General features: G+C 53.4%; 3 protein-coding genes across 13 annotated transcripts; 2 read left to right on the top strand and 1 right to left on the bottom strand.

The window, feature by feature from the left end:
* Positions 1-3,017: 3,017 nt before the first annotated feature.
* On the bottom strand, positions 3,018-30,343 carry RANGAP1 (Ran GTPase activating protein 1). Of its 2 annotated transcripts, XM_058568274.1 has the most exons (16): positions 30,120-30,342; positions 27,315-27,464; positions 22,090-22,217; positions 20,806-20,865; positions 18,004-18,183; positions 15,374-15,508; positions 12,492-12,650; positions 11,243-11,356; positions 10,729-10,828; positions 10,559-10,643; positions 9,050-9,242; positions 7,738-7,857; positions 6,362-6,464; positions 5,657-5,745; positions 5,266-5,387; positions 3,018-4,047 (listed from the first exon to the last, which is right to left on the bottom strand). In XM_058568274.1, the coding sequence occupies exons 2-16, from the start codon at positions 27,424-27,426 to the stop codon at positions 3,978-3,980; spliced, it is 1,770 nt and encodes a 589-aa protein (XP_058424257.1). In that variant the 5' UTR covers positions 27,427-27,464; positions 30,120-30,342; the 3' UTR covers positions 3,018-3,977. The 2 variants fall into 2 exon arrangements, with proteins under 2 accessions (XP_058424257.1, XP_058424258.1); XM_058568275.1 differs by lacking the exon at positions 7,738-7,857 and having other exon boundaries at positions 30,120-30,343.
* A 6,517-nt stretch (positions 30,344-36,860) lies between these two features.
* ZC3H7B (zinc finger CCCH-type containing 7B) lies at positions 36,861-92,539 on the top strand. Of its 5 annotated transcripts, XM_058568267.1 has the most exons (24): positions 36,862-37,240; positions 43,074-43,205; positions 58,370-58,428; positions 61,399-61,432; positions 61,569-61,766; positions 62,782-62,940; positions 65,842-65,922; positions 66,761-66,817; positions 72,654-72,696; positions 73,198-73,391; positions 73,734-74,058; positions 75,017-75,075; positions 75,771-75,933; positions 77,739-77,900; positions 79,589-79,794; positions 80,858-80,958; positions 81,991-82,172; positions 84,397-84,482; positions 87,808-87,941; positions 88,084-88,189; positions 88,329-88,437; positions 88,715-88,848; positions 88,983-89,146; positions 89,534-92,539. In XM_058568267.1, the coding sequence occupies exons 3-24, from the start codon at positions 58,376-58,378 to the stop codon at positions 89,778-89,780; spliced, it is 2,997 nt and encodes a 998-aa protein (XP_058424250.1). In that variant the 5' UTR covers positions 36,862-37,240; positions 43,074-43,205; positions 58,370-58,375; the 3' UTR covers positions 89,781-92,539. The 5 variants fall into 5 exon arrangements, with proteins under 5 accessions (XP_058424251.1, XP_058424250.1, XP_058424249.1 ...); XM_058568268.1 differs by lacking the exon at positions 43,074-43,205 and having other exon boundaries at positions 36,861-37,240; positions 88,347-88,437; XM_058568266.1 differs by lacking the exon at positions 43,074-43,205 and having other exon boundaries at positions 36,863-37,240.
* A 4,380-nt stretch (positions 92,540-96,919) lies between these two features.
* On the top strand, positions 96,920-120,901 carry TEF (TEF transcription factor, PAR bZIP family member). 6 transcript variants are annotated; one of them, XM_058568280.1, is made up of 5 exons: positions 96,920-97,082; positions 111,256-111,573; positions 115,872-116,092; positions 117,270-117,428; positions 119,484-120,900. In XM_058568280.1, the coding sequence occupies exons 1-5, from the start codon at positions 96,980-96,982 to the stop codon at positions 119,610-119,612; spliced, it is 930 nt and encodes a 309-aa protein (XP_058424263.1). In that variant the 5' UTR covers positions 96,920-96,979; the 3' UTR covers positions 119,613-120,900. The 6 variants fall into 6 exon arrangements, with proteins under 6 accessions (XP_058424263.1, XP_058424266.1, XP_058424261.1 ...); XM_058568278.1 differs by lacking the exon at positions 96,920-97,082 and adding an exon at positions 107,368-107,577 and having other exon boundaries at positions 111,241-111,573; positions 119,484-120,901; XM_058568279.1 differs by lacking the exon at positions 96,920-97,082 and adding an exon at positions 107,369-107,577.
* The last annotated feature ends 1,786 nt before the right edge of the window (positions 120,902-122,687 follow it).

Genomic DNA, 122,687 nt, shown 5'->3' with positions numbered 1-122,687 from the left:
TGTGGGAGTTCAGGTGGGCACTGGCACCTAGTAGGCGCTCCAGAACCGTCACCTCTATTTGTGCTTATTACACATTTACATACATTGTTTAACACTGTACATACAATATCCTGCAATTTTGTTTTTCCACTCAACATCAGATTATTGGGAGTGATCCAAGCTGATTCTTAGTCCTATCCATTAGTTTTGACTGTTGTATAGTATTCCACTGCAGCAATGTGTCCACTTTACATACCCAGTAATCTCTGTTGCCTCCAACTTTTTGTTATTACAAACAGTGTTGCAAAGAATATCCAAATACTTATCTTCCTGGGCACATGTGCATCTTTTAAAATGAAATAGTTCATCTAGACCATAGCAAACATTTATGTCTCCTATGATTTTTCAGATCTGTGTTTCTGATGGATCGCATCTTGTGTTATTCAGTTTGTTTGTTTTTATAACACACCACACACAGACTTTTTTTTTTTTTTTGTGAGGAAGATCAGCCCTGAGCTAACATCCATGCTAATCTTCCTCTTTTTGCTGAGGAAGACCGGCTCTGAGCCAACATCCACTGCCAATCCTGGTCCTTCTTTTTTTTCCCCCAAAGCCCCAGTAGACAGTTGCATGTCACAGCTGCACATCCTTCTAGTTGCTGTATGTGGGACGCAGCCTCGGCACGGCCGGAGAAGCTGTGCGTCGGTGCACGCCCGGGATCCAAACCCGGAGTAGCGGAGTGCACGCACCCAACTGCCATGCCAAGCCACGGGGCCTGCCCAAAGGCAAATTTCTTCATGGTTTGTGCTTTTTTGTCAAAAGTGCTTTCCTGTGGGGACTGGCCTGGTGGCGCACGTGGTTAAGTGCGCGCGCTCCACTGTGGCGGCCCGGGGTTCGCTGGTTCGGATCCCGGGTGTGCACCAACGCACCGCTTGGCAAGCCATGCTGTGGCGGCGTCCCATATAAAGTGGAGGAAGATGGGCACGGATGTTAGCCCAGGGCCAGTCTTGCTCAGCAAAAAAAAGAGGAGGATTGGCAAATGTTAGCACAGGGCTGATCTCCTCACAAAAAAAAAAAAAAAAAAAAAAATGCTCTCCTGTGTTTTATTTCCTCTTTTTAAGAATGTGGCTTTTAGGTGGGTGGACTTGGATCACTTCGAACGCTTGCTGCTGCCACCCCAACCTGTCCCCTGCCTTCCCCAGACTAACTCCTATCCTGAATGCTGCTTTATCAGAGACATATGCTTAAACATGTTTAGCTTATTTGCGTTTGAATTGATGGAATCATACTGAGATTCTCTTCACTCAACACCGCTATTGATTCATCCGTGGTACGCACGGTACGCACATAGCCATGGTGATGCATTTGTACTGTTGTGTAACATTACGTCGTGTGGCTTTGCACTTGATCCATTTTCCCGATGTTGGCCTATGAGTCGTTTCTAGGTTCTTGCTATGAGGGACAGTGCTGCTAGGAGCGCCCTCGACCAAGCTGCCCTGGGGGTTTTCTAGTCTGAGCTTCCAAGTGGAATTGCTGGTTTGGTTTAGCCAAGTCGTAGTGGAGGTCCCTTTAGTGGGAACAGCCTGGTGCTGAGCAGGCCCTTCACATTTGGGGCTCCCAGGCTGCTCTCACTGAAGCATCTGTGATCTTGCAGATCCCAAATCACAGGGCTCAGGGACCTGGAGCCTGGGTAATCTCAGTGCTGGCTGTAGTTCTCAGGAGCATTTGAGTCTGGGGGGAAATTCCAAAGGGTGCAGGTCTCTCAGTAAGCAGCACGTTAGAGCCCGTAGGCCCCTCCCTGCACCTGGGCCTGGTGAGGGGTCCCAACCTCTGAGCTGGTCTGAATGACTGAGTGGGGCCAGGGCAGTCAGAAGGATGCTCCTCAGTGTGCGGGTTCGAGCCAGGCACTGCTGGCCTGTCATGAGGTTAAGTGAGATCTGTGGTTCTCGCCTCAGTCTGAGCTGAAGCATTCTCGTGTATTACCCGGGAGGGAACAGGGGCCAGCCCGGAGTTGCCTGAAGGGAAAGAACAGCCAGCCCAGAGAACCTTGTAGGATCCTAATCAGCCCTGAGCCTCAGTTTTTCCACCTGTCAAACATCACCGGTGAGAAGTCCTATTTGAACCTCCAGACTCAGTTCCTGCCTGCACAACTCCTGAAGGCTTTCCTGACCTCGCTGCCCACAGTGGGCCACAATTGTGGGTCTCCTGCACCAGACTGGCAGCTCTCAAAAGGCAGCGCCTGCGGCCCCAGAGCTCAACAGGGCCTGGCAAGGGGGCTAGGGGCTGGAGTTGGTCAGACCTCCACCTGCCTCCTGCCATGTCACCTCATATGGGGAAGAGGGCATCTCCTCCGCCACCTGACCAAGAAAGATGTCACCTGAGGGGTCCATAGCCAGTAAGGAAACGCTGCCCTTGGAGGGACCCCTTCGTTCCTGTGGGAGACACAGGCTCCCCATGTGCCTGCTCTCCAGGGTAGGTGCTAAGGAGGGTCTGTTGGGCTGTCCTCACACCATGTGTGGCAACAGGAGGGAAAGACCCCAAGGTAGGTGCCCTCTACTCCAGGCCCTATGGCCAGACATCCTGTGACTTCCCAGCCAGGCCCAACCCTGTGAAGCGACCTAGCTAGCCAGACCCAGGTCCATAAATGGACCAATGCAGGGGCCAGTGGAAAGATAGCCCAAAGGCTGATAAAACACGGTGAGGTGGGCCGGGCAGGTCAAACAAGCCTCAATTCAGGACCTCCAGAGCCCAGAGAGGGAAATCCTCCACCCTCCCCAACCCCATGAGTCACGGCACTCTCCTGGGCACCACCCACCCAGCTGTTAGAGGGGAGCACACCCACACGGAGGAAGCATCCAGGCCTAAGAGGGAGCGGCTTGCCCCAGATGATGATACAAGGTTGGCATGGGGGCTCTTCTGCAAGATGGACTGCCCCTTACAGACTGGGGCTGGGCCACCATGCCAACCCTGAGCTGGGACTTCGGGCTCTAAGGCCCCAAGAACGGACCACTTTGGGTGAAAGGTTTCTCAGTCTCCACTGCTGCCACACACGACTTTATTTGTGAAGTCCTGGGCACAGCCCAGACACACACAGAACACGAAGGGGAAAGCACAGGGCATGGCGGGGCACCTGCAGCCCAGTCCAGTCCCCACCTGCCCCTGCCCAAGTCCTGTAAGAGCACCCGAGATGCAGCTCAGGTACCGGTGGGCCGTGCCCCACCCCCAGACTGGAGAACAGGTTTGGACCTGCCAAGATGCCCCCTCCAGCTTGGCCCCCAGACCAGTCACAGACATCTCAGCAGCCAGAGGACGGCCCCACTGGGTCCAGAGCCAGCGCCATGGCAGGCAAGTCCAGCTCCAAGACCCTTCAGTGTCTGCCCACTGGCTTCTCTTCCTGCCCACATAGTGTGGGCGCCACTCCACGGCCCCACCTGCGGCAGTCTCTGCCCCTCAGGCTGAGGAGTCAGCACAGCAGGGATGAACGGTGGGGACAGCAAGGACAGTGGTGGCTGCAGACCAGGGCTTGGTGACAGGAAGCAGCCACCAAGTGAGCGGCCGCAGGTGGAGCAGGAAACAGGCCAGCCACTACACAGTGGGGACAGCACACGGACAGCAACGCCCCAGGCTTTGGTGCAGCCCAGGAGGGTAAGGCAGGCAAGGTGGGTGGGGACAGCCACCAGGGCCTCGAGCCTGAGGCACAGATCAGCGGAGTGCCCTCAGATGGCAGGGAGTTTAATGGCAGAGCAGCTCACAGCCCTTTCACCTGGGGGCCAGCTCCCCTCCAGAGGGACCAGGGCCAGGTCCGCAAAGAGACATTAAAAACTCAAACGCCGACAGGAAGCACACACCTGCACAAGCACCACACCGACAGACATACTCGGGGGACTGACACGACACACGTGACAAAGACCCTCCCTGCCTATGGCCAGAGTCATTCATCCGAGTCCCTTCCCAAGTCACTGGTCCAGGCCAAGGGATGGGGAGAGGCCGCTTCGCATCTAGACCTTATACAGCGTCTGCAGCAGACTGTGGCGGGCAAAGGAGCAGGATTCCAAGGCGCCGTTGGGCCTGCGGGGAAAGAAGGGTCAGTGGGCGAGGCAGACACCGCGGGGGTCTGGGGAACTCAAGCTACAGCAGGGCCCATCTCCCAACTGCGAAGAGCGGTGGGGGCCATTTTTGAGGCTAGAAATGTGCCAGACTCAATTTTTGTAATTCTCACAATAACTTTGGCAAGGGAGATGTCAGCCCCCACCTTCTGCATATCAAGGGTAGGGTAGGGATAGGGGTGGGGTGTGTATGAGGCTCAGAGAAGCAGGCAATGCTCCCAAGGCCACATGGCCCAGGGCTGGCCGGAATGCAGGCCTGCCCAGTCAGGAACCTAGGCCTCTGCTCTCCACCAGACAGCCTCTCCAAGGGCCCTTCCAGTGGGCACAGGGCCAGGGAACCCTCAGCAGCCACTAGTGGACACGTAAGACTAGGCCACTGGAGTCCCACCTGGGCCCTCATAAGTAATGGGCTGACCACTGTTGTCATCAAAATCATCCGTCTCACTGCAGAGGAGGAAACTAACGCAAGATGCCGGGGGGCATGAGCGAGTGTAGGGTACAACCAGGACCCACAGCCCACGGACACCTTACCCGGTCCAGGCTGGCCTTGGGATCCCAGACCATTTGGCCAAGAGCTGAGGGAAACGGGGCATGTATGTCACTCAGTTGGGCAAACGGGGAGACAGAGGCCTGAGAAAGGCCAGAGGTCGGCTGGGAGCCATACAGGGCACGAGCATCCCAACTCATCACTGGTGGGCCCCAGGGTCTGGAGGCTCCTCGTTACACGACTGTGGCCAGTACCCAACTGTGCCCCAGGACCCTCCAGGTCTCCATGTCTCTGAGCATTTGGCGTCCCCAGGGGAGGGCCTGTGGCTGCAGAAGACCGGCGTGACCAGGACCCCTTGGCCTAGATTGCTGATGGGAATGTCCCAGAACTGCTCCTAGAGATATCGCTGAGTGCAGGACCTCCACGAGCAGTGTGACCATGAGCAAACTCCTTAACTGACCCAGTGCATGTTTCCTCATCTCAAAAGTGGGGGCCATTACACGTCCTCTGTCTGTCTCACGGAAAGACACTGTCCCTGAGCCCCGTGTCCTCAGCTGGGCACAGGGGAGGAGGCCTCACAGGCGGTGAGACCCAAACATGGATGCCAAGAGCCCGGGAGGCGTGAGGGCCTCTGACAAGCCTGAGTGACAGGCCAGGAAAGCCTGCCACGTGAGCCAACAAGGGCGCACTCACTTGGTCACGAATGCCAGCAGTAGGGGTGCGAGGGCCTTGGGGAAGTAGTCCTGCTGTACCATGTGGTTGAGCGCCATCAGAGGGCCATACAGGTTGGCAATGGCCTTGATCTTGTCTTCACTCTGCAAGAGGAACACACAGAGCAGAAGGCAGGGTGAGCTTCGAGGTCACCCGGGGGGGCCTAGGTCTCCACCATTCAGGCCCTGCTGAGAGCTGCATCGCCAGGATCAAGCTGAATCCCATCACAAAGACTGAATCTGCTTAAGCAGGCCTAGGCCCAGGGACAGTGTGGGTGAGGGGCCCCAGGGGAGTCCAGGTGTGGGATGGGGTTACTGGGCGTGGCCAGGGCAACCTCTAGTGCACTTCCTCCCTCCCCTCCTTCCAGCCGCACCTTGAGCAAACCCATGTGGATGAGGAGCCTGGTGAGGAAGGCGTTGGAGTTGAAGGAGGATGAGCTGAAGGCCTTCTTCATCAAGGCATCTGCAAGGCAGAAGCAGCATGGGGCAGAGTGCTTGTTGTGGCAAAGGGCTGGTCACAGGCCAAAGGGCGCGCGGCCCCTGCACACAGGCTGGGTCCTGCTCCTGCCCTCATCAGGAGGTGAACACAGGAGGTAGGACATGGGCACAGGTACCAGACTGAGGGGACAGTCAGCACTAGAGAAGGGCTCGACCTACGGGCTGTGACACCTCGGTCCTTCCCTGTCCTGCCTCACCCACTAAAACGGGCTTCAGGGGGCAGGCCCTGTGGTGTAGCGGTTAAGTGCGTGCGCTCCGCTGCTGGCAGCCTGGGTTTGGATTCCGGGTGTGCACCAACACACTGCTTGTCAGGCCGTGCTGTGGCGGCGTCCCATATAAAGTAAAGGTAGATGGGCACAGATGTTAGCCCAGGGCCAATCTTCCTCAGCAAAAAGAGGAGGATTGGCAATGGGTGTTAGCTCAGGGCTGGTCTTCCTCACACACACACACAAAAAAAAACAGGTAGGAGGGGTCAGAGAGCAGTTCACACATCAGCACGGGAGCAGAGGGGTTCCGGCCACTATAAACATCATCTGAGCCCTGGAGCCTGAGCCATCCACACCCCACCCTCCCCACGTTACCTACTGCATCCTGCACCGCCGTCCTCACGGTGGCTTCATCCTTGAACACAGACGACACCTTCAGGAAGGCGGAGACCACTTTCTCCGGGTCAGATGTGTCAGTCTGAGGACACAGAAGACAATGGCTGGTCACCAGAGGCCAGGGCACCAGGGCTTTGGCACACCATGGATAGAGGCCTTGGCAAGACACGGGCCTCTGGTGGGCAATGACAGGTCCTGCCTCGCCCCATGCTGTCCCCTCAGAGCCAGGCACAGGCCTGGCCCACAGAAGGTGTGCAGCACAGAAAGAATGAGAGAATAAGCGTTACAAACCATTCTCTCTGGGACCCAGTAATCCCCTTCTCATAATCTAACCTGAAAAAAAAATCCAGAACATAAGGAAGCTTACCTCAACTTCACTGAGAACACAGAAAAGTGGAAACAATGTGAATGTCCAGACACAGTGGATTGCTTAAGTGCTACATCCCCTCTCAGGGTAAACGGCATGAGAAGAAAGGTTCTCATGAGATCGCAGGTTCAGATCTCGGGCGTGCACCGACACAATGCTTGTCAAGCCATGCTGTAACAGCGTCCCATACAAAGTAGAGGAAGATGGGCACAGATGTCAGCCCAGGGCCGGTCTTCCTCGGCAAAAAGAGGAGGATTGGCATCGGATGTTAGCTCAGGGCTGATCTTCCTCACAAAAAAATTAATTAATTAATTAAAAAAAATAAACATAAAGGAAACTGGCCACCGCCCAGCCAGCTCTGGGAGCAGCCTGCTTTATTTCTCTGTATTTATCATTTAACCTCTTTGAGCCTCAGTTTTCCCATCTGTAAAACAAGGGCAACACGTCTACATCTCAGGTCACCAAGAGGATTAAATAAAATCATTGCCAAGGACTCAGAACAGTGCCCGGCAGACAGGAGGTGCTCGACAACCATCTCAGACTGAATGAGCGAATGAATGAATGAATGAACTAACTAACAAGTGAGGCTGGAGCAAGAGCCCACAAGCACGTGACCGACACAGGTGCCCTGGGCAGGACGGCTATTCCAGAAGCAGCTGGCCCTACAGGACGTGCAGAGCGAAGCCTGGGTGGGTGTGCCGGGAGCATCCTGGGAGAACCCCCTCATTCCAGGTGTCATGGGGGCAGTCGGTGTGCCCCTCCACGCAGCCCAAGCGTGTTCGCAGTGGGTGCAGTCATCCACAACCACCGGAGGTGGGCGGGCTGGTCACACTCATTTACATGTCTATGTATTAGAAAAAAGCCACCTGGCAGCACCCCCGCACCCCAAGCTGACAGAGTCCCCTCCCAGCCCCGTGCTGCTCGTCCCTTCACTCTGGCAGCTCCAGCAGCCACGCGCAGGCAGGGGTGGAGTCGGAAGCTCTGGTACCTGTTGGGCTATCAGCACAGAACTCTTGGGCCCGAGGCGCAGCAGCTTCTCCGGAGAGGGGAAAGCCAGGAAGGTGGAGACGTCTACAGGAGGCGGGGAGGACAGCACGGGAGCTGGTTCCTAAGGGATGGGCAGCACAGGCAGTTTTGTAGAGGTCCAAACCCAGACCCCTCACCCAGAACATGCGCCCCTCACTCTAGCCAGTCAAGGCTCAGAGTCTAGAATTCTTCCTCCTACTCAAATGCAGTTCCCCACAGGGTGGAGGGCCCACAGATGCTGGCCCTGGCTGGCTCCTAGGACAGGAGCCTCTGGGCTAGGGGCAAGTCATCTCCCTGGGACTCCGAGAGCTGGCGCAGTCAAATGGATCCTCACCATGACATGCAATGCTCCAGAAATGACTCAAGAGGTTATGTGAGGGCTAAAGCGGACCCCACTAGGAACTAGAGATTTAGCCTGGATAAGCACGGCTAGTGAGCATCAGAGACGCCTACAGAAAAACTAACACCACCATGCCATTTATTGAACTGCTTCTACGAAACTGGAAAAGAAGCCAAACTCAGCATGAGTGTGGGGGTCCTTGTCCAACCCAAAGTTCTCCAGAAGCTTTATTTGGGAACCTATGAGGGAATAGATGAGGCAGCCCTAACTCCACCAGCCTCCCGGCCTGGAGGCTCAACGGACACCAAGTGACCAAGCTGGGTCATGGTCCCAGCCAGTCTCTGGAATGCCGGGCTGTCCCTACCCAGTCACCAAGATGGGTAGAAAAAATAATTTCTATTTATGTTTTTTTTTTTACCTTATTCTTTTAGAAATACTTACATATGTTATAATATACACAATGCAGCAGCATTATATGCGTTATAATCATGTTGCAATTCATAAATGAATAAACACATCTATACTGACTTATATATATATATATATATACACATATATATATTCCCCCCCCGCAAAGCCCCAGTAGATAGTTGTATGTCATAGTTGCACATCCTTCTAGTTGCTGTATGTGGGACTCAGACTCAGCATGGCTGGAGAAGCGGTGCGTCGGTGCGCGCCTGGGATCCGAACCCAGGCCGCCAGTAGTAGAGCACGCACACTTAACTGCTAAGCCACGGGGCTGGCCCTATACTTGACTTATAAATATAAGTACATTGGGATGATTTTCTTTTTTTACTCAGGGGAGCACGCAATCAAAAATAGTTTGTGGCCACTGTGCTTAAGTGGCTTCCACACGTATCACTCCCCCTGAAGATGTCTTAAGATGACACGATCAGGGGACCAGGGCTCTGATCCTGACAAACAAGGAACTCACCCCACTGTTAGGGTCCAGAATCTTCCTTGATGGCGTGGTTGACTCCTCTCCTTGCTCTTGCTGCTGTGGCTCTTCTTCCTCCTCCTCCTCCTCCTCCTCCTCTTCTTCATCTTCTTCCTCCTCCTCCTCATCCTCTTCTCCTTCTTCCTCCTCCTCCTCCTCTTCCTCCTCATCATCCTCACCCTCATCATCACTGCAGAAGGTGAGTTGGCTAAAGCAAACCCTCCCTGCCCAGGGGCCCATGCTGGCTCCAAGGCCCGGCTCTGTGAGCCCATAGACCCCAGGTGGGCAGGGGGAGCAGAGGCTCCCAGGGTGGGGACACCTGGGTCACCGGGGAGCCCATCATTCATTTCTCATCACCCAGGGAGGCCTATTCTGCAGACAAGGAAGAACCAGATCTCATCCCTGTCCCAAAGGAACGCACTGTCTCACTGGTGAGACAGAGAAAAAGAAGATAACTGTATGTCACAGCTGGGGCCCAGAGCTTGGCAACAATACTGCCCAAGCTGAGATGCCCAGGACCATGCCACCCACATCTCACTGACCACAGGAAGCTATGGTTGGTGGGGAGAGGTGGGGCTTTCCCTGCCCCCTGAAGAAGGCTGTTCCATTTCCCAAGGAGCTCAAGAGGCTCATCTTTGAGCCCCCAGTTCCTAGTAGCAGCACAGGGCCTAGTGCTGAGGGGACACAACGGAGGATCTGACAAGTGAATGAAGCCGACACAGATATTAGAGGGGCGAGGGAGATGGGTGCTGATGCCCCAAACCAACTCTTGTCCACATGGAGGAGGCAGCCCTCCACCCATGCCTGCCTCCATGTGGGCTCTGCAAATCCAGGAATCTCTAGCTCTCTTTCATCAATCTCTTCCTTTCTAGAGTCAGTCTCCAACACTGACTGATTTTTTTTTGTTTTTTTAATTTATTTTTTAATTTTTTAATTTTATTTATTTATTTTTTCCCCCAAAGCCCCAGTAGATAGTTGTATGTCATAGCTGCACATCCTTCTAGTTGCTGTATGTGGGACGCGGCCTCAGCATGCCCGGAGAAGCAGTGCATCGGTGCGCGCCCGGGATCCGAACCCGGGCCGCCAGCAGCGGAGCGCGCGCACTTAACCGCTAAGCCACAGGGCCGGCGCCAACACTGACTGATTTTAAGAACAATCCTGAGCCACCTGCATCGCTACCCTGGCCTCACCACTACCCCCCCCTTACCTGCCAGCATCAGATCAACGGTCGTCCCTTCAGAGGCCTCCCCACCTCACCCGCTCTACAGGGTGACCATTCTCAGCCCCTTATCTGTCCTTTTGCTGAAAGTACAATAACTGAATTATTCTGTCTCGTTTCCTGATCCCCTGCCCACTACAGTGAGGTCCCGTGAGTCAGAAACCTTGACTGTCTTATTCCCACACCCCTAATGTCCAGCACAGCAACTCACACATAGCAAGGGCTCAACCAATGTTTTTAGAATAAACAAAAGTAGAAACAAATGGGCCATGACCTGGAGTTCCTACCTGAGGGACGCCAGCACCTTGGCCATGTTGAAGCCATCCAGCACCTCCTGGAGCTGCTCACAGCCTTCTTCTCCCAGGGTGTTGCCTGCTCATGGGGGAGGGAACAGAGGGTCAGGACGGGCACCAGGGCCCGCACTGCAGGCCTGTGCCAAGGCCACCACCCCTGTTACCATTGAGGTCCAGTTTCTCCAGCTCAGCCTTGTCCGCCACGGCCTCGGCAACGGCCAGAGCAGCGTCTCTCTTGATTTCACAGAATGACAAGTTCAGCTCCTAAAATTAAGAGGGCCTACTCTGAAACCTCCATTTCCCACAGAGGGTAAGGCAGGCTCTGTCCTCCAGCTGGGCAGAGTAACACTAACGACAAAAATAATGCCATTTCCCCAGCGACAGGCCAGCTACTCAGTGTGTTTACTTGCACTATACTATACCGACCTACGTCGCTCCTCTCCTCCCATTTTAAAAATGAAGAAACTGTGGCTCAGAGAGGTGACGAGACTTGCAGAAAGAAAATCAGAGAGGCAGGGATGTGGAAGAACTGGGCTATGAACCCAGCCCCACCCGCCTTTGAAGACCAGACCCCCTGCCACCCCCCACACACACCACCTCTACCACCCATGGCGGCTACCCCCGCATGTAGGGGAAGCCTAGACCCCGGAGCGAAGAGGGCAGCAGCCGGGCCGGCACCTTCAGCTTAGGCAGGCCCCCGCGGACGGCATCTGCGATGGCAACGGCGCCCTTGGAGCGCACCAGGCAGTCCCCGAAGTTGATCACCTCCACCTGCCGCAAGGACTTCAGGGTCTGCAAGGAGGAGGCGAGGGCCAGGGTGAGGCTGCCAGCCTCAACCCAGCGCTCCGCGAGCTGACGGCACACCCTGTACCAGCCACCACACCCTGTCCTCTTCTGTACCCAGCCTGGCCTCCTCAGCACCTCGTCAGTTCTCGTCATCCCCCCACTGGCCTCCCGAACTCTGGCTAAACCCCCTCCACCCCATTCCCGTATCACAGCTAGAACCCTTTGCCCCGAAGCACAAATCTAACCACATCACGCCCCTGCTTAAACCCTCCATGGCTCCCTATTATAGAAGACAGCCTCAAGGAGTCAGCAAGGCCACAGGGTCCTGCCTCCCACTCTCTGCCTCCTCCAGCCCCCAAACACACCTTGAACCCTGGTCACTTCAAACCAGGACCAATCGAGCAAGGCCCCCTCCCATCTCTGGGCCTTCCCACATGCTGCTGATCCCTTTGCCTGAAACACCCCTCCCACTCTCTTTGTCCAAAGAAGTCCACTTGTCCTGTACAACTTAGCCAAAATGTTGCCTCATCCAGGAAGCCTGCCCTAAGTCTGATTTGAACTTCCTTTGTGCTCCCCAACACTTGCACACATCTCTGCTAACACCCCACAGCAGCAGGACTAACCTTCTGTCGGGTCATGGAGCCCTGAGAGCCCTCCCACCCAGAGGCCTGAACCTCAGCCAGCGACTGTGTTCACGGCCCTGCACTGTCACCCATTAGCCACACACTTCCCTCTTCGAACTAGGGGCTCCTCAAAAGCGGAGTCTTTGACTCAACTCTGCGTGGCCCACACTTGGTACAAGGCCGGGCACTAGACAGGGGCTCAATCAACAGCTGGTGAAAGAATCAATGAGGTTAACTACTCAGGCTGGAGCAGCTTTCCGTGTAGCCTCTGAGAACAAAACCAGCACCAACGGCTGGGGCTACACGGAAGCAGCTCAGGATGAGGGCGGTGCGGACACTCAGAGCTGCCCAAGAAGGACACAGCGAGCTGGTGAGATACGCCTTGTGCTGGACACTTTCACAGGGGCTGGACCCAAGGGGTGCACACCACACAGGCAGGGAGTGGGGCAGAGCAGCCACTCGCCAAAGGGTTCACTGCAAAGGCAGCAGCCAGACCCTGCCTACGGGGCCCGCCTCACCTTGGCCATGGCCACAGCGCCCTTCTCGGTGAAGGTGTTGTCGTTTAGGTTGATGACCCGCAGCAGGGGGTTGATGGCAAAAGCCTGGGCCAGGGCGGTAACACCAGGGTGATTGATCCCATTCTGTGGCATGTGGACCTCCTCCAGAGTCCCGATGATCTGTGAGGGGCAGGAGGGAGAGGGCAGAGAGGTGGACCCCCGAGTGCCAGGGGCCAGCCCAGGGCCAGTGACATCCAGCAGGTGGGACGGCAGCACGGGCAGGGGCTTGTCCGTGGATGTTTTGGGGTTCTGGGCACGGCTGCATCTGACCCTCTCCACCACCTCATGAGGGAGACCTACCTGGGATTAGAATCTCCACCAGGTAGAGAAGAATAGGGATCAGAGAGGCTAAGTGACTTGCCCAGGGTCACGCAGCTCTGAACACAGGTTCCTTAGTCTGGTGTCCTCTGCACTGTGGGGATCCTGGGCTCTGGCCCCGTAGTCGGCCATGGCCCTTCTCTGCAGAATGCAGCTCCACTTGGCCTTTCTCTCTTGGGGCACTCCCGCCCTATCTATACAGTATGACTGGCGGTCACGCCCTTTTTTTGGGGGTAAGGAGAGTCTTTCCTAACCCACCTAGCCCTTTTTCATCTGGCCTTTTGGCACCTCATTCTCTCCACCTGGAAGAGTTGGTTTCCTTATTTGTTGGCATTTTCTCGACAGGCTCACTCCTATGCATTCTACAGCTCTCATTGTGGATGCTTTCTCCCCCAGGAAGGCTTCCTGGATTCCCCCAGGCACTGTCTAGTACTCTTCCTATGTGCCCCCAGAGCACCCTGTCCCTATTCTATCACGGTGGTCATCATCCTGGAGTATCAAAGCCACCTTTTCTTGTCCACACCCCATCAGCCCCCAAGCTCTCCAGGAGAGGCCCACATCCTGATCTCCACTGCTACCTGGGGTGGAGGACAGGCCCGGTATAACTCTGTACCCAGGCACCTTCTGTTGTCCTGGGGTGCCCAGCACAGCATGGGGCGTTCACAAATAAATACAGGCAGGCCAAGTGAGGCACATTACCAGTCAGGGCTTCTACATATTTTCTGTGCCACGGGCCCTTCAGGCAGTCAGGTAAAGCCCCTGGGCTCTCTCTTCAGAATGTTTTTAAATTTTAAGATAAATTATATAGATTAACAAAGGAAACCAATTCAATTGGAAGACACTTATCAAAATATTTAGAAAAACCCCCAAACGTGTGCTGTAGTAATAGATGTAACTTCTTATTACGGCACTGAATAACGAGACCTAGGGGCAGGTCTACCATTGCCGTAACCATGATTTGAGAGAAAGATAAATATTTCTATATATCTGTAACAGCTATAACTTGACATGAACATATCTGTGATTTCTATCGGTAACAAAGTCACAGAAATTTCTAAAGATGCTGAGGTCTATTGTCTCCATTCACAATTGAAAGTAATACTACATTTTAGCTATGTTAGTGATAATTAGCATGCAATTTTCCCCCATACATGTTTAAAGACTCCCTGAATTCTATCCGTAGACTAGTGGGATCCCACAGACCCCAAGTTAAGACCCCCATTCTAAGAGCACTAGACGACAGCTGCTGAAGGCCCAGCACGTGGAGGGAAGGGGTGCTGCGAAGCCATAACCTGTAACATCACGATGGTCACGAGGATGGTAACATGGGTCCCCCAGCTCCAGAGGAGGGGGCAGGAGCTCCCCTGCAGCCAGGGGTCCACTAAGACACAAGGCACTTCTCCCTGCAATGTGCCCCCTCTGCTGGAGGCAAGTGACCTTCAGCAGGTGGACCACCTTAAGTGGCAGGACCGTGGGGGACGCTGCTCTGGCATGAGTACAGTTAATGCTGCTAGAATACTGTTTGCCAAAGAAAACATTTAAGTTAAGAGGAGGGGGACTGCGGCCGGACCCGTGGCTTAGCGGTTGAGTGCGCACGCTCCGCTGCTGGCGGCCGGGGTTCGGATCCCGGGCGTGCACAGACGCACCGCTTCTCCGGCCATGCCGAGGCCGCGTCCCACATACAGCAACTAGCAGGATGTGCAACTATGACATACGACTATCTACTGGGCCTTTGGGGAGAAAAAGGGGGAAAAAAAAAAAAAGGAGGATTGGCAATATATGTTAGCTCAGGGCAGGTCTTCCTCAGCAAAAAAAATAAGAGGAGGATCGGCATGGATGTTAGCTCAGGGCTGATGTTCCTCACAAAAAAAAAAAAAAAAAAAACAAGAGGAGAGCAACAAACCCCACAGTTCTCAGCCCCAGGGGGCAGGCACAGCCCTCTCACAGAGCTCACCAGCAGGGACTCAGCAGTGTCCTGGGAGGAGGTGGGGGGCAGCTGGGAGTGGGGAGGAGAGTGAAGGGGAGGGGGCGGTAAGGACACCTGAGGGTGCTTCATCCCAGCACCGGGGCCGCTGCTCCTATCTCCCTGTCTCGAGGGCAAGTCTGATCGTTTCCATCTCTGTGCCCTGGCCACTAGACGGGACTCTGACCCTCAGGGGTCCCTGCCCAGGCCAACACCATGCCAGGCTGTGGTCAGCACTCACACTGCTCTGGCACCACCACCCCCGTTCCTGAGCCTTGCAGACATCACTCCCTGCTCCAAGCAGCCTCACAATCTTCTCAGACAGTGCTCCCAGGAGCCACCGCCAATTCACCTGCGGGGGTGGGTCACGCAACTTTCCAGATACGCGCGACAGGAACTCTGCCCCACTGTAAGAGGAGCTAGCAGGCTCAGAGAGGGAGGGCGACTCACCCCAGGTCTCTCAGCTAAGTTCCAGAGCTGGGATGCACACCCAGGTCTGTTGGCCTGCTAAGCTTAGCCAGCTTCAGTGCACGGTGGGGCAGGATGGGCAGAAACCACTCACCCCAAAAGCTTCTGCCAAGGCAGTGGCTCCATCGTTCTCCAGGCGGTTTCTGCCAGCCACAAAGACCTTGAGGGCCAGCGGCTTGCCTTGGGCACTGGATTTCCGGTGACACTCAGTCAGAGCGGCTGCCAGGATCTGCGGGGGAAATGGCCAGGGGCCCAGGCCTAAGGCAGGAGGCACTGGTCTTCAACATCCCACGCCACCCACTGGTGGTGGATACAGGGACAAAGAACTGTCCAAAAGCACAATGGTCACAGCTCACACATGCCCGGCACCTTACAGTTTACAAAGGGCTTTTACAGCTGCCACCTCATTTGTGCGTCCCACCACCCTGTGGAGTTTGGCCTCATGTTAGAGAAGGGGAGATCAAGGCCCAGAAGGAAGGGAGGCACTAACTGAGTGGCCAACTTTAAGACAGGTCCCAGGGAAGGGGTTTCACAGCTCACTTTACTGTCATAAGCCCTCTATCAGGTGGGGACCATCATGATTCCCACTTTCCAGCTGAAGAAACTCAGGCTCAGAGAGGGACAGAAACTTTCCTGTGGTCGCTAAGCAAGTGGCAGACCCTTGACCAGAACCCAAATCTTCTGGCGTCTCTTCCATAGTCCCCAATGCCTAAGGGGAACTGGCCAAGGAGACCAAGGCCCCGCCGCACCCATCTGATACACACCTGTGCCCAGGCCAGCCACACAGCAGAGTCTCAGCTGCTGGGGGTAAAAGCCTAAGACCCAGTTTGTCCTGTCCTTGGTGTGGTGCCAGGACGTAGCTTCTGCCCTGGTGACACCACAGAGCAAGTGTTCAAAAATGTTGGTTGGTCGGTGGGAATTGGAGAGACAACGGAAAATAAGATATAAAAGATTCACAAGAAGTGCAGCAGGACAGAAATAACATTCATAGAGCATCTTATAGGTCCTGGGCACTCGCAGCAAAGGGACCTTCACACCTTCTCATTTTAACCGCAAAATGAGCGTGAGGCGCAGGCGGTATCAGCCTCTCTACAAACGAGAAAGCTGAGGCTCAGAGAGGTAAGTGAATCGGCCAAGGTCCCACAGCAAATACCCAGTGGAGCTGTGACTGGCAGGCGGATCAGTCTGAATGCACACAGCTCTCTGTCCTTGGGGGAACATAAGGGCGTGACTCCAGGTGGTGGCGGAGCATAGGGCCACATCTCACTCCCATCTGAATCCTCTGGGCTCCTATTCCCATGGTGCGTGGCCCACGGGCCATGTTAATATGTTCTGGCTGGAGGGCATGGATTCCAAAGGAGCTGGAGGCTTTGGTTATACATCCAGCCCCGGTGCCTGCAGCTCCCAGGAGGTGCAGCTCAGAAGGCCAGCACCCAAAGGTCTTACCAAATCAGTGGTGAGGGAGGTGACAGACAACTACCAGTCAGATTCTGAAGTGGTGCTGGTCTGTCCGGGAGGCCCCTGGCCCGAGGGTTCAAACCTCCACTCCAGGTAAGGGCGAGGCCAGACGACCACCAGCCAGCCGGGGAAGCTCTGAGATCCTCAGTTCCCCAGGACTGCCACATGGCGGAGATGAGACGGATGGAAAACTGAGGCGGTTTACAAACAGGACTCTGGCTCTCCCAGCACATCGTACTCCAGGTTGCGCTGGACCTGTTTTATGCCTTCACATACACACAGCTTATTGCCCAATCAGCCTGGGGGAGGGCTGGCTGACACGGACACGGGAGCGTGCCCCTGCTCTCCTTCCCACCTCTCTCCTCCTCTGCAGGGAGGCCACTCCGGCTCCTCAGCCTGTGGCACTGTGAGCATCACACAGGTTCATCTTGCTGCTCTGACAGAGCCGCATGGACCCAGGTTTAAATCCCACATCAGTCCCCCACTAGCTACGTCACCTGGGGCACTCGACCCAAGATCTCTCAGCCCAAGTCTAGTTATCTGAACAACTGGGGTGGGAAAGTTAAGGTAAAGCACAGAGATGTCCCCAGTCGCTAGCAGTTCCTGTGTCCCAGCCCCTTTCTCCTTTTGGGCAGAAGATGAGGAGAGGAAGGGGGACAGGAAAGCAGACTGGATCTTAGCCTTTCTAGAATCTAGGCCTAAAAGAGACAGGTTGGACGAAGAAGAGAATAAACAGCGCTGGCCTCCCTTGGTGCAGGCTCTGGGAAGAAAAGAGCCTCCTTTCTACACTGACCAGCCTGACTTGCTGGCAGGACAACAGAGACGGCGGAACAAGGCCCTGTCCGGGAACAAAGGTGAGCTGTGACCTGGGCTCCCTCCTCACGCACAAATTCCAGGCCTCATGTAGCTCTGCCAGTTGTTCTGAGGGTACAGCAAGTCTTGGGATGCTCCAAGCCCCGCATTTTACAAAGCCAGTAGGTCAGAGTATGTATGCAACACTGCCTCCATGTTGCCAAGGCAACATAAGAACTGGAGATGGTTGCCTGGCAACCGCATCTTCCTGAACTCCATCTCTTCTCCCCACTGGCCACAGGCTGCTGCCTTTGAGGCCTTTCTCCTTTCAAAAGAAAAACAACAGGCCAACCAGCCCAGACAGTGGGTAGTCAAGGACATATACTTCAGACAAATGTAAATGTAGCAAGGGACTGGGCTGGGAAGGAGGGTGAGAGACAATGGGGACGTGGGGGAAGGGGCCACTGCACCCACCTTGCCGCCACCAATGCCCATGCCACAATTGTTGAGCTTGAGTTCGTGCAGGGTGAAGCAGGTGGAGCTCTTGAGCAGGGCCTCGAAGCCTCGCACGCCATCAGGTCCGAATGCATTGTCACTTAGGTCCAGTTCTACCAGCTGGGCCCCGGCTGTGATGAGTCCCTCCCCTAGTGAGATCTGGACACAGAGGAAGCTCACGTCAATTTCAGACACCTACCAGTGCTGCTTCTATGCCAGGCCCTGCCCTCAGGGGGCACCCTGGCTAGTGGGGAACTGGGAGAGACATAGACTATTTCAGTACAGAACTGTGTTATATACCCAGGACCAGAAACCCTGCAGAGGGCTCTAATTCAGCTGGGGCATGGCTCCTGGTGTACATTGGGTGGTCAGGGAAGGCTTCCTGTAGGAGGTGGCACTTGATCTCAGTCTGGATGAGAATCAGACAATCAAATATGAGGAGATTCCAGCCAGCAGTAAAATCATGAGCAGAGAGAGGCAGAATGAAGCAGCATGCATGTGCCTGGGGTAAGCAGTTGGTAGACTCCAGAAGAGGTTGAGGCTGGAAGGAAAGTGGGATTTGGCTAGAAGGGAAGCAAGGAGTCAAATCAGGCAAGAGTCTTGAACGCCAAGCCAAGAACTGTGAACTTGAGCCTGAGGGCAATAGGCTTTCAGGGGGATGAGGGACAGGGAAGACATATCCCCCAACCCTGAGGAGAGCAGACTGACGGGCAGAAGGAGGCTGGAGGCTGAGTGCCCACCCAGGAGTGAGAGACAGTAATCCAGGCAACAGAGGAGGATGCTGGCTGGCTGGTGTTGTCGGAGACAAAGGAAAGGAAACCGAGCCTCAAGTCGGTTCTGCAGACCTCACAGAGGGTGGGAGACCTGCAGAAGCTGGGGATTCACTGGATGTGTAGGAGAGAGGGAGGCACCACAGTTTCCGGCGGTGACTAGGCAGATGCACATCTCCACGCCACAGCCCAAGACCAGATGTGGCAAGAAGATGCTGAGCTCTCCTGGGAACTTACTGGGCTGGGGATACCTACAGTCCCCCAGGAGAAATGGGAGAGGAGAGGAGGCTCCGCAGGACTGGGGGCAGAAACGGAGCTGGGCGTAGATGGGGCGGGTGGCTCACGGCGGAAGGAGGGGGGAGAGGAGACACTGCCCTCGCCTGCACCACAGACAGGGCAGCTGAGACAGTTTCCTCTGTCCTCCCCATGCTGAATCAACAGTGGGGGCCAGTCTCTGGCTCCCTCGCCTGCAGGAGAAGGCCCAGCCCCCGGTTACGGGGCCCCACCTGACCTCCAGCCTCAAGCGGCCAGAGCTGCTCAAACCCTCTGTGCCCACTCCACCTTCCCTGCACTTCATGCCTTTCCCCAGCCCCAATTCTCTCATCCCCATTCTGAGATGCATTATCCTCACTAGTAATGTGGAAATAAGAATACCTCCCTCAAAGTTTGAGGAAATTAAATGCTAAAACTTAGGTTAAATAATGTGCACAGAGGCCCACAGCTAGAATCCAACAACTAAGTTTTCTTCACCCTCTTTTCTAACTTGAAATCCTTTTACTTACAGTCACCCAAATGAATTTACTTAACCTGCATTCTAAACCCTAGCCTCACCTGGTTCTTGTTCACCCTTTGAGGCTGGCTGGTAACTAACTTGACCAACTCTCTGAGGGCTTCCTCGATCCCCTACCCAGAGAGCACTCACTCCAGGGTCCCCATTAGGGCACAGCCTGGATGACCCTTAGTTGTTTGCTGGACTGAGGTGCATGAGAAATGAGGGTGGTGCACGGGCGTCTCAGAAACCCTAGTGCTGGCTAGATGAACGGAGGCCTGAGAAGGCAGCCCCAGCACAACCAGGGTGAGGGCCTCAGTAACATGGACGATCACACCAATAACTGACCGAGAACGCTGAGGGGACCCCGTGTGCTAGGCCTCGTGCTAGGAGGACACACTGAGAGGCTGCTCATTGCCAGCTCTGCCTCCTTCCCTTGAGGCCCAGGCAAGCCGTGTTCTGTTCTGTTCTGTCACACACACACACACACACCCACAGACACACATGCCGTGCGTGGCTGGGAACTTGACTCAAGCCAACTGAGCACCAGCAATGGGGAAATGGAGGCAGAAGGAAGCCACCCATGATGAGAATCAAAGCAAAAATAGTGGTATGGAGGGGCTGGCCCGGTGGCACAAGCGGTTAAGTGCGCACACTCCGCCGCAGCGGCCCGGGGCTCGCCGGTTCGGATCCCGGGCGCACACCGACGCACCGCTTGTCAGGCCATGCTGTGGCGGCATCTCATATAAAGTGGAGGAAGATGGGCAAGGATGTTAGCCCAGGGCCAGTCTGCCTCAGCAAAAAGAGGAGGATCGGCAGACGTTAGCTCAGGGCCGATCTTCCTCAAAAAAAATAGTGGTATGGAGCAAGTGAGGGGCTGGAGGGAGATGGGGTGGCCACAGCGGGCTGTGTGCAGACCGAGGTTGTGAGGGAGCAGAATCTCATGGTGCAGGGGAGGGAAGTGCCAGGACAAGACAGGTAACCATTTAGGGAGCAAAATCCACAGTGGGGCCAATCCACACAGCTCAAGAATGAACCCAGTGAATCACTGGGCCTCCCTGTCGCACAGGGTCCCTGACTCCCACCTACCCGGCAGGACACAGGGCGGATGCTGTGCTTGCCTGACATTCATTTCAGCATCTCAGTCACCCAGAGGGTGAACAAAGTGTGAGAAAAAGTCCTGGGGATTGCCAAAGGGGACCCTGTGCCCAGGGGAGGGGAGCAGCAGCCTTGTTCACTTACCAGGGCTGGTGGGATCTCGGACCGCAGCCTCCCCGTGAACATGTCACTCCAGTGGCATCGCTTCGGAAGGAGGAAGAAAAGAAGAGTTAGCTAAGACTCTTAGAGGCGGCCTGCAGGCAGCACCTCATCCTTGTGGACTTGGACCACCAAGCACTACAACACTTAATTTGGGCTGGACCAGCTCTGGCTGAAGCTGGGGGGACCTGGAGGCCCCCAAGGGCCATGGTGGCTCAGGAGAAGTGTTAGGAAAACCCCTGATTTGTCCAACCCTCTGGTTTTCCAGAAGGGAAATCAGGCTGAGAGGGAGGAGACTGGCCCCTGGTTCCATGGGAAGGCAGTGGTAGGACCAAGCCATCAGACTCCTGACCCAGTGCTCCTTTCCAACACCTGTTTCCCACACGGTGTGGGCTGCAGCACCATGTGACATGATTTTGGGTGGCAGAGGAATAGAAGAGTAAACAATACAGGATCCAGCAGCGAGGAAGTTACTCTTTTTTCAAGTCTCACGACTCTTCCGAGGCTTTAATACGCTCATATGCACTGGGAGTCTAGGAAAGGGAGCACGCAGTGACATCCTCCTGACGTTTTGAACGCGATACTCCACCTTTCTCACCGAGAATCTTGAAGCAGTGGTGTCCGTGGAACCCACTCTGGGACACACTAGAAGAATCTTTGTGTCGACCAAAGAGGGGCACCACTTGGATCTAACCTTTAAGAAGGAACCTGCCATTCAGCCATGAGGAGTGCAGTCAACCAGCTGCTTCTGGCTGCAGCACCTTCCCAGTCCGCCACAACATCTAAGCGGAGGCCTGGGCATCTCTGCCCAACACAAGACTCCTCTGTATTGGGCAATCTTTGCTCTGGAGCTCCTCGCTGGGCAGGCTGAGCATTTGTCAGAACAGCCTCAGCCCGAGGCTCTCACTGCCCAATTCTGCGCCCTTCCCTCCTCACAGGTGCCAGATCTGCATCGCGAGCTGAAGGCTCTCCCTGGCCAGTTCTGCTGCTTCTCCCTTTATCTTTCACACATGGTACCTGATACACCTCTTACATTCCTAACACCATTTCAGCGTCTGTTACGGGAGGACCCGAATGGACACATCACGTGGAGAGAGGGGCTCTGGCCAGTGCTGTATGCTCCAGGGAGGCCAGAGCAAGAGGAGCTATTGGTGGTGACCACCAACAAGGCAAGGGCCCGAGGGGGTCTGGAAACAGGTAGGGGCTGTGATAGTGTGAGCGGAAGCTTGTCCCCAACCAGTCTGGGCCTGCTCGCCCTGAATATCTCACCTTCAACTCAGACTTCTTCTCCAAGGCCTTGGCGATGACCCTGGCTGCTTCCACACCCACCGTGTTGCCCTCCAGGCGCAGAGCCTCTAAGCCGTCAAAGTCTTCAATCTCTTTAATCACATCCTTGGCTGCCCAGGGACCAAAGAACAGAACCTTAGACTCTTGGAGTCACGAACAGCTGAGGCAGGAGAGAGCTCAGCCAGCACCTCGTCCCTCACAACTCCGATGGCGATGGTGTACCCACTGTGTGCCAGGCCCTGGCTTACAAAGGAGAACCAGACAGGCTCACAGTCTAGCAGGGGACACGGCTACACAGACAATTTCTCCGTCGTGAGTGTTAAAACAAGGCACGTATGAAAGGCTTGAGAGCCGAGGGAAAAGAGAAACTGGCTGCTTGGGGCACCTTGTGGGTGGTGTGTGTGGAGCCTCCCAGAACGGAGGGTGCACCAGGCCAAGCAAGGAAATGGAACCCAAGTCAGAGGGCCAGCAGGCATGACAGCACGAAGGCTTTCAGTGTTAAATGATTCATGTGTGGGATGCTCGTTACTGTATTGTTTTATTATGATGAAAAATTCCAAACAAACAAAACGTCTACCAACAGAGGATAGGTTTAATTCACTGGGGTACATTATACAAACAGTTACACTAATATCATGATAAATGGTGACGCAGGTGTTTACTTGACTTGGAAAACATTCATGTTATAGTGATAAGTGAAAAATGAGGTTATCCAATGGGGTTTGATCTGATCATACTTCTAAAGTGTTATATGCATTCGCGTGCGCACGCGTGCGCGCGCGCGCACACACACACACACACACACACACACACACACACGACAGGGTCTAGGATAGAAACCAAATAATAAATAAAGCAGGTATCTCTAGGTGCTAAGATTATGGGCGACTCTGAGTTCTTCCATCATATGCTCAATATATTCTCAATGTATCAGGTTACAAAGCAGCTTTTAAAGTATCTGTAAGTATGATCCCAATTATTAAAAGAACAAACAAAAAAAAGGAATGCAGCTATATTTAAGGGAAAAAAAAAGACTGGAAAGAAATGCACTAAAATTAACAGTAGTTACATGCATGAGCTGTGTGCAGATATATTTTTTTCCTTCTTTCAATGTTTCTGTAATCTATAAGGAGCATGTATTAATACTATGATCTGAATAAAAACACACAGGCTACATGAAACAATTCTAGTGCGGCTGGCACAGGACGGAGTGGGGTGATGTGGTAGGGAAGAGATGGAGATGTGTATGGGAAATAAAAGGTGAACTTGACCTTCTAGGCTACAAAGACCACAGAAGGGTTTTCAGAAGGCTTGTGACTTGCAACATGTAAGGGCTCCCTAAGAAGCTGCCCAAGCCAGGGGCCTTTGTGCACATCTTTCCCTCTCTCCCCTCTGCTGCAGCAGCACTTCCTCAGAATCCCTTGCTAACCTCCAACCAGGTCAAATCTCTACTCCACAGGTTTCCCAGCCCCCGATCTCTCATGTGCAGCCTGTGACAATTTTACACTCATCTGAACGAATACCTGATCATTACATGGAAACTTTATTAAACACCATGTTCCTCACTGGGTCACGATCTCCGTGAGGAAAGGGACTCTCTTTGCCTCTGCTTGTCACATCACCCAGAGATAAGCACTTAACATTCTCCATCGCATCTAATAAAGTAGTTACTGTTACGTCTATTTTACAGTTGGGTAAATTGAGACACAGAGAGGGTAAGTAAATGCCTACTAAGGTCACACAGCTAAAAGTGGAGACCAGCATTGATTTTCCATTTCACGACAAGGAAGGCTAGACGGGTATAAGCCTCCACTTTCTAGAAGGGAAAGCTGAGGTTTCAAGGAATGAAGCAACTCTGCCCAGGAGTTCAGGGAAAATAGGAAAGTCGGGCTTTTGGACTGGTGTTCCAAAACTGAACCTATGTGCTCCTCCCCAAACCCTGGCTTCTGTGCACAACCATGGACTTTAGGCAGCCCCTCCCCCCAGAGAAGCCCCTCCCCCATCCCCCCTCCCGGGTGACCACTCTGGAGCTCCAACTTCCAGTTGCCCAGGCATCCTCTGCAGCTGGCACCCAGGGCAAGGGCTGGGATGACCCTTCACCCTTCGGAAGACCTGCTCCAAAAGGGAGCTCCCTCTAACATCCCAGGACTGGCCAGGTCACTGAGGAGAGAGAAGGCTGCTCAAGGGAATGCTTATGTAGCCCTTAAAAGCAAGGTGACAGAGAAGCCAGGGCCCCAAGGGAAGACTTGGCCTCTGCTGTCTAAGTGCCAAAAGCACAGAGATACATAGGTACTGCGCTTGCCACAGGTTCAGCCCTGGGGAGAGCCACAAGCACAGAGCGAGCCTGGAAGGAAAAGCACCCAAACGGGAAGAACAGGGACAGCAGAGGGTGGAGGTCACAGCCTCTCTCACTTGGTTTTCAATCCAAATAGAGTTAAACGTAACTTAAAAACAGGTTAGGGGGCCGGCTCCGTGGCTTAGCAGTTAAGTGCACGCACTCTGATGCTGGTGGCCCGGGTTCAGATCCCGGGCGCGCCCCAAGGCACCACTTCTCCGTCCAACCCGAGGCCGAATCCCACGTACAGCAACTAGAAGGATGTGAACCTATGACATACAACTATCTACTGGGGCTTTGGGGGGGAAAAATGAATAAATAAATAAATTAAAAAAAAAAAAAAAAAAAACAGGTTAGGGATGGGCCCCAACCAGCCCTGAATAACCCACTGTCCTGAGGCTGTGCGGCAGGGATTTCTCTTTTCAGCCTCTACCACCCCACAAAGTAACAAGTTCCAGGTGTTTATTACCCTGCCATGTAAAGCAGAAAGGCCTCTCTTTGGTCCTTAAATGACTTACTGGGGAGAGAAAAGGGCCTTGTTCTAATCATGAGCTTCATGGCCTCCTCTCACAGGCCTTTGGCCTCCCCAGACCACGCCAGCTCACTCCCAGCCAAGATGGAGTCCCTTTCTGGGCCCATAATTAGGCCGCCAGGCTCCTCAGCGCAGCATTCAAGGGCCTCTGCCCTGGGCTCCCTCTGGGAGTCTGCTTTCTTTTCTCCCAAGCCCACCCTATGTGTCTCAGCTCCTGTGCCTAACTCACGTGCTTCTCCCTGCCTACAGTGCCCTTTCTCCTTCAAATCTTCTTCAAGAACAGTTCAAACACCACCTCATCCAGGGAAACTTCCTGGGCCCTCCTAAGTTAAGAGTGATCCCTTTCCCCCACCTTACTTCCCAGAGCTTCTCTTCACGTCTCTCGGAGCATGTTTCACCCCTGCCTCCTGTTACTTATTTGGGTACCTCATTCCTATTCCAGGTTAGGAGCTTCTCAGGGGCTGGGGCTGTGAGCTGGGCATCCCTGGTGACCTATAAAACGAGAGGAGGCACAGCCAGCCTGTGCTGGTGAAGTGGGTATCTGCACAGACTTTAGGGCCAAACCTGAGCTCTAATCCCAGCTCCACTACTTATAGCTGTGCCCTTAGGCAAGTCATATCACCTCCCTGAGCCTCAATTTTCCAATCTGCAAAATGGGGATTTATTTAATGAATGTGCTATTAAAGGCTACTCATTGAACACTGTCTCAGAGTCTTAAATGCCATATAAATAGTATCTCAATTTATCCTCACAAAAACCCTTGATGTAGGTGTCATCCCCATTTTGCAAATTCATGGGGCTGGCCCAGTGGCATAGTGGTTAAGTTCACGCGCTCCACTTTTGTGGCCTGGGGTTCGTGGGTTCAGATCCCCGGCACGGACATACACACTGCTCATCAAGCCATGCTGTGGCAGCATCCCATATACAAAATAGAGGAAGACTGGCACAGATATTAGCTCAGCGACAATCTTCCTCAAGCAAAAAGGAAGATTAGCAACAGACATTAGCTCAGGGCCAATCTTCCTCACCAAAAAAAAAAAAAAAAAAAGCAAATTCATGCTTACTGAACTGAGCTGAATGTCTACTGAGAAGCACAGGAACAGGGCTTCAGCTGTACCTCTGTTAAAATCCTGGCTCTGCTGTTTACCAGCTGTACGACCTTGGGCAAGTTAAGTCTCCCAAGTTCTTTTTCTTTATTTATAAAACAGAATCATTTCTACCTCCCTCCTTCAGGGATAATGCAAGGATCAAGAGTGATAAAAGCACAGGGAGGAACTCTAAATTTTAATGCCCTGTAGAGACGTTAGGAACATGCATCACCACACTCCCAGCAACCCAAGGACTCGAGCAGTCTCTGACGCAGCAGAGGGGAACAAGCCTGCCTACACACCATGAGAACCAGGCAAGTCCAGACCAGTTTCCCCGATTGGGCCAGAACCTCAAGAGGCCTTATAAGCACTGACGTAGGTGCCCTCACTTCCAGATGCCAGGAGATTATTCAGAGGTGATCAGTGCCAGCCATGCATTGGCCAGGGATGGAAAGACGGGGTCTGCATTCTGGTTTCTAGCTCTCTCCAGTTCTGGCGCTGGTATACAGACAGGAGCATCCATCCCTCTCCCAGGGGCACCCAGTTGCATGGACCAGAACCTCCCAAGAGAGCCTGGGTTGCTGTTTTAACAACATGAGGCTCCATGAAGGCCTCAGCCCTGGGGAAGGCGACAGGTATTCCCAGAGCAGCTTGGGATCATAGGGGTGTAGGTAGGGGTGGATCTGAAGTAAGAAGTCAGGGGCTATATGTTGGGACTGCCGCTAACTGTAGTCCCTCATTGCCTACCATCCCCTCCAAGAGATAAAGGGGCCCTTCCCACCTGCCAGCCTGACCTGTCACCGGCAGGGATGCCCACCACAAACAAGAAGACTGGCAGGGGGCCAGCCCCGTGGCTTAGCGGTTAAGTGCGTGCGCTCTGCTACTGGGGGCCCGGGTTCGGATCCTGGGCGCACACCGACGCAACATTTCTCCGGCCATGCTGAGGCCGCGCCCCACATACAGCAACTAGAGGGATGTGCAGCTATGACATACAACTATCTACTGGGGCTTTGGGGGGAAAAATAAATTAAAAAAAAAAAAAAATTATAAGAAGACTGGCAGGGAAGCCTGCGTGTGCTCATGGGCAAACCATCTTTGAGCCTCACTGTTAGATAGGCCCAATGATACCTCACAGAGCTGCTAGGACAAATAACGTCATGTAATGTAGCTCAAAGAGCCTGATGAGCATTAGACTAAGTGCTCATTCTCGCACTCCCTTTCCTTCCCGGGGCCAGCCCCCGCAGGAACTCACCATCTTCTGCAGTGTTGAGCTTGAGGCTCTTGCCTTTGAAACTCAGTTGTCCCCCGGCCACCTGGGTTTTGGCTAGCGTCTCTGCCAGCTTTGCAATGTCTTCAGAGGCCATGTTGGCCACGTTCGTAGGCTCCTCCCGCAATCTGCAAACTGAGGAGGCCAAAGTTTCATTAAAAGAGAGGAGTCGGGCCGGCCCCATGGCATAGCGGTTAAGTGCATGCACTCCACTTCGGCGGCCCGGGCTTTGCAGGTTCGGATCTCACACGCACCGACGGACTGCTTGTCAAGCCATGCTGTGGCGGCATCCCATATAAAGTAGAAGAAGATGGGCACAGATGTTGGCCCAGGGCCTGTCTTCTTCAGCAAAAAGAGGAGGATTGGCATCAGATGTTAGCTCAGGGCTAATTTTCTTCACCAAAAAACAAAACAAAACAGAGGAGTCTCCTGGGGCCCCCTGGTTGGGAAAGGCAGGATAAGACATCAGCCTGACCCCACCTCCTCCTGCTATGGAGACCCCAAGAGCTAAACCACTGGTAGAAATGAAAACAGCATTAGAGGAGGAACAGTCTAGAAAAGTGGAGAAGGTAGCAAGAAAGCAGAAAAATCATGTTTAGCCTCTGAAGAGTTACAATTTCACTACACGTCCTCCTCTGCCAACTGCCCCAGCTGGGACACCTAGCAAAGCCATGTAAAGTTGCCCAGTTCCTGGGCCCCCAGTGAACGGCAGCTGAGTCCCAGGCCCACAGCTGCAAAGAGTCTGCCTCAAGCACACACCTGTCTGATCATCTTGACTGCTCTCTGTTTGAGGGTCCCATTCCTCAAACAGGACATAGATGGCTACGGGATCCAGGTCATCCATCCCAGAGAATGCCCCACCACCCACACTGACATGACTCTGGGGGTGGGGCCCAGGGGTCAGCCCACTGCACGTCTGGTTTCAACCCTGGCCAGGAGACTGGGCAGCCCATGGCAGCCAGACCTCAAGGGCTCCTAGGAGACCTGAGATCTCTACATCACAACAGTCACCATCACAATAGACCAGAGGCAGAGCTGCTGGAAAAAAGAGCTTCCAGCCTGGAGCTCAGCAGACTGGAAGAAAGGACCACTCAGTTTTCCCAAAGAGGAAATGGCAGGTGATCAACAGAGACCAAGAAAGACTGATACAGGGACAGAACCAGGAGGTGCCCACCGAGATGACTTCTTATCCTGAATGCCTAATCCCCGAATCTACTCATCAAGATACAGTTGTGATAGCTCCCCACCCTCCTACTCCCGCAGGCTTCCTCTGGGCTCAAACAGCCAGGTTCCCACTCCCTTCTCCTTACCTGAATCCTCACCACCCTGGTTTGTCTGTCTATACATCTTTAGCAATATGCATGAATTATTCTTCTAGGTAAGGAGACGTCCATTCACTCATTTAACAAACATTTATTGAGTACTACTGTATGCTGGACATTGTTCCAGGTAGCAGGAGTACAGCAGTGAATAACACAAAAACCCTGCCCTCTTCAAACATATGTTCTAAACAAGATATTTAGTATCTTAGCCAGTGATAAGAAGAAAAACAAACAAGGAAGGAAGGCAGTAAGAAATTTCTTGGAGGGGTTGCAATTTAAAGTAGAATAGTTAGAGAAGTTATTATTAAGAAAGAAACAAAAACTTGACAGATATCAGGGATTGGGCCATGCAGATATCCGGAGGAAGAACATTCTTGCAAAGGGAACAGCAAATGCAAAGGCTGTTGTGGGGGATGGGGGTGGTTTAGAGGTAATGCAAGGAGGCCAGGGGGGCTGGAGCCCAGAGAGGGATGGGGAAAGGAGGCAAGAGATGAGAAAAGAGAATTAACAAGAGGACTAAGTCACAAAGACCATTTTAAGAACCATGGTTTTTACTGTGAGTGACAAGGAGAGCCACTGGAGCGTTTCTAGCAGAGGACAGACGTGATCTGACGTTGTGTTTTTGCAGGATCACTCTATCTGCCACATAAGGCCTGGCATTTAGAAGGTACTCCAAGAATGACGGGCTGAAACTGAATAAAAATTAGCCTGAAACCCCACCACCTCTTGCAGTTAAGCGACGGGACAATTTGAGGCTAGAAAAATGGTGGTGGGGCCTCTGATGGAATAGGAACACAGAACCTCTCAGCTGGAGTGGGGCCCATTCCTCAGACAGTACACACACACACACGATCCACTTTAAAGACTAAGAAATCGAAGCACAGAGAGGTGAATGGATTTGTCCAAGGTTTGCAAAGGGTCAGCGGCAGAGCAAAGACAAACGGTACACACAGTCCTCTCCCTTCTCGGCAGAAGCGTCGCAGGCTTCCTTAGGCGCACACCCATGGCTCCTGCGAAGCGTTCGCAGTGACTCACGCCGATCCCAGGCCCTCCGCGGGGGTGGGCCCCTTGGCAGGCGGCGACGAGGCAGCAACGCGCGAGTGAGGGCGGCAAATGACAGACGGGCAGCGCGAGGCCCATCTGGGCGCCCCGGCGGACGCACACCGCCCCTAGTTGACACCGACGCTAACAGGAGACGCCACTACTGGCAGCTGGGGCTGGGCGGCCCGGGCGACCGAGACGCCCTCTCTAATCCTTAGTTTCCCTGCTTGTGACAGGGGCCAGAGCCCCCCAGTACCCCCACTCCCACCCGCTCCGTACTGGGCCGTCGAAGGCTCAGGGGAAAAGGCCGGGAGCGCGCAGAAGGCGCTCAGGGGCGCCACGCCTCCCTCGCCCAGTTCCAGGGCGGCGCCGCCTCCGCCCCCATCCCAGGCAGGTGACGGGCAAAGGAAAGAGACCCCGACCCTACCGTGAACAAGCGGCGGCGCCGCCGCGTGGGGCGACACGAGCGCGCGCGTTCGCCCGGCGGGGCGGGGACTGATTTAGGGTCCGGGTCAGGTCAGGTCGGGGTAGCCGCCTCCGACTCCAGCGGTCCCGATGCCCAGCCCGCCCGTCCGTCAGCTCTCCCGGTGGCTCTCGCCACTCGCCTCTGCCTCCGACACCACCTGCTCTCCGCACGGCGGCGGATGATGGCGGAGGAGGAGGATTTTGAAAGCCGGCAGTTTCTTTCCTTTGATTTGATTTGTTCAAGGCTCAGGCCGGCTTCCCTTCCCCCGCGCGCGTGGCCTGTCGGGCATGGTAGTCCAGTCCTCCAGCGCGGGCGCGGCAGCAGCGCGCTCTCGAACTACCAGTCCCGTGATGCACCGCGCTCCACAGCACCTCCGCCCGCTGCCTCTTCGCCCTCCCTGTTCGGCTTCTGGCTCTTTCTCGGGGAGACCACAGGGCGGCGTTTAGCAGCGAGCTCCCATGGAGACTACAATTCCCTTAATGCCTTGCGGCCTAGCTGTCTCAGCTTTTCCGGAAGGGTTAACGTTCACGTAACTTTATTGACAAGGCTGGTACTGTGGAAGGCATGCTGCTGGATCTTTTCAGCAAGAAATGGGTATCTATTTCCTGAAGGGAAAGCCTCGCCTGTTTTGACCCATGAAATTGAAAGGACATTCGAAGCCTTCCACATAAATAGCCACAAACTAATTGATAATTAAAAAGGGAAATAATAACCCTATAGTAGAGAAACTGCGACACCACCTTAACCGAGTGGTCCGTATTAACATCAATGACAGGACAAACTGACATCCATCGCACACCTTCCGATGTGATGCACTGAGAAGGACACAGCATCACCATCTAGCAGCAATGCATAAAATTAATTTAATCATGAGGAAACAGACAAACACAAACTGAGTCACGCTGCAGAGTAACTAGTCTATACTCTTCCAAAACTGTGTCATGAAAGACAAAAGAAAAGCTGAGGAACTGCTGCAGATTAAAGGAGACTAAAAAAACATGACAACTAAATGCAATACATGGTCCTAGACTAGATCCAGGAGTGGGGGGAGGGAACTACTATAAAGGGCAATATTGAGACAATTAGCAAAACTTGACTGTATATTAGATAATAGTATTGTATCAGTGTTAAATTTATTGATTTTTATTATTGTACTGGATTATGTAAGAGACTGCCCTTGTTCTTGGGAAATATATGCTGAAATAATTAGGGGCATGTCTGCAAGTTACTCTCAAATGGTTAAAAAAATGTGTACATATATTTACAGGGTGCAAATGTGGCAAACTGTTAATAATAAGTGAATCTGGGTGAAGGGTATTTGGGAGGGAATTTGAACATTTTTGCTACTTTTCTGTAGGTTTGAATTTTTTTTAGAAACACAAATAGCTTTTTTTTTTTCTTTTCACAAAGAACTTTTTAACCCTTATATAAATAACGTGTTCATTATAAACACTTCAACCAATATAGAACAGGATAAAGAGAAAGTAAACATTACCGGGAAACTCTCACCTAGAGATAATCACTGTCAACACGTGTGGCCTTCTTTTCCAAAGTTAACTCTCACAGCTCGGCCCACACACATGCTTTTGCTTCACCTGCGATTCAGAGTTAAATATATTATGTGCCAGATCCTTTCACATTCAGCTAATTTAATCTTTACAACCACAAAGGAAGTGGGCATCATTACCACCCTTCCCAGCACAGAGATGAGAAAAATGAACCTGGTTCACGGTTCACACAACTACTGAGATGTGAGTCCTCTCTTCACCCTCCCTCTCCTTCTCTGCCTACAAGGCCCATATCAAATGCCACCTCCTCCGGGAAGCTTTCCTACAGGACTCCAGTCAGAATAAGTCACCTTCTTCTGGGACTCCATAGCAAGCTGAAAGCCCCCTCAGCAGTTGGTCTGCGGCTCTGAGGGCTTTTTCACAGTTAGAGATAACAGTCTTTGTTAACAGTATTCTTGGCAGCTTCCTTCTCAACCTGGGAGAGCCTCGAGGACAGGTACTGTATCCATCTTGGCAGCATCCTCTCAGGGCCTCGCCTGTCATAGGTGCTTCAAGTTTCCTCATTTGAACTGGATTCCAGTCAGGGTCACCGGACATTTGCTTAAAATGATTCATCATCTGAGAGGCTGAAATGCTCCCAATCAGGCCTGATTCTATTCCTGTGCTGGTTACAGCTAGGACTGGTCAAATCAGTCTGATTTTCCTTGGGATGATCTCCAGGCTCCCTTTTCCAGTTTTACTTCCTGAGACTTTCCCTGGCCCTCTGATGGGAACCTCCTGAAGGGGAGAGGAAGGCAGGTGGTAGGACATCTTAGACCATCTTCCCCTTCCTCGTCCAGCTGATGGATCATAGCGTTTTTCAGAACTGGAAGGGAATTCTTAGCAGAAACTCAATAGCCTTCAAGGGCCAAGGAGGTAATAGGAGGTAATGGGGGCCCGGCCAGGCTCGTGGAGAGCCAGAGAGTAGATGTTCTGCCTGAAAGTGTTCACATTCAAAGCTAAAAATCACAAACCCAGCCTGACAGCACCCCTTAGCAATGCAGATTCCGTTTGGATCTAGATTTTATCTCAAAAACCTTTAAAATGGGGAGACTGGGTTTAAAAAGGAGAAGGAGGTTTGCACAGTGAGTCAGAAGAGTCCAGAACCATGAGTGTTTCCAAGCAACACATTTGTCATCTTCTCTCCCTCTCTCCTTCCTTTCTGCAACTCTCTTTCTCTTTCAAGTATCACCTGAGAGCTAGTCGGTTTGCCTGGCCCAAGAAGTGGAATCATTGCCTTTGTCAGATGGATAGCCATCTTAGGCCACCTCTTTCGTCTTTTCAACAAATGAAGAACTGAGGCCCGGAGAGGTCAAATAACCCACCCAAAATACACAGTAATTTAGAAAAGAGATAGTAGAAGCCAGATCTCTGGGACCCTTTTCAACACGCACACAAAACAAGTCACTTTGTGAGTGTGAGCTGGGTATGGGGGGAGAAAGGAGAGGGGAGTGTTCCAGACCTTTCTCTCTCTGTTGTGCAGCTTTTTATACAAGAATGTTTTGAAGAGAAAAGCAGGCTGCCTCTGATTAGTTTGGTTTACGTTAGCTGAGTGTTTTAAATTCCATTCTGGTGACTGAAAACAAACTTAATTGCCAATCGTAAATGGAATAAATAACAATATTTATGCTGGTTTCCTGAAGAGCTACCAAGGCTGCAGACTTGCCATTTAGTCAGATCAAAAACAAATGCCTGAAGTATGCCAGGCACGTGAGGAATGTGGAGAGAAATTCCCAAGGTCCAATCGGGTGCTCGCCTTGGGCCCCTGGAGAGAGGTGGGTAGGCCTGGCCTACCAGCCTTGCAAGGGAGCCTGCCCCTTTATCCCCAAGGGTCACCTCCCCTGGTGGGAGGGGGTGGCTACATCATCTATTAAAGACAACTCAAACCACATTCTCCCCTGGGTTCAAGCCCAGGGCCCCCTTAATTATTTTTTTAACCTCCATAAACAACCATAATTAAAAGAATTCATTCACTCCACAAATAGTTATCCATCATCTACTATGTGCCAGGCACTGTTCCAGCTCCTGAGAATCCAGTGATGAATGAAAGAGGAAAGGATGGTATCTGCTGAGGAGCTTCACTTCGAGTCTAACATTTACAGAGGGTTTCCCGGTACCAATTGCTTTTGGTAGATTATGTTCTCTTTTAATAATTCTTTTGTTCCAAAATGGAAATCATTTTTTAATGAAAATTGACAGTCATGTAAAAAACATTAGTATAAACGCAAAAGAGCATAAAGAAGAAAGTTAACAATTACCTGTTTTGTTTTTAACCAAAATGTGATGTGGATTGATGGGTGGATGGATGAATATGTGAGAAAGCAAATACAGCAAAATGTTAACAATTGTATAGTTCTTTCAGCTTTCTGTATGCTTGAACATTTTCATAATAACATGTTGGGAACCATGTTTTATCCTCTGCATGTCATCTACTGTATTACAGTCTGGTGGCTATCTCAGTCTCTAAACTCCTGAGTCCTCCTCTTCTCTTTTTTTGAGTCACCTTCACCTTTGAGAGTCTGAATTCTATGGACTGTTTCCCAGAAGAACGTATTATTTATTTGTTTATTTTTTTGTGAGGAAGATCAGCCCTGAGCTATCATCCATGCCAATCCTCCTCTTTCTGCTGAGGAAGACTGGCTCTGGGCTAACATCTGTGCCTATCTTCCTCCACTTTATATGGGATGCCGCTGAGGCACTGCTTGTCGGGCCATGCCTGGGATCCGAACCCAGGCCGCCAGCAGCAGAGCGTGCGCATTTAACCGCTGTGCCATGGGGCCGGCCCCCTTATTTATTTTTTAATCACACACTTGTCAATGCTCTGTATGCAGGAACTCACTTAATCTTCACAGTGACCCTGTGGAGAAAGTACTCTTACTATCCCCAACCTAAGCCTCGAGTTGTGCATCTATCTTCATGGTCCTTCGCTAAATCCCAAGTTAAGATTCCTTGCTGGAGGGCTGGGACTTGGGACTATACTGGAGCTGTGGGGACATGGGGTTTCTCTGCAGTCCCAGGACCCAGCATGGGGCCTGGCAATGAATGTTTGCTGAGTGAGTGAATGAACACGGCACATGGTCACACCTAAGGTTGCCATGCGTTCCAGCTCTCCCCAGGAGATAACGAGGCATTTCTGGGGGCCGGGCCATGGCAGGCCTAAGCCTGGAGTAGGAGGTGCTGACTGGAGAAGGGATAACTGAATCATGTACCTGGCAGTTCCTCAAAGGTCAGAGCGTGAATGTCCGATTCCCACTCTCCAGCAACCCACTCATGCGACAGGCCCTTGGGGGTAACCAGTGATGCATCCAGATTTGAGATGTCCACATCACTGTGCAGTGGTTGGGCCTGACAGGTGGACAGTCTGAATTCTGTCTCTGCCTCTTTCTTAGCTGAGTGACCTCAACCAAGTCACTTAACTACTTTGTGTCTGTTTCTTCACCTAAAAAAGGTAAAAACAATCCCTACCTTACGGGGTTTTAGGGAGAGTAAGAGAATCAACATGTGCAACATGCTTAGCTTATAGTAAACAAGAAGTGGTGGCTGTTACTGCTATATCGGCTTTAATGTGGGGACATAGAGCATTGCTGCCCAACGACATTGGGGCTTCCCAGAAAACAACCTGCTGGTGTCAGCCTTGGAATCTTTCTCTCCAAAGCACCACTGCCTCTGGTTGGGTCTTGTAAAGGCCCATTTACCATCTAAGGCAGCTCGGACAGTTTAACTAGTTGATGCCAAATTGGAGAGATGGGAGGCTGATGTCTAACTGAATCCCCCTTAAATGATGGGCAGTCCTCTTTTAAGGATATGTGTCATTCTACTGGCAGCCTGGGATGGTGGAATCACCACATCATTTACTAGCTAGTTCATCTGAGGCAGGATGCAGTGATCCAGCGGGCCTCAGCATCCTCATCCATAAAATCGGAGTGATAATAACAATGGCGCCTAATCTGATATATTGTCGAGGGTTTCACTGTAAATTGTACAGGGGATATGGGAATGAACATGTATTCATCCCCCACCATGGGCTAGGCACTGGTACATGCCTTCCAGGTATTTCAGTGTAATCCCTGAAACAAACTTAACCTTGCTTAGGTGTTCCTATCCTTATTTTACAAATGAGGAAACTGATGCTACGAAATTGCCCGGGGTCACACAGGGAGCAAGAGGCAGAGCTCGGACTCTCTGGGCCTGTGGCTTTAACCCACGATCTTGGGTCTATCCCAGGTGACCCAGGGATTGATTTCCCACTAAACATCAGAATCTCCAAAGGGTGCTTGTCAGAAATGCTGAATTAGGATACCTGGGTGAGGGGGACTGGAAGTCTTCATTTTAAACAAGCCCCCCGCCACAGTGAGTCTGAGGGCCACTGGACTCTGCTTTTCATTTCTGGACATAAAAGCCCATCCTCATCACGCCAGAGGCTGCCTTTTTGTTTTGTAATCTTCAAGTAGCGAGGAGAGAGAGAGCACCCACAGATGGAAGAGTTTGAGAACTTCTGAGGTGCAGGTGCATTTTTTTCTCCTTTCAAGGGTCCTTAGGGCAGACAGTGGAAAGCATAGGAGGCTGTGTAAAGTACACAGGCTCTGAGGTCAGAATTGCCACCTTGGACAGTCACTTAATCACTGAGCCTCAGTTTTCTATCTGTAAAACGGGCATGCTAAAACCAATCTTCCAGGATTATTGTGAGAATTAAATAAGTAAACATAGCCCCAAATTCTTGTCCCTCCTCGCATCCTACGGTGGGGTGACCCTGTATTTGGACTCAGAAGCTCTGAATTCAAATCCAGCCTGGCCCTGGCCAGCTCTGAGGCATCCTACTCCAGGGATGCAATACAGCTGGTCTCTCTGGTGAACCTCCCTTTACCTATTGGGTCTTCTATGTAGCCTCAAATCCTTTCTGGAAAGATCCCACACATAAAACACCAGCCAAGTGAGGTCCTGCTGCCTCTCAGAGCCTCTGGTCCTCATCCGCGAAAAGGACACAAAGCAACTAGGGTTTGGTGGAGCCTTCAGTGAAAGCACTGGAAACCGGGGGGCTTTTTACACAGACGGGGAAGGGCAGAGGCGCTGGGTTTGACCAGCGTCCGCCCAGAAATGCAGAATCGCCGTAAGAAAAAGCCCTAAAAAGGAAGGACACTTTTAGAGAAAATAAAGGTGGATTCCGGGCATGAGCTTTCCACGGGGAAGGGGAACTTCCCCGCCCCCAGGTGCGCAGCCCGCGCCGCCCACCCCGGGCGCGAGGCTAGGGGAGCCGCGCTCTAGGACCCGAGGAGGCAGAGCTGCGGGGAGACGGAGCCTCTAGCGGGTGCTGCCGCGAGCGGCCGGCCGAGGGGGCTGGAAATGAAAGTAAAGCGCTCCAGAGCCACATGGACGGAGCTGCCGGGGCGGCGGCGCCGGGAGCAGGATGCGGCCGCCCGTAATTAAATAGCATTTACTCTTATTATTACTAATAATAATAACGTAATCATACCTCTAGTCATAGCATACCACTTATCGGGCTCGGCGCAGGCCCGCGGAGAGCGCAGCCCGGCCGAGGTGAGTGCTGCGCCCGGCCCGACCCGGCGGGCAGAGGCCGGGGCCCGACCGCGTCCCGTTGGCCGGCGCGGGAGGCTCGGGGGCGCGCGGGGCCGGGCGGAGGCGCGGGAAACCGGGGCCAGGCCGGAGCTGCGCGGGGCCACCTGGAAAGTGCATTTTCAGAAATAAAGGAATAGCCCCCCGCTCCCCGTTTCCTCCTTTTTGGGGCTCCCCGACCCCGTGCCCTGCCCCAAAGTTTCAAAGTTATTGTGCGACCGGGGGCACCTGCCGCTGGGGGATGTGGCCGCCCCTGCAGCTCCCGGGGGGGTGCCTTGGAATTTTCTTCCGTGGGAGGCTCTCTCCTCGGCGTCCGGAGCTTCGGGGTGCGCGGATGCTTTGCGCCCCCCGCGAGGGGTGTCTAGGGGCTGGCAGGGGCGCGCCAGCGACGCCCGTGCCCTTCTTCTGCGCCTTGGCCCCGCAGCGCCGGCAGTTGCAGGGGCGAGGACGGAGGACCGCGGCCGCCGACGGGCCGCCCCTGCCGGCTGCGGCGGCCACGCGAGCCCGGGGATCCGGGGCCTGCGGCCCTTCCGGGGGGAGGGGGCGGCAGGAAAGGGGGGCGCGGTCTGGGCAGGGGGCCATTTCCGGTCGCAGGATCCATTCCTGGGCTCGGAGGCCTGGGGGTCCCGATCGCGGGGCCAGGAGCGCGCGGGGGCTGCGGGGCGCCAGCTCCAGCGCCTGGGGGCGCCCCCGGGAAATGGGTGCTCGGGAGCCGCCGACCCCGGCCTGGGACCCCCGTCCTGCTTTCAGCGGGCCTCAGGGATCCCTCCGGGCCTGCTCCCTCCTTTTCCCTCTTTCCCCTAAAATCTCTCTGGCTCAGGTGTTTATAAGGTGTCTGGTTTTGGGGTCTTTCAGAGAGACAAAGCAGTTTTCCCAGGGGAAAAAAAATCGTGTAGAAACGATTCGCTCTGATAGACCCTGATGACTGTGGTGCCAACATGGCATTAACGGGGAAGAGTAGGGGCTGGGCCCCGGAATGGCGGGTTGGAGAGTCTGGGCCGGGAGTGGGCGGCTGGGGGCCCACAGCGGCTTTGTTAGGGGTTTCATTTCTCTGGGGTTGCTCACTAGGATTTTGGTTCCTAGGTACAAGACTTTGAACCCCAAGTTGTTACTTTTCCTCAGCGCCTGCAATTGATCGAGTCTCATGAAAATAGCAGAATGCAGATCCTTGAATTTTTCACACAAGTGTGATAATTATAGTACGTTTAGCAACTGTTGGACATAAAATTCCAGCGGAATCTTTGGTTCTACTACCAAGACTCCTCCCCTCTCCGTGCATACAACCGTAGCCACCGTGGTCTATTTTCCCCGTTTTCGCTTCCCATAGACGTTGGACTGCAAGCTAGAAATTATGCCTGGCCAAAACAGAATTTTGAGCAGGTTTGAGGCATGGGGTGCCTGGTGGGGAAGGAGAAACCTGTGTCCAGGAGGGATGAGATCTGAGGATGGGAGAGAGATTTTGTGGTCCCTGAGCTGGGATGAGGTTTGTGTTCCATGGATGCTGTGAATTCTAGGCTGTTGGCTTTTGTTTGGGATGGACAGTTAAGAATGTGTGTTTTGGTGGATTATTTGGGGCTATGAAGCTCTATAGGATGAGCTAGTCTCTTGAGTCTTAGGTATAGGAAAGTTGAGGCATCAGTAGGTTTGGATTTGAGAATTTGAAAATAATAATCCCTTAAATAGCACTTTTTAGTTTATAACAAAAGGGCTTTCACATATGCTAGCTCATCTGTCCTCCGTAGCAACCATGTCAGGTAGACATTTTTCAATGCTCATTTTCTAGATGAGAAACCTGAAGCTTAGAGAATTGAATATCTCCCTGGAAAGTCACATAGCAGAGCTAGGATTCCTGCCTGGTTTTCTGACTCCAAATCTTCACCCTTTCCCAGAGTCCTGGGCTACCTTAGCCAGTTACTTTTTAGGCACGTCTTGTGAGCATGGTGAGATGTTGTGGGGCAGGCTTGGGGTTGAGTTTGTCACTTGGAGTCTGGCTGGAAAGAGGGAAGTTAACTATAGTGAACCAAGGAGAAAACAAGGAAATGCTCAATACCGGGGTCAATGCAGTGGGAGGGGAGAGGAGAGAGAGGTAGCCGGGTAACCGAGAAAAGTTAGGGAAGGTTTCCTCCAGGAAGGGAAGCTTGAGCTTGAAAGAATGGGGAGGCTGGGCCGGGGTGGAGAAGAGGAGGGAATTCCTGGGCTCACCACAGCCACAATTGCTCCTGCTCTGGGAGGTTGACGTGCGTTCTCTTTAATTCTTACAGTGGCTCTATGTGGAGTGGGCATTATTATCTCCATTTCACAGATGAAGAAACTGAGGAACACAGGACTTAGGTGGCTGGCCCAAGGTCACCCAGCTGGATTTGAACCCAGGCCTGGGTGACAGTTGAGTGGGCAAATGCAACAGAGGTGGGGCTTAAGCTAAAAGGTCAGCAGGCTCCCCAAGGCCAGGGAGTTTTACTGAACTCGCCCTGTGTCCCAGGGCCTCGCAGGCCTGGCCTAGTGAAAGTACTCTCAGGAGATTCTGAAGTGTGACTGGAGAAGGCAGAATAGTGGTGGAAGGAGGACTGGGCCCTGAGCGCAGAGATGTACGTTCAGTTCTTTGGTGCCTGCCGGGGGCCTGGCTCTGTACCTGGGAGGAGGCTGTAGCTTGGGAAGGAGACAGACATGGATGATTAGCTTGAGGTTCCCAAGGACCGGAACTGGGTCTGCTTCAGCCCTGGTGCCCCAGGCCCCAGAGGAGGTGCCGGGAGGACACGTTCAGCTATTGTGTTGTCAAAGTGAATTATGCCCCAGTGTAGAGGCGGAAGGTTTATTTTTCCCCGGGGGTGGAAGGCCTTCATAGAAGAAGTGCCAGTTGAACATTTGAAAGATAGGTTGAGAAAGGGCATTCTGAGGAGAGGCCCTGAGACGGGCAAAGGCAGCACAGTGGAAAGAAGGGACAGGCAGGTCGTCTGGTACAGCCACAGTGGAGGCAGCAGGTGTGAGTCCAGGTTCAAGTCAGGCTCTGCCACGGTGGTTCCTTGGGTTCTCTGGGCCTAAGTTTCCCTTTCTGAAAACAAGCCCTAAGCTTTGATGATGTTTGATGGTAATGTGTGGAGAAGCCCAGTGCCCGGGGATGGGACAGGAGACTCAGATGAGAGAAACTAGAGGGGTTTAAAATGTTTAATAATTTAACAAACACCAATCCAGCGATTACCTAGTGGCCAGGCCCTGTTGTGAGTTCTTTTTCCTGGATGAGCTTATTAATCTTTATAACAGCCCTCTAGGTAGGCACTATAATTATCCCCATTTTACGGGCGAAAAAACTGTGGCACAGAGAGGTTAAGTGGCATTGTGTAAGTGGCAGAGCTGCAGAGCAAACCTAGGCAGTCTGGCTCTTGAGTTGGCCCAGTGTGGGCCCGGGTATGGCTGGGAGGGGGAGAGGAGACTGCTGGGGCCGCAGTGGCAGACCTCAGTCAGCGGAAGGTGGAGGTGTCCTCTGAGGCAGTCTGGCTGCAACCAAAGCCCGGGCTGCAGCCTCAGTTGATGAAGTGATTGCCGTGTGTCAGCTCCCAGGAGCCTCCACAGAGGCCAGCTCCTTTCATCACATTTAATGGCCCATAGAAAATGGGCTCATTTTCCTTTCTCTGTCATCACCAGCTACGGGGCTCCTTCCTGCCTTATTTATTTTCCCTAGTAAGTCTGTTCTTACAGGCGTCCTGATGGCTTCTGCAGGTGTGTGAGCGTTGCTTCCCCGGCAGCCTTCGGAGGCCCAGAGGGAAGGGACACCAGCATTTCTGCACTCAGAACCCGTCTATAGTCAACTGCGGTTCGGCAGCAATTCCTGAGCCCTGTATCAGAGGCTGAGACACGGGGTCGACGGCAATGGTGCAGTAGCGACGGCAGCCAGCATGCATTTAGCACCGCCGTGTGTCAGCACTGTGCTTGGCCCTTTCTGTGCCTTCTCTTTCTGAATCTGCTTACCAACTCTTTGAGACAGGAATGATTATTAGCAGCCCCATTTTGCAGGTGAGGAGACAGACTCCAAGATCACACGGCGGTGGGAGAGCAGGAGTCAGAGGGAGCCAGGCCTGTTAGACTCCTGAGTCCGAGGTCTTAGCTGCCATGCAGGAGAGATGCCTTCAAGTTATTTCAGTCTCCATGAAGCTCTTTTCTTATCTGTCTGGAAATCCTAATTATCTAACATTTGTATTGTGCTTGTGCCCACAGTCCCTCATTAATCCTCATGAGCATCCTTCAAACGTAAGAATGTCCCTGTTTTTCAGAAAAAGAAAAAAACCAAGGGGTCATCCACCCTCCAGCTCTTCCTACCCTGTCTCTGTCTTGTTCCAGCTCTTCAGAAAGGGAACAGGGTGTCAGATTCCCTGTGACCAAGATCCGTGTCTTCTGAAGTGCCAGGGTCAGCCAGCGAGCATCTATTGAGCACTTCCTTTGAAGGCCGCAGGGGAGGTCAAGGCTGTGACCTTTCTGGAGTTTTCAGAGGTTCATCTATACTCTTGTTCTCTGGAGCATTCCATGTCGTGCCCGGTCCCTCTGCAGGACAGGGAACACAGGGCAGGGAGTCCAAAGTCCTGAGTTTCATTCCCAGCTTCAGCACTTGTTGGCTGCATGATCTGGGGCACAATCATTTCATCAGTCTTGGCCTCGGTCTCCTGTTCCGTGAAATGGCCTTGCTGATTCAGTCCTGTCTGCCTTGGGTTTGCTGTGCGAGTCAAATGAAGGAACTTTGAAAGCTATGAAGACCACCTGGTGTGAGGGCGTGGTTGTGGTTGCCATGAACATTTAATAACCTCCAGAATATTCCTGAATCTTTTCAACTCCCCACCTTGATCCAGGCCTGGGTCCCTGCAGTAGCCTCCTAACTAATCTAGCTTCTTTTGTCATCCATGCTCCATGCAGCAGCCAAATGGATCTTCCTGAGATTTAAATGAGACCCTGTCATTCCTCTGCTGAAAACTTTCCAGTGGTTTCCTGACACACGCAGAACACAGCACTGGCTCTCCAGCGGGGCCTGCCTCGGCCTGCCTCTCACACCTGACTCTCTTCTTGGCTTGCCCTCGCTCCAGTGCTGCAGTCACACAGCCATCTGGCTTTTCCTTGAACATTCTAAGCTTGTTCCCACCCCAGGGCCATAGCCTTTGCTGTACCCTCTGCCAGGTGCACTCGTACTCGCCTTGCATCTTCCCATGGCTGGCTCCTTCTTGTCTCTTAAATGCTGCCTCCTCTGAAGGGCCTTCCCACCCCAGCCCCATCCCCCCCTGCAGGGTTCCCATTTTCGTTTCTTTATGACTCTTATCTCTATACTTGTTTTGTACGTTTAACACTGACCTGTGTATTTGTCTTCCCACACCTGGACAAGCTCCACAAGGCCAGGGACTTGATTAGCCTTCTTCCCCCAGCATCTGGCAGAGCCCCTCGCACAGAAAGGTGTTCTGTGGTGATGTGTTGAATAAATGAGTAATAGTAGCCGGGTGGTCCAGAGCAGTCCTTGCCAAAAAAGAGTGGTCTCGACAGAAACTGCAAAGAAATCGGTGTTGACTGATTGAAAAGCACTTACAGCATAATTTTGTGAGTTGCCAGGTGCTCTAACCATTCCCAGTTCAGCAGAAACACAAATTTCTGACCTCCATAGTCTTGTAAGGTGGATGTCATTAACTCCATCTTGCAAATGACAAACCTGAGGCTCAGGGGGTGCCCTGAAAGCTAGTGGGGGACAGTGCTGGCATTGGAACCGAGGTCTGGTGGATCCACAGCTCAGGGCTCCTTGCACTGACCCAGCCTGCCTCCTTGTCTTCAGGCGGTGAAGTGGGCAGAGCAGCCCGTGGAACTCTCTCGATGCCTGGGTGGTACAACCACGAGGATTTCTGAGCTTCTCTGAGCAGGAACAGTGACTTCTAATTGGTTAAAAGAAAGAAAGCACTCCACAGTGGTAAGCAGTCAATCTGAGCTATAGGACTATGAGTGATTTCTGGATTTTGTTTTTTTTTAATACTTGCCCATGATTCCCAAGGGTTTTACAAGGAGTTTCTATTACTTTTCTATTTAAAAAAAAAAAAAAAAAGAGTTATCGTTTAAACATCTCACTTTAGCACCACAGCTGGTGGGTTGTGACGGAGAAGCCGGAGCCTGGGTCCCTGGAGATAGAGAGGTGGGTTTGAACCCTTGCTGTGTAGTTCAGCCCCCAGGTTGTTGGGAGCATAAGACAAGATCGTGAAAGTAAAAGCCCTTTGTAGCCAGAATGCGGCAGGCGAGAGAGGATTATACTCTGCCGCTGACTCTTAGTTTGGCTGAAGGTCGGGCTGTGGGGGAGGCCGGGGAAGTTTCCTGAACTTTGGTTTCTGTTCAAGGTGGCCAGTTAAAAGAAAACAAACTACAAGTTGCTGAGGCCTATGGGCATTCCCTTTCATGGTCATTCCTTGACAGGTGGTTCCTGGTGGGGCCTGGGGCACTGCCAGGACCTCCAGCTTTCTTCCTCAGCAGCCGTGTGGCCTTGGGCAAGTCACGGACTCCTCCAAGTCTCACTTTTTTTTGTTAAAGACTTTATGTTTTTCAAGCCTCGCTTTTCTGTGGAAAGTGGAGATAATATCTACCCTTGAGATTATTGTAGGGATAAATAACATGATTCCCTAGAACAGGGCTTCTGCATCATCTCTGCACCGCAGACCTGTTGGGCGGCCTGCGGAAGCCCACAAATGCCTTCTCCGAATCCTGATTTTAAATGCATGAAGTAAAATACACAGATTACAAAGGAAACCAGTTCTCTTGAACTGCAGCTGGGCTTTTTTTATCAATGCACTAAAAAATAGATCCAGCAGTGAGTCTGATATAACTACTGTGACTTCGAAGTTGTGATGAGCGTGAACAAGATTTTGTTATGTCTGCAGTAGCTGAAGTGTGACAGAGTAAGAGCTGTGATTTCTTATGCCGACACTACTGTGGTTTATTGCCTACATTCGTAATGGAAGGGAACGCTAAATATCAGGTAGAGATTAGGGAAAAAAAGTTGTGAATGTTCTCTCATCCAAGTTCGTGGACCCCTGAATTCTCTCTGTGGGTCCCAGGTTCTAAACCCCTGCCATAGAAGGTGTTTGACACCCAGTGGGTGATCTCCAGAAATGAGCCGAGACCCCTCCCTGACCTCCTTGGAGCAGAGGGTCCTTGGGTGGACACACAGGGTGCATGAGGACCGTGGGGAAGGCATAACGCAGACCTGGAAAGCTGATGAGTGAGGTTGGGGACGGCAACGTTAAACCTTTGCTGGTCTCTTTGAGTAAGCCATCGGGGGCCTGGTGAGTCAGGAGAACTGCCAGGCGTGGAGAGGACATAACCTCAGGTAGTGTTCATGTGTGTGGCATGTCTGCAATCTGCACCGACTTTCATGAAACCTGGGGCAGTGAGTGCCAGGTGGGTGGAGTGTGGGCCCAGGCTGAAGGCAGCCTATGGGCGTGGGGGAGGAGCATCATTGGGTTGGGAGATGACTGTGTAGGCTCCGGAGTCGAACTGCCAGGGTTCAAATCCCAGCTCCGTCACTTACTAACTGTGTAACCCTGGCAGGTTACTTCACCTGCTTGTGCTTTGGTTTTCTCATCTGTAAAATGGAGATGATAATAATACTTTCTTTTGGGGTATTGTGAGGATTAAGTATTATATGTAGGGCCGGCCCCGTGCTTAGCGGTTAAGTGCGCGCGCTCCGCTACTGGCGGCCCGGGTTCGGAACCCGGGCATGCACCCACGCACCGCTTTTCCAGCCATGCTGAGCCCACGTCCCACATACAGCAGCTAGAAGGATGTGCAGCTATGACCTACAACTATCTACTGGGGCTTTGGGGAAAAAAAGGAGGAGGATTGGCAATAGATGTTAGCTCAGAGCCGGTCTTCCTCAGCAAAAAGAGGAGGATTAGCGTGGATGTTAGCTTAGGGCTGATCTTCCTCACACACACACACACAAAAAGTATTATATGTAAACTCTTAGAACAATATCTGGTAGGAGGAAGTGCTTAATAAATGATGACTGAAATCAGCATCTTCACTGTTATTCTAGGATTCATGAGACTGCTTACTTGGAATAGGTTCCTGAGCACTGTTTCTCTGTACTGCTCAGAGATTAATCAGATGCAGCTTCTGCCTTCAAGGAGGTCCTAGTTTAGGGAGAGATGGGGACATAAGCACAGAATTTCAGTTAACTAGGATAAGTGCAGTGGTTGTGGTGAGCTTGGAGTGCTGTGCTAGGATGGGGGTCAGGGAAAGAAGACTTCCTGGTGGAGGAGCCACCTCAGCTGAGCCTTCAAGAAGCACTGGGCGTTAGCCAGGGTAGGAAGGAGGCAGTGGGTGTGAAGGTTGTTCCAGACAGAGCAGGCAGCCTGAATGGGAAGCTGGATGGTCCAGCGTTGCTGGAGTGTAATATTCCAGGGCAGGCCACGGGGCTGGAGGGGAGGCCAGGCCCACCCTGTGGTGCTGTGTGCCCCGGAAGAGCAGCTTGGCCTTTGTCCTCCTGGTAGTGAGAGTCATGGAAGGTTTTGTTTGTTTTTTAACTTTTTATTGACAGGAAGTTGCAAAAATAGTACAGAGTTTCATTAACCCAGCTTCCTCTGATGGTGATACCTTATATAGCTGATGAACATTATCAAAACCAGAAAATTGGCATTGGTATATTACTGGACTACAGAGCTCAATCAGTTTGCATGTTTTTTTAAGCCCACATTCATTTGCATGTGTGCCTGCGCACACCTGGAAGGGTTATGAGCAGAGGAGTGACATTGGCATATATGGTAGACAGATATCCTTGACCACCAGAGGGCAGCAGATTGGAGGGGGCTCCTTGGAGGCTGTTGACACGAGATGATGAGGGCCTGCGAGATGGCTGAGGTTGTGAAGATGATGGGAGGAGCTGCGGTGTGGAGAAGTGTTTCAGAGGGAAAGGTGGAAGGAGTTGGGGATTGAGAACAGGATGATGGTTGGAGCTCTGACTTGAGTTGGTGACTAAGGGAGGAGGAGCAGGATTAGGGGAGGAGCTACTGAGTTAAATGTGGAATGTGTTGAGTTGGAGGAGCACCCAGCCCAGCTGGGATGGGCATCAGGGAGGACTTTCTGGACATGGAGCCATCCGACCTGGATCTTAAAGTAGGAGTAGGAGTTGGCTAGGTGTGTGTGTGTTGGGGGCATTCCAGGTGGAGGGCCTAGGATTAGGAAAGGCACGGAGGTCATAGGCAGCCTGGCTGTTGGATAGCCACGTAGCACTGCCCAGAAGGTAAGAGATATGACTCTGAAATATTGGGGAAGGGGTGAGCCTGGCAGGAGGAATAGATTGGTGAGTCATTGACATGACTCCTGAGATCATGAAACGCAAGAGCTCCTGTGGGGCAAGCGTGTGCAGTGAGGAGAGCAGGACCATTGTCCCTAAACGGAAGCTCGGGGCATCGGGCTCGAGACCTGGGCAGAGGAAGAGGAGCCCCTAACAGACAGAGCAGGAACGATCAGAGAGGTGGGGAAGGACCTGGCAGATGCAGCCAAGAGTCCTGGAAAAGGCGAGTGAAAACCTGCCCCTCTACTGGACTCAGCAACTAGGAGGTCCCTGGGATGGGGAGGACTCTTGGCAAGCTCCTTCAGTGGAGTGGGAGTGGGCTTGCCATGAGTTGGGGAGTGGAGTGGAAGGTGAGGATGTGGTGACAGTGTAGACAACTCTTCCCCAAAATGTGGGGGAAGGGGAAGCGAGGTTGTGCATTAGCCAAAAGGGATTTGGGATCAGAGAAGGGGAATTATTTTAGGGGTGGGGGAGATTTGAGCATGATGACAGACGAGGGGCCTTGGCGACAGTAAAGGTGATGTGATGTGTATGGGCTCTGGGGCCAGGCTGCTGGGATTTGAATCCCAGCTCCACCATGTACCAGCTGTGTGACCTTGGGCAAGTCACCTAACTTATCTGTGCCTCTGTTTTCTCTTCTGCAAAGTGAGAATGATAGCAGTCCGTATCTCATAGGGTTGTGCCAGCCTTATGGAAGGTACTATGTGTAAAGCGATCATGACAGCCCCTGACACTTGGGAACCACTCAGCAAATGTTAATAGTGTTACCTATTATTAATTTCTCTTGGTTTCAGTTTTCCTCACTTATTTATTCAGCACTCATTCATATTGTCATTTATATAATGTCTGGGTTGGATGAGTTGATATACATTCATCCATTTCTTTTACAGCTGTTTACTGAGCACTTGCTCTGTGTCAAGCATAGGCCAGACATTGAGATTTCAAAGAGGCTGGCACAATCCTTGTCTGGTCTGATGAAGATCTGAATCTCTAAAATTCTGTCATCTCCTAACTTTTTCCAAAGTGGAAAAAAGTGTTTCCTTCCTGGTTCTCAGGTCCATGGTTTGGTCTTTTTCTCAGGAAAAACAGCCCGTGGACATTTTGGAGACCTAGAGCACCAGGTTTAAAACCAGGCTACTGGTTCCCACTTGGCCCCTGCCCTACTGGGTTGGCCTCAAGTCATCTCATTTTGGATTTCAGATTACAAGGTCAATACTTGCTTTCTGCGAAAAAATCCAAACCATGCTGAGGTATATAAAATGGAAAGGAAATTGTTGTATTGTACTCCCCCTTGGCAGATCCCAGTCCCCAGAGAGAACCAGTTAAACTGGAGAATATTCTTTAACGCTCCTTCTTTATATAAACACACATTGCACACATGTTATCGTACAACACAAAGTGCTCTGAAGTCTGCTGCTTTTTTCTTTCTCAACTATGTGCAGAGGCGTCTCCATGACAATACATATAGATTCAATAGCTGCATTGTATTTTCTGTGGTATGGGTATACTATAATTTAATTGATTGATTAGTTCTTTCAATTTGGTGGATATTAAGGTTGCTTCTGATTTTTAACTCTTAAAAAAAAAATACATCCTGGGGCCGGCCCCATGGCCTAGTGGTTAGGTTTGCGCCCTCTGCTTTGGTGGCCCTGGGTTCGCAGGTTTGGCTCCTGGGCACAGACCTACACCACTCATTGGCCATGCTGTGGGAACAACCCACATACAAAATAGAGGAAAATTGGCACAGATGTTAGCTCAGGGTGAATCTTCCTCAAGCAAAAAGAGGAAGATTGGCAGCAAATGTCAGCTCATGGTGAGTCTTCCTCAGCAAAAAAAAAAAAAAAAAAAAAAAAATCCCTGTGTAAATATAATTGAGTGTTTGTGCAAGGGTTTCAGTAGGTTAAATTCTTGGAAGTGAAATTTCTGGGTCAAAGGGAAAGGACATTTTATCATTTGGAGGGGTTTTGGATGCAAGTAATAGAATTCCTACCTCAAAACGAGAGTTTAATATTTCACATAAGAAGTGAGGCAGATAAATTAACAGGGTCTGTTAATTTATCAGGTCGGACATGTCATTAAACACCTTTGGTCTTTCCATGTTTCTGCTTGGCCATCCCCAGTGTGTTCATCTTCTTACTACACTCTGGCAAACAGCAGCAGAAAAAAGGATTATTTCTTCTGTCACATTTTAAGTATGAAGGAAACCTTTCCCAGAAGCCCCTTGGCTGACTTCCCCTCCTTTCTCATTGGCCAGGATGATGTCACATGCCCTTGCCTAAGCCAATCACTGGCAGGGAAAAGGACCATTATGATTGGCTGAGCCCAATGCAGGTTCACCTGAGTAACTGGGAAAGGAACAGTTTTGGGGCTATGCCAGGGAGGAAGAAGGGAAGCTGGCTTCTGGGTATGCAGCCCTGGCTCATTGGGTAAATGTTGCTGCCTTGCTTCACAGAGATCTCCCAGTTCACCCTCGCATTGTATTTGCAGTGTTGGGGAGTGCCCAGTCCTTCACGCTCCTCAACCAGGCTCTCTTCTCAAGTTAGTCTCATAGGTGAAGAGTGGTGTCTTGTTCTGATGTGTGATTCTTCTATCTGTGAGTTTGAGTATCTTTTCTTAATGATTTATAGTTCCTGTCAATTTCCTGTTTATGTTCATTGCTTTGTGTGCGTGTGTGTGTGTGTGTGTGTGTGTGTGTGTGTGTGTGAGTGAGAGGAAGATCAGCCCTGAGATAACATCTGATGCCAATCCTCCTCTATTTGGATGAGGAGATTGGCCCTGGGCTAACGTCCATGCCCATCTTCCTCTACTTTATATGGGATGCCGCCACAGCATGGCTTGACAAGCGGTGCACCAGTGCACACCCCGGATCCGAACCTGCGAACCCCAGGCCGCCACAGTGGAGCCTGCGCACTTAACTGCTGCGCCACCAGGCTGGCCCCAGCTCATCTTTTTAAGTAATTGTAACAATTACAAAATAATAATAGTTAATGTTAATTAAATGTTTATCATATATCATCTCATTGAACCTTCACCACAACCCCGTGTGGTAGTATTAGTATCCCTGTTGTAGAGGTGAGGGCAGTGAAACACTGAGAAATTAAGCAGCTTAAATATGAAACAGAGCTTGGATTTGAACCCAAGTGTGACCTCGAGTATGTGGTCACACATTGTGCTGACATGCTGAGGGAATCGTGTCCTGATGGTTCCTTAATTCACAGCTCTGTTTCTGGGAAGAGCCCATTTGAGGCAGGTCCAGCTTGAAATTCCTGAATTATCAGAACCAGGACCTAGAGTTGAGGGGAGGGGACTGCTGGCCTAGCAGTGGAATCCTGGCCAGATCTGGGCCTCAGTTTTCCCCTTGGACTTTTTTCTTTAAAAAGAAACAAAGTTCGTTTGGCCTACATGCTCTTTGTTCTTCCACCAAGTGCCCTATCTGAGCCATGCCCAGACCTCACCCTCAAGAAGCTCATCTCCCTCTTCAGCTGAGAACAAATGATCTTTTAAACACTGTCTTAGGCTGATCAGGCTGCTATAACAAAATACCGTAGACTGGGTGGCTTAAATGACAGAAATTTATTTCTCACAGTTCTGGAGGCCTGAAGTCCCAGATCAAGGTGCTGGCTGATTCATTTTCTGGTGAGAGCTCTTCCTGGCTTGCAGATGCTGCCTTCTTGCTGTGTCCTCACATGGCCTTTCCTTGGTGCTTGCATGCAAACAGGGAGAGAGCGAGCGAGCTCTGGTGTCTCCTCTAATAGAGACACTAATCCTGTCAGATCAGATCCTTATGACCTCATATAACCTCAATTACCTCCTTATAGGACGTATTTCCAAATAGAGTGACATTGGGGGTTAGGGCTTCAACATATGATTTTAGGGGGACATAGACATTCAATCTATAGCATTCTGCCCCTGCCCCCCCCAACTGATGTTCTGATCACATGCATAATGCATTCACTCCATTCCAGCAGTCCCAAAAGTCTTAACTCATTCCAGCATCAACTCTAAAATCTAAAGTCTAAAGTCTTATCTAAATATCATCTATATCAGGTATGCGTGAGACTCCAGATACGATTCATCCTGAGGCAAAATTCCTCTCCAGCTGTGAACCTGTGAAACCAAACAAGTTATATGCTTCCACAATACAGTGGAGGCACAGGCATAGGATAGACATTCCCCTTCCAAAAGGGATTCATCGAAAAGAAGAAAGAAGTGTTGGATCCCAAGCAAGTCCAGAACCCAATGGGGCAAGTTCCATTTGATTTTAAGGCTTGAGAATCATCTTTTGGGGCTTGATGCTCTCCTTCCCAGCCCACTAGGTTGTAGCATCACCCCGCAGCTCTGCCAGCAGTTTGCCTCCCAAGTTTCTGCCAGCGGTTCACCCCCCACCCCGTACCCCCCTTCCACCCCCGCCCAAGGCTCTGGGTGGCAGCAACGGGGCCTGTTGAAAAGGAAGCAGTGGCCCCACCCTTTGAAACCAAGAAGGCAGCCCTGATGATCTCTGAATCACCTTCTGGGTCATACTTCTCTTTTCTTGAAGGATGAAGCCTGTTTGCAGTCAAATAGCTCTCTGGTGCTATCCCATAGAAATCCAGAAGTCCAACAGCCTTCCTTCCTTCCGTGGTCCAGCTTTCTCTGTCCCCTTTAGTTCACACTGGCAGTGTTCCCGCTGGTATAATCCCGTCTCAGTTTCTGACTTGTGCCGATGGCTGAGTACATCTAGTTCCCACCCATACTGATCTCCTCATCAGACGGTTGTTCAGCCACACCCTTAGTGTTCTCATTAGAACACACTTTCTCTTTTTCTTTGTAATATGGATAGGCTGAGAATTTTCCAGTTCAAGTTCTGGTTCCTTTTGTTCACCAATTCCTTCTTCGATTCATCTCTCTTCTCTCGCATTTTACCGTGAGCAGTGAGGAGGACCCGTGCCACAGTTTCCATACTTTGCTTAGAACTCTTCTCTGCTAAATATCCTATTTCATCACTCGAAAATTCTACCTTCCACAAAACACTAGAACACAACTCAGCCAAGTTCTTTGCCGCTTTATAACAAGTATCACCTTTCCTCCAGTTTCCAGTAACCTGTTCCTCGTTTTCTTTCTGAGCCCTCACCAGGATCGCCTTTAAGTCCGTATTTCTACCAACAGTCCCTTCATGGCAATCTAGGGTTTTTCTAGCATGCACCTCAGGACTCCTTCACCCCTACCTGTCATCCAGTTCCAAGGCCACTTCTATGTTGTTGGGTGTCTGTTATAGCAGCACCCCACTTCTCAGTACGAAAATCTGTACTAGTCTATGCAGGCTGCCAGAACAAAATACTGGATCAGAGCCTTGCCCTTACACCCTCATTTAACCTTAATTACTTTCTTTGAGGCCCCATCTCCAAGTAGTCACATTGGGGGTTAGGGCTTCCACATATGAATTTAGAGGGGGACACAAACATTCAGTCTATAACAACCACCTGTAAAAATGTTCTTCTCAGAGGAGGGAAATTGACGAGGAGGCAGGGTGTGGGGTGTTAGGTACTTGCCAGGGCTGGGGGCCTTTGCTCCCCTGGCACGTTGTTAATGAGACTGTCTGATGCCCATCTTCCCAGGCCCCTAGAACCCAGGCTCCAGGATCACTGTGTGGCCTTGAACATTCCTAGCTTCTTGGAGCCCTCTTTTCCTGCCTAGTAGAGTTGTAGTAATATTTAAATAAATCTCATTTATTTAATGATGATTCGTTTTCATGTAGGGCAAAGCCAGACACAGAGCTGCCCTTTTGTTCAAAATCTCCTGTGACTTTCCATCTTACCTAGGTGGAAGCCACAGCCCTCACCCCATCTGCGAGGCCTCACCTGTGGTCTTCCCTGCTAATCTCTCTGACCTTCTTGTTCACCATGCTCCCCACTGCCTACTCCACCCCATCCACACTGGTCTGCTTGCTCTTCCTCAAATATACCAATCTGTCTCTACCTCAGGACCTTTGCACTCACTGTTCTTCTGCCTGAACACATTTCCCCAGATAGTCATGTGGCTTCCTTCCTTCCATCCTTTAGACCTCTGCTCAAATGTCAGAGGCCATCCCTGAGTCCCCTGTATAATCATAGCTCCCTGTCACTCTATCTCCTTATTTTTTCCTTCATTGTGTGTATCCTTCCTGTATTACATAATATATTTATTTATGTCCCTCTTCCACCAGAACATATGCTCTAAAAGAGGAGAGATTTTGTCACCTTTGTTAATTGCTAAATCCCCAACAGGCCTAGAACATTTAAGGTATTCCTTAAGTGCTTATTGCATGGATGGATGGATGGGTGGGTGGATGGGTGGATGGGTGGATGGATGGGTAGGTGGATGGCTGGCTAGCTGGCTCTATTGAAGTTCCTGTTTCATCATATTGTAACTGTTTTCCAGACTGATTTCGTCGCTAGACTTCAAGGGCAGGGATTCTGTTTCAGTTGTGACTGAGTACCCTGCACCCAGAGTGGGACATGGCACAAGTGAAGTGCCCACTCATGTGTAATGAATGAGTGAGTTGAGGGCATGAATGTGGTTCCCCTACTTCCCGCAGCTCACCCAGGGTCACTGTCCTGGCAGCCTCTGTGGTTTCTTCTTCCAAGCAGTGTGCCCCTCCATCTGGGGGTCTGGCACTTAGCAGGTGCTCAGTAGTTTGCTTTCTGTGATGGGCATGGTTGGGCAAAGCCAGACGTAGAGCCAGACCACGCAGCTCTTGGGAGTGGTCTCTGCCACTCCTGTCCTCAGCAGGGACCACTGGAGTTGCCAGCAAAAGGCCCCTCAATTGGGGGTAGGTGAGCACGGTACCTGGTGCATGGCAGGCGCCCAGGAAATGTGGGTTTCCTTCCCCTACTGCCACCTGACCCTCTGGCTTTCTGCTAGTTGAGGGCCAGGCCTACTGGCCGACCCCTGTTTGCAGCCCTGGAGGGGAGTGGGCCTGGGCTTCCCATCCTCATGGCTGTGCAGATTGTGGGGTGCCACAGGAAATTAAGGGGTACAGACCAGGCTCAGTGCACATGCTTTTGGGCAGGTGTCCTGTCAGGAATGTCCCTCTTCTCCCAATCTACCCAAGAAACTGGTCCTTCTCCTTCACATCCAGCTCAAGGACCACCTCCTGCAGATCCTTCCCTGGCCTCCTCCCGTGGATGCCCCTCTCCTTCCTCTTGATTCCCAGGCGCCTTGCACCCACAGCTAGCCTGCACTGCAGCGGGTGGCTCCTGTCAGCTCACCTGTCTTTCCCTCCCTCTGGACCAGGAGTTCTAGGAGGGCAGGGCCAGGCCTGAGTGCTCTATTCTGTATCTTCCCCCGCCCCATGCCCAGCCTGGCACCAAGCAGGAAGGTCATAAATGTTGGTTGAGCTGAATTAAATCCTCCCTGTCCAGGTCTGTCTTTGCACTTGGCACAGAGGAGACTAACTCACCAGTGTGGTTTGAGGGAGTCAGAAAATCTTGCCAAAGGAGGGGCCTGCATCCTGGGCCCCAGTAAGACCTGGGCCTCTGACTTGGTGTTACTTTGTATTACCATGAATTTTAGCAATAGTTTACTCTCACGGGGGTGGGAAGGGGGTCTGAAGGCCCAAGGCATCTGTGCCACCACTGGACACCCCTTGTTCATGGCCGATCTCGCGTATGGGGGCACTCTTTCTTTAAAGCCCCTCTAGTGCTCAGCTCCTCAGGATGGCTCTGACCAGCCCCCATCTGCCTGGCAGTGTTGCTGTGTGAGATGAAATCTATTTGCCAGCTCTGGCCTGGGGCCTTTACATTCAATGGAATGACTCTAGAGTGGTCAATATATAGACCCTGGGACAGGAAATTAGGAGAAGCATAGTACTTTTGTACAGGAGCCTTCTCCCAAATCACCCCACAGGGACATCTGCCCTCTCTGGGGCACAAGCATTCGCGAACACCAAGCTCAGCTCAGGTGCCTGGGTGCACACAGGTGCCGGCTGGTTCCGCCTCAACCACGCCTTTGACCGGGGAGAGCAGCAGCTCTTTACTGACCTGGTCAGTAGTTCCAGGCCTGGCTCCCACTTGCTGGCTGCAGGCCTTGTGACCTCTCGGAGCCTCACTTACCTCCTGTCTCGAATGCGGTCCCAGCACAGCCCAGCCCCTGGGGTCATCAGTCGGGAGTGGATAAACTGTGGGGGATGACAGTGATTTCATAAACCATCACGTGCAGCCCGCCAGAAGGCCTCCTCTTCCTGACACCGAGGAGCCATCTCCTACTCAACCTTCAAAGCTCAATTCAAATGTCGCCCCCTTCGAGGAGCTTCCACCCTCTTTGTGCCTCACCCCACCTGTGTTCACCACAGAACTCTGGTTTGGGATGGAGCCTCTGGGATATCTTTCCATGTCTCTAACCAGCTGTGAGGCATGGGTGGGGTGGGCACCCTGGCCTTCTCATCTGCATATAATGGGCTTATGGCACATGTCTTGAATGCCCAGCATAGGAATTCTGATGTGATAGCCACCATTTGTCAGGTACACCTGCTATGTACCAGCCCTCAAATGAGTGCCTCCTATGTATTAATCCTGTCTGTGGGCGCTATCTGTAATCTCTGTGTGCACAACAGGAAACTGCACCTCAGGGAAGCAGAGTAACCTGCTCAGGGTTCGAACCTTCTCCAGAGCCCATGCGCACGGCCACCCTGCTGCTTTGGGTGTTTGGTGCTCGGAGAGGTGGCTTCTCGCCAGGCTGTGTGAGGAGCCTTCATACCGCCTGGAGAGAGAATCTTTCTTCCTTGGCAGTGGATTCAGCCTTCTTGGGCGTGACCCCTTGGGATGGTTATGGCCGTGTTTGTTTCTGTTAAGTCTGCTCAGACATCAGGGCTGAGAGCTGACTGAAACGTTGCCCTCTGACCGCTATGGTTTTCTGAGAGAACTATGGCCTGAGCAGGGCTCTGAGAGGGTGACAGGGCAGTGGCTCCCATGTGGCGTGAGCTGCTGTGGGGCAATTGTGATCAGCTGAAGGTAAAGAGAGTCATCAGAGGCTCTGTGCAGGGGAGGACAGGGTCCAATTTGTGGGTTTGAAAGACCCCCATGATGGCCTCAAGGAGGTGGGGGGGCATGAGGAGGCTGGTCCACTCTTCTGGGGGCAGGAAACACCCCAGCAGTGGGGAGGAGCGGAGACTGGATTGTGACTCAGGTAGAAGTGGCAGGGCTCGGTGGCCATGACCAGGGCCATGCCCTGTGGTGCTGCTGTCCAGGCGCGTGGGGGCCTTCTCCCTTGCCACAGCTCCCCTGCCAGAGTTGGGCCACACTGTGGGGGTTGGCGCACCCTTGCCTCCCCTCCAGATGATCCTCTCTTCCAGGGCAGGGACTGGGTCTGACCCATCTGTGGCTCCTGGGAGACGGGATGACTGAGTGTATGGTGGTCTTGTTGAAGGGGTCTGGAGCGGCTCCGTGGAGGAGCTCGGCTTTGAAGGAGGGGTGGAGTTTCGTTCGCAGGAAGGGAGAAGAGTGTGGCTGCATAGGTAGAAGGAACCAGAGGGCAAAGGCCAGGAGGCAGGAATCCCCCAGCAGCCTGTTCTGGCTGGAGGCCTGGAGTAGGGTGGGCGTGAGGATGATGAGAGCTTGTTTCTCAGACAGGGAAGCTGAGGACGGAGAGACCCACCAAGAGGCCTGCTCGGCAAGGTGCAGGCGGCCCCGGGCCGTCACTGCCTGCATCCTGCGGGGGAGCAGATCATAGCAGTTGTGTCCACCCCAGGAAACACTCACAGAGTTTTTTTCAAGAGGGAACAGCAGTGTTTGGATGATACTATTTCCAGGTTGTTGGACTGTTGCTCTACGCCAGGTGCTCTGCGCATGTCGTCTCCTGAACCCTCATGACAGTCAATGTGGCAGGACCTGCCATCAGCCCTGTTTTCCCCATCAGGAGACCAAGGCCCAAAGTCACACAGCAAATGCTGGCATTCGCACCCAGGTCTTTCTGAGTGCAGAGCCCAGACCCAAGGCCCTGGCAGGGCAAGCAGACATGTAGTCGACACTTGTCAATGCCCTGCTCGAGGTGAGGATTTGGCATGAAGAGCACTGTTCTGGGAGCCTGAAGACTCGGTGTGGCCTCGCCCCCCTGGGAAGGACAAGCGAGAGGAGGGAGAGTCCCGTGAACTGAGCTCCTTGCCCCCACGCTCTTATCTCCTTGGAGCCGCCCAGCCACCTTGCCAGGGGAGGCTAGTTAGTTGACATGCTGCACAAATGAGGAAAGTGAGGTGCAAAGTGGCCTGCCCCGGCCACAGGGCGTCTCACAGCTCAGCGGGTGACAAAGGACCTGGCCTTTGGTCTGACAGAGCTGGGTTCCAACCCTGCTTGCCCACTCACTGGTCAGTGACCTTGGGAAAGAGACTTCACATCTTTGTGCCTCACTTTCCTCATGTGCACAGTGGAGTTAGTGACCCCTGCCCCACTTACTTTACAGGGTCGTTGTGAGGATAAGGTGCTTGGGCACAGATGGAAGTAAAGAACAAGAAAGTAAAGAATTTTTAGAAGGTATGAATTTTGTACACTTGCTCCCTTCCCAAAGTAGTTGAGTGTTTTTTACACCTTTTTACTTCTTGGTGCCAGCAAGGCAGTGAGGATCCACTCCCTGTGTCCACGTCCCAGCCGTCTGCTGATGCTGTGTGGGAGCCGAGTACAAGGCAGGAGGGCCTGTCCTGCAGCCCCAGGCAGGGGCCATCCCACCTTCTGGGCCTTGCCCACAGTCCTCTCGCAGTAATCATTTGATGGGAAGGGAATGGGGGCCACACTGCAGGGCAGAGGCTGGAAAGGGCTCATGAGTGGCCAGGACAGACAGTGCTCAGCCCCAGGCTCGGTTCTGACCCAGGGAAAGGCCCTGGGCTGCTAACTGGTAGGACAAGCTGACGTGCAGTGGGCCTTCCAGTCCGTGTGTGGTGGCATGGAGGGGAAGCCAGGGGGGCTGTTTGGATCTGGCCATGAGCTCCCGGCCAGCGGGGGGCTTACCCTAGAGGTACCAGACCCCTAACGGCTCTGCCGGATCCTCCCTTCTCCTTAAGCACCCTCACCTTCAGCTTTCACTCCCTTCATCTCTCGAGCAGGTCCCCTGCACGCTTTCATTACCAGTCACTTGCTGTGCAACTTCAGGCCAGTACTTAGCCTCACTGAGCCTCAGTCTTCCTCATCTGTAGTATGAGGAATTCCCTACACCTCGCTGTGGTGGAGTTCCAATGAGATGGTGCACATAGGGCTGTGCAGAGGGGTAGCTGAGGGGTGTGAAAGGAGCGTGCCCTGGGTTCAAATCTGATGGTACTCTCAGAGCTTCAGTTTTCTCCTGGGTAAAATGGGGAAAAAATGACACCTGCCTCGTGGCATTGCTGAAAGATGCAGTAAGATGCTTATACAAAGTGCCTGGCCCAGTGCCTGGTGCTACATTGTAGCCATCATCATTGGCATCATTTTGCATTTTCTGTAGCTCTTTTCCCGGACTGAGTTTGGTGGTAAAACAAGGTCTTTTCCTTGAACTTGAGGGTGTCCTGTGCAGTATCGCAACCCAAGCGATGTGTAAGAAAGGGCAGGGGGCCCCCATGCAGCCCCTTGCCCATCAAGGGCACTGTACAAACTCGGAGTCCAGTGGGACGTGGCATGGAGGGCAGGAGCACGTGGCATGGTTCTGACGGTCTTTGTAGACCCTGAGACAGTTCACTGTCCTCAGTGACTCCCTTCTGCCCCAGATAAATGGGTTGAGAGCGGGAGTGAGAGAGCACATGGTGGAATGGGGGGTGGGGGGAGTGGACGGTGACTGGCCCCTGCTGCCTGACTGATGAGCTGTGTTCTCGCCCCCAGAGACTGATGGAGAGGCAGAGACGGAAGGCGGACATCGAGAAGGGGCTGCAGTTCATTCAGTGAGTGTGTGGTAGGGCTGGCCGGGTGGTGGTGGGTCCTCCGCCCGAAGCACATGGGCTCTCTCCAGCTCTCCCTTTTCTTGCTTCCTGAGCCTTTGCTCTTCAGGCGTGTGTTGGGGACTGAGGAGGTGGGAAGGAGCTGGCATAGCAGGGGCCAAGGGGGTGGATCTGTGAACCCCACACGTAAGCCGTGAACCCCACATGCACACACACTCCCTGAGCCTGGTTGCCCTTCCGTCTTGTCCAGTGTAGCATTTTACCCTCACCCGCCACGTATGCTCATACACTCCCTGGTAATTCTCTTGCTTGTCTGTGCACATCTTATAATAAATCAGTAGTCCTTGCTCATTGAGCACATCTTTCAGTCTCTGTACTGGGCCCTTCACACCCATCATCTTTTTTTTTTTTTTTTGTGAGGAAGATTGGCCCTGAGCTAACATCTCTGCCCATCTTCCTCCACTTTTATATATGGGATGCTGCCACAGCATGGCCTGATGAGCAGTGCCTAGGTCCGCACCTGGGATCCAAACCCGCAAACCCTGGACCGCTGAAGCAGAGCATGTGATTAACCACTACGCCACCAGCCTGGCCCCACATCCATCGTCTTTTTAATCTTCACAACAGCCCAGTAAAGTAGTGGTCTTATCTCCATCTTGCAGTTGAGAAAGCTAAGGTTCAGAGAGGTTCGGAAACTTGTTTAAAGTCAGTTATTAAGTGATAGGGTTTTAACCCAGGTCTGCCTGACTCCAGAACCTACATTTCTTTCCATTGTGTGCCCCCTGGTACCCACGTGCATGTTCATCTTTTCATTTTCTTCTTTGCACACAAAATATTTTTACTAACTTTTTTCTTTTATGTCTCCTAAATAGATCCTCAGAGGCGTATTTATCATGACATTAATGAAGTGTAAGCTTCAGGGCCCCTCACTTGCCCTTCCGAAGCCCTAGAAGCCTCCCTAGCAATTCTGTGTTTCTCATTTTGTGCTCTTTTTCTTAAATAGGATTCCCCACAAAACTGGGATTTGCATCTACATACCCTCGTATGCTCCCCAGTTTTGGTCTCTCATGCAGACCTATAAAACATGAGCTGCTTGTCTCACCCACATTGTCACCACAAACTGGGTGCCTTTACACACACGCAGTGTCCCATTGCTTTCACGGAGCTCAAGTTTATATTCGTACAGCACACTCTCTCTCCTTCCTCAACTGGGAACGCAGTCCTCTTCCTGGCCCGGGAATGGCCGTCAGAGCTGTGGCCCCCTCCTCACTCTTCACTGGGGGCCAGTCTTCTTCCATTTGGGGGAGAGGTTTGATCTTGGGGAAGTGCTCATATTTTATTCAGAGGCCTGTCTGGTGAACAAGGTGAACCTGGAGAACACTGTCTTGCATAATAATTCTGTGTTTCAATTAAGTCACTGATTTCTGTGGAGCTGGACCTCTGAGCCCTGCAGACCTGATCCCCATGCTGGCTCCCCCACTTCCTGGGTAGTCTCTGTGCCTGTGAAATGGAGATAATGCCACTTCCCTCACAGAGACGTTGTGAGGGTTAACAGGCCCGGGCCAGGGCAGTGATTGGGGTGCATGTTAGCTCTGTGTCCTCCCTTCCCCTTTCCAAAGGGGACTTCTGAGAAGGTTTAGCAATAGGACAGCCTCCTGGGAACCTGTATGTTGGCCTCCTAAAGGACCGCTTTGCAGGATAACACGGTAGGACCTCCTTACAAAACTGCTGTTTTCTCCTGTGCATACTTGATGTGCTTAGCAGACATTTATTAGGCACCTCTGGGCACAGAGCACTGTAGGAGCCATGAAGTGATTTGGACAGGTGGGTTGGTGCTGCCTTGTGAAGGGCCGTAAACACCAGGATGAGGTGACCTTTAGGACAGGGTGTGACCTATTGAAGATGAAGCTGCTGCTGGGAGGGGAGCGGCTGGAGGTAGGAGACCAGTTAGGAGGACAGTGATGGGGCCTGGGCTGGGGCAGTGCGGGGAAGGAGGGATGCACCCTGGTCTCTGACAGTGGGGAGGCAAGTGGGAGGGTGGGCTGGTGAGCCCCGGTGTCACAGTCAGGGCCACCTCCTGCCCACACACAGGGGATCTCTAGCATCTCCTCTCTCATCTCTTCTCACTCACTCACTCAGGCTGCTCCTTCTTGCCCAGGTATAGCGGAGGCTCTGGGCAATGGAAAGAGCTCCAGGCCTGCACTCTGGCCCTGGCTCTGACGATGACCTGCTGTGTGACCCTGGGCAAGCCACTGCCCTTTTCTGAGTGTCTCTTTTCCCCTCGGTGACATGAGGGACTGAGAGACAAACCCCAGCTTCCCTTCCAGCTCAGCCATTCAGCCTGACAGATATGCCTCAGTTCTCCTGAGCTGACACTTTCTTCCATACTGAGCTGGCATTTTTTTTGGCCACAGGAGAGGAGAGGGTGCCCAAGACCCCCCTAATTTGTTGAGTCTGGCGTGAGGGGTTGACAGGCTCTGAGTATACCTGGTATTGGCTGGGGTCATGTGTGTTTTGCAGGAGGGGTCGGAAGAAGGGCAGAGACTCCCAAGCTATGGCGACCTGAGGTGGCCTTTTGGTGCCGCCTGTGGGCCTGCAGTTGCAGGTTTGGTTGGTAGTGCATGGTCATTCCCAGGGGCCTGGCTTCTTAGGCAGAGGACAGCTGGCTGGAGCTGGAGCTGGTCTGCTCTTTCTCAGCGTCTGCACCTGGGGAAGCCTAGCTGCTAGGCCCTGGGGCAGCCGCAAGGCCTTCCTCCAGCCTTGCATCAGAAACGGAAGGCCAGTGCGGTGTTGATTTAGGGAGAAAACACTGCTGTCCCCTCACCCCGATCCACAAGGTGACGTCTGAAGTCTGAGCTGGAGGAGCACACTCCTGGCATGATCTCTGGCGTGTGGCTCTGGCTCCTGGGGCCTCCATGAGGCGGGGACCCCTGGGTTCACCCAGACCTTGTATCCCTCTCCTTTTCCTGCTAGGTCGACGCTACCCCTAAAGCAAGAAGAATATGAGGTGAGTGTCAGCTGCGGGACTGGGGGAAGGCGAAGGGCAGGGGTGTCCAGAAAAGGGAGAGCGGGGGCTGGGTGCCAGGGCTGGAGCTGGATAGAGAAGGCCCCCTGAGCCCCCTCTGCCTCCTGCCTCCTGGCAGGCCTTTCTGCTCAAGCTGGTGCAGAACCTGTTCGCTGAAGGCAATGACCTGTTCCGAGAGAAGGACTACAAGCAGGCCCTGGTGCAGTACATGGAGGGGCTGAACGTGGCTGACTACGCTGCCTCTGACCAGGTGGCTCTGCCCCAGGAGCTGCTGTGCAAGCTGCATGTCAACAGGGCTGCCTGCTACTTCACCATGGTGAGCCTGGTGCCCTCCTTTCCACTCCTCCACCTCTGCCCTGATCACCGCTTCCCCCAGATGCCCAGCTACCAAGCCCGTAGCCCAGCGAGCCTCTGCAGGGCCGCCTCCTCCACCACCTCCTGTCTGAATCTCACCGTCCACTTCCACGGCTCTCAACCCCAGCTGCACAACGGACTCACTGGGAGAGCTTTTGAAGTACTAAGACTTAATAAAAAAATTTTTTTTAATGGTACTGGTGCCTACGTCTTACCCCAGATGAATCAGTCAGAATCTGGGTATGGCGTGGCATTGGCAGGAGTCTGTGGACAGTCAGGGCTGAGAACTGCTACCCTCATCATCCATAGCCTCTCTCTGCAAACCTCTGACCTCTCCTGCTCCCTCCTGGGCTCCTCCCCTCCTTTCACACCCTCAGCCGCCTGCTGCTTTCTCTAGCCTTCAGTCACCTCCTCCTTCTCTCCTCCTTCAAGCTCCAGCCTCCTCCCCTTCCCTGTCCTGCTTGCTCCCTGACTCAGTCATTCACCAGATCCTGTGGGAGGCTCTGCTGTGGGCTCTGCAGAGGCTCTAGTAACACCTCTGCAATCCAGAGTGGACTGTTCTGGATAAACAAGTCTGCCAGATGCCTGTTCACACTCTGCTTTGTACGCTGAGCTGCCTTCATGATTTCACTTCTTCTCAGAGGTGCCTTTATTACTCTCAATCCATGATATTCTGAAGTAAAGGCAGATATGGAAGTAGATGTGCTGAGTGACCAGGCTCATCACTCTAGAATTTGAAGGCGCCTCGCCTCCAGTGGCTTCCAGTGTCCATTGGCAGCCCCTTCAGCGGCACGCATGGAAGCCCTGGACCAGAGTCTGAACACCAGACTCACGAGCCTCCTCCCTGACGCCGGTCCTCCAGCATCCTCTATCGCTGCAGGGAAGGGAGGCTAGCTTCAGTCTTGGTGGGGGCAGGAGGCCTAGGGGAGGGAGGGGAACAGGCACTGACTGGAGAGCCACCTGTTCCTCTCTGTCAGGGCCTGTATGAAAAGGCGCTGGAGGACAGCGAGAAGGCGCTGGGCCTGGACGGCGAGAACATCCGGGCGCTGTTCCGCAAGGCACGCGCCCTCAACGAGCTGGGACGCCACAAGGAGGCCTACGAGTGCAGCAGCCGGTGCTCCCTTGCCCTGCCCCACGTGAGTGCGGCTCTGTGTCCACCCAAGGGGCCCGGCTCCAAGTCCAGGCTCCAGGCCCTCTGATCTGGCCCTCATTGGGCCAAGCCACCACGTCTCTCTGAGCCTCAGTGTGACATGGAGTTGCAGATACTGATATTAACACTGAGCTCTGATTGTGTGCCAGGCGTTGCTGAAAATACATTGTGTGTATATTTTTTTTTAAACTCCCCCCCACCCCAAGCCCCAGTAGATAGTTGTACGTCATAGTTGCACATCCTTCTAGTTGCTGTATGTGGGACGCGGCCTCAGCATGGCTGGAGAAGTGGTGTGTCGGTGCGCACCCGGGATCCGAACCCGGGCTGCCAGTAGTGGAGCACGCACACTTAACCGCTAAGCCACGGGGCCGGCCCCATTATGTGTGTGTAACTCTTGCAACAACCCTTTGAAGTAGATTTTCTTATTATCCCCATTTTATTATTATTATTATTATTGTTTTGTTTTTTTTTTTGAGGAAGATCAGCCCTGAGCTAACATCTGTGCTAATCCTCCTCTTTTTGCTGAGGAAGACTGGCTCTGAGCTAACATCTATTGCCAATCCTCCTCCTTTTTTTCTTCCCCAAAGCCCCAGTAGATAGTTGTATGTCATAGTTGCACATCCTTCTAGTTGCTGTATGTGGGACGTGGCCCCAGCATGGCCGGAGAAGCAGTGCATCGGTGCGCGCCCAGATCCGAACCCGGGCCGCCAGTAGCGGAGTGCGCGCACTTAACCACTAAGCCATGGGGCCGGACCTATCCCCATTTTAAAGATGAGGAGAGGGAGGCGCAGAGAGAAAGGAACTTAGCGGCAGAGCTAAGCTTTGTATCCAAGAAGTCTGATTCTGGTGTCGGCACTCTGAACCTCTGCACTCTGAGAGTATGGGGTTACAGTGAGGGCTAAAAGGAGTGCCATGTGTGCCAGGGTCCTGATGTCCAGGCTGTCACTAGGTGGGGAAGAGACAATGGGAAATGACCCATAGAGAGCCTTGCTTGTCCCAGCTCACACATAACTGGCCCCCGCCCCCGATTTATTCATCTACTTAACAAGTATTTAGTGCCCGGATCTGTGCCTTTCAGGAATCCACAGTCCACTAGGAGACAAATGGAAACAGCCCTGAGGTCTAGGCCTGGCTCTACCACTGGCCCCCCACGTGACCTTGGACAAAGCATTTCCCCTCTCTGCTCATCAGTTTCATGTCTATAAAGTGCCCTTACTACTTTATCCCTGAAATATGGGTGTGAAAGGGCTCAGAGAAGGGTAAATTCTGCCCAGGAAGGGCAGAGAGGGCTCAGAAGTGGTCAGGATCCTGAAGGGCTCCCTGGAGGAGGTGGGGCTTGAGGGGGGCTAGAAGAAGCAAGAAGGATTTGGGTGGGCGAGCAGAGGGGAGGCTGTGTGCACAGTGGTCAAGGATGTTGGCATCAGAGAGCTGGCCTGGGTTTGGCCCAGGAGTGGGCCCAGGTGGGCCCACTGTAAAATGCACCCCTGTAAAATGGGAATGATAACATACAATGCATCATAGGGCTGTGTTGAGGATGGAATCAGAAAATCATATAAGGCAGTCGGCACAATAGCCAGACACAGTAAGTGTTCAGAAAACGTTCACAGTTGTTATACATTTTGTTTATTATTCTTGCTTCTCCAATTCAGTTTAGTTCACAGTTGAGAGCCTTCCTTATGACAGTAGTCCCTGATCCATACAGCATTTTCCTGCCTTCACAGCAGGTCCACATCCATCCAGGTCTCATGGCTACCCACTCATTGGAGGCAGGGCGGTTTATACCCTGCTATACAGGGGAGGAAGCTGGGGCCCAGCGAGGGCTGGTAACTCTCCCGAGGAAAGTACCACATGAGGACTTCTGACTCTGAGTTGGGGAATTCCCCCACTTTCCAGTCTTTGTGGGCAAATACTGACTGAGATCTGCTCCATACTGGGCACTGGGACCATAGGTGACTCAGACTGCGGCCCCGGGCTCCTGGAGCTCAGCAGTGAGGTAGGGAGGTGGACAAATGCACAGGATGTCACAGCATCCCCGTTGTCTGTTTGCAGCCCAGACCACAGTCACCGTTTCTTTATGTACTGATTGGTCTCCCCCACTGGACTGGAGCCTCCATGAGGCCTGGCCCCATCTACCCTGTGACTGTGGTGTCCCTGGCCCCTAGCTTGTACCTGGCCCGTAACACACGTACAGTAATACAGTCTTGGAGGGAGGAAGGGATGCTGGTGCTGTTACTGAGCACTAAGTGGAGCCAGGCACGTTTGAAGCTTCACACGTCCTCGCTCTTGGGGCCTGTGCACGATCCTTGTGTCCTCATTTGCAAAGAGTTCCAAGACACTGTTTGGTGAAAGAAGCAATAAGAACAGTAAGTATAATATGATCCCACTTATGTAAAAAAAGAAAGAAAATCCCACAAAGCAAAACTAAGCATCCTTTATAGTTCCTTATGCGTGTATGTAAATTTCTAGAGAAGATCTGTAGGGAAACAGGTCAGACCTACAGGGCGTGCTCCCTCTGGGGAGGAGCCTAGGGTGAGGTGGGCGTGCTCCAGGGGAGCACTTGCTTTCTCTGTAAGATTTCAGCCTCTACAGGGACTCTTTTACTTGCTCAATTATGGAAATACACAGATATTATTAAAATAAAAAATAAAAATTATTCCTTTCCCCTCCCCACAGTAAGAGGAAAAGCAGAAGCCTGGGTTCCTGGTCCCAGCCTCACCACGCACTAGCTGTGTGACTCGGGCAGCCAGTGTCCACTCCCGGGCCTTGCTTCCTTGTCTGTCACACAGGGTAACAGCAGCCCCCTTGCAGGGCTGCACGAGGTCTCAGGAGCACAGCTTCGTGCGCCGGGGCAGACTAACCCGCTCCACCCTGTGTCTTTCCTTCCCAGGATGAAAGTGTAACTCAGCTTGGTCAGGAGCTGGCTCAGAAGCTTGGGCTGCGAGTTCGGAAGGCATATAAGAGGCCCCAGGTAGGTGGTCTCTGGGTGCTGGGGAGTGGGCGGGGGTGGAGATGGGGAGAGCTGCAGAGGGGGACCAGGTGACTTTGGGAGAAGTGGGTGAGGGTGGCCAGGGCCAGGCCAGGACAGAGGGCAGTGACGACAGGTGATCTTCCCTCCTTGTTGGCTGAAAGCCCTGGAACGACTTCCAGAACCTTTTGGAAAAGGAAAGAACAGCCAAAGCTTCCAGCTCACCTTAGACACCAGCTGTTAAAACCCTCTCCCTCCCCTGCCAACTTCAACATCCCAGAGATGGCCTGAGTTGACACGGGTGTCCTCCAGCCTATGTTCTCAAATAACCCCTGTGTGATGCATATTTGAAATGTTGGTGTCTGTTTGGCTTATTCGGATCCACATATATTCGTTTGGCACCTACTGTGTGCCAGGAAGCCACACGTAAGAAAGCGTATGGCTGTAAAGTCCCTACCGTGACCTTGAACAAGTCAGTTCTTCTCTCTCCACCTTGGTTTCCACATCTGGAACATGGGGATAATTATGCCACCCCAGAGGGTTCATGGGAGGATCAAAATGAGAAGATGTTTGAGACAGCGGCTGGCACAGTGCCTAGCACACAGGAGGAGTGTGTGCGTGGAAGTCCTCTGCCCAAGGTCGTGGTTGCAGGAAGAGAACCCCCAAATCTGACCCAGAGAGACAGAGCGAGTGATCCCGGCAGGCCTGGGGCAGGGAGCCTCAGAGGGCCCCACAGACCCCGGCTGCCTGTGTTGGGGCCCCTCTGCTGCCCTGGCTGATGGGACCCAGAGCATCTTTCCAGAATCTTCATCTCTTCCCACCTCTCTCCAATCTCTGGCAGGAATTGGAAACCTTTTCTCTGCTCAGTAACGGCACTGCAGCTGGTGTGGCAGATCAGGTAGGACGGAAGCCAGGACCCAAGCCTCCCTCCCCGCCCCCAGGAGCAACTTGTCTTGGTTCATCTGTCGTGAGAGCTTTGGATTCACTCTCTGGGGTATAAATGACCTAAAGAAGTGGGTCTAAGGGCATCAGACTGAGGAGTTGGGCTCAATCTTTCCATGTCCCCACTGCTGTGAGCCAGACATCTGCCCTGGGAAGAGGGGATGACTGACAGCCTGGGCCTGGGCCAGGCTCATGAGGACAGCTCTGGGACGCACAGCACTTCCTGTGACCACAGGGGCAGAGTGTGGGGACGGGCCGTGGCTGCTGGTGGTGGGAGTGGTCACTGCAGAGGAACCGTCAGGGGTAGCCGCCCTCACAGACCCCTGAGAAAGAAAACAATGGCAGCAGGAAGGGTGGGGGGTAAGGAAGGAGAAAGAAAGGCCATTGGACGAGACCACCCAGGCCTTGTCCTGGGGGTGGTGGCAGCGCCCAGCACACGCATCAGATGCCCCCACTGCTCACCACACAGGAGCTGCTCAGGTGGACCTGGAGGCTTTTTGGAAGATGAGGGACAGGCTGTAAGAGTGCTGATGGAGCCTGGTGTCCTGTCTCCTCATTGCACATAAGGGGAGACTGAGGCACAGAGTGAGGAGGGGACGTGGCTTGTGTCACACAGCGAGGCAGCAGCCGGCCTCCCTCCCTCCAGAGTGTTACAGCACTTTCATCCATTCACTCAACAAACCCCCAGGGAACCCCTTCTTGGCCTTGGGCTGGGCTCTGGGCCAGAGCTGACGCAGGCATGTCCTTGCGCCTGGGGACCTCCCAGGCTGCTGACATGTCCTAGTCTGTTTGGGCTGCTATAACAAAATGTCATAGACTAGGTGGCTTACAAACAACAGAAATTTATTCCTCACTGTTCTGGATCCTGGGAAGTCCAAGATCAAGGTGCTGGCAGATGCAGCATCTGGTGAGGACCTGCTTCCTTGTTCATAGATGGCGCCTTCTAGCTGTAACCTCACCAGGCGGAAGGAGCCAGGGATCTCTCTTGGGTCTCTTTTGTAAGGGCACCAATCCCATTTGTGAGGGCTCCATCCTCATGACCTAATCACCTCCCAAAGGTCCCACCTCCTAATGCCAGACCCCGGGGGTTAGGATTTCCATATAGGAATTTGGGGGACAAACGTTCAGACCATAGCAGTGAATGAATGAATGAACATCACAAATAATCTCACACCAGTGCCTGGAGGGAGGTACTCTTTACCCCATATTACAAAGGAGAAACCGAGGCCTGAGGAGTCAGGAGACTAGTCTGAGTTCACCCAGTATTTGCGAGGCACTGAGCTTGGGCTGGGTATGTGGTGAAAAAAACAAACATAGTCCCTGCCCTCAAAGAGCTCACGATCCACGACAGATGGACATTAGCCTGATCGTTTCCATGATCAGATGAGAGCTGTAAAGGCAGAGTGTGGGGAGCCCATGGGCCATTGGACCTGGGAGGCCTGATTTAGACTGGGCATCAGTGACCTTTAAGCTGAGACCCCAAGGTTGAGGAGTAGGCAGGAGCAGGGTGTGTAGGTAAAACAGCACTCTAGACAGAGGGGAAGGTATGTGCAAGGGCCCTGAGGCTGGGAGGAACTCAGTGTGGAAGGTGCCAAGTGGAGGGGAGGTAGGGCTCCTGTGGGGCTGGAACAGTAGACAGAAGCCAGACCACCTAGTCCCTGGTGAGGAGCTGGGTCTTCATCATAAGAATGTTGGGAAGGCATTGAAGGGGGATAGCATTGATTCTATTTATTAATTCAGAAAGTATTTATCTAGTGTTTCTACGTGCACAGCATAGAATTGGTCTCGGCACTGGGGGTACAGCAGAGGGAGAAACAGCCAAAGAGCCCCACCCTCATAGAACTTACAGTCTGATTGGGGGAAGCAAACAAAAAGCAATAAACAGAAGGTAAACAAGAAGTGCTCAGTGCTGTGGAGAAGGGGCTGGGGAGGGCTAGGGCTTGTGGGAAGAGTTGCAGTCTTTTTTTTTTTTCTTTTTTGTGTGTGAGGAAGATCAGCCCTGAGCTAACATCTGTGCTAATCCTCCTCTTTTTTGCTGAGGAAGACCGGCTCTGAGCTAACATCTATTGCCAATCCTCCTCCTTTTTTTTTACCCCCCAAAGCCCCAGTAGATAGTTGTATGTCATAGTTGCATATCCTTCTAGTTGCTGTATGTGGGATGCAGCCTCAGCATGGCCAGAGAAGCGGTGCGTCGGTGCGCGCCCGGGATACGAACCTGGGCCGCCAGTTGCGGAGAGCGCGCAGTTAACCGCTAAGCCACGGGGCCGGCCCAAGGGTTGCAGTCTTAAACAGTGATCAGGAAAGGCCTTGGGAAGAAGGAGACACTTGAGCAAAGACCTGAAGGAGATGAGGGATGAGCCATGAGGAGGTCTGGGGGACCCGGCAGAGGGAATAGCCAGTGCAAAGGCCCTAACGCAAGAGTGTGTCCGGTGTGTGGGAAGAACAGCCAGGAGGCCAGGGCGGCTGGAGGGAACTGTGCACGGCTCCTCTTCCCTCCTGCCACTGGTGATGGGGAGGCAGGGAATTAACCAGACAGATCTTATACAGAGTTGCTGGATCTCAGGGGCTCCTGCCTCATTCCTGGGGCCTGAGAAACTGTGGTTCCCTTTCATGTTCTGCTGATAGAGGCATGATTGTGCATTATAGGGCAACTCTGGGGTGACCCTGGCTGGGTTTGTGATGGGGTGTGCCCATCCTTCCTTCCCTTCCCGCAGTGATTGCCCTGGTTCAGGCTACATCCCACTTGTCCAGGTCGTGGCTGGCCTCCCCTTCCTGTCCCCCAGCACTGCTGCAAGGTGAACTCTGTCAGCCTGGCCTCATGGGTCTCTCCCTAGCATAGAAACCCTCAGCGGTTGTTAACTAAAGTATCTGTTTTCAAGTATAGGTTTAAAAGTAATGTTACTAATCGATGTCTGGATACTGTAGCCTGGCATTCAGGCTCCTCCACAGCCTGTTCAACCTGCCTGTTCTCACCTCTATCTACTCAAGCACCAGACGGGGGTGTGTGTGTTTGTGCGTTTGTGTATCTCCTCGGCTCCGCGATGAGCTCATTCGAGAGCAGGGACTGTGGGTTCCTCTGTTCTGTGCCTCCATGTGGCGCCACTTTGGAGTAGACGGGCCTGGTCTCCGCTCGCTGGGGGCATGACCTACTGGAAGGGACTTCGTCTCTCTGAGCCCTGGGTTTCCCTCTGTACCATGGTGATAATTGTGCTTGGTTCCGAGGGTAGTTGCGTGGATGAAATGAGAGCAGGCCTGGGAAGCCAGCATGGTGCCCGAGGCAGGGTTGGTGCTTGCTCCCCTTGCCTTTCCAGCCCAGCTCACAAGGCTCTTCCAGGGGTCAGGGATGGGGAGCCTGCCTCCAGGATCCTTGCAGGCCAGTGAGTGAGTGTGCGATGTATCAACTGCCCATCACAGCCAGTAGAGCTGCACTGGGCAGGCACAGCAACTGCTCAAAAGATATTTGTTGAATATCCCGGCACGGGAGTACTGTTCATTCAGTCATTGCACATGTGAGCCTAGTGGTGGAGACTGCACGAGCTGTGCCCACAGGGAGCTCCTCCTGACCTGGGAAACAGGCAGAGGCCCTGCAGGCACGGGGTCTGTGCCAGAGCTGCCTCTTGGCAGCGTGGAGAGCAAGATGCAAGGAGGGCTGTGAGTTCTAGGAACAGACAGAGCCTGAGGCAGCCTTGCTTGGAGAGGACTTCACAGAGCCAGGGGGGCAGGATTCAGACAGGTGGTGAGGAGGGAGCGGCACTCTAGCCAGGGGGACAGCTTGAGCAAAGGCCTAGAGGCAGGAGAGGGAATACACGGCCTAGACCACAGGACCAGTTCTCCCTGCCGGGGTTCGAAAAACTTGGGCCCTGCAGCTGAGCGTATTTGGTTCAGATCCTTTTTTTTTTTTTTTTTTTTGTGAGGAAGACCAACCCTGAACTAACATCCAAGCCATTCCTCCTCTTTTTGCTGAGGAAGACTGGCCCTGGGCTAACATCAGTGCCCATCTTCCTCCGCTTTATATGGGATGCCGCTACAGCATGGCTTGACATGCGGTGCATTGGTGCGCCGCATTGGATCCGAACCTGCGAACCCCAGGCCACGGAAGTGGAGCGTGTGCACTTAACCGCTGCGCCACCCGGCCGGCCCCTGGTTCAGATTCTGAGTGCACCCCTTGTCTGAGGTGGCCCCTTCACCTCTTAGAGATGTGCTGGTACCTGCCACCTCGTGGTGGTTGTAGGATCACAGTGGGTCACACGTGAAAGCTCCTAGCACAGCGCCTCCAGAGAGGGGGTGCCCCATGAACCTGCGGTGCTCAGTGAGTGTCATCAGCAGGAAGGGGGCAGAGATGAGCCTGGAGAGCTGGGCTGGGGCCAGGTGATGGGCAGGGGGCTGAGAAGGTGACTGTCTTGGGGGCCCGTAGATAGCGCTGGGCAGGGAGAAACACAGGTGTTCCTAGAGATGGTTATCTGGCACTTATTTTCTCCCCTCGAATATTATATCTACTTACCGGGAGAGGAGCAGCTCTCTGATCCTGCGTGATGGCCTTGGTTTCTGCAGCTTGTCTGTGACGGCCACACACGCCCTGGAGACTGAGCTGCATGTCTTTGCTGTGTGCCTGGGACAGGCTCAGGGTGTGAGAAGGAAGCGCTCTGTGCCGGTGGGGTGGGGAGTGCACAGGCCGAGGGGATGGGGTCAGGGCAGACTCCCGAGTCAGACAGACACTCTGACTGTGAGTGGCAGCTTCTCTGGACCAATATCTCTGCCAAGGGACAGCACCTTGCAGGGCGCCTGGACCAAGGGCTAAACTCGACGGGGTGTGAAGTGCTGGCCTGGGCCTGGTGTGAGGCGGGGCGCTGGATAAATCTTGTTGCTGTTGCTGCTCCTGCTGATCCATGGGATGGGGTGGCTAGCAGTGAGGGTCTGGTCCTCCTACCAGCCTCCCTGGGGCACAGAGGAGATGGGTCACCCAGGGCCTCAACAGGGAAGGAGGACTCTACCTGGACAGTGCAGGCCTTAGAGAAGGGGAGGATGTGCCAGGCTTGAGGAGTGACTCGGGCCACAGCCCGGAGGTGGATGTGAGCCAGGCAAGTCCATGGGGATGGAACACGGAGGCTGGTGAATCAGAACACCCAGGTCACCCAGGCCAACCTCGTGATAGCTTGGATTTAAATTTTTATGCTACACATTTAACACACATGTAATGCTCTTCCTGTGTGTCAGGCACTGTTCTAAGCTCTGTACAAATGTCAGGTGATTTTATCCTTATAACAGTCCTGGGAGGTGGATGACTGCGTCATCCTCACTTTATGAGTTAGGAAACAGGCCCAGAGAGGGTGAGGAGCTTGGCAAGACCACAGAGCAAGCTCGACCCGCCTTTTCCTCCAACAGAAGGTCCACAGGTAGCAGTGGGATCCCACCTGGCCTGTTGGCCTGAGGCTGTAATTGGGGAAGGGGACACTGGTGATTCAGAGAGTGGCACTTTTGTCTTTGAGCTGTAAACTATTGTGTGGCACAATGTGTGGAGGACTTGGTAAAACCCTTGCCACCCTTCCCAGGGTATGGCCCCTATCCTGTGACGGGTGAGGAAACCAAGGCTCAGAGGGCACTTCCCGCGAGGATGAGGGGCAGATGGGAGGGTTGTCTGACCCCACCCCCCCTGCCTCCCAGTCTGGCCTGTCCAGCCCTGTGGTTAATATCAGCAGAAGTCACTTGGGGAGGGGCCCGGGGCCCTGAGTGCCGGGCACCATGGCCTTCCCAGCCCACGTCTGCCTGACCTGCCATGTCCTTCCTCTCCACAGGGAACTTCCAATGGATTGGGGTCTATAGATGACATCGAAACAGGTAGTGTCCCTGATGCAAGGGGACGGGGTGGAGATGGGGCCCCAGGGAGGGCTCAGACCCTCCTTCCCAAGACCCCTGGGAAGTCAGACGAGTCTAGCCCCTCCCAGCCTCTGCCCTGGGGACTCCCTGAAGCATGAAAGAAAATAGTGGGTTCAGGAAAACATACACCCCCTTAGGAAGGAGAGCACATCTCCCCCGCCTGGGAGGGCGGGGGTGTCTCACAGTGGGGTAGTGCTGGTCCTCCACTCAAGCCCTTCGAGAGGGCCTTGCTTACCCCAGAGGTGGGATATCCAGGCTCTGAGCTGGGCCCATCGGGGAGATATTGTAGGACTGAGGGACCTTCTCCCGCACGGCGGTGGCCTTCCTGCACTGCAACGGAGCCTCCACCAGTGGGGTCAGGCCAACGGGGCAGGCGGCCTTCCTGGCAGGAGCTGAGGAAAGGCGGGAAGGTGTTGGATGAGGACCTCCCTGCGGCTACTGAGCCCACCCCTCCATCCACAGAGTGCTATGTAGACCTGCGAGGCTCACCGGCCCCCCTCCCCTCTACCCCGACGATGCCCCTGTTCCCTCATGTTCTGGACCTGCTGGCCCCCCTGGACAGCAGCAGCAGGGCCCTCCCCAGCACCGAGAGCCTAGACGACTTCTCCGACGGGGACGTCTTTGGTCCAGAGCTGGACACCCTCCTGGACTCACTGGTGAGCCATGCTGCTGCCTCCTGCTCCCCTGAATCCCTCTCCCACCTGGGACCCTATCACGTTCATCCTCACGTCCCGGGGGAGCGGGGGGAGACCCCATCCCATGTCACAGTTGGGGAAACGGAGGCCTTGGGAGGAGAAGGGACGTGCTCAGGATAGAAACATGGAGCTACAGAATGTGCAACCAGAAGGGACTGTAAAGATCCCTGGCTCCACCCAGTGGGACAGGTCGGGGCTGAGGCACAGGGCGGTCAGCTTCCCTGGGGCCCACAGTACCCAATTCTGCCCAGGCCTGGCGGTCAAGTTCTCCTCCAACCCCTCCCTCCGTTCCCCACTTCTCAGTCTCTGGTCCAGGGTGGCCTGCCCGGCAGCGGCGTGCCCAGCGAGTTGCCCCAGCTGATACCCGTGTTCCCCGGCGGGACCCCGCTGCTGCCACCTGTGGTGGGTGGCTCCATCCCTGTTTCCAGCCCACTGCCCCCTGCCTCCTTTGGTCTTGTCATGGACCCCTCCAAGAAGCTGGCTGCCTCTGTGCTGGATGCCCTCGACCCCCCAGGCTCCGCACTGGACTCCCTGGACCTGCTGCCGTACTCGGAGACCCGGCTGGATGCCCTTGACAGCTTTGGGTCGTCGACTCGTGGCTCTCTGGACAAGCCCAACTCCTTCATGGGTGAGGCCCGGTGGCACCTTCATCCCCCACCCCATTGACAGTTTGCAAAGTGCTGTTACATCTCCAGTCTCTGGAGAATGGAATTGGAATTACAGCTCTGTTTTGCCAAAGTCCAGGCCCTTCCACCCCTGCGTGGTCCGGGGCCACTTCTTGTGAGTTGCTGTGTCTCCTGCAGTGCTCGTGAGGGTCTGGGTGTCTTGTGCAAGATCAAACAGCAGGGCTGGGACAGTCCAGGACTCCAGACTTGCAGTCTGGTACTCTCTGGGCCCTGGGGTTGCTAGGCTGGTGGAGTCCCAGAGGGATGATCCTGAGGCTGGGGGAAGGGATGCAAGGCTATGGGCTCCGTCAACACCACTCTGAGCTGGGGCCCAGGGACCCAGAGAGGAAACAGACCCATCTAGGCCCTTGCAGGACTGGCTTTATGACAGTCAGACCTAGCCCAAGGCGCTCCTGGCTGAGGGAGATTCATGGGGCTGCAGGAGCACAGACGGCTTTACTCAGCCTCTGAGCCCAGGGAGACTTCCTGGAGGAGGTGATGGCTGAGTGGGGTGTTGAAGGAGAAGGCCATCTGCGGGCAGAGGCAGCAGTGTGACCCAGGCCTTTGTCGTGGAGGGGCTGGCAGATGAACCGAGCCATTGGTCAGAGGGGAGGGCTGGTTGGGGGCCTTGCAGACCTGAAGCTGGTCTCAGAGATCCTGGGAGCCAGGCTGAGGAGTTTGGGCTTCCTCCCAGGAGTAGCGGGGGCTGCGGAAGGTGTAAGCACAGAGTGGACATGCTCAGGCTGGGACACTTCTCTGTCCCCGGGAGTGGCCGTGGGGTAGAGTCAGGATCAGCAGAAACAGGAGAGGACGTGTGGCCTAGGCGGCTTCTCCAAGTTGGAAATACACAGTAAACAGTCCTCAGAGGGCCCCTCATGCCCTGCAGAGCAGGGCACGTGACCCCGTGTCTTCTCCTTACAGAGGAGACCAACTCACAGGACCATCGTCCCTCCAGCAGTACTCAGAAACCAGCCTCCTCGGTGAGTGACCAGGCACCTCCTGCCCTCCCGGGAGTGGAAGGAAAGTGGTTGCGGGCTCCAGAGTAGGGGGTGAGCCCTCCGTGTGGTATAAGGTGCTGCACCCCCCAAGGAAGCCAAGGAGGGCCCCCCTCAGAGCAGATGGGCCAGAGATGGTCTCTTCCTACCCTTTCCAAACTGAGCCACGTGTCTGACAGAAGAGGACATCGAGGTTCAGAGGGGTTAAGTGACTTCTCCAGGGTTAGTAACATCCCTGGTCTCGGGACTCAGCCAGGTTCTGAGTTGAGGAGAGCACTTGACTAGAAGTTAGGCGGCCTGACTCTGGCCTCAGCCTAGACACTAGCTGTGTGGCTCCAGGGAAGTCACTAAACCTCTCTGAGTCTTGCCTTCTTCCCCATCTGCTGATGCCTTGGGGGCTTGGGAGATAGTGGGTGAGGGAGGGCATGTACCTAAGCCCCAGTCTGGGCCACTCCTCTTTCTCTGCTTTCCTACTGGGTTTTCAACCAAGGAAAGGTTCTGGGCCAAGATCACTGTCACCCATGCACCCCGACTAGGTCCTGATATTCTGGATTCTTGGTTCATGTTACAAGGAGCTTCCCCGGCTGGGAGGGTAGAGGAAGAGGGAAGGTCCTGGGCTACAGTTCTGCTCTTGGGTGGGATGGGGGGGTCATAAAGCTCCCCCCACCTCTGGTGCCCAGGCTGGCCCAGGTGGCTCCAGCCATCGTCCAGTGCCCAAGATGGCCAACCTCCTCCTGTCACAGCCAGAGCCCTCCATGCCCAACACCGCCTTGCTGATCAAGAACCCCTTGGCTGCCACCCACGAGTTCAAGCAGGCCTGCCAGCTGTGCTACCCCAAAACAGGTAATGTCACCCCTTTGTACTGCACCCCTCTGCCCAGAGATGCCAGGAATCTCAGGAGCACAGAATCCCAGAAAGACAGAATCCTAGTGTTCCAGTCAGAGATAAGTGGGCAAACAGAATCCCCTCCAGGTATTTTGAGCAGATAGGGATATAACATGAGAGTTGGGGGCTTTCAAAACTGCTGGAAAGGCTGGAGGAGTGGAAGCCAGGAGGCTCCGCTGGGCCTGTAGGCTGTTCCTCCGCAAGGCAAGGACCCGAAGTTGGGTGGTGCTGCTCTCATGCAGAGGTTGGGGCTGCCAGAACTCCTGGCCAGTAGCACGGCCGCCCCACAGCCCGGAGGCTGGTACCTGCCCGTGGAAGGCAAGTCCAGCTGGCTGCTGCAAAAACACATCTACCAGAGGAAATGCAGCCTGCACCTGCCTCCACACTCCACCTCTGGGTCCACCTCCCACCTGAGTGCATCTCACTGGTAAATTCAACCCTTGCCCAGAACTCAGTTGGCAGAGGAGTCTGGGAAATGTAGTTCCTAGGCTCCCAGCCCCCAGAATCCAAGGGGACTATAGAAGCAGTTCAGAATAGATGCCCAATGTTGGTAGACAATTTTCAGCACACCTAGAATCTCAGAATTCTAGACTCTTAAGACTCACAGCATCTCATTTGCCAGAATCCCACAGTCCTGAAGTTTTAGAATGATATTCTCTTGGGATCCCAGGGTTAAAAGTCTTAGCATCTTCGGGCTGGCCCGGTGGCATAGTGGTTAAGTGCACGCTCTCCGCTTCAGCAGCCCGGGGTTTGCAGGTTCAGATCCCCGGCACACACCAATGCACCGCTTGTCAAGCCATGCTGTGGCGGCGTCTCATATAAAGTAGAGGAAGATGAGCACGGATGTTAGCCCAGGGCCAATCTTCCTCGGCAAAAAGAGGAGGATTGGCATTGGGTATTAGCTCAGGGCTAATCTTCCTCATAAAAAATAAAAAAATAAAAGTCTTAGCATCTAGAATTCTCCATCTCAGGGGTGTTGAAGTTAACAGGACCTTAGAGGTCATCTGGTTGCTGTCGTCCACCCACTGCAGGACTGCCCCGTCGTCCCCCCTGCCACATACGTGTCACCCCACATACGTGTCATGACTGAGAGTCATCCCCCCAAAGCTCCTGCGGGCGGGGAACAGGATGCCATCTTGTTGGGTGTCTGTGCCCATGAGGAAGTTTTTCCTTGCATGGACCACAGACTGCCTCCCCAGTCCACATGCCCGTTGCCCCCTGCCTTGGGGAAGCAGACTAACACCCCATGAAGTGGTATACACTTGGTTCAGGCACAGCCAGATCACATGGGGTCCCCACAAGGGCCATTTCCTCTTGGTCTCTTTGAGGACATCGCCCCACCCCTTTGTCAGGGGAGAGGAGGCCCTTGGTCAGAAGATTTGAGAGGAGCAGGAAAGAGAGAAAGGGAAGGGGAAGGAGAGGGAGAATAAATCTGGGCAGTGCCATTCCGGAGCAGGAGGAGAGGGCCTCTTGTCGGGGCCTGCTCTCTGTCAAGTACTGTCTTCATAGTTCGTTGTAGGGGAACGCTGACGTGGTCAGGCTCACTGGAGAGTCGTGGTGGTGGTGGAAAGGCTATGGAGCTGAGAACTGCCTCAACGCAGGCCCCCTGTCTCCAGGGAGCAGAAGGCAGAGCTGGCGGGAAGCCCAGGCAAGGGAGGGAGGTTTTCAGGCAGAGGGGCCAGTTCCGACTGCTTGGGCCCGTTAGCTGTCACTCTTCAGTTCTGCTTCTGGCATCACAGTCCCCATCCACCCTGTACCCACAGGCCCCAGGGCGGGCGACTACACCTACCGTGAGGGCCTTGAGCACAAATGCAAGCGGGACATTCTGCTTGGCCGGCTCCGCAGCTCCGAGGACCAGACCTGGAAGCGGATCCGGCCCCGGCCCACCAAGACCAGCTTCGTGGGCTCCTACTACCTGTGCAAAGGTGGGTGGGCTGCGGCAGGGGCAGGCAACACAGCAGGGCCCAGCTCTTCTCGCCCAGCCGCTGCTCTGCTCCTCATCACAGGGAGACAGAGATAGACAGCGCAGGTGTGGGTCACCGAGGAGGAATCCCACGTCAGAGTGAGCATCTCCTACCCTGACCAGCTCCCTAGACAGGCGGGAACATTCGGGATGTTACATATGGCGGCCTGTGCTCTCCAGCGTGAGGGTCAGACGGTTCATGGAGAGCTAGTTTCTGTCACTGCTGCAGGTCCCAAAGGGCTGTTGGAAGGACGTGGAGAGAATCCATGTAAAGCATTTAAAACTGGCTCATAGTAAGGGCTCGATAAAGACTAGCTTTTAAAAATCATGATGCCGTTGTCCTTGTCCTCACTTCTGGTTCCTGTCAGTTTGGTCGATATTTAACGGCCATTTGTCAGGTACCTTATATGCTTTCACCTGTTCCCCAGCCAAGCGTCTTGGTGCAGTCTACAAGGCAATCCATGTCCAGTCGTGATATTGTGAGGCACTTTATAGTGTTGCGCATTTGTACCCACCATCACCCATGCTCGCAACAACTCTGAGTGAGGGAACTGAGGCTTCAGGAGCCCTCCCCAGGCTCCGCCTCTGTCCCCCAACCCAGCCGGTGGCAGCAGCCCACCCAGGCTTTCTGGACCAACTCTTTGTCCTCCCAGCAGGATCTTAAGGACTTACCACTGCTGGGCCTGAAGACCTCTGTCAGCCATTCCCCAGCCAGTGTGGATGAAGTCCAAGTTCTACGAGGCCTACAAGTCTGCCCTAACCATTCCGCAAATACACTGAACCCTGGCTCCTTTGCACGTTCTGTGCCCTTTAACTTGGTCATCCTCTGCTCCTCCTCAGGCAGCGGCTGGATCTCCGGAGCCCTTCCCTGCAGGGCTTCCCCTGGGTGCAGAGCTGGTTACACACAGAACAGTCTGTGGTGATCACCGGCATCTGGCCCGCTCGGCCGTGTGTACCTGTGGCCTGGCAGAGGGATGGGGCGGGGCAGTTTAGAAAGAGTGTGAGGGAGGCTCTCGAGAGAAAGAAAAACAGTTCTCACCCCCGGGAAATGGCAGGTCTCCGGGTTGTGAGCCTGCTGCCCTCCCAGCTCCCTGGCCCCCAGGAACTTTATTTGTTATTTCACTTAATCCCCATCACAACCCATGTGCTTTGCGTGTGAGACAGACAGCTGAGGCTCAGAAATGACAGGAATCCAGCCTGAGTCTGCCGGACTCCAACGTCCCCGCCCTGAACCAGTGGTATTTTCCTGGTGAATAATAATAATAAAATCCCTTGTGTTTATTTAGAGGCTTGTATACTTCCACAAAGCCCTTTTCACACCCTCGTCTTGCCTGACCTGCACAAGGCAGCCCCGTGGGGTGGTGGAGCCAGCCAAAGCTGCCATGCTTTGCTGATGAACATGCGGATACCCCCCGCACACAGCCAGGTGTAGAGCAAAGGAGGGGCCTGGCCTGGGAAGGGCTTTCTCCAAACTCTGCTGTTCACCTCTCTTAAGTCCTCGAGGTCAGCAGGCCACCACCCCACCATGTGGGAGATGAGCCCGAGCCCCGCCAGGTGGTGGCTGGCCCCTCCAGCCGCAGCGGTGGGCCTGGGGGCGCTGCGGGCTGCCGTCCCGCCTGGCGGAACGTGTGTCCTGTTGCCTCTTTGCAGACATGATTAACAAGCAGGACTGTAAGTACGGGGATAACTGCACCTTCGCCTACCATCAGGAGGAGATCGACGTGTGGACCGAGGAGCGGAAGGGCACCCTCAACCGTGACCTGCTCTTTGACCCGCTGGGGGGCGTCAAGCGTGGCAGCCTCACCATAGCCAAGCTCCTTAAGGAGCACCAGGGCATCTTCACTTTCCTCTGTGAGGTACCTGCCCGCCCTCCCCCAGCCCCCACCTGTCACCTCCACAGTCCATGGCACAGATGGGGCCAGCGGAGGGGGCTCTGTGGCATATTCCATGGTGGAATGGCAGTCCTGGAGCCTGTGGGTTTGGGAGGCCTGATCTTAGAATCAGTAGGTCCTTGGACTGTCAGAAAGTTAGGCCCATAGGATCCTATCGTGCGAGAGCCCAGATCCTATCCACCCGCCTCGTTTTGCAGAGGCAGGAACTGAGGCCAGAGAAATAATCACACCTGCTCTTACGGCCGTCACAGGCCAGGCTCAGTGCCAGGTGCTCTACTCATCCCGACCCCCCCACGCCTCCTCCAGCTATGCCTGGCTTCAATGCCCACTACACCTTCCTGCCCACTTCCCTGCCCGTGTCCAGGCTGTGCCCTGTCTCTGGAGGCCTCCCAGGCCCTCTGAGGCTCAGCTCTGATCCGAGCAGCTCCACCAAGCTGTTGTCAGTTCCCTCCCCAGAGCTGTCACAGAAGACCCTGCCAGCCCCCTGCCTCCCCACCCAGGGGGATGAGGTCAGAGACAATGTCAGGTCCATCTCCGTGGACTGAGAGCTCTGGATCCGGGTTGCTGGCAGGGTTTGGTGCAGCTCAGCCCAACCCTGATCCATTGCACAGTCAGCCCTTCCCTCTGACTCTTGGAGCAGGTGGACTGCCCACTCCCTTCAGGGCTGACTGCCCACTCACTCACAGCCAGGTGGCTGCATGTACTTTACAAAGCACCTGCAGTTCCATTATATCCTTTTTGAGCTTCACAGTGAACCTATGGGACAGAGCAGGTGTGGTTATCCCCAATTTACAGTTGAGGAGACTGAGGCTCAGAGACATGGAGTGACCCCTGCCCCAGGCATGTGGAGTGATGGGATCAGAGAGCCAAGGCCCAGGTCATCTGTGAGTTAGAGCCAGAGAGGCGGGGCCTGCAGACCCTGGGATTCCCTTCCTCACTCCCCCAACTAAGAGCAGGGCTTGCAGGGACCCAGTCTGTCCCTCCCTGGTAGCCATGCCAGGTCCCAGCCCAGCCTCTCCCTGGGCAGATCTGCTTTGACAGTAAACCCCGGATCATCAGCAAAGGCACCAAGGACTCTCCATCTGTCTGCTCCAACTTGGCTGCCAAGCACAGCTTCTACAACAACAAGTGAGTGGGACCTGAGCCCAGGCCGGGGCTGGGGGCCATGGAGGGGACCCCCTGGGGCAGCTCAGATGCCTGGGGAGCAGCTGAGGCCAGAGGGTAGACCTGGGGTGTCAAGGCAAGGGGCAGAATTTGGGACTCAGATCCAGAATCCACCTGGAACGGACAGGACCACATTTATTAAGAATCTACTGTATTCCAAGCTTCTCTTGGAATTATGATAATTTCCGCAGTTCTGTGAGGGTGGAGTTACTGTCTTTTGTACTGATGAGAAAGCTGAGGCTCGGAAGTAGCTTACTCAGCTGGCAAGTGGGAGGCCACATCCCTGACTCCCGTCTCATGCCCTCCACTGTCGTGACATCGGCGTCAGACAGTGACGGGGAGGGGCTGGGGCAGGCCTGGACCCACCTTTGTTCCCTCTGACTCCCCTTGGCTCTGTCCCAGTATGGATGATGGAGTCCAGGCCCTGGAGTCAGACAGACTGGGGTCCAAATCCCAGTCTGGGCAATGGCCTGTTTGATGTCTTCTGGCCACTATGACCCTTGATTTCCTCATCTGTAAAATTGATGATGATCCTAATCTCCTAGGGTTGCTGTGAGGGTAATTAAAATTCCTGGCCCAGAGGAGGTGCTTGATTAGTATTTCTCTGGGTACAGGACCAGTGTTGGAGCATCAAGCTGGGGAACCTGAGGCAAATGTCCCTTCTCCCACCCACGGACACTCCCTTCTCCCAGCCTCGTGGCCAGTGGGACCTGGTGCCCTCCTCCTGCTGGCAGCTTTCTTTGAGCTGGCCCCAGATTGAGGCCAGAGGAGGGCACACAGCTGGGACTCAAACCCAGGACTGCCTGAGTGTAGGACCCCCACCTCTTACCTACTGTGCCATCGGGTTCTAGAAACGGTTAACAGGGCAGGAGGCACCCGGGAGAAGCACCTCCCCTCAGGCTTGCCTGGCACTGGGGGAGAGTGGCCCTACTAGGCGTGGTGGGGGAGGGTTGGGGGCTGCAGACCGCATGGTGCCCCCCGCCCCCTGCCCGCCAGGTGCCTGGTGCACATCGTCCGCTCCACCTCCCTCAAGTACTCCAAGATCCGCCAGTTCCAGGAGCACTTCCAGTTCGACGTGTGTCGCCACGAGGTGCGCTACGGCTGCCTGCGCGAGGACAGCTGCCACTTCGCGCACAGCTTCATCGAGCTCAAGGTCTGGCTGCTGCAGCAATACTCAGGTGCGCGGCTGGGCAGGCACAGGTGAAGGGGAGGCACGCAACTGGCCAAGGGAGTCGGGCCTGGGCCGATGGAGGTGGTGGAGGGACCTTCAGGAGTGCAGAGGAGGGCAGTGACTGGGGGAGGGGGTGCCAGGGAGGAGCCCGTGCTTCCTAGACCCCTAGACGTCACAGAGGATGCAAAGGCTCTGCTCTCAGGGAGCTTCCAGGCCTGGAAGATCCTGGGTTTATCCCTGTGCGGGCACTGCCAGGAGCACGCATGGAGAAGGGAGAGGGAGGCAGAGCCGGGCTCCTGCTCCACTGGCTTCCAGGGTGGGCGTCAGCAGGTCACTTCCCCTTGCTGAGCCTCCGTTCGCTCATCTGTGAAATGGCGATCGTAATTTCTGCCTCAGGGTTAAGAAGAATGAAAGCTGTTCACTCACTCACTCATTCATTCATCCGTCAGGGTTTCACTGAGCACCTGCTCTGTGTCAGGGACTGAGCAAGACCTGCCCAAGGTCCTTGCTCTCAGAGAACATCTGATATCTGTGAGTGAGGCCAAGGCAGGCAGCATGACACGTAGTTAATAAATCCTGTACTCCATCTATTCTCGGATGCACATTCTCCTCCACTGCATGTCATAATTGAATTAGCAGCATTTCTTCTGTGTGTGTGTAAGATGAAATAATGGTGCATCTCACAATAGATGTCCTCTCGAGTGGATGAAATAGGGTGATATAATTTCAGATGTGCCGCAGTGCTGGGAAGAAAGAAAAGCAGAGCAGTAGGATGGAGAGGCACTCAGGGTAGGGGCATTTGGGGTAAGATGGTCAGGGGAGGCCTCTCTGAGGAGGTGGCATTTGAGCAGGGAAAGGTGGGAAGCGTATTCCAGGCAGAGGGAACAGCAAGGCTGGAGGCCTTGAGGTAGGAGCAAGCTTGATACAAAAAGACTATCTGTGAGGGCAGGGCAGCTTAGTGCATCGGGCAGAGTGGGGCAGGGGGCGTGTCAGAGACGAGGCCTGAGAGGTGGGCAGGGACCGGAGTGTGTACAAGTCTCTAAGTCATAAATAGAAATAGTTGGGATTGTTCTAAATACGATGTGCAGAGTCTGGAAAGTTTTATGTGGGTGGAGTTTTATGATCTGATCAATATTTTTAAAAAGCTGTTCTGGCTGCTGGGTGGAGAATAGAGGGGCGGGGACGGGTGGAGGAAGACCAGGCTGGCAGCGGTGGAGGTGGAAGGAGAGATGAGATTCTGGGTGGATTTTGATGGTGGAGCCAACAGGAGTTGTTGATCAAGGTCAAGGTCGACTCCAAGGTTTTTGACCAGAGTAACTGGAGGAATGGCATTGCCATGTTCTGGGAAGGAGAGGCTGAAGGAGGAGCAGGTTTGAGGGGTCACATCAGGGTTCAGTGGGGACCGTGAGGGGTCTGAGCTGCCTGTTGGAAGTGGAGATGGGCAGGCAGCCAGATGTGGGAGTCTGGAATTCACAGGAGAGATCTGGGCTGGACACACATATTTGGGAATCAGCAAAAAAATGGATGTCAAGCAGAGTGCCTGGCGTAGAGTAAGCCCTGATGACGAGCGGCCGCCATGGAATAGTATCCCTAGGACAAGGTCAAAAACGAAATCAGTTCTGGGAAAGGGACTAGAAGGGGGAGGGGATTGGGAGGAGGGCAGCTTCATGGAGGAAGCTCCAAGCTGCACCTCAGAGGGTGCGCTCAGGGTCAGCCCTCAGACCAGGCCACCAGGCTTGGGTGTTGGGTGTTTGCCGGCTGGCAGTGAAGAGCCATGGCCCCTCAGTGATGGGCTGGTGGCCTGGGCCAGGCATGGAGCCCCAAGAACTGGAGGGCTAGCGGCTGCCAAGCGGGGGTTAGGCTTGAGGCCCCACTAAAAGAGGTAGGGGTCAAGGAAGAGACAGGGGCACTGACCTGGGGGCAGGGGTCACCATGCCATGCTGCAGAGCCGACGTCATTTTCCTGCGTTTTCCTACCCTTGGCTGCGTTTTCTCCTCTCAGTCCCTGTGAGGGCTTGGAGCAGGCCTCTGTCCCCAGTTGCAGATCAACAACAGGCCCAGAGAGGATGAGTGGTTTCCCTGAACCCCCACAGCTTTCCGTGGCAGGACCTTACTGGGGGATGGGGCTCCTCTGCCTGGGCCTGAGGGTGGCACTGGCCCGTCACAGATCCCTTGCCTTTCTCCTTGCTGAGCCCCTTCAGGGACACCCATGTCCGTTCCTGCCCTCCCCAGGCATGACCCACGAAGACATTGTCCAGGAATCCAAGAAATACTGGCAGCAGATGGAGGCCCATGCAGGGAAGGCCAGCAGCAGCTTGGTAAGGCCCCGGCTTGGCACTGGGGGTGGGATCAGGCCCCACGAGGGCCGTCCCCCAAACCTTTACTCAGACATAATTTTCAGACTTATGAGCAAATTGTAAGAAGTGTACAAAGAATTCATGTGTACCCTTTTCTGGCTTCCCCAGATATTAACATTTTACCACATTCCACACTCACATACAGAAATATACACACTTTTTTCTGAACCATTTGAGAGTAAGTTGCAGACATGATGCCCCATTACCCCTAAATATTTACTTCAGTGTGTATTTCCTAAAAATAAGGAGACTCTCTTACATAATAACCACAATGTAATTATCAACATCACAAAATGAACATTGGTGTAATTATTCAGATTATGGTGTACTACTCAGATTTTGTGAATTGTCCCCAAATCCCAGGTAACACACTGCATTCATTTATTGTGTCTCTTTAGTCTCCTTTCATCTAGAGTAGTTCCTCAGTTTCTGTCTTTCATGACATTGACGTTTTTGAAGAGCCAGTTGTTTTGTAAAAGGCCATCCATTTGGGATTGTCTGATGGTTCCTCAAACCACAGAGATGATATGTTCTTCTCAATTCACTCATTGGGAGGCACATCATCTCAATTTGTTCCTTTACTGGTAATAACTTGATTAAAGGTGCCTGCACTGTAAAGGTTTCTCTCCTATAAAGTTATATTTGTCCTCTTTGTAATTAATAAATATCTTCTGGGGAGATACTTTGAGACCATGTAAATATCTTGGTATTCCTCAAACTTTTCACCTGCTGATTGTATCATCTCCCATCCCTCTGGATCCTCACCCTGGTCCTGAAGAAGTGAGCTGTCACTTTGTGGCATTTGCAGATGGGGAAACTGAGGCTCAGAGCATGCTAGAGACTTGCCCAGGAGTACACTTAGGGGAGTAAATCCCAGGTTCTTTGACATCTTGTCTAGAGCTCGCTCTGCTCCCTCCCTACCTTGCACCATTCCCAGCACCATTCCCGTCACCCCTGAGGCTTCCTCATCCATACCATGGGGATCATAATCCTGCCTGCCATCTCCCAGGGTGGGTGTGAGGCTCACAGGAGCTGCCCCCTGCCATTGCTGATCCTCATACCCTCCCCAGGAGGTAGGGATCATTGTAAGCTTAGATGACAGTGGGGACAGAAGGGATAGTCTCAGAGCCCAGGAGACAGTGAGTGGGAAGTGAGGCCTCCGTGCCCTCCACACGTGAGGAACGACCCTTCACCATGCCAGTCCCAGCCACTGATCAACTTGGGAGAAGGCTGGGCCCTGGCCCCTCCTGAGGCCAACCTGGGTATGGCAGTGAGCTAGGGAGCAGGGCAGGCTGGCTGGTGGGGTGGGCCATGGCCAGGCTGTCCCCAGGGCTGCCCAGCCCGCTTGGGTCTTCCCTCTGTCTCCCTGGTCCCTTCGTTCCTGGTTGTTCTCTGTCCCTCTCCTGTCCTTTTTTTCCCTCTCTCTCCCCCCTTTGTGGTTTATTTTTGCTCCTGGCCAGGAGCCGGTCTGGGAAGCAGTGAGGGGCTCAGGCTGGACCTGCACTGTCATCTTCTAAAGAGAGAACACTGAGTCCTCGCCACCTCTTATCCCTGTGAGCCCCCCTCATCCTGCCCAGGGCTGCTGCTGGGGTCCCCGGGAACGGGTGCAGGCCTAGCTGCCTGAGGGTGCCGTGACGGGCTTCAACCCCCTCTTGCTGCCAGGGGCCCCCTCTGCCTAGCCAAAATGCCACTCTCGGGCCTGGTGCAGGAACAGGGCTTCTGTGCCAGGCCTGGCCATGGCCCAGGCATGAGGTGTCTTGCTTGCCTGCCCTCAGAGGGCGGGGCCCGTGGCATTGTGAGGCCGAGCATGGAATGCCAGGGAAAAAGCTGCTCTGGCCCGTGCCCATGGCACAGCTGTGCCATCCCACAAAGAAGCACGAGCACCTGCCTCACGCCAGGTCCCTGTCTTCAGGCCACTTACTTGGGGGTGGGTTAGCAACCTGTGTGAGCCTCTGTTTCTGCTCAGTCGAATGGGAATTATCCCGTCTGCCCCCAGGGCTGCGGCGAGGAGCCAGGAAACTGTGCGGTTGTGAAAAGGGAAGTTCAGTGAACTGGCATGGTGAAGCCCCTCTGGGCCCCACTTCCCTCAACTGTGACATGTGTCCTCTCACGCTTCTGTGGGAATCCAGTGGAACACCTAAAAATCAGGAGCGATGTGGACACACCTCCTGCCCGCTTTAGCACAGGCCGTGTCCTGGTTACAAAGGCGCAATTCTACCTCATTTTGGGGATGATGTGTTTGTTGACCTGAAGCTGAGCCAGGCTGCCAGTCCCCTAGCACCAGGCCAGGATCAGTCAACAAGCAGCAAGGACAGAGCCCCTTCCTGCTCCAGGGCAAGCCCTGGGCCAGGCAGTGCAAGGGACACAGGGGTGCTCCCATGGCAGGGGACACGGACCCCCCCAACCTGGAGGAGAGAGAGCTGTCCAGAGGGTGACCCCACATCTGAGGCTCCAGGGAGGACGGGGATGCTCCAGCTAATGGGAGGGACAGCAGGTTAGCCAACATAGCTGGATGAGGGGGGTGAAGGTGGCAGGAGATAGGCTGAGTGAGCACTTTTCCCACCTCTCACCCCCACCCTATCCCAGGGGTGCAGAAGAGCATGCCCTCCTGCCTGCAAAGGAGAGGCTGGGGCAGAGGATGGGGAATGAACATGGTGGGGTCTTAGAAAGTCCAGGGCTGCCCAGAGGTCTGTCCCATCGTCCCAGGCAGCCTCTTCCAGCCCCACTCCCTGAAAGTGGCTTCCCACCTTTTTGGCCCTGCTCTCCACCAGGCCCAGCCCTCATAACTAGATGAGTCTATCAACATCAGGTAGTTCAGGTACTATGGGAGCTCATAGGATGGGCAGCTGCTACTTAGGAGAGCTCCAGGGAAGGCTTTCTGGAGGAGGTGGTACTTGAGCTAAATTTTGAAAGTTTCTAGAACAAGCCTGATGAAGAACAGAGGAGGGGCATTCTAGGGAGAGGGAACAGCATGTGCAACAGCAGGGAGGTATGAGGTCACATGCTGTGTCCAGGGAAATGCCAGCAGTTCTACAGTGCAGGCCCGTGGGGACTACCCAGATAAGGCGGAGAGCACTTGATCAGGAGTCAGGAGCCCCGTCCCAGGTCTGGCTCCCACACTGAGACGGCATGGGGCCTGGAGTTGAGGGGTCACTTTCTGCTGGAAAGTGGTAATGGACCCACCTGTTCCAGGGCTCTGGGCAGCCCTAACGCTCCCAGAGGCCACGTGCATGACGGACCCCTAAGCCCTGGTGCCTGCGGCTTTACCAGCTCCTCTTGCCCACAGGGTGCCCCGCGGACGCATGGGCCCAGCACCTTTGACCTGCAGATGAAGTTTGTGTGCGGCCAGTGCTGGAGGAACGGGCAGGTGGTAGAGCCTGACAAAGACCTCAAGTACTGCAGTGCCAAGGCACGGCACTGGTGAGTGGGGCCAGGCGGGGACGCGGCCGGGGCGGGACCCCACTGAGCACCACAGTGAAGAGGCCGGGGCTCTCTGTGGAGGTCACACAGCTTGGGCTCTGCCCTGAGCACTCCCCGACTGGCCCCCTGCTCTGTCCTCCAGCTGGACCAAGGAGCGGCGGGTCCTTCTGGTGATGTCCAAGGCCAAGAGGAAATGGGTGTCAGTGAGGCCACTGCCGTCCATTCGCAACTTCCCACAGCAATACGATGTGAGTGCCGGGGTCGGGTTCAGGTGGCGGTTGGACCTCGGGTGCGGGGCCCATGGGGCAGGGACACAGTCCGCTGGCTGGGGCAGGGACACAATCCAGCTGACTCAGCAGGGCCCCCCCACCCCACAACTGCCCGCAGCTCTGCATCCACGCGCAGAACGGCCGCAAGTGCCAGTACGTGGGGAACTGTTCCTTCGCACACAGCCCAGAGGAGAGGGACATGTGGACGTTCATGAAGGAGAACAAGAGTGAGTGGGCAGCCCGGGTGGGGTGGGACCTGGCCAGGGCTCCCCTCATTGCCGGGCACCCTGACTTATCGGCAGGCCCTAGTGCCCTTGCCATACCCCCTTGCCGTCCGGGCCTTCCCCAGCGCACAGGCCATGCCCTCTAGGTTGTCTGCAGTTGACTGGACAGCCCAGCACAGGGCCTAGGATACCCCCGGCTCCCAAGGCCAGCAGGGGTCATGGGGCAGAATGGATGGAGAATCCCCTCTCACTGGGCACTCTGTCCCCTATTTCCCACCAGTCCTGGACATGCAGCAGACCTATGACATGTGGCTGAAGAAACACAACCCAGGGAAGCCAGGGGAAGGGACCCCCATCAGCTCTCGGGAAGGGGAGAAGCAGATCCAGATGCCCACGGACTACGCCGACATCATGGTAATGCCCTACACACGCTGGGGGCCGGGTCTGAGCCAGACCTAGAGGGGCCTCGGGGAGGGGCTCAGCCTCCCTGGGGCATGTGGTGCCGGCAGAGGTGTGGGAGCGGGCACCCATGGTGGCTGTGCCCCCAGATGGGCTACCACTGCTGGCTCTGCGGCAAGAACAGCAACAGCAAGAAGCAGTGGCAGCAGCACATCCAGTCTGAGAAGCACAAGGAGAAGGTCTTCACGTCCGACAGCGACGCGAGCGGCTGGGCCTACCGCTTCCCCATGGGCGAGTTCCGGCTCTGCGACAGGTGCTCCCGGGCGGGCAGGGCCATGGGACGGGCCTGGCAGGCTGTGGGTGGACGTGTGGGGGGACCTGAGGAGATGGAGGCGTGGCTAGCTCTGGCTCCTCTTGGCCTGGAGATGGCATGCAGGGCGAGGTGTGTCCAGAAACAGCTGCTCCCGGATGTGAGGGCATGGGGGCGGGGTGGGATTGGAGGGAGGCTCAGACCTGCCCAGACCCCTACTTTGCAGCCCTGGGTCAGTCCTGGAGAAGGCCAGGACATGCCAGCTTCTACCGGGACTGAAGCTGCCTGGGGACAGGCTTGTCTTGGGGGGTGTTGAGCGGCCGTCCCCAAGTCCAGCAGCCGTGGTGGGAAGGGCACAGGGCTGGGCAGTGAGCCTCCTGCCGCCCACAGGCTCCAGAAGGGCAAGGCCTGCCCAGACGGGGACAAGTGCCGCTGCGCTCACGGGCAGGAGGAGCTCAGTGAGTGGCTGGACCGGCGCGAGGTGCTGAAGCAGAAGCTGGCCAAGGCCCGCAAGGACATGCTTCTTTGCCCGCGGGACGACGACTTCGGCAAATACAACTTCCTGCTGCAAGAGGACAGGAACACCGCTGGTGCCGCCCCAGAAGCCCCTGCTGCTGCCACCGTCACAGGGGAGTAGGGCCAGGTCTTGGCCATGGGTGAAATTCCAGGGTCGGGTGGGGGTGGGGACCGAGGGACTGACGGAAGGGCCAGGGCGGGCCAGGGCGGGGGGTGGGGGGCCGCCCTCGTCAGGCAGCCCCCAGCCCCCTGGAGCCCTGTCCATCCTCTCTGCCCCCACCGCTCTAGTATGCATACCCAGGTGCACCAGCTGCAGTCCCAAGCAGTCTCAGGGTCCTCCTCTGGCTGAACCCTGGGCACACCCTCCCCCAACCCCCGCCTTTGGCTCTCCTGGTTGGAGAGGGAGGGGCCTGGCTGACCCCTCCGGCTTCAGCCTACAGCTTTAACTTCTGTCTGTTCCTAAAGGGGGCCCAAAGCTCAGGGCTGCGGGGCGTGGGGTCCCCACTTGAACCTGCAGCAGGAGGGCCTTCTCCCTGTTCCACCCTCACCCTACCCCCACCTCCCTGGGGGCAGATTAGGACACAGCAGAGGGCAGGAGGCCCCAATAGCTTTAAAATGCGCCCCCAGGATGGAGCTGGAAACATTGTACTGGTCAATTCCCCTTTGGGCCTCAATTTCCCCTCTGGTTGGAAGAGTGGGAGGGGCTGGGCTGGATCATCTCTGGAGCTGACTCTGGAGTCTGGCTGTCTCTAGTGAGACTACCAGCACAGCCCTTCTCCCTCATGGGCCACTGAATGTAGACGGTAGATCCTCAGAGCCTTTGGTGATGACCCAGCCCAAACCCCCATTTTGCAGATAGGAACACTGAGGCCTAGAAGGGAGGAGTGATTTGCCCGGGGTTTCCAGCCCATGGCATGAGGTAGAGCTGGGATGCAAAATGTGGTCAGAAGACTCAAGGCCGGTTATCGACAGGCGCCTCCGGGCTCTGGGCAGAGATGTGACAGTCTCTGAATCCGTGTGCAGCCAGAGTCCCGGGCAGCGCCAACCAGGGGCTGGGGAAGGGAGGCTCAGGGGTTGGTCTTTCAGCACCCTATTAGGGACAGTCCCCTCCTGAGGATGGTTGTAGGGAGTATAGCAGCAAAGGTTACTTCCCCATGCCTGCTCTGGGCAAGGTGGTAACAGGCAGGGCACCCATGGGCTCAGGTTCTGCATGAGGTGCTGGGGGAGGGCAGGGTGGTGGTTGGGGGACATGGAGAGAAGGGAGACTTGACCCTGGGCACCATGGGCCATTCCAGGATCGGACACAGCCCTTCTTTCCTGGGAACCCAGCATGGTCCTCTCCCCCTTCTCCCCTAGACCCGGACATACAATTATGACCATCTGTCCCAGCCCCTCCCTGATCCCCAGCCCTGCCAGCTGCCTGGGACCCCAGCTGACCCCCAGCCCTTGCCTCCACCCACCAAACCCTCTCTCATCCCTCTCATCTGAAGCGTCTGCGTGCACCCCGTCCTCTCCATCCCACCCGCTGTGGGCAGACCCAGCCTCCCCTGGTTCCCTAGACATTCCAGAATGCCCCACACCATTGGCACAATGGTGGGGACCCCCGGAAGGAACTGGGGACCACGGCTGGAGTCAGGGGAGGGGGTGAGAATGGAACAGAGAGAATGGAATGCCCCTTATTTCTCCTCCAGCAAGGATTGATAGTGTGCGATGATGTGATGACGGGCGCCCGGGCTGCAGGGAACACTGTTCCTCTTGCCGCCACTGCCTGCCCTTTTCCCGATAATCGTGGCATGCATCTTTTCCTCTCCCTGCCCCCTTCCCCCAGCGGGCCAGCACTGCAGTTTGGGTGCTGGTGGCCTGGCTGGAGGGGAGGAGAGACCACACCCAAGGTGGGGGCTGTGGCCGTGAATGTTGATGACACTTGTTTCCCTGATCCGTGGTGTTGCAGTCTGTCACCAGCCTTGTTTTTAGTGTGTATATATGTCGCCCCCGTGATGCATATATACACAGGTATTAAATATATCGCTCTATATAATATTATATATGTGTGTGGTATCCGAGGAATCACTTCTAATGAGGGCTACAGATAAAGAATTTGGCAGGAAAATGCAGTCATCCTGGTGTAATTAGGAGGAATTTTCAGGGTCATCAGGCCATTTGCAAGGATTCAGAAACTGGAGCCATGGGTTGGAGGTGATCTGGGCAGCAGGGGCAGAAGGGGCCCCGCCTGGGCCCAGCTCTGCCTGATGGGTTCCAGACCACCCCAGCCCAGCGGGGAGAGAGCAGGAGTGCTCAGGGAAGAAAATGATCAGTGTTTGTCTCCCACCCAAAGGAATAGGATTAGAGTCCAGATATTTCTTCTTCAATGTGTAATCCGTCCAGGGGCCCTTGGGGTCTGGGGCTCCCTGGCCTGGCCAGGCTGGATCCCTGGGCTGGGAAGAGACTGAGAAGCAAGGAGTAGGGTGGCAGGGATAGGAGTATACTTTGATGACAAGGGTGATTATTTCAGTAGTGACCCTGCCAGGAGGCTCAGAGAATTGAATCAGGAGCCTGTCCCCACTGCCAGCAGGCCAGGGACAAGACGTCATGGTGAATATGGTGATGGGCAGCAGGTGCCCCTGATGTGAATGTCCCTTTGGGGTGGGGCAAAGAGGGATGCTGCATTTCTCAGCTGGGCAGTAATCAATTTAATGGTCCTTTTAAAATGTCTGTGTATTAAAAATTTAAGAATACCACACTTTAATATTAAATATGCATAAGGTCTAGTATCTTAATAATGTAGATGTTTTAATAACAATTTTTGTCCTTCTTAAAATAAAATGAAAGAAACTTGCCTCTTTTAGCCTTTGTTCTAGAAAATAAACGTGTGCACTTTGACCTCTGTCCCCGAGGTGTCGCTCCTGTTCCTCCTTGCCTGGCACTTGTGCCCGGGGGCCTGGGCGGCTCTGTACTCATGGAGCAGAGCTGGCTGCCGCTGGGCATGCCTCAAGGCAGACATTCCAAGGGGTGAGGGGCGGAAGGTCCGTGTCCCTGTATAAACAGAGCAGCCCAGCTGACCCGGCTCAGGCAGCACCTCAGCTGGCAGGGACAAGCTGTGCTCTGCACAAGTGGCCCCAGGAGCCACCCTCTGCTGGCTCTTCTGCAGCCTGCCTGCTCCCAGCCTTCTGCGTGGGGCTTTCCAGCGGTACCCACACCTCCCAACTTTTACCACGTGCACCGACCCAGGTTCCAGAGGGCTGGCTCTGTGCCCTTTGTGGGGGTGGCTTTTCCAGAAAGGTGAGGGGCTGTGCCATGCTTTGGAATATGATCCCAACTGCAACCCAGACTCCTCTGGGCCCAGGGGAGAGCCAAGTCACACAGGCCTAGCTTCCTCGTCTTTAAAAAGAGAGAGTGTATTACGCCGGGAATTCTCAGTCGGGGGCACCTGCATCTGCTGGGGTGGGAGGTACTTTTTCAAATCTCTTGGATTGTTCGTGGTCGCAGGTGATGGAGGGGGGTCCTAATGGGAGGGGCTGCACATGTGCAAGGGCAGGCTCTCACCAGACAGCTGTAAACTGCAGGGTGGGGAGGCTCCAGGAACAGAGGTCCAAGCCGGTGAATTCTCTGAGGCTGGGGAATCATTTGGGCCAGGTATGCAGTAGGGGTTCTGATGCTTGAAAAATGACCAGATGAGTAAGAGAAGCAGCCAACCTGATTGGGAGCTTCTGCGCGTGGCCCTGTGGATGCAGCGTGTCTGTTCTCCACAGCGACCGTGCATGTTTGGTGTCCACATCTTAGAGCCCAGAGGTTCAGCAAAGATTCCAAAGACCCTCAGAAAGGAGGTAGAAAAAAGATCAAGAACCACTGGGCCCTAGGCGATTGGCAAAGGTCCCTCCAGCGCTGACGTTCTGGGGTTCTCAGCACCCCTGCCTGCACCGTGGACAAGCAAAGTGGCGTGGCAAGGTACAGTGCCTGAGAGAAGAATGCAGACCCCTCCTCAGGCAGGAGGGATCACGAGTCTGCATCAGCACCTCCATTGAACTCAGAAAATCAGAGATAAACAGGACTTCGGTGAACCTCGTGGACTAAATTCTTAAATTCTCATAAATTCCTCTACGTTCTCTTCTGGTCCTCATTTGGTTCAGTTGCTAAGCATTAACTGAGAACCCACTGCATCTCAGATCCTGGGGATACAAGATTACTGAAGAAACATGGCTTCCCTTGAATCCACAGTCTGCCAGGGGGACGGCCCTACATGGAAGAGTGTAGGCTGATGTGACAAGTGCAGTGGTGGGAGACACTCCAGGTGCCAAGTAAGGCACCTCATCCAGGCTGGGGAGCCAGGAGGGCTTCCTGGAGAAGGTAAAACTGAAATTGAGGCTTAAAAAGATTGTATCATTGTAATCAATGTGCACTTAGCGTTCTGCAAGTTTTTCTCTCAATTGTATTTCACGTGTGCGTCTCCACGCCCTAGATGTTTACCGTCAGTGGCTGAGACTTTATCCATCAAGGGGCCAGAGCTGACTTGAGCAGCCCGCAGCTATTGAATGCAAGCCCGTTTCTGGTCTTTGGGCCTGTGAGTAGGGGCCGCAGTGAGCACCACCACCGCCACCACAGTGCCCCAGCGGGCTCCTCCCTGCCTCTGGGGAAGATGCTTCCAAGGACAGGCCGCCTGGGCAGGGGGCGGTGACTGTCAGGGCCCTGCAGGCGGGGGTGGGGATGGGGGCAGCTCTGCAGCTCTCTAGAGAAAGCCCTTGAGAGTTCTGCCAGAAATGCATCCACATGTACCCCTCACCAGGGGAGCCATCTACAGCGGACATCAGACTTCCAAGTCAGGAAACCCAAGAAGAGCAGACAATCCCACCACGCCTGCCATGCGGCACCCCCCAGATGTCTCCAGGCTTGTATGTGGCCTCCATGCTGCCTATCTCTGCTCTCCCCAGCTGCTTGCCCAGCAACCTGCTGATGTGGCCCCTGTGTGACCACAGGTGATGCTGCCAGCTGGACACCCTGGTGCAGAGTGGGGGTGCCACGTGGACTGACCTTCAGTGGCATAAAAATTCCCTCAGGGTAGGGACTTGCCCGGCCAGGTTTGTTATTCAACTTGGAATTCCTCACAAGGTCTAGGCTGGTGCCAGGTACGCAGTAAGTACTTATTCACAGTCTTAGAGGCTGAGTACGTTTGTACATTGTAAGGGGTCTACAGAGTGCTCACAGGAATGAATCTCTGAGAATGAAATGTCATGCAGCAGGTGGGTATTTTTGAGACCTGTAGGGTAATTCCTGTTGCCTCTGAAATCATGCTCTGCACCTACCCACCCCACCTTTGTGGTAGGCCAGTCTTGCACACAAGAGGGTTCCTGGGCCGAGGAATGGTTAATGCACCAGCCCAGCCTCAGTCAGCCCCAGACTGCAAGTTACAGGTCCACTCAAGGCTGCCTGCACACCAGGCCCACCGCACCCCTACCCCTGGGGTCCAGAGGCAAAGGGCACTGGAAGGATAAATAAGAAACCAGATGTGTTATGAGGAAGGGGAATGGGGAGAGGGGACAGGGATAGGTAGAAGTGACATTTCTAAAGTATATCTTTATCAAAAGTTTGGAGCTTTGAGCCATATATGGTTTTTTGTATTCTAAATTGAAATTAATTTTTAATTAATTTGAGGAAAGAACATGGTTTGGAGTGGGCTATTAGGGAGGAAGGGAGGGTAATTAGAGGACAAGCTAGGCTATTGGGAAGGGGAGGGGCCAGAAGGGGTTTCTAGAGTGTTTTTTTTTTCTTTTTTTTTTGTGAGGAAGATCAGCCCTGAGCTAACATCTGCCAATCCTTTTTTTTTTTTTTTTTGCTGAGGAAGACTGGCCCTGGGCTAACATCCGTACCCATCTTCCTCCACTTTATATGGGACCCCGCCGCAGCATGGCTTGACAAGCGGTGCATCGGTGCGCGCCCGGGATCCGAACCAGCGAACCCCGGGCCGCCTCAGCAGAGCGCACGCACTTAATGGCTTGTGCCACCGGGCCGGCCGCTTTGGAGTATTTTTGATTCTGTGCAAAACAGAATTTTGGAAAGCAGCGAAAGACTACATAGAAATCAGCTACAGTGCAGGGAACCAAATGCTTATTGCATCCAACCTGGAGCATCAGAGACATAGAATGAGAGCTGAAAGGAACCTCAGAGGTCACAACATTCAGTTGTTTTGGAACTGAGACCCAGAAGAGCTGCACAGCTTGTTCAAGATCCCACATTGGTGTGTGGCAGAACTGAGAGCCTGACAGCCCCCCGGCCAAGTCTGATGTTGGTCTTCGGTGGGGGGTGACATGCAGAAGCTTGGCTTCAACCACACGTTCAAGTGGCCTGGGGACCACAGAGGCCAGTGTCCTGGTGAGAGGGCCAGGGAGGGGACTACCGCAAACAGCCAATTGCCACAAAAGTCCCCAGGACAGGCTGGGAAGCAGGACATCCTCCAAGACAAGCCTGAGCCAGGTTTTCGGAGCCGCCCCCTTTCAGGGGTGCCTGATCTGCCTGCCCTCCCAGCATTTGTCTGCTGGGCACCCACCTCTTCCCCCTTCCCCAGAAGACCAAAGGAACCCCAGGCTGCATGCAGGTTGTGTCACTCCCCTTAGGAGAGCAGGCTTCAGGCTCTGCAGGTGGTATAAAGCCCCAATTAATGCATACCACATGCACGCCCGCGTGCCTTGCAGGGCACATGTGCATAGTATATAGACATCAGCATCAAAACATGCCAACAACCCCTTGAGGCTCACAGGCTCGCAAGTGAATGCGTGATGCCCCTCACGTGCCTGGGTGTGCCAACACGGAGTATATATCCTTTGTACCGAGCTGCCTGGGGTGCCGGGATCTCAGGTCCCAGCCCAAGCTGGTTTCCTGGAGGGCCCTGCTCTCTGCTGCGCCTGGCCTCTAGGGTTCCTCCACTGAGCGTGCCTGAGTGTGCAGTGCACGCTCACTGTGGGCATGGAGCCATCTCACTGTTCTCACCTGGCAGGCCCCAGTTATGGCTCCCAGCCTGGTGGAGAACTTCCCTTTGCAAAGTTAGATAACAGGCTGGGCTCTCTGTCAGAGGATTGGCGCAGCGGCTCCACGTGCTGCCGCTGGCACAGCGCCAGGTCCGCCCTGCCAGGCAGTGGGAAGGGAAGGCCTGGCTGCAGCCTGAGCTGGCAGGTGGCCGAGCTGGGGGTGGACGGGCGGGCCGGGGCCTGGGCTGCCCATTGGCTGCCTCAGGCTCCCGCCCCGCCTGCCTCCAGAGCCTGCGGTTCCCCAGCCAGCTCCTGCCTCTCCAGCTGCTTCTAAACTCCTGGAGCAAGCACGTCCTGCAGGGCCATGTCTAGCTGTGACCGGATCGGAGTGGCCCCTGCCATGGACATGCCTGAGGTCCTCAAGTCCCTGCTGGAGCACTCTCTGCCGTGGCCAGAGAAGAGGACAGGTAGGAATGGAGGTGGCCTGCATTAGCTGGCTGCCCAGGTGCACAAGGGGTGGGGGTAGCCACACGCATGGTGGCAGGACAGGCATCTCTGAGCTAGGGAGGGTCCCCAGCAGGGGTCTGCCCTTGGCCCCTTCTTGGGCAGGAGGAAGGGCTGGGGTGCAAAGGGACATGGTGGGGAGTGCCACTGCAACTCATGGGTGGCCTCCTCGGCTGGCTACCTTTGGGAAGCCATGGCCAGCATGTGGCCGCTGACAGGTGCTGTGCTCACGTGGGACAAGGACAGGAGAGGGCCCTGCTGAGAGAATGCACTGACTGCTGAGTGCTTATTAAGTTCTCTCCCTCTGCATGTTGGGGCAGCAGGGGACCAGCAGAGACTGGAGATTCAGGCAGGCAGGAAGCCCCGGTGTCTGGAGAAGAGGCTCTCCTCCGCACGCCTGCTTCAGCTCCCGCTCGTTGGAGGGCTGAACCCAGGGATGGGATGGAAGCTGTTATGTAACATGACCACAGGCTCGAAGCCCCGGTTCCTAGGATACCATGGGCAAACACGGGGTGAGGGAGCCGGCGGAGGAGGGCGTGGACCGAGGGGCAGAGCCAGCAGCCAGCACCAGGTGTCTCCCAAGGCCTGCCTGAGAAACCCAAGGCCACAGCTCACTTTGGGGGCTGGCCTGCTCAGAGTACTCCCTCCTGAAAAATATTTCTCCAAATCTCTTCTGTTCTAAGATGTCAGGGGCTCACACCGAAGTCCTCATTGCTCAGACTCCACAGGGGCCTTTAAAGGAGCCCAGCTGGCCTCTGCTGCTGGAGTCTGACTTAGGAGCCCTGGTGTCCCCTCAGGGGACCTTTCTCAGGCCTCTCCCTCATCCTGCTGTGCTGGCACCTGATATATCTCATCGTCAGAGCCCCAGTTGTCCCTGCAGGACTTCCTGCCACAGCACTCCGCCCATTCCCAAACTCTGGAGCCTGAGGACAGATGCCACAGCCCCTGCCCTCTTTCTCACTCCTCAGGGAGCTAGGCTCAGGGAATGGGGGGCAGTAGGCTCGTGGAGACTGCCCAAGGGAGGAAGGTGGCTCCCAGAGCTCAGGGCAGGGTCCCCATTGGTTCTCACGGAGACCACACCCTGAGACCACACCCTGCGGTCTCGAATGCTGGGGCAGTCAGGCTCCCTCAGAGGCGGGCACCACAGAAGGAGTTTCCATGCCCTTCTAGCACTCAGGACCCCTGCTGCTCACCAGGAGAAGCCCCTCTCTTCGGGGAAACCCTCAGCTCAGCCTGGCGGATGAGCCACAGCTGACCTTTCCTTGCCATCTCTGAACGGCCTATGTGGGTGGGTGAAGCTGGAAGTCCTTCCAAAAGCTAGAAGTAGCGCGTTCCTTTCTCGGTCCAGGCCCCCAGGGCAGGTAGGTGCCTGCACAGGGAGCGGCGGGGCTGCTGGCGACTCCGCAGGCCCAGCTCCCGGCGGGGCAGGGAAGAGTTCTCAGGGGTGACTCAGGGCACTGCTCCTCAGACAAGGATAACAAGGTCTTTGAAGTGTGGTAGCAGCTGCGGGTCGCTGGCTCCCAGCTGGCCCACAGAGCCCTGCGACAGCTGGAAAGTCCCCGTCGCTCACTGTGGATGGGCAAAGTCGGGGCCCAGCGCTGAGGGGACTTGCCCAAGGTCTCAGCAGAGCTTTGCCAAGGGATGGTGCATTGGCTGGTCTGGTGTGCTGGGTTGGTCCAAGAGGCGTGGACCAAAGTCTCAGGCCACCTCCTATCACTTCTCCATGTGGCGCCTCCCTGAGGGTCAGGAGCATGAGGCCCGGAGGGACTGACAGAGGCCAATGAGTAGATAAAATGAGAGGATGAAGGTTGAAGAGCCAAAAAGATCAGTGCACCCCACAAAGACCTCACTCACGTTACTGCCCCCAACCCGCAATCACCACTTTCCAAAGCTCCCAGACTTTCCAAATCTTTTATAAAAATAAAAGCATCTACCTGAAAAGCAATAGACTTCAGTGAAAGGAGAATGCACACACTGCATGAACTAGAATTTCCAGAAGTCATGTAGCAAGTACTTTAAAAGTTCTTGTTGAAGCAGCTTCTCCCTCCGTGTCCCACCACTCTGGCTTCAGACCTCAGTGTGAGGACCCAGCTGCCCGAGAAGGGCCTGCCCTCAGGATTGCCCACCCTTTGCTCTGGCGGGAAAGGGGCAGGTTTCTCCCTGGGGGATGGAAACCCATTTACAAACCCTCCACTTTCTGCAGCCCAGTGACTGTGCTTCAGCACATGTTTAGGTCACGGGCGGAGCATGTCTTGGGTCCAGCGTGAGGGAATTTCAAAGGAGAGCCGTGCAGTGTGTGAGAAATTCCAGGTGTGCGCTCACTAGACGGTTCTCCTCGCAGCCTCTCACCCTATTTTCTAATTCAAAGACACTCCCTGAGTCCCGCCCTTGGGGCCCTCCCCCTCTTGCTGCCCTGGCCCTCCCACCCCAGCCTGCACAGACCCCCACCTCTTTCCTGCTCCTGGCTGAGCAGACTTGCTCTAGCAGAGCTGACCAGCCTCAAGCCTCCCTTGGCTTCAGGTTAAAACAACCACCTGCTGGCCCCTCACTCTGGGCCACCAGTCCGACCAACTTTCCTGAGGGCAAAAAAATCCATGTCCAGCAAAAGGGTGGGTCTGTACTCCAAACCCTGACTCAGTTTCCTCTTTGTCTCTGGGCCCTGATCCCTAAGGACTATTCTTCCTGTTTCCATTCCTGCCCATTCTCTAAAGGATCCTCTGCCAAGAGGCAATTCTGTTCCAGACTGCTCACTCTCTCTTTCTCCAGCTTCTGGAAAGACCCTGATCTCTAAACCATACTGTTAGCTCTTTACACCCTATCCCTCCCTCACCCCCTGGGGCCTCGGCTATACTCAGAGGCTGGTCCCCCATCTTCCTGCCGGCTTTGGTCACTCAGGCCTCTTTTTCAGGGAGCCATGGAGCTGAAAACACACCCAGAGGTTGAACAAGTCCTTCACTTTGGGCTGGGGAGGCAGAGTCCCCGCCTCGGGAGCTCCTAACTACAGTCACCTGTGGGCCACCCCACAGGGGATCCCTGGCATGCCCCTCTCTCTCCATCCCCAACCTGTAAACGGGAAAAAGAAGACCTGCTTCACAGGCTTATTGCCAGGATTAAATATTATCCCACGTGAAAGTGTTTGCAAACTGTGAAATGCCAAACTGTTTTCTCTGTGAAAGGCAAAGAGCAGCTGGGCCTGGCATTATGCTTCTTCCACCAGCATCACATTTGCAATCTGACCCTCATTCCCTTCTTTCCACTCCTCTTCCCGTGGATATTCTCCTTGAAAGAACTGAATGTTGCAAGTTCGCCCGAGCATACACAGGGCTGTCTCTGCGTGTTGAGGTTCTTGGGGGCATGGTGCTACCAGCCCTGCACCAAACAGGACAGCCCAGCTGGGCTGGCCGGAGAAAGGGCTGAATGATAACAGGCCGGATCTCAGTGGGACTTGCCAGGGCAGAGGCAGGGGTGCAGAGGAGGGGTCTGGGTATCCTCCTCTTGGAGGACTGAAGTAACCAGGCCAAGACGGTGGACTCAATGCAGCCTGGGCTGTCCTGAGCTTGGTTGCCTCCACGCCCAGCCTGGGGAAACCAGAGCAAAACGAGAAATCGAGAAGTTTGCTTTAAGGGAAGAGGAGGGGCAGGGGCCTTCTATGTGCTGGACGTGTTAGCTCCTCTAATCCTTACTTCCCCCTTCTAAATGGTGAGAAAATGCACTCAGAGAGACGGGCTACCCTCCGGGCCAGTGTGTGGGCCAGCCTCTCCCTTCACTCCCACCTTAAGGGCTCACAGCCTCCTTCTCTACCTGTCCCCCTGCACCCATCAGAGAAATGTGAGAAATTCATTCTCACCAAGTCCCAGAAACTGACAGCAGTGTCCGGGAGTGCCCCTTCCAGATGGCTTTGCATCTTTATGGGCCTGACCCAAGGCCAGACTGCTAAAGGAATGAATCTTGGTGCTAACAGCACTGTTTCTTGAGTGTGTGCTGGAATCGTGGTAAGTGCTTTGACATCACCATCTCTGAAATGGCTTTGCAAGGGAGGTATGATCATCTGTTCTACAGATGAGGAGGCTGACGCGTAGAGACAGGAAGGCCACGCAGTTGTCCACGGGTACCAATCCAGCTCCCGCTTCCAGGCTCATCCCTACCCACAGGATTCCCCGGGGTCTCTGAAACCATATCTCAGGGCAGTACCTCCTCAGTCCTCCAGTCATGCCTCATTTGCTTACTGAGTGCTTGCTACACTTGAGGCACAGGGGTGAATGGGACAGACACTGACCCGGTGCCTGGCATTTGCACTCCAGTGGGGAGAGACAGACAGCAATCAGGAGGGTCAGGGCCACCCCGTGCCTTAGCAGTTAGGTGCGCGCGCTCCTCTACTGGTGGCCCGGGTTCGGATCCCGGGCGCACACCGACGCACCGCTTGTCCGGCCATGCTGAGGCCGCGTCCCACATACAGCAACTAGAAGGATGTGCAACTATGACGTACAGCTATCTACTGGGGCTTTGGGGAAAAAAAAAGGAGGAGGATTGGCAATAGATGTTAGCTCAGAGCCAGTCTTCCTCAGCAAAAAGTGGAGGATTAGCATGGGTGTTAGCTCAGGGCTGATCTTCCTCACAAAAAAAAAATTAAAAAAGGGTCAGGGCCAGCCTCTCGGCAGGGGGTGGTGACGGGTGACATCTGAACCCAGGCCCGGAGGGTGGGGAAGAGTCAGCTACACCAAGAACTTTCAGGCTGAGGGAAGAGCACCTGCAAAGGCACTTTCCTGGGGCAAGAAAGACACGTGTGTCGGAGGAACAAAAGGCTCTTGTGGCTGCAGGAGGTGAGCAAGGGGCAGAGAAGCAAGAGGCGAGGTTGGAGCGCCCCAAAAGGGGGAGAGCCTGCAGGGCCTTGAAGGCCATAAAGAAGAGGGAGGCTGTTATCTCACCGCCTGCAAGGCCCCACTCACCCCCACTAGTCTCAGAGAAGTGGCAGGTGGGGAGGAATGAGGTACTCCCAGAACAACCCCAGATGGAGTTATAGTAAGAGTTAACTAGGGGCCGGCCCCGTGGCTTAGTGGTTAAGTGCACGCGCTCCACTGCTGGCAGCCCGGGTTTGGATCCTGGGCGCGCACCGACGCACCACTTCTCCCGCCATGCTGAGGCCGCGTCCCACATACAGCAACTAGAAGGATGTGCAGCTATGACATACAACTATCTACTGGGGCTTTGGGGGAAAAAATAAATAAATAAATAAAATTATTTTAAAAAAAAAAGTAAGAGTTAACTTCATTTGAGCACTTGCTAGGCACCAAGTGCTGTTCTCAGCAGTGTGCCTGAATTGACTCCTTTACTTCTCAGGCACAGAGCGGTTAAGTAACTTGCCCAAGGTCACACAGGAAGTAGTCAAAGCAGGAATCAGACCCAAAGGGGCTGGCTTCAGAGCCCACACCCTACCACTGCACCACCAACATGGCTTCCACTTGGAGAACCCTGGCTGTCAGGCAGTGGCTGTTGAGACGTGGCAGAGGCTGGAGGTGAGGGTTTCTCTCTGGAAATGACTTTGGGGGCAGCTCTCCAACTGTAATCCGAACCCTGGGAGTGGACAAAATGCAAGTCAAACAGGAAACTAATACTCTTGAGACTATTGAGATGGGCAAGAGTTAGTGAAGAGCCTCTACCCACCACTTCTCCCCTAGAACACACCAAGACCAAGGTGCAAACCACCACCCAGAACTGCGCAGCCACAGGTATGTGGGCTCGAAAAGAGGCATTTGTTGGCATGGCTCGTGCTGGCGGACTTACCACAAGGACGGCTCATGTTTGTTACTCCAGGTTCGATTGTGAATCAGACACAATGACTTATTTACTGTTAATAACGTTCCCAATATATATGACTTGGCTCTGAAAGGTTTTGTTAACCCTCCTACCAGCACCAACAACAAAGCGAGCCAACAAATATTTACTGAGTTACTACCCTTGAACAGAGCTTTGTGCTCTCCCGCACTGGGTACTGGCAAAGCACATGGATAACTGGGCTTTGTCAGAGCTCACTGGAAGCCTTCTCAGCACCTGGCTCTCACACACACCAGGCTCATGTCACATTTTTCAGTAAGTCAGGAGACAGAGTGATACTCTCCTGCTAGATGCAGACTATGTAGCCAAAGAGATCATTTTGGGGTATCTGCCAAAGGCTCCCACGCTGGAGTTTCTGAACCTCAAGTTGAAGTGATAATACCCCCAATGGGTCTAATGGCTTAATGAAATACTCTTATTCTGCATGTGCTCAGTTGAATTAAGTTTTAACTTGGGTGGACTAGCAGGTTTCTGGAACCTCAAGAGCAGAATTTAAGGCCAGTGCAGCTCTGGAAAACGGACGTTTCACATCCCGGCTCTGCAGTAGCTTGGATTCTATAACCCACCCTCAACCCTACAGCCTCGTCCCCACACCAGAAATAATTCCACTCCTGACCCAACACAACCTGAATAAAGGGAAAGGTGGAAGCCCACCCACTCCATGCCTTATTTTTTTTTTTTTTTTAAAGATTTTATTTATTTATTTTTCCCCCCAAAGCCCCAGTAGATAGTTGTATGTCATAGCTGCACATCCTTCTAGTTGCTGTGTGTGGGACGCAGCCTCACCATGGCCGGAGAAGCGGTGCGTCGGTGCGCGCCCGGGATCCGAACCTGGGCCGCCAGCAGGGGAGCGCACACACTTAACCGCTAAGCCATGGGGCTGGCCCTTTTTTTTAATACAAAGTGTTTTATTTTTATTTTTATTTTTTTTGTAAGGAAGATCAGCCCTGAGCTAACATCCGTGCTAATCCTCCTCTTTTTTTTGCTGAGGAAGACTGGCTCTGAGCTAACATCTATTGCCAATCCTCCTCCTTTTTTTCCCCCCAAAGCCCCAGTAGATAGTTGTATGTCATAGCTGCACATCCTTCTAGTTGCTGTACGTGGGACACGGCCTCAGCATGGCAGTGCGTTGGTGCGCGCCTGGGATCCGAACCTGCGCCGCCAGCAGCAGAGCGTGTGCACTCAACTGCTAAGCCACGGGGCTGGCTCCTCCATCCCTTATTATACTCTTCACGCTGGCACTTGACATCACTTCCCACACTTAATCCTCACAAGCACTTTGTGAGGTAAGCATACCATCTCTGTTTCCAAGAGAAAAATAACTGAGGTTTAGGCAGGATAAGTCACTTGCCCAAGGCCACGTGGCTGGGCAGCTGCTGACGAGAGATTCCATGCAGGCCTGGCTCCTAAGCCCACAAAGGCACCGCTGCCCCAAGACCACGATTCCCTCAAGAAGTGGCTGCATTGAAACCCTATTACTATAGAACACTAATGGACCACTTCATAGCTTTACAGTCTTAACCACATAATAACATGTTCTTTTTATGAAGTTCATTTCTTTGTAGGGCTCACAAACACTGTGGAAATTAGCTAATTCTCACAACCTTCATTCCTCCACTAAGAGAAAGGGGAGGGCATCTGTTATTCCCACTTTACTGACAGGAGGTGGAGTCAGAGAGAGGCTGCTATGGCTCTTCTCAGGTCAGCTGGAGAAGGAAGACGAGAACATAACAGCCCCTGCCTCCAGGATGGTGCTGTTGAATGCTGCCAGTCAGCAATGTAGCTCACCACTCAGCTTGCAAGTAAGCACGAGAGAGAACATGTTTGCAATGTTTCTGCAGTGTTTGTGACACACCGTTTACCCTGTGGTTATCCAGGGAAAACACCCTCTTTGGGGAGTGTCAGTACATGAACAGAGAACTAAATCAAAACTAAGTTTTGAAGCCCTAACCTGCTTGCCTGTTAGGTTAGTTGCTCCAGGCTAGGTGATGAATGGAGACGGCATTATCCATTTCGGATAACTGTAGCTTAAAAAAGAAACCTAAATCTTTACTCCCTCTTACTACATCCCACCTTTGTCATAAACAAATGTTATAACTTTCCACTGTTATGTTACCATAAATCTTCCTCCAAAACCTTGAGAATCGTTTTTTCTCCCCTTCAATAACGTCACATTAGCCATGAAAATATACATTTAACTCTAATCCAACAAGTCTCTCCATGGCCAAATTAGCAATTTTTAAAAAAGTGTCATACATTGTTTTAATCAATTTCCTTGGACTGTCCTTTGAAATGTTTCTAAAAACTTCTAGGTCAGTTTCTCCTAAAGATATCTTAGTTTAGCCACATATAGAATTCCTACTAACAACACCTCTGCAACACAAAATATTTTCTGTATACAATTTAGTATTTCCACTAAATTGAGAGTGACCCAGGCACTATTCTAGCCCCTGGGATAATGGATACACCAAGCAGTGGATTTGTGCCCATCAGTTTTAGTAAAATTATAAAAACTACCATTTGTTGCAGGTCTGCAATTGTGCATTTGACATGCATTGGCTTACGGAAACCTCACAAGGCAGATCCTGCCCACCTTCATTTGACATATAAGGAAAAGAGACCTGGAGAAGGGAAGCAACTGGCTGGAGGTATCAGAGTCAGAAAGTGAATGAAACATAACGAGTGTGGCAGTAAGAATTTGAATTCTGGAGTCAGACTCCATCACCCTGCCCCAACCACCACCGAAAGTCCCTTCAAACCTCTTGCTTTGCAGGCCTGCTCAAGGGCACAACTGCTTTTTCCTCCTCAATCCCAGCAAAATTCTGATTGCATCAGCTCAATAACTTTCAGCTAGCTGGGTAGTGCCCACATGCACCCATCCCATGAGCCAAGGATTGCCTTCTACCATTGCCCCAGCCCCACACTGGAAGGCCCTGAGCCACTGGCAGGACACAGGACTAACAAGCAGAAGTCCTCACCCTCAGGGAGGTTAGGCAGGGAGAGTCTAGTATTGCTTGGGTTCAAAGCGGAGTGACATTTGTGCAGTAAAGAGGTACAAAGGTCTGGGCGCTGTTTTGGAGCAGCTTCCTGTAACGTCTCCACAGTTGTGTATCCCCTCACATTTTACGTGTTTACGTGTTTCCTGGGGAACTCCTAGGGAGTATTTATATTTAAGAGAAGAGGTGGTTCTCCCACAAAATGTGTAATCACTACCCTGTGTAGTTTTTTTTTCCCCCTAGGAAAAGGAAAGGAAGGTCATAGGAACAAAATTTTAGGGCTATTTAGGACTAGAGATTAACTAGCCCAACCTCTTTATTTTATGGATAAGAAAACAGGCTCAAGGGAAGCAACTGGACTTTCCCAAGGTCACAAGCAAGTAAGTGGGAGGACGGAAACGTGTCCCTGACCCTGGCTCAGGGCTGGGCCTTTTCTCCCCACCCTGGGGCCTCAAGAATGCTCCCTCCACGCCGGTGTTTATCGAGCCGCCACAGCCGCACCACAAACCCGGGATCATTGGGGAACCCGACACCCCCTTCAGCGGCGGCCAAGCTCGTCCGGCCATCCCTGTCCGCGGTCCTGCCCTCAGCCAACCTCTTGATCACGGGGAAGGCGGGATGTCGGGCTGGGCTCTGCGTCCCCGTCCCACGGCCAGGGGCAGAGTCCCCGGAGCAACAAGGCCCGCCTCCCCCCGCCTCCCCCCGCCTCCCCCCGCCTCCCCCCGCCTCCCCTTCCCTTCGCAGCCCCGCACGTGCTGCGCCTCGTGCACCGCCCCGGGCCCCGCCCCCGCCCCCGCCCCCCATTGGCTATTCCGCGCCCCTTCCCCATGCTACTGGACTCGGCTGCGGCTCCACGTGACCCGCGGGGGGCCGGCCGCGCGGCCCGAGCGGGCTCACTGATAGGCTCCCCTGGCCGGCCAGGCCGCGCCCAGCCCCGCCTCCGTACAGCGGCGCGTCCGGAAGGTGGAGGGATTGGGATGAGAGGGAAGGAAGAGCGGTTGCGGTGGTGCGGGACGAGGGCGGGCGCTATGAAGAGGGAGGCGAAGACGAAACTACCGGTGGAAGGGAAGGGGCTGCCGCCGAGAAGGGCCCATGACACAGACTCCAGCAGGCGCCAATCAGGTGACGTAGGGGCGGGCGGGGCGGGGCCTGCGGCGTTGCGCCTCACTTGGCCCCGCACGTGTCTCGTTTACCCCGGCGGCCTAACCAATCACGGCCCGGAAGGCTGCGCCGGCCCCTCGCGCAGGGTGGCCCAATCCAAGGCCGCGGTCCGGGGACGCTGGCCTGGCCTCATGAATAATTAATATGCCAGAGCCGGTCCGCAGGCGGGGTAGAGATGGAGGGAGGCGGGGGTGCCGCTGGGCGCCTGCGCAGTAGCTGCCCGTGTCGGCAGCTGCGGCTGGTCGCACGGCTCCGGCCCATCTCAGGGGCCGGGCGGGGGAGGCCAGGCGCGCGAGCAGAGCGCGGGGCACGATGTCCGACGCGGGCGGCGGAAAGAAGCCGCCTGTGGAGCCGCAGGCGGGACCAGGTCCGGGGCCGGGGCGCGCAGCTGGGGAAAGGGGCCTGCCGGGCTCCTTCCCTCTGGTCCTGAAGAAGCTGATGGAGAACCCCCCGCGCGAGGCGCGCCTCGGTGAGGGGAGGGGGTCCGTGTGCGCCCGGGGGCGGGGTTTCGGCAGGGGCGGGGCCTTGTGAGGGCGAGGGCGGGGCCGGGGTTGGAGGTCAGGGTGAAGCGGTCCAGCGGAGGGGGATGGGGCCAGGGATAACGAGGGGCCTGGAGGACGACGCAAGGGGGTTGGGAAGAGAAGGTCGGGGGCGAGTTGAGAGAGGTTGGGGCAGATGGGGGTTGGCGGGAAGGGTCGGGAGGGAGAGGGTGGGTTGGGGTCGCTGTGAGGAGGCTCATTGGGCAACCCCGAGCGCGCGCGCGCGGGGCGTGTAGCGGTTACTGGGGAGGCTGATGGGGGTCGCAGCAGCCCCTTAAATGACGCTCCAGGACGCCTTCTCTGGGGTCGCCTGCGTCAGTTTACTTGGAATGCTTGTTTAAAATGCTGGTTCCTGGGCCCCACCGTTCACTCACCAAATCTGTGGCCCCTGGGACAGAAATCTGCATTTTAAGGAGCACCCCGCCCCACCTCCGTGATTCTAAAGTCCACTAAAGTTTGAGGTGCGCTGATATACCACAGCGAATTGTCTTTGTATATGGCGTTCCCCCCTCCTGCGAGGAGGACCTGTCTTCATCCCCGCGTGTGAGTATCCCCAACTACTAGGTACACACTGGAGATTTTCTGGAAATGTGCCTCAGGGCTGCTGCTGACGTGGAGGAGGGGTGTCAGGAGAAGGGATGCGAGGCGCCTTCTGAGTGGGAGATTAGGGGAAGGCAGGTAGAGGGATAAGGGTTAGAATGAAGCCATTGAGGCCCTTCACCTGCTTATTTGAGGCTGACCCTAGACTTTGGGGCCACAGTGGCAGGGCTGGGCTTTATCTTGTTTCCTAGGCCGCAAAGGTCCCTGGGGCCTATGTGGAAAGCAGGTTTGGCCTTGTTTTTTGGCCTGGGAACGTGAGGTTCAGCGAGCAGCAGGAGTGCCACCTATGGTGGGGTTTTAGGTGCGCTGAAGTATGCTATCAGCCTGAGACCTTTGAATTTCCAAGAACCATCAGTGTAGTTCAGAGATTTGGGAAGGAATAGGCCTTCTGTGAATTACCTGTCTTGGGGGCCCAGCCCAGTGGCTTATCGGTTAAGTGCGCGCGCTCCGCTGCTGGAGGCCCTGGTTCGGATCCCGGGCGCGCACCAACACACCGCTTCTCTGGCCATGCTGAGGCCGAGTCCCACATACAGCAACTAGAAGGATGTGCAGCTATGACATATGACTATCTACTGGGGCTTTGGGGAAAAAAAGGAGGAGGAGTGGCAATAGATGTTCGCTCAGAGCCGGTCTTCCTCAGCAAAAAGAGGAGGATTAGCATGGATGTTAGCTCAGGGCTGATCTTCCTCACAAAAAAATAAATAAATAAATAACCTGTCTTGGGGAATTAATTTTCTTTTTAAAAATGCCATTTGTCTTCCTTTCCTGGATGTGTTCTGAGGCTCTCATCTCTGTGGCTGTCACTGTTGGGTTATAAATAGCTTTAGCACATCAGGTGAGGCCAGGCTCTCTCCTCCTGCTTCAGGACCTCATGTGCACAGACTCTTTTGTTTGTTTTTAAGGCAATGCTTTGTTTCAAATCTGGGGCTGCGATAAGCTGCCGGGACAGGTGTACACATCTGTCAGGTTCTTGTTCAGGATTACCAGATAATAGCTATCCCTAGCCATAATTATATCTTACATTTGCAGAATACTCACAAAGCACTTTGACAGAATCTTATTTTATTTACTCATCCACAGCAATCCTATTGGGTATTATCCCCACTTCCCAGATGAGGAAAGCTGAGGCTCAGAGAGGTGAGGATGCTTCCTCAAGGTCACATAGCTAGGCCTTACAAGTCTTAGTCTGGTGCTCTTTACTGTATCACTGGCAGCCACTGATGTTAATCCCTGTGACCTGAGTGATGGGCCTAGTCCTTTATCATATCTTACAATTAAAACTCCATCTTATAAACACACTGATTAAAAATATCCTCAATTGCTTAGGCCAGGCAAAATCTGGACTTTATTGTTACTTGTCCTTCAGTATGGCTGTTTTTCTGTCTCCTCCCTCCTTTGATCCCCATGACCCCACCCAACATGGATCACAGTCATTTCTGAAAAGAATGTAGAGTTGAAATCTCAGGGGAAGAGAATAGGGAGGCCATCTGGCCCACTCAGCCCACCAAAGCTTGGCTTTCTTACTTCCCATTTGGTTTTAAACCAAAGCCTGGTACAGAAGGCAGTTGCAAGAATTCACGTTAATTCGTATTAGAAGCTGTGACCAAATTCTCTTTGTCAAAACCTCCACCTGCTTAATTCACTTCATGTGTCCATTTTTATTGGACCAACAGTTTGCTTTTTAGCCGTCTGTGGTGTAGGATTCCATGCGTGACTGGTTTATTTCCAACATAATCATATTTGATTTCTCTTTTTCACTTCAGAATCCAGAGTTCAAAGTTGTCTCCCTCAATTTGAAAATCCATTATGAACTTGTCATGATTTTATCTCCCGCTTCCCTGATTAGCCTCTCTGTCACTTTGATTTCCTTCCAGCCTTGTCACATTTCTGTCTTGTCTTTTTTTCTTAATTTGCCTTTTCTTGCATATCCACATGCATAACTTTTGACTGAGACAATTAGGCGGGATCCGGTCCCCCAGTAATTTATTAGTTTTGCTTTGAATGGGAGCAAGCTTTCTTCTTCAGCTCCACTCCTCTGCTTCTTCCCAGAAACCCCGCCTTCAGTATTGTCTGCTTATTCAGGGATAGAAGTCTCTTGAAATGGTTGCTCTGAAGAAGGTCCTGAAAAGACAGCTCCAGGCCTTCTCTGTCTGATAAACCTAAAGGGAGTCTGTTTGCAAACCCAGTGGTCTTCATTCAGTATACACATGGTCCCATGGCCGATGTCTGCCTGCTCGTGTATTGGCCCTGGAGATCTAGAAATGAATCAGACACGGTCCCTGCCCTCACCAAGCTCTCAGTCATAATGAATGCCTGCCGTGTGCCAGGAGCTCTACAAGACACTTTCAAATCTTATCTCTAGTCTTTTTTTTTTTTTATGGTCCTACAATTCCATTTATTTGTATTTGTTACAAATAGACTTAATGTTCAAAATGACATCGTTATCTCTAATCTTCAAAGAGGCAGGGTTATCCTTATTTACGGTGGAGGACACTGAGGCTGGGAGAGGTTAGAACATGGCTAAGTCACAAATCACAGCTGGTGGGTGGCAGAGCCAGGATTCAAGCCCTAGGCTGGGTTGCTGTGGAAAAGCATAGCTGGAGGGGACAGGACAGGAGAACACAAAAGTTCTTGGCCTGAGGAATCAGCCCTTTCTTAAGATATTGCTAAAATACCAGGAAGGGCCAGAAACTCCATTTGTTTCCTATAGCCTCTCTCCTGCAGATGCTAATCCCACAGCCCATTCTCAATTAACCCTGGGACCACATCAGGCCTCAGAGCTTGTGGTGAGCATTCTGGGAAGCCCAGGCACAGGTGAGCGCATGCTCCATCTCTAAAGGAGACCAGTGGGCCTGGTTCAAGCTCCAGGTTATAACTGGAGAACAGAGTTGGCTCTTGAGATGCATGGGATGGATCAGGACTCTGAGAGAGATGGGTCAGCCGTGTGAGGCTCCTGGGATTGAGTTACCCTCTTGTGTGGTGTCTTATCACAGATTTTGTGTGTGCAGATAAGGAAAAGGGGAAGGAAAAGCTGGAGGAGGACGAGGCCGCAGCAGCCAGCACCATGGCCGTCTCAGCCTCCCTCATGCCACCCATCTGGGACAAGACCATTCCCTATGATGGCGAGTCTTTCCACCTGGAGTACATGGATCTGGACGAGTTCCTGCTGGAGAATGGCATCCCTGCCGGCCCCACCCACCTGGCCCAGAACCTGCTGCTGCCTGTGGCTGAGCTAGAAGGGAAGGAGTCGGCCAGCTCTTCCACGGCGTCCCCACCATCCTCCTCCACCGCCGTCTTTCAGCCCTCTGAAACTGTGTCCAGCACAGGTTGGTGACGGGCCTTTGGGCAGGGCCACCTGTCTCATCCAGGGAAGTCCACTTCCCACTGAGGGCTACTTGTGTCCACACACACCCAGTGAGCCCCTTCTCTCGGGAGGTCCTGGTGGCCTGTGGTGTGGAGAAACCCTCTGCTCCCCACCCTTCAGCACAGTCCCCTGAGGCTGGAGATAAAAATAGCCGTCACATCAGTGGCAGCCGGAGCCTTTCTGTTGGTTGGTGTGCTGCTGATGGTCAGGACAGTGGAGCCAGCCCTTCCAGTCTGAGGCCTCGCAGGATGGAAATCCCATTCTGCATTTCCTCAACACTGCTCTTTACCCCGGTGTGCACTTTGCCACAGATTATTGGGAAGCTCAGGGAATAATAATAATGATAATAGCAGTTCACGTTTATTTAGCACTTACTCTGTGCCAGGCGTTAACCCTTAATCCTCACAAGAATCTTATGGGATTGATACTATAATCCTGGTTTTATAGGTGAGGAACCTGAGTGGTAACTTTCCCGAGGTCCCATAGCTGGTAGGTAGTGGATGCAGCACTTGAACCCAAGATGTCTGACTCTGTAGCCAGGTACTGCTTAGGCACTGGCATGAAGAAGGCATTCTCGCTGCCAGGACAAACATCGTCTTTAGGTTCCTTCTTCATCCTCTTGTCCTTGTTCTGTTTTACCTCTGGGGGTTGGCTGGTTAGTTGGTTTTCGTGCTCCTTGGACATGAACCCACCAGAAGAGGCATGGCCCCTGTTTCAGGGGCTACCCAAAGCTTTCTGCAGGCTCAGTTAGAGGCATACAGGCTGATGGCTCCTGGGAAGGACCCAGGAACTCGTATGGAACCCAGGGAACCCACACCCAAGGAATTCTCAGGCTCTATTTTTATTTATTTTTTTACAGAAAAATTTTCAAATAACAAAAGAGACACTATAATGAACCTCTATGTAACCATCACCCAGCTTCCATAATTCTTAGCTCATAACTGGTCTTGTTTTTTATAACCTCATCTATTCATCTCACCTGATTATTTTCAATCAAATCCTAGACATTATATCAATTCATCCATAAATATTTCAATATGTGTGTAAAATATAAGGATTCTTTTAAAAAACATAACAAGGGCCGGCCCCGTGGCTTAGCGGTTAAGCGTGCTCCGCTGCTGGTGGCCCGGGTTCGGATCCCGGGCGCGTACTGATGCACCGCTTCTCCAGCCATGCTGAGGCCACGTCCCACATACAGCAACTAGAAGGACGTGCAGCTATGACATACAACTATCTACTGGGGCTTTGGGGGGAAAATAAATAAATAAATAAATAAATAAATAAATAAATAAAAAACAACAAAAATACCAGTTTTACATCTGAAATTGACAATAAATCCATCAACATTCAAATTTCCAAAAAGTCTGTTTTACAGTTTGTTTGAATCAAGATCCAAAGAAGACCCACACATTTCATTTAGTTAAGTCTCTTAAATTTCTTATAATCTATATAGTCCCCTCTCCTTTTTTTTTCTTTGCAATTTATTTTTTGAAGAAACTGAATTATTTGTCCTGTAGATTTTTGCTCATGCTGGATTTTTCTGACTATATCCCTGTAGTGCCATTTAACTGTTAATCTGCCCCTCATTTTTTTCCCTATAAACTGGTTAGAGCTAGAGGCTTCAGCTGATTCCAGCCAAATTCTTGTTTGCAGGCAGCTTATTTTTGTGCTGGTCAGGTTGTCCTAGAAGGCTGTGTGGGTAGGGGACAGAGCTGGAAATGAGCCCCCATCTTGTACCTTAGGCCACCTAGGTGGCATTTGCCTTTGATTTTGTTTTTAAGTATGCTTTCTTAATGAAGAATGGCATACAGAAGTGCCCATATCATAAGTATACAGCTCGATGAATCTTCACGAAGTGAGCCCACCCATGTAACTACCACCCAAATCAGGATCTAGAACACTGGTGGTATCCCAGAAGTGCCTGGTGACCCCACTCAGTCATTACTCCCCAAGGTAATCAGTGTCCTTATTTCCATCACCAAAGATTCATTTTGTTTGTAGTTGAACATTTTATAAATGGAATTGTATAGTATGTCCTCTTTTTTGTTTTTAACTATTATAAGTTAATTACATCTATACTTTCACATTTATAGCTTCCTATAGCTAGCTTTATAGTACACATGTAAATTATGTGGGCATCAGAATCACTTTACACTAACAAAATAGATTTACTTTACACTTTACAAAATAGAACATACTTATGGAATACTCCTGTGACAGAGAGGAAAACCGCAGTGCAGATGGAGTAAGATTTATGATGAAGAATTGTACACATGGTAGAAGTGAAAGTAGAATTCCCCCTGTTAATTTTTCAGTTCCTTCTGTAGAAGAGACATAAGTAGTATGTATTCTTTTGTGTCTAGCGTTTTTCCTCAGCTTTGTTTGTGAGAATCATCCATGTTGTTGCCTGTAGCAGTAGTTTGCTCATTTCATTGCTGAATGGTATTCCATCGTGTGACACACCACAGTTTATCCATTCCACAGCTGACGGACATGGGAGGTGTTTCTAGTTCTGGGTTATGCATAGTACTGCCGTGATCATTTGTGTGCCTGTCTTTTGGTAAAGACATATGCATTTCTGTTAGGTGTTTACCGAGGAGTAGAATGGCTGGTCATCGGACACGCATCAGCTTTTGTAGATACTGCCAGATAGTGTACAAAGTGGTTGGAGCCATTTACACTCCCAGCAGCAGAGTATGGGAGTTCTAGTTGTTGGCCTTTGGTATCTTGGCTATTTGTTTTGCAAATGTAGAGTTTGGCAGCCCCAGTATTCCTACAATTACCACATTGGTCCCTGGTCATTCACTCCTCTGACACTCAGCCCTCTTTGTAATTAACCCCCTCTAATAGGATATACAATGTGTTTATGTGCATGATCTGGTTAAAACCTAAGTCTGATCACGTCACACTGCTCAGAACCCTCCAGTGGCTTCTCCCGTCTCAGGATAAAAGTCAAAATCAGTGGCACTATTGACGTTTGGACCAGATAATTTTTTGTTGGGGTTGGGGGAGGGACTGTCTTGTGCATTATAGGATGTTTAGCAGCATCCTTGGCTTCTAGATGCTGGTAGGACACCCCCACCCCATCCTTACATGGGCAAATGTCCCCTGTAGGATAAAATCTTTCCCTATTGAGAACCATTGCTTTATTGGGATTAAAGGCCCTGTATTTTCTGTTTTGGACCTGTCCTGTTACTCTTCCTCTCCTTCATTCACTTCTGCTACATTGGCCTCCTTTGCTATTGCTTGAACATACCAAGTGCACTTAATTTCCACTCTTTCTGAGATGTTCTTCTCCCAAATATCAACATGGCATCTAACACTTTTATAGATATTTTTAATTTATCTTATGTAATGTCAGCTTTCCCCGCTAGAATCACATTCCATGAAGGCAGGGATTTTACTTGTTTTGTTCACTGCTTGGTCTTTTCCAGGACAGGACCTGGCATATGGTAGGTGTTCAATAGATATCTACTGACTGACTGACTATTTTGTGTACTCCTACCAGTAGCATTAAACGAGTAGGCCAGAGGTATAGTTGTTTTTGTATCTTATCTCTAATAACACACAACCTTTGAATTCTGAAAGTGCCTTTAATCCAATGTCTACTATAAAGGGGCAGCCAGGTGGGGCGGAGGTGAACAAGGATTCAAAATCGGCCAGACCCAGACTCAAATTTTAGTTCAGTCACTTACCCTCTGTGTGACCCTGGAAAAACCATGTCGTCTCTCTGAGCCTTAGTTTCCTCATCGGTAAAATAAGGTTAACACCCATCTCCTTTTCAGAGTTGTCATAAGACTACATGAGCACAGTGACTGCTTTGTCTCAAGGGATTCAAAAATGGAAGCCGTTTTGTTATTCAGTCTGTGTCCCTAACCTATTATAGTTCAAGGAGAGATTCAGCTGTTTCTCATTACTTGAGAACTTGAAACCACAGGAAGTTAAGGGGGTATAATGATTTAATGTTTTGCTTAACATTTCTGAGGGGAAAAGAACAATTGGGAAATCCTGTCTTTTTCAAGGGCCTCTGTTTCCTTTTGAGCATTTTGTTCCTAAAGGGAAGAATTCTTTCCTCGTTTGTGTTGTTGAATTGAATCACGTATGCCAGTGTGGCTTGGGGGCTGGTGCTGTTTTGGTTTTCCTTCCTTCCAAGTGGCAGTGGCTTGTGCAACCTTGGGATTCAAGCAGGTGTCTGGGTGTGGGATGTGTCTTTGCTGTCCAGTGGGCTGCTTCGGGACCGCCTGCCTCTGTGTCTTTCAGAATCCTCCCTGGAGAAGGAAAGGGAGACACCCAGTCCCATCGACCCCAACTGCGTGGAGGTGGATGTGAACTTCAACCCGGACCCTGCTGACCTGGTCCTCTCCAGCGTGCCGGGCGGGGAGCTCTTCAACCCTCGGAAGCACAAGTTCGCAGAGGAGGACCTGAAGCCCCAGCCCATGATCAAAAAGGCCAAGAAGGTCTTTGTCCCCGATGAGCAGAAGGTAACCTGGTATCTGTTATAAGTGAAGGTACAGCGTTAGTTCAAGAGCCAAGGGGCTGTGCTTTCTCCCGTTTGGTTTTATCTGGAGGACCCTCCCTCCTTGGGGACCCCCTTTAGAAAGGCATGCATTCAGAGCAAAGAGCTGTATCCTGCAGCAATTGGTAGAAAGAAAGGGAGTCAGGTGGCATTTGGCCCCATCGTGACTCCCTGTAGCTTCTCTTTCGTTACCGCCACCAGCCGTGTAGATGTTCCCAGCTCCCTGGCTCTAGCCCAGCCTTCGGGCAAGAGCTCATCAGGCCGCAGGAACTGGGGTTGGACAGGACCTCACTTTGAAGGACAAAAGATAGTTGTATGTTGCCATCCCCAGGGACAAGCAAGCAGCTTTCAAGCTGATGGTTTTGTAGGAACTGGGGGAGTGGGGAGAGGAGGGTTTTGCAGTTTTTCCATCCTCTCCTACAAAAAACGCACAGGAAGGACTTTTCATCCAAGCTTTGGAGTCAGGCAGACCTGGATTCAAACCCCACTTTGCCACCTAGACCTAGCTGGGCCTCAGGTTCCTCATCTGTACAATTGGAATAACCATACTTGTCTCTCAGGAGGTTTCTGAGGCTTTTAATAATAATGACGGTGAAAATGGGAAACATTTATGTGGTCTTTCCCAGAGGCCAGGCACTGTTATAAGCACCTTATACATACTGACTCATTTAATTCTCCTGCAACTCGGCGAGTTAGTTGTTATCCCCCTTGTAAAGATGAGGGACCTCAGACACAGAAGTTAAGGACCTCGCGTGGTTTCACTGCTTGTAAGTGGCAGAGCTGAGATTTGAACTCGGGGGACTGGACCCGGGGTGCAGGCCCTTAGCCACAACCAGAATGCCTAAAAGAGGCAAGGGTGTAGCCAGTGCTTCATGTTAGAGCAACGCAGAGCAGGCCACAGTGAGTGCAGTCCCGTTCCCTCCACCACATAGCTACTGGAGGCCTTTGTTCCTCAGCCCGCTTCCCTGGGGAAAGGGCAGGGCCCCTTAGTATCCTTGGCACATGCAACTCCTCCCTGGGGTCCCTGCTTTCGTTCTTGCTACACCTATGCGTTACAAGGGGAATCTGGGGTAAGGAGTGCTGGCAGGAGGTTGGGTTCCTTTGTGGGGAAGGAGAGACCCACAGAGGACACTTGCCTACAGGACGAAAAGTACTGGACGAGACGCAAGAAGAACAATGTGGCAGCCAAACGGTCCCGGGATGCCCGGCGCCTGAAGGAGAACCAGATCACCATCCGTGCAGCCTTCCTGGAGAAGGAGAACACGGCCCTGCGGACGGAGGTGGCCGAGCTACGCAAGGAGGTGGGCAAGTGCAAGACCATCGTGTCCAAGTATGAGACCAAGTACGGGCCCTTGTAACCCGTGCCCCCACCCGGGTGGTGCGGCCTGCACCTCAGACCTCTGCCTGGGGGCCCCCTGAAACCCCACCCGCGTGGAGACTTATGACTCGTCACGGGCAAATGGCGGCGCACCTGCTCCAGGAGCGTTCACGTTTAAGCTTCATTATCACATGGCCAGTGCACGTGGCGACTTCTCTGGGGGGCCAGCCTCCTCACTGGCGGGGTGAGAGAATCTATGTAGACGGGTGAATCAGCCTTAGTTTCTATTCTTGGATGTCCCGGTTGAATCGGAAGGGGACCTCTGGAGTACAGATCTCCTCTCACAGGGCGCTCAGGCTTCCCTGATTCCCCCTCATCTCCAGCCTGGGCCTCGAGGCCTGTCTCTGCAGAGTGAGTCGTGACCATTGTCACCCTTACGTCTTCTCAGGTAGCAGGGCGCATTTCCAGGCGGGGTGTCTGTCATCCACCTCACCCTCCCCAGAAGGTCTTTGAGAGAAACACCTGTTCCCATCTTCCTCAGAGGTGGACAGACGCACCAGCTGCTGCATGGTGTCTGTGTGGGTGCCAGGCCACAGGAGCGGGGTTTCTGCAAAGCCTGGGATGGGTTGGGTCTGGGGCCTGCGGCACAAGTGCCCCCAACCATTCTTAGCTCCCACACCCCTTTTCTCTTGTGGCTCTGAGCCTGGATGGCTCTCTCTGCTTCATCTGCCATGGAGGAGAGACTGCCAGGGCGTCCGGCCTCTGAGCCCTGATTACAGGGCAGAGGGAGACCTTTTCCATCTCCTCTTCTCCAGGTCACTCATGAAGGCCACCTGAATTTTGTTTGTCCCACTAGACTGGGCCTCTGAGCCTGCTATTTCTTTTCACCCAGTGACCAATCTCAAATCTTGGATTCAAAAGGAAAACCCCCCCTCGTCTAGGAAGCTTAACTTCCTGGAGCCAGGATGCACCTTCCACCTGGTGTTTAGAAGTCTGGCCTCCACAACCACCTTCCACTGTGGGCGGACAGCTGGGGCATGTTTCTCGAGAAACTCCATTTTTTCTTGCTCTGCTGTCCGACGTGGGCCAGACCAAGAATCTGCTCTCCCTGAAAGCAGAAGAGGGCTTCCCAGTTCTTGCTTCAGGATCCCTCCTCCGTGTGAGCTGCCTGGAGGGCGACAGCCGGGCAGGACACCTGGTCTGGGGTCGCCAGGGTTGAAGCACAACTCTTACGGAATAGCAGGCTCTTGGGACATTTATACAGGCTAGAGTCCCCTCAATCTGGGTCTCAGGACGTGGGCCACTCACACAAGCCTGGCCGTAGTGTGGTGTGGAGGGGTCCTCACAGCCGTGGCTTCACTACTCAAAGCTGCTCCTTTCTCTTGTGTCTGGTTGGACTCATCCTTTTCCTCTGCCCAGAAGATTAAGTGAGGAAATCTGTGGAACCTTCTGCTTATTGTGGTCAGCTGGGGCACCTGAAGATGGGTATATTTATTTGCTCAGGGCGGGAAGCCTGTGGTAAAGAGGGGTCAGAGGTGACGGGTGCACTTTGTCATGCTTACCACTGGCTTTATTTAAAGTGGTGGCTCTGAGTCCCGGGCCCAAACTCCTAAAGACTTTTCCTAACAGATGTTAAGACCAGGGGCAGCCATCCACTGGCTGTGGACCACACACCAGGGGAATGCCACGGCCCTCCAGGACCTGCACACCTGCCTCTCCGGGGGCCTTGACAAGGGTCCGTGAGGCCAAGGGAGGTCACTCCTTCCCTCTAGGCCCCTGACTTTTACTTTGTGGTTCTATAAAAACCATGTTCACATTTTTCACTCTTGTAATCACAAAAGGGCAGTTGCATCCAGCATGTCAGTGTCCTGCCCCGGGCAGCTTGCCCGCCCGGGCACTCTCCCTCTGGTCTGGCTACCCACCAGGAGGGCAGTTCTCATTTTGTTATTGGTAGAAGAGCCTCCAGCTTCAAAGCTCTTCATTTTCTTTGGCCAGAAAATGTATGGTTTGTGTTTCTTTGTTTTTTTTTTTTTTAAAGGATGGACATTTAATCTCTGGATGGCGTCCATGTTCCGACCCCAGCGGGTGGGATGATGGCCTGATGTCTCTCCTCTTTGTCCCACCTTCTGCCTGTTCAGTGCCCTCCCCTTCCTCCCCCGCAAGGTAGTGGGTGTCTGTTTCCTTCCCAAAGCGATTCCTTGGAAAGAATGTGGTTGCTGGCCTCTTAGAGAAGAGCCCCTTTGAGTCAGGAGCCTGGCAGGGACAAGAAGATGTCCATGGAGGTTGACATTTTGGGGAAAAGGAGTGCTCAGGTAAGCGTGTCTCCTTCCCAGACCTAAGAATTGAGTCCTTGCAGAAAGAGAGGCTTGGTGCCTGCTCAGTTTCCGTCATGGAATTGGGAATCTCCTTGACTCCCTCCTGGACCCTCTCCATCTTGGGGCTGACAGCCAAAGACTGAGACTCCCGTGCTCAGGTCTTTGACATCCTCTAAGAAGCACTGGAGGCTAGAGAAGCCAGTGTAAACGGCTTTCCATGGGTTTGCGATGGGCTGGGAAGCACCATCCCTTCCTGAGCGCCCTGTCTTTAGCTTCACAGCAGCCTCATTGCAACCTCAGAACAGACAAATCATGGATGAGCTAGAATGTTGCAAGAATATACATGTAATAAATGTACATCTAGATATAGAAGTAGATAGAGAGGGAGAGCTTTCAAAATGGCCAGCAGCCTTGTGGAGGACCTGGGTAACTTACTCTTGGCCAAAGGAAAGGGTTTGCCTGTCTGAGTCCTGAGGTTGGGGAAGGCACTTAGCGGCGAACCTTGACTCTGGGTAACCATCACCCTGCTGAGGGGGGCTGCTCGCTCCCTGGGTGGGCAGCTCCTGCAGTCCTCCAGCCTGAGGCGGGGTGGCAGGCATGGGAGCCAGCAGAGGAGGGCCCCTTTGTGCTGGGCAGCTCTCCATCCAGGGCCCTGGGAGCTCTGCTCCGCGTAACACAAAGGGCTGAGAGCCCCTGGTTTTCATGGCAAAGCCCCACCCCAGAGCTCCTTCAACATCTGTTAATTAAGTGCAATAAATTTTTCTAGAAAATGGCAAAGATGACTTCCAGGTGGATATTGCTATCTTACGGTGTTGGGGATGCCAGAACACCACTTGGTTTTATTTTTCTAACTGCATGTGATGTGATGGAGTGTGTGGGGCTCTGCATCCTCCCCTGGGAGCTGGCATTCCAGCAGGCCCCTCTCTCCTTTACCTTTGTTGGAGGAAGGAGGCCAAGAGAACATCCCTTCTTCCCAGCTGGAGAGGGAGAAGCAGACCGTAGCCCATTGGCCTTATGTGCGTGTGTGCGTGCGAGTGTGTCACTGCTGGTGGGCCGGAGTGATGTGGTGGGAGGGAAGCCGGGAATGTATCCTTTTCGAAACAAAATTAAATATTTTGAGATGAGAATTGTGGGGCTGTCTTTTCTGTCTTCCTCCCCGCTTCCCGGTTTCCTTTACCTGCTTTTTGGCTTGAGGGGCGTCCCAGGCACCCCTGCATCACCAGCCCGGCACCCTTGGCCAAATCACTGAACCACTCTGTGCCTCAGTTTCCTCATCTGTCAGATAGAAGTGATTCCTGCCGGCTTACCTCACAGTTTATTGAGGAAGGACAAATATCAGACCAAAAGCAGTTTGAATGGATAAAAGTGCTGTACAACACTGGTAGAAAGACAGGACTGCTCATGAAAAATGTTCCCAAACAGGGAACACATGATGGCAACTATGTAAAAAAAGAAGAAAGTACAAAGATGGGATGAGGTGGGTCCTGGTGGTGGGATTCTAGGGCTTTTCCTTTTCTCGTTTTGCCAAATTTTCTGTCTGTGGCCGTGAGACCTTCTCCATTAAGAGACAGGTTTGGGGGCCGGCCTGGTGTCATAGTGGTTAAGTTCGCACGCTCCGCTTTGGTGGCCCAGGGTTCACAGGTTTGGATCCCCAGTGCAGACCTACACACTGCTCATCAAGCCATGCTGTGGCAGTGTCCCATATACAAATAGAAGAAGATGGGCATAGATTGGCAATGGATGTTAGCTCATGGCCAATCTTCCTCACAAAAACAAGCAAACCTGTCATTCAAGAATAAAGGTGAAATAAAAAAATAAAAAAAAAAAGAGGTTTGTACACAGGGGTGCAGCTACTGGCAGGGCACTGATCACTAATCAGTGGCATTACTGATTCATTCAGCCTGGGCATCCCCAGCTCCCAGCCCAGGGCTTTCATCCGGGGGGGTGGGGGCGGAATAGGGTGTACCACCCTTGGCGATGCTGCTGCAAACCCCCGCACTTCCCCAGCTCCACCCTCTCCCCACGCTTCTCCCTCCACTCCCTCTGTACCAGAGCTGGTGGTGCCTGCTTCGTCAAGAGGCCTGGGGCTGCCCTTTTACAGCCAAGACTGCTCCATCCTGCCTCCCCACGCTGCATGTTGTCAGTGCTCAGGGTCCCTGTGGCTTGAGGGACCAGGAACCGTTTGTAATTTTGTTTCTAAGGGGGAAAACATGCGTTTGGAGTTTGGAGACAAGCTGGCAAGGTGGACTTTTTTATAATTTTATTTATTTATTTATTTTTCCCCCAAAGCCCCAGTAGATAGTTGTATGTGATAGCTGCACATCCTTTCAGTTGTTGTATGTGGGACGCGGCCTCAGCATGGCGGGAGAAGCGGTGTGTCAGTGCGCGCCCGGGATCCAAACCTGGGCTGCCAGCAGCAGAGCGTGCACACTTAACCACTAAGCCACGGGGCCGGCCCGAGGTGGACTTTTTTAAATGGCCATTTTACAAATCAACACTGAGGCTCAGAAAAGCAGAATGATATGCCTCAAATCACGGCAGCAGAGCTAAACTCAAACCTAGAGTGGAGTTCAAATTTCCAAATTCAGTTCCCAGACCGATAACAGCAGGCGCCCCGTTCTCAGCCCTGGGATCAGTGACACACCTTCCGTCTTTTTACCAGCTGCTCCCTTGGGTCTTCTCCCCTCCTTACAGCTTATGGAGCCTTCCAGCTCAGCCTGCCCTCAGTCCAGCTCCAGGACTGTGAGCTCCAACTGCATCCCAGGCCTGGACTGGGTGCTTTAGGTACTGTGTGATTTAAACTTCATGGGGAGTGTTGTTACCCCATTGTACAGATGGGGAAAGCAGAGTTGAGAGAGACTTCATTCAGCAAATGTTTGTTTATTTATTTATTTTTTAGAATTGGCTTTGTGGTTATAATTTTATTT

Source organism: Diceros bicornis, chromosome 25 (assembly GCF_020826845.1).
Source record: "Diceros bicornis minor isolate mBicDic1 chromosome 25, mDicBic1.mat.cur, whole genome shotgun sequence".
NCBI classification, from domain to species: Eukaryota; Metazoa; Chordata; class Mammalia; order Perissodactyla; family Rhinocerotidae; genus Diceros; species Diceros bicornis.
Note: the sequence above shows the minus strand (reverse complement) of the source record. Positions and strands in the feature narration are given on the sequence as shown.

Coding starts and splice junctions, on each gene's coding strand:
- RANGAP1 (XM_058568274.1), bottom strand. CDS start 27,426: ATGGCCTCTGAAGACATTGCAAAGCTGGCAGAGACGCTAGCCAAAACC. Junction 12,651..15,373: donor CCTTGGCAGAAGCTTTTGGG/GTGAGTGGTTTC, acceptor TGCCCCTCACAG/ATCATCGGGACTCTGGAGGA. Junction 4,048..5,265: donor CTGCTGGCATTCGTGACCAA/GTGAGTGCGCCC, acceptor CTTTCCCCGCAG/GCCCAACGGCGCCTTGGAAT.
- ZC3H7B (XM_058568267.1), top strand. CDS start 58,376: ATGGAGAGGCAGAGACGGAAGGCGGACATCGAGAAGGGGCTGCAGTTC. Junction 72,697..73,197: donor TATAGATGACATCGAAACAG/GTAGTGTCCCTG, acceptor CTCCATCCACAG/AGTGCTATGTAGACCTGCGA. Junction 75,934..77,738: donor GCTGTGCTACCCCAAAACAG/GTAATGTCACCC, acceptor CTGTACCCACAG/GCCCCAGGGCGGGCGACTAC.
- TEF (XM_058568278.1), top strand. CDS start 107,421: ATGTCCGACGCGGGCGGCGGAAAGAAGCCGCCTGTGGAGCCGCAGGCG. Junction 107,578..111,240: donor CCCGCGCGAGGCGCGCCTCG/GTGAGGGGAGGG, acceptor GTCTTATCACAG/ATTTTGTGTGTGCAGATAAG. Junction 116,093..117,269: donor TTGTCCCCGATGAGCAGAAG/GTAACCTGGTAT, acceptor ACTTGCCTACAG/GACGAAAAGTACTGGACGAG.